This window comes from Armigeres subalbatus, unplaced genomic scaffold, assembly GCF_024139115.2.
Source record: "Armigeres subalbatus isolate Guangzhou_Male unplaced genomic scaffold, GZ_Asu_2 Contig1854, whole genome shotgun sequence".
Taxonomy (NCBI): domain Eukaryota; kingdom Metazoa; phylum Arthropoda; class Insecta; order Diptera; family Culicidae; genus Armigeres; species Armigeres subalbatus.
In genome coordinates this window covers 144,670-277,500 of record NW_026942677.1, presented here as the reverse complement: position 1 = coordinate 277,500, position 132,831 = coordinate 144,670, and the positions used below count along the sequence as shown (strand labels likewise).

General features: G+C 39.6%; 5 protein-coding genes across 10 annotated transcripts in view; 1 reads left to right on the top strand and 4 right to left on the bottom strand.

The window, feature by feature from the left end:
* LOC134203443 (cyclin-dependent kinase 7-like) overlaps window positions 1-58 on the bottom strand; it is a 1,350-nt gene extending 1,292 nt beyond the window's left edge. Inside the window, exon 1 of the mRNA XM_062678321.1 lies at window positions 1-58. This exon is cut by the window's left edge and continues 122 nt beyond it. The gene's annotated coding sequence lies outside the window, so the exon portion shown is untranslated.
* A 3,210-nt stretch (window positions 59-3,268) lies between these two features.
* Window positions 3,269-4,719, bottom strand: LOC134203438 (uncharacterized). 3 transcript variants are annotated; one of them, XR_009977604.1, is made up of 4 exons: window positions 4,520-4,719; window positions 4,089-4,447; window positions 3,919-4,027; window positions 3,269-3,855 (listed from the first exon to the last, which is right to left on the bottom strand). XR_009977604.1 is itself a non-coding variant. In XM_062678313.1 (4 exons), the coding sequence occupies exons 2-4, from the start codon at window positions 4,346-4,348 to the stop codon at window positions 3,734-3,736; spliced, it is 327 nt and encodes a 108-aa protein (XP_062534297.1). In that variant the 5' UTR covers window positions 4,349-4,447; window positions 4,520-4,719; the 3' UTR covers window positions 3,269-3,733. The 3 variants fall into 3 exon arrangements, 2 of the variants coding, with proteins under 2 accessions (XP_062534297.1, XP_062534298.1); XM_062678313.1 differs by having other exon boundaries at window positions 4,253-4,447; XM_062678314.1 differs by having other exon boundaries at window positions 4,301-4,447.
* A 1,142-nt stretch (window positions 4,720-5,861) lies between these two features.
* LOC134203439 (uncharacterized) lies at window positions 5,862-6,485 on the bottom strand. The gene is made up of 3 exons (XM_062678316.1): window positions 6,330-6,485; window positions 6,110-6,250; window positions 5,862-6,041 (listed from the first exon to the last, which is right to left on the bottom strand). Exons 1-3 carry the CDS (start codon window positions 6,417-6,419, stop codon window positions 5,862-5,864), a joined length of 411 nt encoding a protein of 136 aa, XP_062534300.1. The 5' UTR covers window positions 6,420-6,485.
* Window positions 6,486-14,198: 7,713 nt separating this feature from the next.
* LOC134203436 (mitochondrial nicotinamide adenine dinucleotide transporter SLC25A51-like) lies at window positions 14,199-42,160 on the top strand. 3 transcript variants are annotated; one of them, XM_062678312.1, is made up of 4 exons: window positions 14,199-14,352; window positions 14,531-15,509; window positions 40,868-40,997; window positions 41,057-42,160. In XM_062678312.1, exons 2-4 carry the CDS (start codon window positions 15,052-15,054, stop codon window positions 41,339-41,341), a joined length of 873 nt encoding a protein of 290 aa, XP_062534296.1. In that variant the 5' UTR covers window positions 14,199-14,352; window positions 14,531-15,051; the 3' UTR covers window positions 41,342-42,160. The 3 variants fall into 3 exon arrangements, with proteins under 3 accessions (XP_062534296.1, XP_062534295.1, XP_062534294.1); XM_062678311.1 differs by having other exon boundaries at window positions 14,199-14,356; XM_062678310.1 differs by having other exon boundaries at window positions 14,199-15,509.
* Window positions 42,161-55,032: 12,872 nt separating this feature from the next.
* On the bottom strand, window positions 55,033-105,733 carry LOC134203441 (uncharacterized). 2 transcript variants are annotated; one of them, XM_062678317.1, is made up of 8 exons: window positions 104,700-105,733; window positions 70,326-72,276; window positions 69,359-69,693; window positions 69,201-69,297; window positions 68,930-69,136; window positions 68,379-68,863; window positions 68,121-68,304; window positions 55,033-57,322 (listed from the first exon to the last, which is right to left on the bottom strand). In XM_062678317.1, the coding sequence occupies exons 1-8, from the start codon at window positions 105,437-105,439 to the stop codon at window positions 57,272-57,274; spliced, it is 4,050 nt and encodes a 1,349-aa protein (XP_062534301.1). In that variant the 5' UTR covers window positions 105,440-105,733; the 3' UTR covers window positions 55,033-57,271. The 2 variants fall into 2 exon arrangements, with proteins under 2 accessions (XP_062534301.1, XP_062534302.1); XM_062678318.1 differs by having other exon boundaries at window positions 69,359-69,672.
* Window positions 105,734-132,831: the final 27,098 nt, after the last annotated feature.

Sequence of the window (132,831 nt, the reverse complement as noted above, 5' to 3'; positions counted from 1 at the left end):
CGGTTTGGATCAGATTCTTGATCGCATCAGAAAACGCAGAAAACTAAAGAAGGTAAACAAACATTTGCTTCGAAAATATGACAGCCAACTTGTATAGGTTCGAAAATACAGCTGGGCGATAGTCCCATACACGCCCGTTTTAATCTACTCAGAGACTAAGTAAAATTGTATTGCCTTTTTGTTTTTTTCTCACGGAAATCTTACTCGTTTTCCGTAAAAAGGGAACAACTCAAAATTTGAGTACACGGACAGATATTTAAACACAAAACTTACGTAAAAAGTACTAAGATGAGAATATCGCATAATCTTTTACCCAAATTTAGGTAGTGTTCTCTTGTTGTATCATGATTCTTGCCAAAGATAAAGCGCGATGCATCAAACCCACCAATCAAACAATTTACCCACTAATGGGTACTTCTATATGCTATCTCTTTCTGCCTGCAGAAAAATTTACCCATTTTTTTTAAGTTCGGCGGCACAACTCATTAATGGGTTATGCCGCTGACGAGGCTACCGAAATTCAAAAAAGTACCCATTGATGGCTAAACGAAAATCTCCGTGCCCCGGGGTTGTTCAGTACAATAAGGGTCTGTTCAAATATTACGTAACGCAATAGGAGGGGGGAGTGTTTGATTTTTGTTACGCTTTGTTACGCAAATTATAGGGGGTGGGGGGCCGTCGAAATATTGTTACGCGTAACAAGTTATTTGGATGGACTATTTAAACACTACCGCTACATTAAAACATACCACAACGGTAGGACGTTTTACCCTATATGAATGTAATATGCACTAAAATTCCGACGTTACATCGATTTTTTGGTACATTGCTTCGATTACATCGATGGATATTACAATATTTTTTGCTGTGTATATAAAAGCTTTGCACTTAAATCGTGATCAGTTACTTTCATATATGAAAAATATGATTTTTTGCAAGCTCTATCAAGATAAATTTTAAGTGCAGCTCTAATGATATTTAATAACAAGCAGGGCTTGGATGAATGAAGCAACGAAAATAAGAATCGATGCTTCAGCACCAGATATACTCCCGAGGAAGATAGCCTCATGAGAGAACAGTTTCAAAGTGCATAGTGAAAAATGCTTCCCCGCTCCATATGACACTGTTGTACGAAACAGTTGGAGAGTGAAATCAAACACCCGCTAGTGCAGAGAATATTTTACTCTCTTGTCTCACTTATACTAAGTTGCGCATTTTTGTTGGAATGAATGTGTAAAAGAGAGGTAAATAATGCAGGCTCTCTCTTTCTCGCTTATATGGTTTTGTATTTACACAACACTCACTCGCATCTGAAACACTGCCGAAAAACGAAGGAAGCATCCTCATTTCACGCAGCCCTACTGAACGATGCCTCCTCGGCACTACCCCGCTTATGAAGATGCCACGTTCAAAAATCCCCACTTTCAATGTATAAAACGCTTTCCCCACTTTCTATGTATGTGATAAATGAAAACGTTCGATAATACAGATATAAAACTCGTGATGATTGATTTATTGCGTCTATCATTTTACTGATTCCCGTTTTTTCTCCCATAAGTTTGGCCGAGCACGGCTAGTTGGGATCAACAATCTACGTTCAGAGGAGCCCTCTACTTGATCTTCTTCTTCTTCTTCTTATTGGCATTACATCCCCACACTGGGACAGGGCCGCCTCGCAGCTTATTGTTCACTAAGCACTTCCACAGTTATTAACTGCGAGGTTTCTAAGCTAGGTTACCATTTTTGCATTCGTATATCATGAGGCTAACACGATGATACTTTTATGCCCAGGGAAGTCGAGACAATTTCCAATCCGAAAATTGCCTAGACCGGCACTGGGAATCGAACCCAGCCACCCTCAGCATGGTCTTGCTTTGTATCCGCGCGTCTTACCGCACGCCTAAGCACCAGACTTTCCGTTAGTCATAGGATGCCCATCACTGCGCAAATTCGGTCGGAGGAATGCCTCAAATTCCGGAAGGTACATCGCCATTGAGGTTAACGGTTTTTCCGCATAATCATGGACCATACGTAGACGGCATCTGTTATATTTGAAGAGAATAAGCACAGACAAACAGACATAACACATTGAACATTTACTGATCAAATTCATCGTCGTTCAAACACTAACGACATCTGTTGATTTCCGTTAGTTGGGCAAATCACGAACCAGATGACGGTAGTGAGCAAACGTCAAACTCGAGCAAAAACGATGCGCGCGCCACGAGTGATCGATTGGCTAACTAATGATTATTTGAATTGACCAGTAAATCAGTGAACGATGGAAATTTGAAGTGTTATGTCTGTTTGTCTGTGGCATAAGTGTTATTTTAGCGATGGTCTCACTAATAGTAGTTCACTATGTGTATCGACTGCGATCAGCCGAATGCCCGACTGATCAGCCGAATCCATCTGTGTCGTCACCTGTTCCCGAAAGCGCGTCATCACCGTTCTGTGTCCCAAGCTCGACTGACTGCCGCGTCGTTCATCGTACGCCTTCTATGCGGTCAGTAATGTGACTCAAAAACGTGTGTATGTGTATGTTGGCTTATTGACCGAGGCGTCACTTAACAGCACGTTCCATATAGTATGCATCTCGAGAAAATATAGAATACTGCGGCGTCCTGCTGGCTGCTTCTCAGGTAATCGCAACAGTCACTAAACACGACAGAGTCGATAAAAATCTTATCCACCGTATGCACTTGTCATGATGAACACTCTCCATGTACTCAGTGACTCCGGTTGCCTCTCACTAATACAATCGAGTACTGCTGTCATTTGGCGAAAAGCACGTGGTTTTGTTTTGAGAGGGAAAATTTTCCCTACACGCTTACTTCAGTTCGCCCAAATATAGGTGAAAAGTACCTAAAATCGCCAAAAAGTGCACATACGTATTTATGGGTAAAGTGACATTTACCTATATATGAGTAAACCGATTTCATCCCGAGGTTCACCCATAAATAGGTACTTGAATGACAGCGGTTTATTAGTAAATTTCACCCAAATTTGGGTAATTTTTCATTGTTTTTCTTTTGCTTGAGACATTCAAAATATTGAAATTTTCGAAATAATTGTTTAAAAAAGTATTATTATTTTTTATTCAAATTATATTTCAAAAAGATGCAGTACATAATCCATGATTTTAAAACTTACTGACTGGAACACCATATCGGAGCTACTGGTTACTGTTGGACCGGGAAAAGCAGGATCCATGTCTTATAGGTAGAGAAGCAGTATTTCAGATTTCCGGTGGCTGTTTTGGCGGAAATTGAAGTTTATGGAAGTCCATTCTCGTCTCGACGACGCTTGTGATCATATAGATGATAATGATCATTGTAATTATCGAAATTATAATTGTTTCCTATAAATCTATATCGTTTAGATCTCGGCCTCGGGCAATTTCGCGAATATTTCGCACTCTTTTTTGGTAGCTATTACCTTGCGCACGATAATCGTTACTTTCCGGTGCATCCATATCTGGTCAGCAGTACCAAGACACAGCCAGTGACCACTGCCACTACCACTGCCTCCAAAGATGTTTCGTTCAGTGCATAGCAGCCCTCCTCCGAAGTTCAAGCTTCGTGCAGCCACAGATACGTGCAGCAAATCCCATATTGAACTATCTTCTCTGAGGCGAAATCCTACATCCTCTTTACATAATCAATCTTCAGGATCACTTAGTCACTTAGGTCCTTCCATTCGACAGCTTCCACTCAGCGGTTCCACCACCAGGTCAATTGCGTCCATAATTTCTAGCTGCACCATTTTCACCTCCGTTGTCATCGTCGTATCTTTGGATGGTACCGAAGTAGATAGAATAGAGCGACCGGCGAAGATCACACGCCATTTCCGTCCCTACAAGCAGTCGGAGATGAAGTGTCATGGTAAGGGTTAAAGTGCCGAATCATTTCAACTTACGTTTTGACAAATGTTGATGGGTGTTGACCGCTGCCTTGCAAATCAGGTGGACTAAATCTGTTGGAGTACCCGTGAGTTGGATGTCATTTCGTTCCGGTGGACGACATATCTGCAAGATGGAAAATGGAGTCTTTTTGTGGACATTGGAGGCATGGATAACAAATCAAAACCAGGTGTGTGGTGTGTGGGTTTCACAACGGGTGTAAGCTTCTCTACTGCAGGTTGATGTTTATGTTGAACGTGGTGAAAAGGCAACAGAACACGCAGGATTTCAACGAAGGTGCTCCGGGCATTTGAAAGTTCCCAATGAATGAATTAAGGTTGTTGCCTTTACCTCCTGATGCTCCAGTGATTGAAATTGGATGCACCCCTTGTACAATACCTGCAGATGAAGGGATGAGACAGGAGGATTGCTGATTCGGTTCTTCATTTTTGTTGGTCGCGGATCTGCTGGGTTGGAGTCCGCTGTGGATGCTTCACCGTCTTATATTACACTGTAGCACCACACGCAAGAGAGATTATTTGATACCTAGAATTTATTGAATAATAATGAAAAACAGAAGATGTTATATTATATGTTCGGCATTAAATATTTACTTACATTTATTGGTCCACAATCCGCAAGAACAGAACAGTTTTCAGAGACTATCTTGGAATCTCGGATTATGTTCGACAACAATTTGAAAACAAAACCAACAGTCATTTTTTTTCACCCAAATATGAGTAAATTCATTCACTCATAAATTGGTAAAGTCACTTTATCAACAATATGGGTGAAATTTACCGATATTCTCAGTATATTTTACTTATAATATGAGTGAAATGTGCAATACCCAAATATGGGTGAATCAAGTACTCATAAATAGGTAAACTGAGCTAAGCGTGTATCTTTTAACCCGGCGGCTATCTTGACGTCTACCTTCGCAGTCGAGCCTGCGAGAGTAAGACCGCCGCGAAAGTCTAGAAAAAGATAAGCACGACAATACAATGTACTTCCGATATGACCGTTACACTAGGAATAGACAGTCTCATATACTGTTTCAACAGTAGCTCAGATGGTAAACGGCCAAAACGACCATATGAGTAATGGGCGGTTAAGTATAATTAACATTTAAATCCGGTCGTTTTTTCGAACAAAATTTTCGATGTACCATACATCAGTTGGTAGATGTACAATTGAAGAACTATATAAGGGTTCTTTCTAAAACTACGTAACGCTAAAATAAGATTTATTGTTCGAATCTCGTAATGCGGATGATATTTCAACATTATATTGTATAATATGAGGAAAAATTTGGTCGAGAAAATGAACGATTTGTTTTATAGTAACATAACTTAATCGCTCTTTCCTCATATTGTAAATTGGTGGAATACCATTTTTCGTATTGATGAAAAAAATGAGGTACACTCTTAGATAGGATAATCTAAAAGTCGGTAAAAAATACCGATAATCGAACTAAAGTGCACATACCTAAATTGTCGGTAATCATCGATTACTTAAAGTTAGGTAATGGTGGTAAACAAGAGCTGTCGATAAAAAATACCGATTTTCGATCTTTACTTTTTACCAAAAAATAGGTTTTTGATGTTTGTTTTGGTAGCGCAAAAACGTTAAAAATTACGTACAAATAGGTTGTTATTTAGTGTTTTGATTTAAGAAAAACAAAAAATTCAAATAATCATGTTTTTATTTACAAAGATGAATATGGGAGCTTCCCAAGTAACCAAAAGTTCCTTTAAGAGTACGTTTTTCGCTTAATCAGCTTCACTGAGCTGCTTAAGCTAAAAACGTACTCTTAAAGGAACTTTTGGTTACTTGGGTTGGAATGCATGATGAATAAATTACCGCTTTTGATTAATCTACCGATGCAGGAATACCTTATATGAATACCTAGCGACCTGGCAAACGGTTCCTAATCTTATCAATAAATATATTTGTCGGTCTACAAGTATTTTCCTATTACGGGAGGACCATTACAGGACCATCTTTGGTGGTGTTCAAGAAAACGGTGTGTGGCGACGTAGAATTCCAGACAGAAACAGTACAAGTGGCGAGCATGATGGGGCGCAACCGCGGCTGGAGGGATGTCGCTGAGAAGCGAGTTTTGTTGATTAATTTTTATCTGTACAGAAGTAAAGTTCACTTAGTCAACTAAATAAATAATTGGAAAACTTGCACTGCTAAGCAGACCTTATTAAGGGTGACATGTTGAGGTCCTGGTTCATACTGGAAGTATTCCGGTTGGAAATTTTCATTACTTCCCAGAGTATTGATTTGCGCCCCTAAAGTTCTGGGAGGAATTGAACAACAAGAAATCCTTTTTCCGGAATCCTGCAAAAAAAACAAAAGTTTATATATTATTTGCGAGGAAATCTGCTCTTATTGACCGACCCGAGGATCGACCACTTACCATCTGTTTTTTAGAAGAATTCTGCGACAGTAACAGGAAGTTCCGGAACCGCAGAACAGGCACAGCAGTTTTCCGGTTAAAAATGTTCATTACAGACTTCTCAGAGTTCTGATTTGCCGCTCTAAAGTTCCGGGAGGAATGGGACACCAAGAAATTCTTTTTCCGGAATTCTGCAAAAAAAAGTTTATAATATTTTATTATTAAAGTTCAAATTTGTGAGGAAATCTGCTCTTATGAATCGACCGCACTTACCATCAGTTTTCCGAAGAATCCTGCGGCAGGAACAGGAGGTTCCGGAACGCCAGACCAGGTACAGCAAGAAATATTATTTATGTTTACAAAGTCAAGAAAAATCTAATTTTAGGTAAAAAATAACGTCCTCGTCTAAAACGTCAAATACTTAAAAGTAAGTAAAAATTAACGAGAATTATCGCTAATTTTTACCGATATTTCTAGTAAACATCCAGTACCTAATTTTAGGTAAAATAAAAACCTAATTTTAGGTAATCTTATCTAAGCGTGTAGTGCAGACGTACTGTTGCGATAGATGATTCACACTTAACTCATTTCACCGTATTCGGTAAATTTTACCGAAATCTCAACAGCAGAACTGCTCGGTAATTTATTTTACAGATTTTTTGTAATTTTTTCCATTGCTCAAATGTCAAAATCACCGAAAATCAGTTTAATTATTTACCGAACAGTTCTGCTGTTGAGATTTCGGTAAAATTTTACCGAATTCGGCGATTTATTTTAAGTGTGTTCGTACTGTTTTACAAGTATTGTTTGGAATGGTTTTGAAAAAAAAACCGAATTCGTTAGTTGGGCCGAGGTCGTGGCCCAACCAGCGAATCGCGACTGTACACTGAGGAAAATGGACGTATGATTTTCAATCAAACGCCTTATGAAAATTTGCCACAAGGAATCGGTATGAATTTCAATATGTTGCCTTATGAATGATAATTTTCATTTAAAAAAAAGTGAAGTGCGGCAGACTGCATTCGAACCATGGACGTCGGGGTTAGGAGGCCGATATGTAGACCACACGCCCATCGACGCTTGTAAAGTCGGGAAGGTAACTGCGTATAAGAAGCACTGCTGGTGAAATAATCGGTCGAAGATTCATAAGGCGCCAGTTATGAATTTCGATAGTCCAGTTCGCTGAGTGTAGTTCAGAACTATGCGGGTACCGCTCGCGGAAAGCTGGATAGCGGAAGGTTTTAATCTATGCGGGCCTGCACTGCCGTGTCAAGCATATCTGTCCCATGTCAAAAAATATGCAACTGAGAAAAATGCGATTGAAGTTGAAAACATATTTTTCAGTTTGTAGCTAAATTACCCCATGAAATTTTGATTAATAAACGTATATCGATGAAAATAGTGTATTTCTCAAGGGGTGTCTCACATAGATAAAATTGAATTTATTTGCTAAAAATCAACCAAGCAACCAAAGTGACTTTATTTCGATGTAAATCGAAACTATTTAGACTCAAAAGTTGATTTTAGCAACGCAACGATTTTAGCATCAGCTGTCAAATTGAACAGCGACAATGATTGTCAATATCGATATGACGACGCCTGCACAAGTATAGAGTTGAATTTGTTAAATTGTTATATACCTGTAGAAATTATAGAGCTACTCGTACAACACTTTGTTTTTCAGAATACGCAAATTCTGTCTGATAGCCATATCATAGACGTCGTCACCTGCAACCCAGAGTCCTATAAAAGTTATGCTTTATGTCCTGCGTACTTTTTAGCAATTTTGTCCAGTCGCTGATACGTTGCTGCTTTTGGAGTTCATCTACAGCTGCCCCCACACAATTATTCTCCCTGTACACATAAGAACAGAAGCCACCGCGGATTATTAACTAGCACATTCGACTTTGGGGTAGTTGAATAAATTAATTTAGTAAACGAAATATATTAGAAAACCCCGCTCCGACTCGTAGTATGAAGTATGAACAACAGACTTCTACCACACTACTCTCAGATTGAATTAAACTGAAGACGAACGATTCATGATCTTTGAGTGATCTGAAAATGAAAATTCATTCTCGAGTAGCCTAGCAGTAGTTAAGAAAATGGAAGCTACTACTCAAGTGTTTGTACGCGGGAACCTGGTCACAGAAAATCAATTATCAATTCTCGTAAACGAGCAAAGCATACGAGCTATCGTACCAAACAGGCTGCCGAATATAGATGGGTAATAAGACTAAAAAATGTGAAAATTGTGAGCATTAAAATATCACATTTACGGCCCGGAATTTGCAAAACCTTAGTCTCCATTTGCACTAAAAATATGTCCAACACTGGGAACAGGATTTTCTCATGAGTCATCTAAGCTAGAGATCAAACTAGAGATAGTATCGTTCTGAATCATTAACAACCAAAACCTGAAATTAAAAAGCAGTTTATTATTAATCTAATTTAAATAAAAATGATAAATTCAGGTTCTCATCCTCATGTTCAAATTTATTTGTTGATGAAAAACAATTCGATTGATGTCATTGGTAACATGTAAAATCCACGATTGCTTGGATAACAATTACAGTTCAGTGTCGCAGAAGGTGTGTTGCAATTTTGATTAAATGGTACCAGTTCATAAAAATCAATACAAATCGACTTTATTTCGATTGAAATTTGCTGTCATTGATAGCTGTGAGACACCCCTTGGTATTTCTAATGGCTTAGTATGTTTCAAAAGATAAACAATGTTTTTTTAGTGGAATTTATTCAGTGGGACATTTATGCTGCGAAATTGAAGACAAAATTGATAATTCCAAGCATATTTGTCCCAGTGCTAAAGTATCATCTGGATAACAACCTGTTTCAAATTAGATGCATTAAATCTTTTCAAAGCGTATTGTAGTAAAGGGCCGTACACTAATAACGTAAGCTTTTGGGGGAGGGGGCTTACGCTCCATAGAAAAAAATATGTATTAAAAAGCTGACATGGGGACGAGTGTGTCTGAAAACCCCAGAGATATTATATCTTACATAAGTATAAGGACAGTGAGAATTGGTTCCTATACATAATTTAATCCTGAAATAAGTTCTGGTCAGTGGCGTAGCCATGGGGGTGGTTTTGGACATGAACCCCCCCACCTCAGAGACAAAATTTTTTTTTTCGAAGGAAAAATGTTCGGAAAGCTCCCTCCAGACCAATTTTCTGGCTACGCCACTGGTTTAGGTGCATTATGTTTCAGCGCAGATGGATTTTTGGAAGAAGCATCAAAATCAGATTACGTGGTAAAGGCTCCGTCAGACGTTGCAAGCAAATCACTCGTGCGAGCGAATGATTCCTGAGAGCACTCGCAATTGCAGTCACACGTAGCAATTTTTTACTTTAAGCAAATGACAGATTTACTCTCATGCAAATATAAACAAAAACGAAAAACTTGTTTTTCGGCCACAAAATCTAATTTCATTCCTATTTTTGCAGTGCAACACTGCCACCTGAAAACGTTTTCACTTTTGCGAGCGAAAAATTTGCTAGTGCTGCACTAGCAAGCGCAATTTCGTTTCTGCGAGTTGAAAATTTTTAACGCTTAGCAGTCACACATTGCAAGCGAGCGTTTGCTTACGAGTTGTCATTTGTTTGCATGCAATCACTTTCAGTGTAGTCAGACAGGAAATTTTTTGACAGTTGTCACTTTCTGCGAGCAAAATGCTCGTTGCGAGTGATTTGCTTGCAACGTCTGACGGCACCTTAACTCAATACCGCAATACTGCGATGGTGTTTGATGATTCCTATAAAATTTATTTCAGATTAGCATCTGATGTGTCGAGTGGAAACTTCCACCTGTGTGTGGTGCGTGTGTGAACATTTGTAAACACATGTTAAGGACCATTTATTCGTAATAAGTTGCACTCGACGGGAAATTTGGCCCCATTCCCGAGCAAAGTCTGAAAACATAATGAGAGCATATAGAAAACATATTTTGATATTGATATAAAATCGATATCATAATTTGTTTTCAAATATGAATCATCATGACTGATTACATATTTTGATCTCATTTTGCTATTGATTTCTAAATTGTATGATCTGACATCAAACTGCCCGAGTTTACAATGTGTACTTATTTTGTTATCGGACCCAATATCAAAATTAGTTTTCGATTTGCTCTCATCGATAGCAGGAATAGTTTTCGATTTGATGTCACAGTAAGATTTTTCTGCTGTAGATTTTGATCTTTTAACCGTTAAAACGACCAAAAGGATATCAACCTGAGTTATCATAATTAGGCGATTTCACTACAACAAAATTAGTTATCGATTTGCTCTCAAGCTTTGCTCGGGTTGTTTGCTATTGAAAATCGATTAGTCACTTCCGAAGCTATTGCAAAAATCTTGTATATATGTAAATTAATTGGGCCTACCTTGTAGCCATGCGATTAGAAGCACGACTACAAAGCGATGATGCTTAGGTGGCTTGGTTGGACTCACGGTCAAAGGAATTTTCGGGTGCAATTAGGTATAAAAGTATTATCGTGTTAGCCTCATCATATACGAATGCAAAAATGGTAATGCCAACAAGGAAAGAAGAAAAAGTCTAAATGAATACATAGAATGCGAATAAAAATGAGAGACTATTCTCACTCAAATTTTAATATAAATCATCTTAATATGCTTCAATTATTACTTTTCAATTTTCATAATGCACAAGAAAGGCATCAACGATGATAGGTGGATTAACCTTTTTACCCATTGAAACTATACCACAACCCATATTCTTTCTCTGAATGATTTGATAATGAAAATTGGCCTCTTCGAAGTAATTTAATACATGTTATATGAAATTTGTTTCAATGGGACAGTTATGCTTGGAAATTCTACACTCAAATAAATCGAATGATAATTTCTATGTGCGAAACTCGCATAGAATTTATTGATGGTATCAGGCTGTAGGGTTAAGTGCACCTGATGATAAATATATGCGATCATATTGAACTGCATTACTAATTTGAAATAATTTTAAGTGCATAGGATATTGAAATTGAACTATAGTTCACCGCACTTAAAATTTATTACGAAGGCAGTCAACGAATCTCGAGTGGCTTCGTCAACAACAAAACTTAAAAAACAACGCAGAAGGCAAGCTGCTCAACAGTAGTTTACGCGGTTTATCTCAAGGATTACATTTCAAAATCAACTGTATCCATCATCAAAAATAGTTGTGAGGTAAGTAGGAAGTAAAATATATCTATTTTACAAAATATTGAATCAACAATTCTTTGCTTTTAGAATCCGGATAACGTGTTCTTACTGGACCAGTTATGTCGATCATCTCACCATAACCAATGATCATAAGGAATCTGAAAAAATGTACATTAAAAGGCATAGATTTTCACGAGGAAGATAATTCCCGATGAAATAGAAGCAAAAAAACGAAGATACTAGTTTTTCCATGCCGAGAAATGACGGAAAAGATAGCACATTCCCCAAAAAACGCGTCCCGCATGTGATATACAGTGTTTTTGCATGTTATGTTCGGGATTTTCCGGCTGGGAAAGAAAAAGGAACCGTTTCGAAACCTTCAATGGCGTAGTTTTATCGTTATGGGAATAAATATGTAAAAATGTAACAAAAAATTGAAAATAAATAGTTTTCTAAATTCATTGAATAAACAATTATTTCATTCTTATTACTGTTAAATTATAGCCAAAAAATGGAAAATATGTGCAAGCCTAATGGTTAGCAGCGAATTAGTTTCCTCGTGAATTATAAGTGCAGCCCTAATGAAGAAATCAATACATTCGCACATAAAACTTATGATCACTGAATCGGAATATTTCTATTAGCGCCGCACATATTTTGAAAATGCAAAGTACACTGGTCAAAATATAAGTGCGGGGCACATATACACAATATGCATTTTATTCTGAGTGTACAATGGGACAAAATGACCCGATATTTTTTCGCCAAGTTTTCGAACAAACTATATGTATTTATTTGTTCACAACAAAATATACATTAATCTAGAACGTTTGGTGCATAAAACTCAAAAATGATAAAAATCGACATGCACTCTTAGATAGGATAATCTAAAAGTCGGTAAAAAATACCGATAATCGAACTAAAGTGCACATACCTAAATTGTCGGTAATCATCGATTACTTAAAGTTAGGTAATGGTGGTAAACAAGAGCTGTCGATAAAAAATACCGATTTTCGATCTTTACTTTTTACCAAAAAATAGGTTTTTGATGTTTGTTTTGGTAGCGCAAAAACGTTAAAAATTACGTACAAATAGGTTGTTATTTAGTGTTTTGATTTAAGAAAAACAAAAAATTCAAATAATCATGTTTTTATTTACAAAGATGAATATGAGTTGTCCCAAGTAACCAAAAGTTCCTTTAAGAGTACGTTTTTCGCTTAATCAGCTTCACTGAGCTGCTTAAGCGAAAAACGTACTCTTAAAGGAACTTTTGGTTACTTGGGTTGGAATGCATGATGAATAAATTACCGCTTTTGATTAATCTACCGATGCAGGAATACCTTATGTGAATACCTAGCGACCTGGCTAACGGTTCCTAATCTTATCAATAGATATATTTGTCGGTCTACAAGTATTTTCCTATTACGGGAGGACCATTACAGGACCATATTTGGTGGTGTTCAAGAAAACGGTGTGTGGCGACGTAGAATTCCAGACAGAAACAGTATAAGTGGCGAGCATGATGGGGCGCAACCGCGGCTGGAGGGATGTCGCTGAGAAGCGAGTTTTGTTGATCAATTTTTATCTGTACAGAAGTAAAGTTCACTTAGTCAACTAAATAAATAATTGGAAAACTTGCACTGCTAAGCAGACCTTATTAAGGGTGACATGTTGAGGTCCTGGTTCATACTGGAAGTATTCCGGTTGGAAATTTTCATTACTTCCCAGAGTATTGATTTGCGCCCCTAAAGTTCTGGGAGGAATTGAACAACAAGAAATCCTTTTTCCGGAATCCTGCAAAAAAAACAAAAGTTTATATATTATTTGCGAGGAAATCTGCTCTTATTGACCGACCCGAGGATCGACCACTTACCATCTGTTTTTTAGAAGAATTCTGCGACAGTAACAGGAAGTTCCGGAACCGCAGAACATGCACTGCAGTTTTCCGGTTAAAATGTTCATTACAGACTTCTCAGAGTTCTGATTTGCCGCTCTAAAGTTCCGGGAGGGATGGGACACCAAGAAATCCTTTTTCCGGAATTCTGCAAAAAAAAGTTTATAATATTTTATTATTAAAGTTCAAATTTGCGAGGAAATCTGCTCTTATGAATCGACCACTTACCATCAGTTTTCCGAAGAATCCTGCGGCAGGAACAGGAGGTTCCGGAACGCCAGAACAGGTACAACAGAAATATTATGTTTACAAAGTCAAGAAAAATCTAATTTTAGGTAAAAAATAACGTCCTCGTCTAAAACGTCAAATACTTAAAAGTAAGTAAAAATTAACGAGAATTATCGCTAATTTTTACCGATATTTCTAGTAAACATCCAGTACCTAATTTTAGGTAAAATAAAAACCTAATTTTAGGTAATCTTATCTAAGCGTGTGGGACAGATATGCTTGGGACGGCAGTGCAGGAAGATTAGAAACCATTCAATGAACAGTAAATTTTTATAAGGGTAGCACAGCTCTATTTTCGAACCATTTATAAATAAGAAAAAAAAAACACCAGCCCTGTAAGCAAGATGTCAGATGACAGCTGTGGCAACGGACCAAACTGACTGACTAGTGCTGTCCAATGAGCAGCTCGAAGTAGCTCGAAGTTGTTCCCGTCCTGCTCGTTCTTTGTTGTCAACAAATGGGCATGAGCAGGACAGGAAGAAACTTCGAGCTACTTCAAGCTCTCATTGGACAGCACTACTATCATCAGCTGGCTTTTGGCAGAATGATAACAGTTTCCCAAAGTAAAAATAATTCTCATAAAATCGAGAAAAGTGTCGTCACATTCGTCTGAATTTACGTATTTTAGCATTCCTCAGGTTCTTACTAGACGAGCCCCTCTCGCGAGTGGTTGTTAACGTGGGTAAAAAAATCGCATTGGTGTGCAAAAAGTAGCACCGCCGTTGGTTAGTGCGGCGCAAAAAATCTTCGATCCATTTATTCTCTGGCTATTGAAATCGACGAACAATGCCAGAGTAGTAAACAAAGGATCGCCAGTGCCTCCCAGATTGTGTGAACTTTATTGAGTTTTGGCCAGATTGATTTCGGTGACGGAAGTGAATCGTGCAGCTTGCGGGTGACGAATCGTGCGTGTTTGTGAAAACTGAATTACCACATCGTTTGTTATATAACCGTATATATGAGATAAAGTAGAACGATCTTTAGAATCGGAGTGGTGAATGAATGATTGTTGGAATTTTGAGGCGCGTATCTGTGAGTTGTGGCTCGTGTGTATAAGCAGAATGGGCTGCTACGAGCTTAGCTAATCCACAGGTGTCAAGTCTGGAAGGAACGATGATAAAACTTCTACAGCAACGAAATCAAACGACAAGATACGGTCTCGGACTGGTATGCTGATCAAACGGGTGCGAACGCTTCGGACCGTGTAGATTTTTGGCAACGATAACGACGACGGCTGGCTGCGGTGGCGGGTGCCGGCGATTAGGTTCTAAATTTATTCAATCAAAACTTGTAGGAAGTGTCCCGCACAGGCTGTGCGAGGAAAGCAGATACAAAGCGCTCAAAATTCCATCATCAAGCGAAACGACAGCCCAGGCGATGGCCGTTGTGAGGGCCGGACAGGACCTGAATAATGCCCGGGGGAGCCCCGGGGTTGTGTCTTGGCGAGAATTCGCCTGCGGTTGGGGAGCGGCCTTCGTCAACATCACGGTCACATATCCCATCTACAAAATGATATTTAGACAAATGTTGCATGGGGTGCAGCTGAATCAGGCCTTCGGGCAGATTCGTAGCGAAGGAATTACGTATCTGTATCGGGGAATCTTTCCGCCGTTGGCGCAGAAAACGATTTCCCTGTCGTTGATGTTCGGTGTGTACGATGGGACGAAGCGACCGTTGGTGGAGTTCTTCGGAATGAATGAGTACGCGGCCAAATCGCTTGCTGCAATGGCAGCGGGCTCAGTGGAAGCGGTGCTGATGCCATTCGAACGGGTACAGACCTTACTGGCCGATGCAAAGTATCATCAAAAGTATAGGAATACGCATCACGCGTTTAGGTAAGCGCTTTTTTTACTTCCCTTGTACTAAGTGTTCGTGCAATTATTATTAATTGATTTACTCGCAATATGTTTTATTCGACGGGGGTTTCGTTGTTTCATTATCAAAACTAATCAAATTGAGATCCAATTATGGGGTCAAACGTTATGGCCAAAATACTTTTTATAACACACGAGAAAGGCATTAACACAGCTATGTGGATTATTCAGAGTTTTTGACAATGGTACAAAATGATAATTGCCCAATTACCTTTTTTTCATAGAGTGGAATTAGAATTGGTGTATATTCTTGTATCTAGCAACCAGGCTTTCCAAATGTACAGCCTTTCCGCTGCAGTCAGTTTGGAAGAGCACTAACTGTCGCATTGCATGCTATCAGTCGCTCCATGCTGCTTACTTCTCATTCAACCCGAAGTGTCGTAGCGACGGCATGCACGAACGCACGATGGACGCTGTTGCCAAACTTTCGGCATCACAGCAGCTAGTTCGACATTGTAGCGCCGTGGATGTAGTGAGTCGGATGGGCTGTTCATTGTAAATGTTGTCTTGTGTGCTTTGACGCTCATTCGTCGTCATGAAGACAGCCGGCATTACTCGAAGAGATTCTTCGGTTTTTCGTATGAACTGTCAATAAAACAGTTTGCTCGCGGCTGTCATGGGTGGCTATCTAATGTGTGTTAGTAGAGCTGATTTGACGCTCCAGCTAAATTTGGTACATCCTACTCTTAACCATCCTCAATTTTCTTCTCTGCTTATTTCTGTGGTTTTCTGATGCCAAGAGAAACAATTAAATTGATTTCACAAAACAGCTGTAAAAATGGCTATTTGCGCACATAACCCGTACAGCACGCACGCGGTTCTGGAACGCTCATACAGGCTCGCTCGTGCTGTGTATCACGAGCGATGTTTTTTTGTAAATAGTGTTGTACAAAATACGTGCGTGCTCAAGTGTTAAAATTTTAACTGTCCGGATGTGGGGTACAGCGGCTGGATTCCGAAAATGATTCTACATTACAATTTAACGATATATCCAGCAAAGTTAATTAAAATATGGTTCATTTTTACCATCTCCACATAATCATAATGCGTCCAATCAATTTTAATATTATTGATTCAAACCTGCTTGTTTATAACATGTGGATCAGATATTCCATAAAGGCAAAGGACTTTGTAATAGCTTCCTTTTGTTCTGAAGGGATTTCGGCAAGTATTGTTTTAAGAAGTGTCCCGGTATTAGAAGGTGTTCGGCGTGCGCTGGGCGATCTCCCCCTATATGTTCATGTTTTGTCCGATAAAAATATTTAATGTTGTGCTTCTGAGTCACATATAAAAGTGAAAGACAAATTTGAAATGCTACTTAATAACTATTGAATTACTCACAACTCATTTTTCACCTTTTATAAATGATAAATTTTCAATTATTTTTTTCAATTTTTTTCACGATTATGTAATATTGATTCTAGATAGAAATGGTTTTCTAATTTGATTTTCCTTCTCTCCGTTGGATGCGTCCCTTTAGAACTTTTCGGAATTGTGTCATTGGTGAAGGAAGGACGTTTTTGAATGGTTTAATATTACTAACTATTTTTTTTTGAAAAAAAGTCTGATTTGATTTTCCATAAGATTTCTTAAAGAATTTGATAAGATCTTTCTCGTAGAATTTCTAAAGGAATTACCAATAAATCGTCCCGGAAATAAATTTTCTGTGGCTTTTCCATAGCAATTTCTTGTAGAGTTCTTTACATAGGATTTTTGTGGATTTTCTGGAAGTGTTTTCTGTGCAACTTGTTTAACAGGGTGGCCACTGAAATTCGCTTTTTAAATTCCTGGTTTTTTCGCTTTTCCCGATAAGTTTCGTCATATTTTCCGGTTTTTTTTTTACTTGTAAAGAAATCAGGGTAAGAGTTTATGAACTGAAACTTGGTATTTTTATTTGTGACAAAACCGGAGGTCAATACATTTTACTTTTCGATACGGATGCAGGGTACACTTCTCAAGTTTGAAAAACGAGCGCTTCACGAAAAATGATAGACTTTCGTAGCTAATAAGACATTCACATTCCAATCGAATTTCTACACCAATTTTTCGTAAGCATTATTTTTTCTATTCATCTTTAATTTGGAAGGCTAATTTGCCGTGAAGCATTATGGCACACATATTTTTTAATACAATATTTCAAGATTCCATTACAATATTGGTAGTTTTGGGGAACCGAAAGACTTGCGGTTTTTTTCAAGGTGGTAACAATAAATTCCTCCAATTATTTGAAGGTACGAATATGTTGGATATTCCATTAGTTTAGGCTACACATTTTATAGTAGTTTCGTATTCTACTTCTACACTGCCGTAATCTGAAAAAGTGATCTATACGCCATTTTCCAAAAATGGCGTTAACGAGTACTACTCATCGAGCTCTTTAACAGAAAAATGAAAAACATACATGTTGTAAAATGGCTGTTACGTCACTTTTCCAGATTACGGCAGTACAGTTTGTACAGTCAATTATAGGGCGAACCTTTGAAATAGATACAATAAATTGGCAACAACGTTATATGCGAAATGCTTTGTTCATCAGGCACACTGAAATTGAGTGCTTCATGGCCATGTAATTAGTGTCAACCAGCATTTGCTCAATATGGTAGTACTACATTAGCACGTAATTACAATGGTTTGATTCTTTTCTTAGTTGCAAAACTTTCGTAAGTTTATATGTCACAGGCAATAGACATTGCATGACTTTCTAGTGTGATTCTTCCTTTCTAGAGCATAATGTTCACAGAAAACAGTGAAACGCAGAGTATCTTATAGTATAGCCGGAATATGTATTGTTAATGTTCAGCTCTTGGTTTGATCTTACTCAGCAGACTATTTAAGAATACCTTCCTGACTAGCTGAAGTTTTTCAAATTATCGCAAAATTATGTGAAGAAAGACACAATTATTTTTGATACAGTAAATCAAATTAAATCCACTTAAATCGATGTTTTGAACAGAATTTAGGAATGAAGTAAGTTAAGCAGTGTATAACCGAATCGTAGTAAATGGTATTGCTTTTCTAAAAATCCAAAAAAATATAAAGCAACTAATTTGAACAAATTTAACCCGAAGACCTAAGTCTTTGTTTCCGATCAAAATCATTATTTTGTTTTCTAAATTGAATCTAAATCTAGCAATCCGATGCGTAGATTAATCAATTATTTTTGTGTTTCTAGAATTTTGTTTTCATTTTTTTCAGTTTTCTATCCATTCGAATCAATATTATTCAAAAGTTTGAACGTTTCCTTCCGTAACAAGTTGAAAAATAAAATAGAGTATATGTTTCACCATCAAAACCTCAAAAAAATCTAGTGACAACACAAACTAAATTTGAGAAAAAAATCTACTTAATTTTTGTATCTCATACACACTATGTACTAAAACCAAATAATTCAGTTAAAATGCGTCTGAGTAATAAACATTAAAGAGTTTTTTCCTGAAATCAACTTCATTAAAAACTATGAAACGTTTTGAATGTAACTTGACGAAACATTATTGTTCAAACGAGTCATTCAGTTATTATTTTCATATTCATTCACTAACTGAAATCTGACTCGCTTCCAAAAACTCATTTTTGAATCAATTTCATATTTTATAGATGAAGTGAAAGTTCTGGATTGCAGTTTGGTCATGCTGGTTTCCAGAAATCGATTTTGAAGTCTTTCAAGGCTAATTTTTGGCGTAATTTCCTGAGCTTCGAGTTCTGGAAATGCTCACAACATTCTGTAACAATGATCCCAATAAATGTAATCATTGTCTAATTCCATGACTTATCACATTTCCTGCTTATTCGTCTATTTGGCGTCCTTCTGGAAGATCCGAAACATCATTAAACTTGCTTTGATGGACCTTATTGGGATTCGGGGCATACGTGTAAATGAACAGTTCATAAAACTCATCCGTCTCTGAATAGCGAATGATTGACGTGGCCCGTTCTCATGAATCTGAGTAGCCACCGAAATTCCTCCGGAAAATTCGGAGCCTCCGTAAAAGTGGTCAATTCACGATACTCATAGCGCCCGGAGACCCATAGTGCTATATACCAATCGATTCAAATTGCACTATGGATTCAGAAAAATTACTTAAAAAAGTGTCACTCATTTTTTGCCACTTATCTCTAACAGCTCGCAACAAAATGCATTCAACACAGAATCCTGTCCCATTGTTTCCTATTTAAAATTGGCCAGTTCGCACTATGACCTCGGAAGTTATGGCCAAAATACATTTTATTTACAGAAAAATCACCTAACAAAATATTACTCATTTTTTTGGCCCTTATCGTTCGCCGATTTGCTCACAACAAGTTTCGCTCATTCCCATTGAAAATTGGCCAGATCGAACTATGGGCTCCGAAGTCTTGTCTTGTCTTGTCTTAGCACATGGGCTCCGAAGTTATGGACAAAATTTAGTTTTTTACTCAAGAAATGCGTAAATAATCCTCAATTTTTTAAATAGTGTTATCCATTACTCTTGTTGAATTACAGTTATTAAAAGCTTAATACCTTGAAATATTATTCCAACAGTGACTTGTTTGATGCTGATTGCATAGGTCATACTTGGTTTTCTAAAATGTAATGAAAGTATATTCAGATTAATGCTCGTAAAATGCCATAAATAATCAACTATCCAACTGAATAGGCACTCAAAATAGTCTTATATGCACTCTCAATATTTTGAAAGTATTGTGGATTTTGAGCAGATTTTGGAAATTATATATTAACTTAAATTTTTCATTTTTTACTTCTTTTTTTAATTATCAACGCATTCAGGCTTTTGATTGATTATTTTTTGCACAATTCAACTTAATAAAATGTTATTTTCAATATGTTGCAACGTTATTACAAACAATTTACAAACAAATATGTACAAGAAACAGTAATGACACGATTTCTGACATGTCCAAGTTTTGACTGCCGCTAGAATGAATTTTAAAAGTTTATAGAGAAGGAATTGGAAATTATAATTTTTTTAGAAGTCTATATTACAATCACAAACATGTGTCCGGAACAACGTACCGTATATACACTTTCAGCTCTAAGCCATTAATTGCTTTTTGTGCTGTTTAGACCACCCTAATGATATTTTCTCGTTACATATTAAGGTTCCCCCAAACACACGCGACGCGAAAGTAGCGACGCGATTCTATCACTTGGCGACAGCGATTCTGTCGCCGTTGGTATGGAAGCGTAAATAGAACATTGCCTGCAGCGACCCAACGATAGAACCGCTGCGACTAGTTGTCGCCGTCGCGGCGATGAAATCGCTTAGGTTTGGGGGAGCCTTTATAATGAACGAGAAAGGCATCAACACCAATAGGTGGGATAATCTGTTTTTTTTAATTCGTTTCTTTTATCTCACAGCTCTGGCGAAAAAAATAACTTTAATACATAATATTTTGTAATGTCAAGAAACCAGAAGCGATGACTAAGAGATCGATGGAAAACTGAGAGATTCGATTAAAAAATCACGGAGATAATGAAAATTTAGTTACACTTTTTTCTACACGAATGTATCCGTGTTAGTTTTTTTAGCGGATGTATCCTAGTGTTAACCGATCTCTAATAAAATGTTATTAAGACCTTACATTGTTTGACATTTCCTATGAAATTTTTCGTCTTTTGAAATATATTAGAATCCCAAGTCAGTCGGGCAATAGAACATTCTAGCGTATCGGATAAACCTGTCGTTAGCTGTACGGGTACAAAGGAAATGCAAACTCAATTTTGTATATACGTATTAACCTTAAAATAATTATTTACTCTAAGTACTGAAATAAAATGTTAAAATATTCAATACATGTTCGTTAGGTGAATTGTGAATCAAAAAACTCTTTAGTGTAAATACTTTCATAGCCATACTTCCCATAAACAATTTTAAGACACTCCTCAGGAAACTAAAAGCATGGAAGTGATCCATGTGCAAGGCAATACATATTTAACGAATACTTAATTGATACTCTGTTTCGGAATCGAATTACGAACTAATTACGTTCGAAGATGCTAATTACTTTTTTCTGTATTAATATACAGTCAGTCTCAAAATTGAGCGTACAGTATGGATTAGATGAATAAATTCGAAAATTACAAAGGAAATTTAATTGTTGGCTCGGTTGTTTTTAATGCATTTCAATATTCATCCCTTCCTTCAATGTATGCGTACATAAATTGGTTGAAATTTTTTCTCTAAAGTTCATTTATTTGAAAATAATCTTAAAATACGCCTATTAGATGTGACAAAATTGAGTGTACAGCTAATGTTTTTCTTAAAATTTCTTATTATAAACACGATTAATGTAATTTAATGTTATTTTTTCATGGTTATATTTATAATAATAAATATCCGCTACTTAAACATTCAATGTTTTGAAATTAAACCAAAAAATGGTCAAAATGGCGAATAAGTAAGATATGCTATTTAACAATTCAATGCTGCTGGGCAAAATAGATGCCTCAAGATATGGATTTCACCGGCATCGTGTCTTATATATGATAGATAATCGAAATCGAGCGAGACATACGATAAATTTGAGAAAATTCAGCCGGTGAATGATGTAAACATACAAAGAAAACGACAAATGTTGGGAACGGCATATTTCAAATTAAGTATAACTTTATTTAAAAGTCGATGTATAGGTAGCTTATAAGCTCAGGACACTTATTAATAATAATATTAATAAAAGAGCAGCACATGGATACATTATAAGATGTCATTTTATATTTGAAGACTCAGTCACCGTAGGAACAAATTTGGTTGAATCATTTAAATTCACCAAGATATCATTAAATAAGCTGCCGAACTCTTAAAAAAGTTTATTTTTACTCGTCACATGGAAATCATCCAATTGTATCCCTTATGGTAACAGACCGTGGAGTTCAATCCAAATTTAATTATGAAATTACGATTTAAAGCTATCTTTTCAATATTCAATCAGAAGTGCTCTACGGTATTGAAGAGCTGTTTTTATGTTCGGTACCTTAACATGCACCTTGTACTTTTAGAATTTGACTGTGAATGATTGGATTCAATAATATTACTCTTAATGATAGATCTGAGACAATAATCGAGCTTTAAAACAAATTTAAGTTAAAGACATACTAAATTTGAATTATGTCATTCCTAACATTTGTCGTTTTCTCTGTATGTTTACATCTGTTTTCATCATTTACCGGCTGAATTTTGACAAATTAATCGTATGTCTCGCACGATTTCGATTATCTATCATATATAAGATACGATGCGTGTGAAACATACAAATTAAAGCATTTATTTTGCCCACAGGCATTGAATTGTTAAATAGCAATGTTCTTACCTCTCACTTGTTCGCCATTTTGACCAAAACATGGTTTAATTTCAAAACATTGAATGTTTAAGTATCGGATGTTTATTATTATAAATATAATCACGAAAAAACAATATTAAAATACATTTATCGTGTTTATAATAAGAAATTTTATAGAGAAAAATTCGCTGTACGCTCAATTTTGTCACATCTAATAGGCGTATTTTGAGATTATTTTCAAATAAATGAACTATAGAGAAAAAATTCCAACAATTTTATGAACGCATACATTGAAGGAAGGGATAAATATTGAAATGCATTAAAAACAACCGAGCTAACCATTTAATTTCCTTTGAAATATTCGAGTGTAGTCAACTAATCCATACTGTACGCTCAATTTTGAGAGTGACTGTAAACATCTTCATTTTTTAAATTATTTAACCCGCGAACAAATGACTCACATCTGTCGGTCTACGCAACCGCAGTACGGTGCGATGGAGTACCTAGTACCTTATAACTGGGAATTATCCATACATATCAGCACTACTGCATCGGCCACGGATGGATTCGCAATGAACGAAAAGCAGTCAGCGAGGCAACAGTTACCTCTTTACTGCAGTAGTCAACATCCGTAGCAGCAAACGAAACGCATGTTAAACGCGCGAAAAATGTGCCGAACGAACATACGCTGCTGTCGGGAATAACGAACGACCCGAAAGCAAATGAATGAAACTGTCTTACAACGTCACCCGAGAGCAACGTTACCTTTCGTATAATTGCGTGTATGCGACTGTCGCATATGAACCGATAGCACGGCTGTCATGGTTTAAACAAAGGCGACAATCATTGGTGGGCTGTAATGATGCGGTACATTTGGAAAGCCTGCTAGCAACATTTGCTCTATTAGCAGTGGTTTGTAGGACCATAATAATTAATGACTGATTTGTTTATTGGTCAATTCCAGTCAACATATGAGTGAGTCGATAGTCAAATGTAGGTAATTAATGAATCAATAGCGAATGAGTGTTAATTGATGGAAGGTTGGAATTGGCTAGTATTTTCGATGATGAAATATTTGGAAAGATTTATCCAGAACGGCTTTAAGGTGCCGAAGCCTATGCAGAAGTATACGAAAATGCCTTCTGATTGGCTAAAATGGATTAGCAGTAAGACGAAAATGGTATTTTTAGATTCCTTCCAACCTCATTTAAAAATAATATTTATGCGATTTTAGAACATTTCATTGGGTCGTATGAATAAAAAGAAGCAAAACTCAACTCTTGTAGCATCTACTCAAAAATAAAGTCCACAGAGAAAACTACATGTTTGATATGAATAAAAACATTTTCGAACTTATGGCATATGCTACAATCGAACTAAGCCTTTACTACAGTTCACTACCATTTACTACACGAAGTAACGTCAAAACAAAATAGACCCCATGATGACGATGATGATTTCATCATTTTTTTTGCGGCTAATCAACAAAAGACATATCTGTTTTGTTTGGTTTCCCTAAATTGGACTTCTATTTTCAAGAACAAAGCCGATTCGCTTCGATTCTGATGAATAATCTGCATTTGAAACATGAGTAGCAACGTCTTGAGCAGACTACAAGAAATCAGTAGTAAACTCTTGTTTTATTCATACCGAATCAGTTGTTTGTAGTATGTTCGAAATGTGTAGTGTAGTAAAGCCTCTTTTATTCATACGAACATGTTCCACAAGTGACGTTTACTACTGCAAATGTAGTAAAGTTGAACTTACTACTTTTTATTCATACGACCCATTGAGTCGACAACCCCTCCAATATTGATTCACTATGGATGGCTGTTAATTTCAAAACCCAATTTGCCTAATAATAACACTAACCATGTGTAGGGATCATGAAGAATTATAAAATGAAATTAGAAAAAAAATAAATGAAATTATTAAAAAAATATATATATAAAATGAATTTGAAGTGCTAATTATTCTTATTAAAAATGTATATATATATATATGTAACAAATAATAATAATAATAATAATAATAATAAATAGAGAGGTAGAGTAGAAATAGATAAGTAAGATGAATTCAAATTGCGCAATCAAGTACGTGCGTCGCTCAAAGGAAATTCAAAAAAGCGGATCGCAGTAGGCGCTTCATACAGAGCAACATTTTTGAAATCAGTTTGTTGGTTGAGCTTGGAGAAATAAAAACGTTTAAAAGTTACGGTGTGGAGTTTTGTGTACTACAAAGGAAATGGCTGATCACTACACCATGGTCTGGCGGATGAAATGGCGATATCTTATTGAACTGTAATTTTTGGAATTCAATCAAGCATGACGTCACAAAGGGAATCAACATTGTTGAAAGGTATTCGAATCAAACCGAGTGCAAAATAAATGGGCAATAAAAATGAGCGGTTATAAAGAATGTGAAAACATTTTTTCAATAGGAATAAGTTTAATAATTTTTTTTATTTATCTTTTCGCAGGGGCGTCTCGTGAACTTTTGGTACACCTATTCTACCAGCCTGCTAAAAAATATGCATCAGTGGTTTAGAATGAAAGTTATGTATTTAAACTAATATTGCAAACTTTTCTTGTACAACATAACCAAACATTAGAAAAAAAAAACAATTTAAATAGAAATTATTTACAAAACAATAAACAGCTTATTAATCTCTTTCGTTCCAAAAATGTTTTAAATTAAGATGCACTTAAAATTTAAAACTCTCCTAAGTCGTCCGGAATCTAACTTGGTAACAGTTGACGATAACTGGATATTGCTCAAAATAGAGATCTTTCATGAGATCACCATTCGGGTGCACAGGACCCATCGCCTATAGCATTTAACCCTTTCTTTCCCATGGTAGCTGTAGAGCTCCATCAAATTTTGCACCTTTCAACATTCATCGAATTATTTCAACAACAAAAAGCAGTATTTGGCGCAACTGCATGGTTTCATTAGATTGCAAATATAATCAATTTTGAGTAAAAATGGTGAAACTATTGAAAACAATCAAGTAACTATTGATTTACAATCAAAAACTTTTTTTTTCGTTTTGCACTAATTTTAGCCATGCCGAATAATTTTTGTTCTAGCATTTTTTCCATAGGTGATTCCTTCCTATTGAAATCTTTGAAAAAAGTCGTGGGAAAGAGAGGGTTAAAAACTCTCACATATTTTGTTGTTATGAAAGAAACGTAATTAACCATTATTAGTATCATCATTTGATGCAACCCCAGATTGAGTCCACTGAAATGTTTTCGTTTAGTTTTTCAAATTCAGTGAAAACTATGCCTTTTTCTCTATGTTGATTGATTTTGATTATTTGGAAAAAAAAAATAATTCAATTTTATAATATTTTATAATAATCAAATTTTGATGTCTCTTTTGAAAACTCAAACATTAATTTAATATTATTCTTGATGCTGAATTGTTTATGATGCATAATCATCATTAGCATTAGCATTGAGCAATTCGCACAAATTCGTAGGTGGTACAAGCCAAGACTATTGTATGAGAGTAGCATCACTTTTATCCGTTACCACAGATATTGATTTGGGACTAATCACTATCTCTTAGATGGAAGCAATGCACTCTCCAATAGTCGAGATCTGTCCTGGCCACGTCCTTGCGAATGCTGAGGAAGGGGAAAGATGGTTAGTTGAACACCTACTTAAGAAAGATGCAGAGAACTCTACGACCTCTCATAGGTGCCACGGGAGGTTTTGGGATTGTGTGGAAGGTTATAATAACAGTAGGAATCGTTTTGGTAGAACGTGAAACACAGAAAGAACTAAGATAGAAATACAAAGTAGAAAAGGGACGAGCCTGGAATTGAACCCACGACCTCCTGCTTATAAGGCAGAAGCGGTAGCCACTAGACCACCGAGCTCGTTTTGTTTATGATGCATAATTATCAGGAGAAAAAAGAAAAACAAACCGTTCCCAATCATCAAAGTATGAACGAAAGCGTGCGCGGTGCGCCCTTTGGCAAAGCACAGCCCGACACTCCGACCGATTCTAACCGAAGGTACGTCGCGTCGTTGATTGTTCTTGCAGCGCGTCGAACGGGTTGGACTCCTGCGCAACACAGCAGAACTTGCATCTAAACGTGGCAGCTTCGCATTCGAAAGAGCATAATGTGAGGAAACGAAGCAAGCTGGCAACGCTCTCGCTGGTTCTCCGCACGCGGAGAACGAGTGAGCATACCAAAGAGGAAATTATTTTAAAACTTTTGTCATGGCGCAAGACTTTAAATTTGTCATCGCTGCTGTTGGTTCTTTATTATGGATCGAACGCATCATACGACTGGCAAAAGCTTTCTATACGATGTGGTGTGCTGCTATCCGTCGGAGAAACACATATTTAGCTGCAATTCGATTGTACGCCAAGCATGTGGCGTTCAGTTGATCTGTCTACACAATATTTTGTTTCGTTAGATATTAAACCATCATTGGAAATAAAACGTGAAACTTTGATAAGAAAGTTATTTTGAGCTTTTTAGTGGAATGTTTTCACCTGTCATAAGACGAGTTTATACAATCCCATTGATTCCACCACTTAATTGTATCTTGACAGATACGTATTTCGACCACAACAGTAAAGGCCGTCTTCAGTGTCTCGTACTTGACTCGACTTGGTCGAGTCGAGTCAATACGAGACACTGAAGACGGCCTTACTGTTGAGGTCGAAATAATAAATCTTAACGTGAAACTTGGTCATATATAGGGGGAGGGGGGGGGGTTGGAAAATGACCACGATAAGCCACATGGGGGGAGGGGGGGTGTTGCTCTCGAACCACGTGGTTTTACCCTTCTTACACCCTAAGAAGGGTATAAAGATCGCTTGAAAAACCGACTTTTTATCCGAGGCTCGGAGACCCAAGTCGTATATACCAATCAACTCAGCTCGACGAACTGAGCACATGTATGTATGTGTGTGTGTGTGTGCGTGTGTGCGTGTGTGCGTTACAAAAATCTCACATCAAGATCTCAGCCGTCCGTGGACCGATTTGCACGATTAACACTAAACGAAAGCTATGACTTTGTCAATGTACAAGTTCAATTTTTTTTGCAATCGGACATTTGGTTCCAGAGATATGTGAGAAATACGAACATGAAGTGTATATTCAGAAAACTAACAAAATACTGTCACATAAATATCTCAGCCGTCTGTAAACTAATTTGCATGATTTTATCTTTAAACGAAAGCTATGACTTTGCCATTGAACCCATTGTATTTTGTTTTTGCAATTAGACATTGGGTTCCGGAGATATCTCTGAAATACGAACATAAAGCATTAGACGTATCAACTTCACACATTGGTAAAATATGTCCCAACAAGATCTCAGTCGTCCTTGGACCGATTTGTGCGATTTTATCTTTAAACGAAAGCTATGTTTTTGTCATTGGACCCATTAATTTTTTTTTCTGCAATCGGAAATTCGGTTTCAGAGATATCTGTGAAATACGAATATGAGACATATTTTCAGACTACTAATGAAGAATTGTCACACCAATATCTCAGCCGTCTATGACCCGATTTGAACTCTTTTGGGCTTAAACAGAAGCTGTAATATTGCCATTTAAGGCGGCAAATCAAATCTGCAGTCTTTTTGTATTTTTTAAAAATTGTTAAATTTCCAGAAATATCCCTTTTTTTATTTTGAAATCGTTAAAAGCATGATAATATCAGTTAACTTATTTATTATATAAAATAATTATTTTACATTCAGTTGAAGGTCATATGCATAGAAATTGTAATATGCACTGGGCACACACAACCATTCAAAAGTGTAAGAAGGGTTGCGTTCACTGTAGGTGGATTAAGTCGGGTTTTTTTTACACGAAAAACTTTTGGTGAATGACAATAGCGGTGTAAAAAATACAAATCATTAAAATTTAATGATTAAATTATTAAACGCAAAGCGCATCTAAGGGCCGATGTCCACGTAGCGTCTTTTCAACTCAGCGTTAAAAAGACGTAGGTGTGCATCGAGAAAAATCGATAACGCAGCGTCGGTCGCAACGCCGATGCATATCTGCATTATTTGACCATCTTAGCCTAAGATCCTATATCCATACATAAATAAACGAAAAAACAGGTTGCGATTCAGTCTCAATTTCCACAAAAAAAAATTGGATAGGGAAAATGGAAAAATATTTTTAAAAAATCCGCCGCAGATGGTTTTTGGCATCACGCCACCGACACTTTTTCATCAGCGGACTGCAGCTACAATTTTGAAAAATGTTCATGTTTTTACAATAATCCAAGAAAAAATCTTAAGAAGAAAAACTTAAAAGAATTTCTTGTGGATATTCAGGAAAAATCAAGTAGAGAAATTTCCTGTAAAAACTTTGACATTACTTCATACAATCCTGATAAAGTACTGGCATTCAGAATTTTTTTTGAACAATTCTCTCTGAAAAATTTTGCTACAAATTGATAATGAAAAAAAAAAAAAAAACAAAACATCTCCAGTGTTAATTCCGAAAAATTTTCCTTAAAACTCCGAAAAAAATTCCATGTGAATTCCGTCTGAAAATTAAAAACAGTGGGGGAATACATATAGTTTTCGGTGGAAAAACATTCTAATGAATTTCTTCGACAAGTTCTTCCGAATCTTCACCAGAAATTCTTCTTCATTTACAAAAGAAGTTGTTCGAACATTTTAAGGAGTGCACTTCAAAATGTTCAGTCTCCAGTTAGCCTTGCGAGCAAAGGCGTAGGATTGCCAATCCGAGGATGACGCGTTCGATTCTCGTTCCTGTCTAAGATGTTTTCGGGTGGGAAACATTCTCGACACCCTAGGTATAGTGTATCCATCGTACTTGCTCCACAAGATATATAATCGTACAATGGCTGGCATATAAAAGCTTTCAATTTATAACTGAGGAAATGCTAATAGAATATACCAAGTTGAAAAGCAGACCAACTTCCAGTTGGAATATGGAGCCAATGCCACATGAAACATTTTGATATTTCCGTTGATTTTTTTTTCAATTTTGGAATTTTGAAATGAAAAATTTTCGGAATACTTTTTTACGCTCTTTGTGAGCTCTATCACATTTTTTTAAATTTTCCAAGTATTTTTTTATTCGAGGCATTATTTAGAATTTCCACGGAAGAGTCTATGGATTATGTTAAAAAAAATCTTTGGATTTTCGAAGAATAAATCTTTAGAATTCTCAAGGTTCATGTTTTCGAATTTGAACCAGAAATCATTTCAAGATTCCATCTTCTTCATCTTCTTCTTCGGGATGTCATTTTGATTTCTTTGTAGGTTCAGCTAAACATTGCTTTAAATCTTTACCATGCAAATATGCACAAGAAATAATTTAGAAGGTTTAAGGAATTTTCACATCAGAAAATCTTTAAAATTTTGATTTAATTTTTTAAGGAATTCCTACTGGAAATGCCTCAAAAGTACAACTTTTACAAGTACTACAAAAGTACATTTTTTTTCGTTATTTCCACTTGTTAAAACATCGGAATTTCCTCGGGAAATTCATTATTGGTGATTCAGATGAACTTTTTTGAATTTTCTACTGGAAAATCTTAGGAATTTCCATCGGAAATATGTTGGCATATTCCGAATAATTTCTCTTGGAAATTAAAAAAAAACTGCTGAAAATTTCTATGAATTTCTTTTGGAAAACGAAAAAAAATTCCATTGGAAATTTCCTTGGAAGATTCATTAAAGTTGCCCAGGATTTAAAAAAAAATATTTAGAGATTCTGTAAAAAAGTAAGCTGGATATTTTTTTCTATTTTATACTGGAAATTCTTCGGAATTTGATGTTTATTGGAATTTTCATCGTGAATATACATTTCGGATCCTTCTACGGATTCTTCTAGTTCTTCAAAATTTCTACCGAACATTTTTCGGAACTCTTCCACAGAATTTCGGAAGAAAAATGTCGTTGAAATTCTAAAGATTTTCCGGGGAGACTCCGAAGAATTTCTTATCAATATTCCGAAGGGTTTCCCTTGCAACTCCAGAATAATTATTCTTGAAAATTAAGAAGATCTTGATCTTGGAATTTAAAATTTATCTAAGCAATAAATGTAGGCAATAATTTAGGCTTAAGAAGCCTAGTTTTTATGATATTGAATAATTATCATAATTGATCGAAAAAATTAATAATGAACCTAAATGTTCTGATTGCACAACGTTCTAGTAGTGCGCATGAAAAAGGTTATGACATAGAGAAGCTTGCATTTAAAAAATCAACATGAAATTCTAAATAACATGCTTTTTAAATTCATAGAAGGGTCTTAGAACTAAGGAGATTCTTGCGATATGAAAAAAAAAAGTGATAGTGTTCCAGAAAAAAAACACTCCAATTCCTAAAACAAAGGTTAAAAAATAGTGTTATAATAACGATTGAAAACAAATCTCAACCCTTTCAGGAATGATGGGTCATATATGCCCAGTGTTTTAGATTGTCTATAAAATCACAAAAGAGAGCTAGGCCACCATTTTCTTCAGTAAAATTGTTCATCTAGATATTCGCTTTCAGAAAAAAATATGGGAGCTCAGATTTGACTGACCATGAAAACTCAGATATCCGAAACCTTGGGAAGATTTCGATTCTAAGATTGTGTAAATAAAGTTTAAATGTTTGAATCATTCTAAACAGATGGGTGGTCAGATAAGATGGGTCATCCTGAACGTTAAGCCAGTGATTAATATTCAGGAATACGAGATGCTCAAGGTACTTCAAAATGCTCTCAAGTTCAGCCCACGAATCTACCATATCAATCAAGATATTTGCAAAGTTCTCATCATCGGTATAGACCCAATCCGATGAAATAAGCATATGATCCTAATTTCCATTAACATGAGATCCAAGAGCCAAGGTACCCAAAGTTATCTTGAGTCAACAGCTAGTTGCACAATGACTATGAGGTTTGTTCGCAAACTGTTTTGTAGGGCCTTAGAAGCACTGGGTTCACGGACTTGAGTAGTTCAAACATTACGAATTCCAGGACGTTTTGTATAGCCTAAAAAGTCTGTAGAAGCTTGTATAAATAATAATTGAAGTCATATCAACTCAATGGACCTACTGAGATATTATGTCATACATCATTCATAAGTTGGTTAATTGGATAAATCGAATGATCCGAACTCCAAAATAATAATTGGTCTATAATACATTCATTCCTCTGTGAGTCGCTTATGAAAGGACCATTGACTGAAGCATATTCGAGATGTGGAATAGAAGTTCCTTGGAAAATTATTCCAAAGAACCATCATAGTGACGGAGAAAATATTTTTAGTATGGCATCATTGGCTTCCACGAGTCGACATCAAAATAAAATTTCAATGAAGAATTAGAAATTTTGAGAGATGAGCCAGCTCTGGATTGAAAATCTCTTTAGTTGAGAAAAAATAGAAATTTTCCATAATAAAATAGGAAATTGCCAATAAACAACAATAATATACACAACAATAATAAATTAGCACTTGTAAAAGCAAAAATTGCAATTATGAAATAAGAATTTTCCATAAAGAAATCAAAATGTTCAACGAAAAAATAAAAAATTTTCATGAATAAATCAATATTTGCAATGAACAATTAAAAAAAAAATTATAATTATTTGTTTCTAATATTGATGATTCTGAAAACAAAACTGAAATTTTTACAGGAATGCTACTCAAAAGAAACAACAGTAGGAGGTTTTATTTGCATCTCTAAGATTACATATTAACTTTGTGATTCTCTGATAAACTTTTCGTTGTAGGAGTTCAGTTCAGATGGTTCGCTGAGGTTAATATCTTAAGAATTTTCAGTAACTCCAGAGCTATATGGGCCCTCCTTAGCCGTGTGGTAAGACGCGCGGCTACAAAGCAAGACCATGCTGAGGGTGGCTGGGTTCGATTCCCGGTGCTGGTCTAGGCAATTTTCGGATTGGAAATTGTCTCGACTTCCCTGGGCATAAAAGTATCATCGTGTTAGCCTCATGATATACGAATGCAAAAATGGTAACTTGGCTTAGAAACCTCGCAGTTAATAACTGTGGAAGTGCTGAATGAACACTAAGCTGCGAGGCGGCTCTGTCCCACTGTGGGGATGTAATGCCAATAAGAAGAAGAAGAGCTATGGAAGGTCCCAAATACTCTAAGGAATCTATAGGGATATTCAGTGATGAACTTTATAGTTATTAAAAAAACACTAACAAAACAATTTTAAAAAAAATTAAAAATGTAGGGATATTTTGGAAAATTTCTAAACCATTATAAATTTTTCTCGAAATTTTTATAAGATATTCGCGAGTCCATATTTTTTTGTATCCTCCTGATGCATTGAAGGTGTGCGAGTTCTAGATATCCTAATAGCCTATTCAGATTACGCCATTAATGACATAATAATTGGCGTTTCAGGGTAAATACGCTTTATGATGTCATTATTTACGTAATATTCCATACATTTTGCGCTGTCAAAAGATATCCGCTAAAAAGAATTTATTACGAACAATTATTACGAGAGAGCTTTCGTTCTAACTGGGATGCAGGGAGAAATTCAACAAAACAAAACTGACAAGCGTCACGTTCTCTTTGCCAGAGAGAAAATTCTCTCTGTTTTCATTTCGTTTCGTAGTTGACAGTCATGCTCTTTCTGTCGCAGCAGGGTCGAATGCATGTTAGATGGAAATCTTCTGAGCGCTGAAGAATAACTCGGATTGTGATGGTTTTGTGGAAAGCATTTTATATGATGAAAAATAATGATGATAATTATTTATTCTCCACTTATTCAACATGAATTGTTTAAAAAACAGATGCTCTCTAGAATTAACATGAAGTATTTAACTTAAACCTAGATTTAATAGAACAAATCGAATAAATTTTCAAAGTTCAAGGGCCAATGCGGAAGACAATTTAAAACGTAGGAATGGTTGAAAAACGAATATATTTGATGAATAAACATGATTTCATAAATTGTTTCAATTCTGCTCCTTGAATGGCTTAATATACTTTGGATTTCAACATTTTTCACGTGGGACAACTGTACGATTTGAAAGGGATGTATATATAAAGTAGAATAACCTTAAATAAAACATGGATTGGTAATGCATTAATTCATCCAAAATCCAGTTTAAATTATATCACATTCACACGATTCGATTTTGTTAGAAGCTGTATCATTGATTGTCGAGTAGAACGCAATGGTTCAGTTTCCATTCTTGAAAAAAAATTAAATTGCTGAGTTGCCCTTGATACATGGAGATACTGGTGGAAATACATTTTAGTTCGATAATATTTCTTGAAAATTGGTCCAATCGTCCTTTTTTTTATTTATTTGTGAGAATTCCCAAAAGTATCTAAATTTTTCTATCAAATCTCCGTTCGATCATAGTACAGAATCAAAATCCTTTTAAAACTTAAAAATAAATTGAGGAATAGTCTGATTCTCCGAAGAACGGCGCACCCAACTAATGAATGTAGCTTCGCTCATTATCCTTAAAACAACTATTACGAACGACATAGAAGATAATACGACTCGATACAATCGGCAACGACCTAGGCGACGAATAAAGGATCACGATTGGAAGCTTAGAACATGGAACTGCAAGTCGCTAGGCTTCGCAGGTTGCGACAGGATAATCTACGATGAATTACATTCCCACAACTTCGACGTCGTGGCACTGCAGGAGATTTGCTGGACAGGACAAAAAGTGTGGAAAAGCGGGCATCGAGCGGCTACCTTCTACCAAAGCTGTGGCACCACCAACGAGCTGGGAACTGGCTACATAGTGCTGGGAAATATGCGCCAACGCGTGATTGGATGGCAGCCAATCAACGCAAGGATGTGCAAGCTGAGGATAAAAGGCCGTTTCTTCAACTATAGCATCATCAACGTGCACTGCCCACACGAAGGGAGATCCGACGACGAGAAAGAAGCGTTCTATGCGCAGCTGGAGCAGACATACGATGGATGCCCACTGCGGGACGTCAAAATCGTCATCGGTGACATGAACGCTCAGGTAGCAAGGGAGGAAATGTATAGACCGGTCATCGGACCGGATAGTCCGCATACCGTATCGAACGACAACGGCCAACGATGCATAAACTTTGCAGCCTCCCGCGGAATGGTAGTCCGAAGCACTTTCTTCCCCCGCAAGAATATCCACAAGGCCACATGGAAATCACCTAATCAAGTAACAGAAAACCAAATCGACCACGTTCTAATCGACGATAAATTCTTCCCCGACATCACGAACGTACGCACTTACCGCAGTGCGAATATTGAATCCGACCACTACCTCGTTGCAGTATGTCTGCGCTCAAAACTCTTGACGGTGATCATTACGCGTCGCAGTCGTCCGCCGCGGCTAAAGATTGGGCGGCTACAAGATGGTAGACTGGTGTCAGGCCATTAGGCTGAAGGCCATTTGGCCAAAGGTCATTAGGCCGAATGGTCATTAGGCCGAATGGCCATTAGGCCGAATTAGCAAAAAGAAGCAAAAAGTGAAAATGAGTCACCTTACTCCTTCTTCCTTCTCCCTTCTTGCATCTTCCTTCTGCTATCTGTCTTCTTCCTTCTTCTTTCTTCTTTCTTTCTTCTCTTTTCTTCCTTCTTCATTCTTCCTTCTTCATACTTCATTCTTCATTCTTCCTTCTTCCATCTTCCTTCTTACTTCTTCCTTCTTCCTTCTTACTTCTTTACTTTCTTCTTCCTTCTTTCTTCTTCCTTTTTTCTTCTTCATTCTTCATTCTTCCTATTTCCTTATTTCTTCTTTCTTCTTCCCTCTTCCTTCTTCCTTCTTTCTTCTTTCTTTTTCCTTCTTCCTTCTTTCTTCTTTTTTTCTTCCTTCTTCCTTTTTTCTTCTTCCATGTTCCTCTTCCTTCTTCCTTCCTCCTTCCTTCTTCCTCCTTCTTTCTTCCTTCTTCCTTTTTCCTATTTCCTTATTTCTTATTCCTTCTTCCTTCTTCCTTCTTCCTTCTTCCTTCTTTTTTCTTCCTTCTTCCTTCTTCCTTCTTCCTTTTTCCTTCTTCCTTCTTCCTTCTTCTTTCTTCCTTCTTCCTTCTTCTTTCTATCTTCTTCGTTTTTCCTTCTTAATTCTTCCTTCTTCTTTATTTCTTCTTCTTTCTTCCTTCTTCCTTTTTCCTTCTTCCTTCTTCCTTCTTCCTTCTTCTTCCTTCCTTCTTCTTTCTTTTTTCTTCTTTTTTCCTTCTTCCTTTTTCCTTTTTTCTTCTTCCTTCTTCCTTCTTCCTTCTTCCTTCTTCTTTTTTTCTTTCTTATTGCTTCTTTCTTCTTTCTTCTTCCCTCTTACTTCTTTACTTCCTTCTTCCTTCTTCCTTCTTCCTTCTTTCTTCTTTTTTCTTCCTTCTTAATTCTTCCTACTTTCTTCTTCCTTTTTGCTTCTTCCTTCATCCTTCTTCCATTTTCCTTCTTCCTTCTTTCTCCTTTTTGCTTTTTTCTTCTTCAGTTATACTTCATCCTCACATCGCACTACTCACTTCTCACTCCTCAGTTCTCATTCGGCCTAATGGCCTTCGGCCTAATGACCCAGCATCGGTAGACTAGCCCAAGACTACGCGCAGCAGCTGGAAGGGGCACTCCCAACGGAAGAGCAGCTAGGCGCAGCATCTCTTGAAGATGGCTGGAGAGATATTCGATCCGCCATTGGAAGCACCGCAACCGCTGCACTAGGCACGGTGGCTCCGGATCAGAGAAACGACTGGTATGACGGCGAATGTGAGCAGTTAGTTGAGGAGAAGAATGCAGCATGGGCGAGATTGCTGCAACACCGTACGAAGGCGAACGAGGCACGATACAAACGGGCGCGGAACAGATTATTCGGAGGAAAAAGCGCCAGCAGGAAGATCAAGACAGTTAAGAGACGGAGGAACTGTACCGCGGTAATAACGAACGAAAGTTCTATGAGAAGTTGAACCGTTCACGTAAGGGCCACGTGCCACAACCTGATATGTGTAAGGACATAAACGGGAACCTTCTTACAAACGAGCGTGAGGTGATCCAAAGGTGGCGGCAACACTACGAAGAGCACCTGAATGGCGATGTGGCTCCGGATCTCCAGGAAATCCAGGAGGAGATTGGCGGGCTGAAGAACAACAAATCCCCTGAGTTTGACCAACTTCCAGGAGAGCTATTTAAACACGGTGGTGAGGCACTAGCTAGAGCGCTGCACTGGGTCATTTCCAAGATTTGGGAGGATGAAGTTTTGCCGCAGGAGTGTGTCGTGTGTCCCATCTACAAAAAGGGCGATAAGCTGGATTGTAGCAACTACCGCGCAATCACATTGCTGAACGCCGCCTACAAGGTACTCTCCCAAATTTTATGCCGCCGACTAACACCAATTGCAAGGGAGTTCGTGGGGCAGTACCAGGCGGGATTTATGGGTGAACGCTCTACCACAGACCAGGTGTTCGCCATACATCAAGTATTGCAGAAATGCCGCGAATACAACGTGCCCACACATCATCTATTTATCGACTTCAAAGCCGCATATGATACAATCGATCGGGATCAGCTGTGGCAGCTAATGCACGAAAACGGATTTCCGGATAAACTGACACGGTTGATCAAAGCGACGATGGATCGGGTGATGTGCGTAGTTCGAGCTTCAGGGGCATTCTCGAATCCCTTCGAAACGCGTAGAGGGTTACGGCAAGCGGATGGTCTTTCGTGCCTGCTATTCAACATCGCTTTGGAGGGAGTAATACGAAGGGCAGGGATTGACACGAGTGGTACGATTTTCACGAAGTCCGTCCAGTTATTTGGTTTCGCCGACGACATTGATATCATGGCACGTAACTTTGGGAGGATGGAGGAAGCATACATCAGACTGAAAAGGGAAGCTAATTGGATTGGACTAGCCATCAACACGTCGAAGACGAAGTACATGATAGGAAGAGGCTCAAGAGAGGTCAATGTAAGCCACCCACCACGAGTTTCTATCGGTGGTGACGAAATCGAGGTGGTTGAAGAATTCGTGTACTTGGGCTCACTGGTGACCGCCGATAACGATACCAGCAGAGAAATTCGAAGACGCAGTGTGGCTGGAAATCGTACGTACTTTGGACTCCGCAAGACGCTCCGATCGAATATAGTTCGCCGCCGTACCAAACAGACTATCTACAAAACGCTCATTAGACCGTTAACCCTCTACGGACACGAGACCTGAACGATGCTCGTGGAGTACCAACGCGCACTGGGAGTTTTTGAAAGGAAAGTGTTGCGTACCATCTATGGTGGGGTGCAGATGGCGAACGGTACATGGAGGAGGCGAATGAACCACGAGCTGCATCAGCTGTTGGGAGAACCATCCATCGTTCACACCGCGAAAATCGGAAGACTACGGTGGGCCGGGCACGTAGCCAGAATGTCGGACAGTAATCCGGTGAAAATGGTTCTCGACAACGAGCCGACGGGAACAAGAAGGCGAGGTGCACAGCGGGCAAGGTGGATCGATCAGGTGGAGGGCGATTTGCGGACCCTCAGATTGCGTAGTTGGCGAAGTGCAGCCATGGACCGAGCTGAATGGAGAAGACTTTTATGTGTAGCACAGGCCACTCCGGCCTTAGTCTGAAATATCATTAAATTTACCGTAGCATAGTGGTAGCGCACCCGTCTAGCGTACTGGGTTCGATTTCCACCGGTAGGCAGTGGATATTTTATTCTCCTCCTCAAAACACATGTTTACGGTCTTCATTATCGTTTTCCACATATTTACACTGAACCGTCCGTTTTATACTCAATACCCTTTCCCTTCCCTTTTCCAATGATCCTCTCAACTCTTTTGGTATCTTTCCCTTAGGATAGAGAATATGTGTACCAAATTTGGTTGAAAACGATCAAGTGGTTCAGAAATTATTGTGTTAAACAAAATTAAAACTATAGAAGGTTTCTTGGCGCTTGTTTGGAGTAAGTCCTGGAGAAATCTTGTAAAGATTTTATTTCCAAAAACTTTTAACTTGTTTGGAATTTTTTATGAACTTTTTGGTGAAATTGTTTGGAGATAGGGAACTGTACCGGTTTTGGCCATGTTCCTAATTTGGCCAATTTTGCGAATAACTCCAAAAATAAACCAAGGGTTTTATTAGTTCCAACAAGAGATATATCCCTCACCCTTCAACACTGCTTGCAACTGATTGATTATTTTGGAAAAATATGTATTTTTCAGGGTTGGCCAAATTAGGCACTAAGTTGGCCAAAACCGGTGCACTTCCTCTAGAACATTTTTGAAAAAGCTGAATAAAATCTTGGGACGATATTCGATGGAACATTGGGAGATAATCATGAATGCTTAGATTATCCTTAGAATATTAGATACCCTTGGACTTTTTTTAAATATTTTATAGTAGGTATTTGATAAATGGATATATATCCAGGTTTTTTAAATGCGATTGAAATTAATAAATTCTTTGGTTTAGCTGAACTTTCATAGCTTTAAAAACATCTCCTGAATTAGCTCATTGTTTCATCGACGCTAAAGGTCTTAATGGACTGAAACCAAACCGTGTAAAACAAAACTTGGGTGTAAATTCGTTATTTAAGAATTCAGAGAGAGAATTAAGGAGGAATAGCTTATCATGTCCTATCCTATTATGGTCGTACACACCGTGTTGTTCGGAGCAAAACCGAATGTAATATCACAGACAAACAGACGTAACAGCTTGAACATTTTTCCGGAAAGTCCATCGTTCAACTCCTCTACCACCATCTTGCGAGCATGTTACACGAAACAATGTTTCGTATGACATTGTCACCAGAAGGCGCTGAACTGCCGTAATCTGGAAAAGTGACGTAACAGCCATTTTACAACATGCATGTTTTCCATTTTTCTGTTAAAGAGCTCGATGAGTAGTACTCGTTAACACCAATTTTGGAATATGGCGTATACGTCACTTTTTCAGATTACGGCAGTGAAGTGAAATGTCAAACTCGTAGGATTACGACGCTAGCGCCGGTCTAGTTGTGAAACGCGCAATAATTCCAATTCAAATTAATCGTTGAAGTCATGGTCGATGGTAATTTCTCTAATGTTACGTTTGTTTGTCTGTGGTAATATCATAATCCAGGTCGCTCGTTCTTAAGCAATCGTCAGTCTCCATGCTCACCGGCCGCACGCACATCTTTCTCGATCACACACAGCCAGCAAATGCGGCCGTATACCCCGGGGCCGATGTCCTTTTCAGGTTCTCTGCTGAACATCACTTTTGATGGCTTCTTTTCCGGCATATTCACTACATGTCCAGCCCACTATAATCTGCCGTATCTTATCAGCCTGCCGATGTTTGCATTTTTGTACACTGGTACAAATCGTGATTCATGCGTCTGAGCCATTCAGGTCAGGGTAGAAATATTTCACAGTTAAAGCAGTGAAAAACATGGATGTCAGTGTTAACTGCGATCGTATTTATTGCCACTGCGGTGAGTGGGCAGCCAAAAACCATTGCGAATACTAACCATTAAACCAAGATGAATACACCACTAGGTGTTCCAATCTGCCAAATTCACGATTCAGCCATCTTGGATTTTAGTATGGGAGAGCCAGCCGGTTTGTTTATGTTTTGCACCGAAAATGAATTTTTCACCCCCGCCTTCTTCTCGTCCATAAATTGGGCAAACTGCAACACCTAGCTGTGTATTCATCTTGCATTAAACCACACACATTAGTCGCTCTGTCAGGCTGCTTAGTTCGTGCGATACCGCATGAATGTAAGTGGCCCGTTGAAACGCGTGGTAATTTTTTATCCTTTGCTGGGTGAATGTGTACATTTTACTTGCTGTGGCTAATTTCATATTCGTAGCGCAGTGGGTGAGAAGTTCTGTACTTCTCTGCCTCTTCGAAAATGTGAGGTTGATTTCAAAGCAGGAAGAAAATAATAAAAATGAAATAAATAAACATCACCATTTACAACCCTGGTGCCATTTACCGGATACGTGCAGAATTAAATATATTGAGTCTGCAGTGGAACGAACCTAGAGCAAATTAAATTAACTAAGAATGTAAAAAAACACTGAACTGAATTTGATTTTGAACTGAACTGATTGAGTTTCACTATCTATAATTTCCAGGTTGATATTCATCGAGCAGGGCTTCAAAGAGCTATATCGCGGCTTAGTACCGATCTTGTGGCGCAACGGACCCTCCAACGCCATGTTCTTCATCATGCGAGAAGAAGCGGACGCTCGGCTACCAAAAAGGGTAATTATAATCTTCGTACGTGCCCGCTCCTGTAATCACGTTCCATCTCTTCACCGCAGAGTACAATGGTCACGCAGCGGACGCAAGAATTTTTGTCCGGTGCCTGCATCGGTGGTTTCATCAGTTCCGTGTTCTACCCCATCAACGTGCTAAAGGTGACGATGCAGAGTCGGATAGGCGGCCCGTACGAAAGCATGTGGGTCGCCCTGCGCCAAGTCTACAACGAGCGAGACCGAAAGCTACGGAACGTCTACAAGGGCGTAAGTATGAACTGCACCAGAGCCTTCTTCAGTTGGGGGATCGTGAACAGTGCGTACGAGCAGCTGAAAAAGGTAATCTACTGAATCTGCGCGAATCAGAGGAAGCATGGGGAATGTCGGCGACCGACGACGACGACAATAAAAAAAAATCCTTCGGGTCATTTTCGGTTTCGAAAAGTCGATTGTGATGTAAATAGGCGTATGTATAGCAGCATGAGTTTTAGACGAGTTTTAGGAATGAAACGATAAAAAGTTATTAGTTCGATTGAAGTAGTCAAATTGTAGTATTTCTAGTCTAGGGCACAATTGGAGGATCGATAGGAAAATATGGTTCTATTTTACATAGATCATAAGCAGGCCCACACTTGTATTATGTCGTACACGATACACATAAAAGGCACGTTCGAGAATGGAATACCTATTCTCGCCATATACTTTAGTAAAGTTCGTCATCTTTATCTCAAATCTCCCATTTTGTTGGAGCTTTAAATGTAGTTATTCTGATTCTCGTCTTCGTTCGTTTTTAAAAACGTTTCACTTAATTGTTCCACCCCGATGAAGATCGATGTTGCCGGTTGCATTTAAACGTGCTTAAGTCTACATTGTCATCCGAAATAATACTAATTTAGTCCATCATCCAGTAAGTTGCCCTTGGAGCAATGTTTTCTTGTGTAAATAGTATGAATCATTTGATATTGTAAATATAAATCTAGGCTACAAACAATCAATTCGAACTGTTCACAATGAACACGATAATGATGAACATGAGGCAGTTGAGCAAAGCTGGAACGTACTCGTTGGGTGCTAAAAGTATAATTTTAGAGCTACCTGAATTTCCTTGTCTAATAGGAACAAAGCGCAAACAGCTGATAATATGATGGATTTTTTCCGCAAAGTGACATACTACATTATTTTTAGTAGAGATGAAAGAAAGCCTAACCTATGTAAAGGATTACTGTACTGTGTTGATTTGCAGAAAACCTGCTTTTTCTAGAAGCGGCACAATTTACACAATGTTGAGGAGGCACGGCAAATGCTAGGTAAAGTGTGCCATTGGTACTTCGCATACCTAAAGGAATAAAATAGACCCAATCCCGCGGTCCTTAGCCTCTTACCCAGCAAGTCCTTTCCCTGCCTCCTCGTGGAGCCGACCGGGATACGAGAAACTTATGGATGACCGGATAATCAATCCCGGTGGGAACTATACTGCCGTGAATCTCAAGTCAGTCCCATCTGTATATGACATCCATAATGCGAATATCATCTTCCAAACTTGTGTTGTGAGTGACTTGTGACGAGACGAACGCATAGAGAAAACAGAACTGCGCAATAAAAATCCTATTCAACTAGATGCTGATGTCATATTAGAGCCAGTACTCGTCGATAGAAACCCTGCCGCACGCGATGGTATATGAGCAAATCAAACCGCCTTCCTTTTGCCAGTAAAGAGATATCAGCTTTCACACTGATACTGTTCCCTCCCTCTTCATCCGGGAGTTTGGCAGAAGGATGCCTGCCATGCCTGCCGTCATGGGCGTAGCCAGGATTTCGAGAAGGGGGGGGGGCAACTTTTTTGGTCTTCTAAATCGTAGTTTTATAGTAGTTTTATAAAAACACATGAATATGAACACATGAAACCAAATTCAAACCAAATCGAAACAATAATGATTAAAACAATAATGGATTTAAAAATGCGTGATTTATTGCTCATCAGATATTTTTAAATAAAGTGAGAAAAATATTAATGAACTTAGTATTCAGAAAGAATATAAAATCGGCTATAACAATTATTATAAAAATCCTGCATTCTTCCATAAGTTTAAGAAAAATCCTTTAAAAAAATCCAAATCGTCTCTGAAATAATATTTATTATAAAATTGGCAGAAAAAGCAATATGCAAGCTTTCTCCAGGAATTCCTTCTACAATTGCTCCTGGCATTCTATCCGAAATTCTATCAGGGATTCTTTAGGAATGCCTCCAGCAACTTCTTCGGCAGTGTTCCGGAATTCCACCATAAATTATGCCGGGAATTGATCCGAAAATTCCACCATTATTTACTCCAAGAAAATCTTCACGAACTTCTTTATAAGTTCTGCAGAATTCCCTGCAATAATTCAAATAATTTCGTGCTGTTTCCCATAATTTTTTAGAATAAGAATTGCCAGTAAACATTCCTGAGAATTTCACGAAAAATCTTCGAATTTCTTGTGTAAATTCCATAAAATTTTCCGTGAATTGTTTCGAATAAATATAATATAATATAAATTAATATAATATATAATAAATATAATATAATATAAATTTATACAGAAATACCGAAAATGAAATCAACAATGGAATTTTCGGAAGAATTTCTAGATTAATTCGCAATGAAATCCTGAAAGAATTCCGGTGGAAACTTCAAGATTTTCACTGGGAGATCCTCCAGGAGTTTCTCCGAAAATTCCTCCTGGAATTCTTCCAGGAGTTCCACCGGCATTTCCACCAAGAATTTCTCTAGGATTTCCTTCGAGAATTATTCCGGTAGTTCTATCGGCAGTTCCTCTGAAAATTCTTCCGGGAATTTCGGCAGAATTGGAATTTATTTAGGCTTCTTCAGGAATTTATATGGATTTTCCACCAGAAGCTCCTCCGAGAATTTCTCTGCGAGCTCCTCAGGGAATTCTCCGGGAGGTCCTCTGATGATGATGATGGTCCAGCTACAAACCCCAACAAAGGTTTCAGCTAGACGAGATTTGTCTATAAGATGAATTCTCTTGTTTCCGAGAATGCTTCTGGTAGTTTCCCCGGGGTTCATTTGAAAATTCTCCCGGGAGTTTCTTCAGAAATTCTTCCAGAAAATTCCTTCGAGAGTTTCTCCGGGAATTCCACCAGCAATTCATCCGGGAGTTTCTCCGGGAGTTCCACCAGAAGCTATTTCAGGAAATTATTCAGGCTTTTTCAGGAAATCATTTGGGCTTTCTTTCTTCAGAAATTTATCTGGAAATTCCTCCCGAAGTTTTTCCGATACTTTCTCTGGGAGTTCCTCTGGGAAGTCCTCTAGGAATTCTTCAAGGAGTTCCTCCTGAAATTCCTCCGGGAGTTTTTACGGGAGATCTTACGGGAGCTCCTCCGGCAGTTCCTTCGGGAATTCCTCCGGGAGATCCACCAGCAGTTTCTACGAGAATCCCTCCGGGAGTTTCACCGGCAGTTTCTCTGGGTGTTTCTCTGAAAAGTAACTCCCGGAGGAACTCCCAGAGTAATTAACGGAGCAACTCCCGGGGGATTTTCTATAGGAATTTCCGGAGAAATTATCAGAGGAATTCTCGGAGGAACTGCCCGTGGAACTTCTGGAGGAATTTATTGAAGAACTACAGGAAGAATTTCCGGAGGAAATCCTGGAGGAACTCTCGTAAGAATTCTAAGATGAACTCCCAAAGGAACTTCCGGAAAAATTCCAGGAGGAACTCCTGGAAGAATTCTTAAAAAAAACCTCCCGGAGGAATTCCCGTAAGAACTCCCAGAGAAATTCTGGAGGAATTTGTAGATAAATGCCTAAAGAAATGCTAAATGAATTCCTTGAAGAAAGCCTGATTGAATTCCCGAAGGAACTACTGGTGGAACTTCAGAGGAACATCCGGTGGAATACCCTAGAGGAAGAGAAAAAATATTTCTGAACTAACTTCCGAAATCCCATTTCCCGTGAAATTCCTGCCAAATCTCGTCCAGGAATTCCCTGTGAAGTTCCTGGAGGTATTACCGGAGAATTTCTTGGAAAAACTCCTGAAAGTATTCCCGGAGGAACTCCCACAAGCACTTCCGGAGGAATTCCCACATGGAAGTCCTGAAATAATTCTTAGAGAAGTTCCTAAAGAAATTTCCGAAAAAATATCTGAAGGAGTTCCCAGAAAAATACTAGGAAGAATTAGCATAGCATATGTGATTGTACAAATCGTGGGTGGCTATACAATGCTCAATTGAGCAATCTACTGTATATTGTCGCAAATTGGTACTTGGGATTAGTACCTTTTCCTATACAGTAGCAGTTGTATACCTGGTCACGTCCTTACAATCACGGAAGGAAGGGATGGAGTGTTAGTTCAACATCTACTACCCAAGTAACACGGTTTGTTGTATGAGTGTAAAAAATACATCTTTCGAACATATAGTTTGTTACGTTTTGGTATGAAAAACTGCTTTGATTACTTTCACACGACCCAAACAGCGCAAAAATAATCGATATTTTCAACATCTTTCAGTTACAACCTTGTTTTTGATTGCACATTCACAAGACTAAACTTAAGTACTAAGGATGTTTTCAGTAACCGACTTTCAACATGGTTCTGTCAAATAGAATACCAAAACAAAAATGCTGGCCAACACGTTCAAGGAAAGAAATTTTATACAAAAAACGAATGAAAACAAGCATGCATGAAATGATGAACACCATTTTAACAATATTAATAAACATATACAAACTGAATAAATAAATCAAATTTGTTTTGAAGTCTCGGTCGAAACATTATATGCGGCTCATGTTTCATTGGCTAAATTTTCATTTTACTTCTCCTAAATTCATGCGCCACTGATTGAACTATGCCAAAGCATAACTTTGAAATTCATATATAAACAAATTCTCCAATCTGCAAAATAAAAACAATATGGCGAGTAGTCGAAAAACAACAGGGTCGATGAAGAACGTTCATAACATTGATCTTAAATAATGTTGAAATTACGTTAAACTTCTATCGTTAGGATATATATTCTGACGCAACAAATGCCAAAAAATGAACATGTTATAACCTTGTTCGTAAAATCTTCCTGTAGACATATTTTATGTTGTGAGAATGTAAAACGAAACATCTCAAAAAACCAAACAAATGTCAAAAATATACATGTTATCAGCAAGTTGTGAGAATGTACTATGAAACTTCTTCTTGATCCAATTGCTGTATGTTTTGCAAAAACCTTATCATAGCTTTCCTTGAACATAACATGTTTTGTATTTCATTTTCCCGACCTTTATTCAACATCATTATTAGATCTTAGTTAATAATGATGTTTTCGGTGTTACTTGGGTAGTGAAGATGCAGGGAACCCATACTACCTTCATAGATGTCTCGGGAAGGAAAATTTGTGTTAGTGGGAAAGGTGAATAATAGGGAGCTCTATTCGACAATATAGAGCGTTTGTCAATAACAGTATATGCTGTAAAAATAATAAAATATATTCATCAATTTACTTACGAACCATCCTAAGGAAAAACAAAACAAAACACAAAATTTCGGCAAATCGCGCAATCGTTCTGCCGTCCGAAACAAGAGCCAACACGCACTGAACTAATTAACTTCATTATCGGCCGCGCAATGCAGAACACAAAATTTCGGCAAATCGCGTGATCGTTCTGCCGTCGGAAACAAGAGCCAACACGCACTGAACACGCTAAAAATGAACTACTCAAAATTGAGTCGAATCATTTTCATTAAAAACGGGACAACTCAAAATTTGAGTAAAATTTTACTTATCTTAAGATACTACTTCAATAAAATGATGATTTCGCGAAAGTTAAGCTTGGCCTTCCATCAATTTTTAATGCGACAGATGCGAATCAAGTTTATCTATCTATCTAAGTGCATTTTACGACAGACTCCTAGTTTAAGTGCAATCCCCATTTTATTGAAGTAGTATCTTTTACTCAAATTTTGAGTTGTCCCGTTTTTAATGAAAATGAGTCGGATTCGACTCAATTTTGAGTAGTTCATTTTAGCGTGAACTAATTAACTTTATTACCGGCCGAGCAATGCAGAACACAAAATTTCGACAAATCGCGCGATCGTTCTGCCGTCGGAAACAAGAGAAAACTACTAGGAAGAATTAATGCAGAAATTCTCAGATGAAATCCTGAAAGTATTCCCAGATGAATTGCTGAAGAAAATCCCTGCGGATTGTTCCGAAGAAATTTCTGGAAGAACTCTTGGCTGATATCTGAGTAAATTCCGAGTGAAGTCCGGAAGGAATTCTAGTACACTTCACCGCGGAAAATCTCCCGGAGAAATTCCTGAAGGAATTCCTGGAGAAGTACCTGGAGAAACTCCCGAAAAAATACCTGAAAGAATTTCTGGGGAAATACTTGGACGAATTCCAGGAGAAATTCATGAAGATATTTCTAGAGGATTTCTTGGAGGATATTCTGATATAATTGCGAAAAGAATTCCAGATTGGAATGCTAGATGATTTCGCTATTGAATGTTTGGAGGTATTTCCGGAAAATTTCCTGGAAGTAATCCCGGAGGAATTGAAGGAAGAGCTCCGAGAGGAATGCCCGGAGAAGTTCCTAGAGGAATTTCCGAAGGAATTTCTTATAGATTTACAAGTGCTAAATCGGAGGATTTCCGTCATAATTTTTTGTAGAAACTTGTGGTAGAATTTTGGGAAGAAATTCCATATATATTCTTGACGGAACTCTCGAATGCATGCCTGAAGGAAATGCCGGATTCTTCCTGAAGAGAGAATAGCCGAAGAAATGTCTAGAAGTAAAACGTGGAGAGAAGAAAAGAAATCTTCAAGGATTTTTTTTTCATGAAAATTTATTCAGGGGTTTCTACATAAGGAGGAATTACAATTACATGAGAAGGATTTTCGAATGATTTTCAGATAAATTTGGGGATAACTTCCGGAAGAATTTAGAAGTTCCCAGGGGAGCTTCTAGAAGGATTCCAAGAAGAATTCTAGAGCCCGAAATGTTTAGAGTTGTTTTGAACTTTCATATATTATGGATCCTGGATGCCCTAATAAGTTTTGGGAATGTTTTGAATTTCAACCACCTATTTCTGTATATGATTGGATCGTAAAGTGCACATGTTTGAGGGAATTCATTTCAGTACCCGTTCAATCTTTCCACAATTTAGGGAGGGGGGGGCGACGGCTCCCCCCTGCCCCCCTCTGGCTACGCCCTTGCCTGCCGTATCATAACGGGAAATATCAAATCTAGACTTTCGCTTCTAACTCTATCATGAACAATGTAGGTGTGTGGCAGTGAAATGGCACTGGGTTTTAAGTATGGAAAGGAATAATATCCAATTGATTTGAAAGTATCGAAGTAGGCTTCATATGAACGACAACGAAGAGCCACCAAAATATTAATCAAAGCAATCGTGATAATTTGCCGTCAGTCAAAAATACACGTGGTGAACCATCGCAGACAGTTTGATAGTTTTCCGGCACGCTCCCGCTTGTCTATTCCCACAATAAGCTCCATATTTGGCGATCCTGCAGGATTTTCACCGTTTCTGGATTAGATCTCATTGTAGAGCTTGGAACAAGCGGGAGTGTGTATGGACAAAATATTATTAATTTTATTTACGTAAGTGAAAGTGAAAAAAAATATTACATGGTTTTTTATGCTGTGTTTCAGTGCTTCTTTATACCTATAATGATAAGTGCATATTAAAATACATATTTTGCGAGAGGTGCAAACTTATTTTTTTTTTGTAAAGTTAAACCAGAGAAAAGGCATAGCTTCGGCATTAGGCTGACTGCTTATCAAACGGAACTTTTGTTCATAGTCGTAACTATAGTTTATACATATTCCCAGTCTAGGGGGAACATGACCCCAGCTGTTGAGAAATAATTTTCTTAGCCGATATAGGGCACTGCTTTAATTCCTTTATTGCCCATTTGTCTTGTTATTAACATTACTCCACTGAAAAAAATCAACTAGTTTTTTGTGTGATTGCAAAAACACGGTGACTACTTTTCGCATTGTAATAATTGTTGATAAATGAGTGAGGTAGGTTTAGGCATCGTAATCGCGTAATAAACATAAACAATAAACACACAATAAACTGCATTTTTTCGATTTATGCACAAGGTTTTTGGAATCAAATTTGCAGATTTTGGAGCACTAGATGTGGAGTAAATTCCATGAAGCTTCATAATAATTAATACAAGTATTCATGGATTCCCGAAGATTTGGAAATGCTACCTGATCATAACAGCGAAACTGCGTTTAACATATCAACGGGAATTCAAAAAAAATAATTATAATAAAATCTGATGTTGAAGTTCGAGAAGGAAAGATTTTTTCAGTATTTGCGAAGTCTTATGGAATCAGATTAGGATACTTTTCTATAATTTCGAAATTAGGTTATTTGAAGAGATATAGGAGATTGGGAGTTTATTATATTTTGGAAGAATTTTCTTTACAAAATACGAAGAGATTGTTAGGACGTTTTCTGAAATCATAAATATTTTACGTAATCAAAAAAAAATACTGATAGTTTTTGGAAGTTTTAAGAACACTCTAAACTCTCTGAGGAACTCTGACCGTAGTTGGCAGTGTAATAGAAAAGATACATACATTTTATCATACAATGAACAACTGAGTGAAATCACCAAACCAGAATGTCCACAACACTTGAACACTACATTCTGCAACGACAAGCCGATACACTGCCGGACAGATCACCTTAAAAGTCATACGTTTCAATGTGTGTAAAATAATGGTGATAAAATGCCAAACCTGAATAAGGAAAAATGAAAATTGTTTTTTAACTCTCTTTTCAAAATTTTAGAAGGGAGCCGCAAGTGGGTCATAAAAGGACCAAACCCTCCCGACATCCTTTGGCCCTTTATTTAAGCCGATTATATTGATTGTAGTATCAATTTTCAAACTAGGACTATTGGAAAATGACCATCTTTAACATGCAGACTTAGTGTTACTTGATTTTGTAATGAGCGCGAGTTGTGCTCGCATAAAGTGCTCAGTGCGACCAAGTGTTGCTTGATTTTGTAATGAGCGCGAGCGGTACTCACATAAAGTGCTCTTAGTGCAACTTAACGTTGCTTGATTTTGTGTTGAGCGCGAGTGGTGCTCGCATAAGGTGCTCAGTACGGATTTAACAATGCTGATTTTTTATAATGAGATCGCGTGGTACTCACATATTGTGTTCTGTATCGGTGAATTCGACACGGTTGTTTCATAATGTGCAAATGTCGCAAACGCAAACAATGCCTTTTCATGCAAATTCCTCAGCAACTAGGACCACTCGCAGCTAACAACCACTTGGGACTGGTGGCGCTCCGCGCCTTCTATCAAACGGAAGTGGAAAATACCACCAGAAGTCTCCAATCTTCCTGAAATCAGCAGAAGAAGTCAATGTTTACGTTTGCGACTTTCGCCTTTTTGAAACAACAATGTCGAACTTTACCGGCAAAGTATATTACAGGCTGGTGAAACCTAGTGGTGTATTAAAACAAAAAAAAAAGTTTTGAGATCTTTATAATTTATATTTATTAAATTGTTCATTTATCAGTTATCTATATATCCATTAATCACCTCAACTATCTAAGGTATACTAAAAATTGTTACCCGCATTTGATGCCCGGTAGGTTGGCAGCTTTATGGACTTATGTTTGGTACTTAAATATAATTTTGGATTTGGAATACTACATTCCTATTTCCAATTCACCCCTCGCTTTTAGAGGCACCAGTTTTTCATCTATGTTTATTGGCAGCAAGTACTACAACATAGTTTTCGAATTTGTTGATCACTTATTTAATAAAATGTGCGCCTTAATGTCAGAGCGTCTATTGTGGCAGATATTTCTGAACTCTACCGTGGTTCTCCTTAATGTATCTGCCCATTTAGGGTGAAAGGTTTTTGTTTAACAAATCCTAATTATCGGCAATTTGAAATATTTTGATGCTCGCCGTCTGTCAACCAAATACAACGTTAGCTGGCGTTAGTGTTTTAGAAAGTTACTTTCCTTAATAAAACAAAACCTGTGTGGCATTGAAATGGCACTGGGTTTTAAGTATGGAAAGGAAATATCCAATTGATTTGAAAGTATCGAAGTAGGCTTCATATGAACGACAACGGAGAGCCACCAAAATATTAATCAAAGCAATCGTGGCAATTTGCCGTCAGTCAAATACACGTGGTGAACCATCGCAGACAGGAGTGATAGTTTTCCGGCAGACTCCCGCTTGCCTATTCCCACAATAAGCTCCACAGTAGGTACGTCTATTTTTGGAAGATGATATTAGCATTTCCATGTCATCATGGTCGTATGCTGACAGGGAAAATAGGTTTGCTACTATCCGGGGGGTGCAAATCTGCTCGAGCGTCTGTTCTCCATGTTAGGAGCAGCTCACAACAGCGTCTACTTCCAACACAGCCTTCCTCTATCGGTACACCTGGAGATCACCACTGCAGACAAAATCGCGAATCAACCACGTTCTAAAAATTGGCGAAAAATCAGTTTTTTTTCTCAAGACAATTTTGGCGTATATAATTAAATTGCAGTAGAATGTTTGATTTTGTGGGTCTCGTGCCCCATCGGTGGGGTAAGAGTGCGTTTTTCACTTGTCTTGCAATAAGGGTTCTACTGAAACGAATCTCAATAATTTCGATTTTTTTTTCCACTTGGTAACATATAGGAAGAGTATATGAATCATCGACATTGATTTGATATGCAGAAGCTTGCTTCTTAAGGGCCACATGATCGATTGAAAACTAAGTGCGTACTCTTGCCCCACTCTACTCCATGCCTTCTACTGATTGCGCCTGTTGGAGAGAACCCAGTCAGGCTATGTCACTGGTAGTCATGTTTTTTAAATTTATGTAGATCTCTCTTCAGGTTGGGCAAATGATTATGATTTTATCACTTAGGAGATCATCTGGCCTTTGTAAATTAGCACTGGTGGTTCCAGAGTTGTGGTAATCTTGGTTCACCAGCAATTTTGACGTAATTAGTTTATTCACCATTTGGCGTCAGCAGTAAGAACGATAAGATCAGAGCTAGTCCAGTGCAGAAGTAAAACAAAACCCTATTTTACACTGAAATCCTCTAGGTCGATTGTATGTGCTTTACTACAGGTGTGGTATTTGGCCGATGGCGACTGAATGCGACGTTACGCTGCCCATGATCGCATATTTGTAACACTCACATTTTTGTTCATTTTGTAAAAAGCCTGTGAATCGTTCAGAAAGCTCAATTTACTGCATCTAATCCCACAACAGTAAAATAAGCTTTACTATCTATCCTATCTGTGGTAAGCTGGAAATTATTGAGTTTCTGGGGAGGATTGTCAAAAGGCCTCTAGGTATTCCATTAAAAATTTCAAAATTTCAAAAAATTTCATTCCAAGAATCCCTTTAAAATTCCAACAGGACTTTTTATTAAAAAAATCCTCCTTCAATTTCTTCCTCAGAAATTTCTTCGGAAGCTCTTTAAGGAGTTTCTTTCGAGTTTTTCCCACAAATTCGGAAATTTCTATAGAAAAACCTTAGTGAGCTCCGTAAGGAATTCCTGCAGAAATTCTTCTTAGTAATTTTTCAAATGTTCCTATCGCACTGTTTTTGGTCCATATAAAGACTCTAGATCGTTGCTACTCAACCTGATGTGATTCAATGCCAACATGTCTGGATTCGGAAGATAAGACAACATCGAAGTGTGTTTCTCATACCTACGGTGGCATCGATTCAACCGCTAACGAACAACACATTTTATATGGATTTACTAGAATTTTAAGAGAATTTCCCGTGGAAACTTTCGAAGAAACTGCTGGAGAAATTTACAAAAACTTTTTCGAAAAATTTTCCGAAGGTTACTGGCTGGATTTTTGAAAATCATTTGGAACTCGTAGAGGGGGCTCTCGGAAGTATTTCTGGAGGAATTTTTCAATGATTTTCCGAAGGAGAACCCTAGCGGATTTTTGAAAAGTATTCCTAGATCGCCCAGTCAACACAAAAAAGTATATGATGCAACATAAGATGCTAAAGTGGAGGCGATATACATACATATTGTATGGGGAAGTACTTATATGGCCTCCACTTTAGCATCTTACGTGGCATCATATACGATCTTGTGTTGACTGGGCGCATATCAGCCGAGATGCTCAAAGCTGACCCCATGACATCCGCTCAACTACTGCATCGTTTATTTCGTAATATTTGGGACACCGCAACTTTCCCGGTCGACTGGATGCAAAGTATCTTAGGGAAGGTACCCAAAAATGGTGCCCTGACTGTATGCGATAACTGGCGAGGCATTATGTTGCTGTGTTCCGTTTTCAAAGTTCTATGCAAAGTTATCCTAGTCCGGATTCAGGAGAAGATCAATGCGACTCTCCGGCGGCAGCAGGCCGGATTCCGTGCCGGAAGATCCTGTGTGGACCATATTGTCACGCTCCGCATCATTCTGGAGCAGGTCAACGAATTCCAAGAGTCCCTTTACTTGGTATTCATTGACTACGAAAAAGCTTTCGACCGTCTCAATCACGAGAATATGTGGGGCGCCCTGAGACGCAAGGTGGTTCCTGAGAAAATCATCGGCCTCATGGAAGCACAGTACGAGGCCTTTTCGTGTAGAGTGCTGCACAATGGGGTCCTGTCCGACCCTATCCGGGTCGTAGCTGGTGTGAGGCAAGGATGTATACTATCATCGTTACTGTTTCTCATCGTAATCGACGAGATTCTTGTAGGTGCAGTTGACCGTGAACCAAACCGCGGGCTGTTATGGCAGTCTATAACCATGGAGCACCTAAACGACTTCGAATTGGCTGATGACGTTGCACTCCTCGCGCAACGGCTCTCTGATATGCAGAGTAAGCTCAACGACCTTGCCGAGCGCTCCTCCTCGGCAGGTTTAGTCATCAACGTCAACAAAACCAACTCGTTTGATGTTAACACGGTGACTCCTTCCAGTTTCACAGTAGCCGGGCAACCAGTAGAGAATGTTGAAAGCTTCCAATATCTTGGTTGAAAAATGGCGTCAGACGGCGTTACCAAGGTCGACATAGGCGCACGGATCAAGAAAGCAAGGACTGCCTTTGCGAGTTTAAGAAATATCTGGAAAAACAGGCAGATAAGTGAACGCACCAAAATACGAATTTTCAACTCTAACGTGAAATCTGTGCTGTTATACGCTAGCGAAACATGGTGTGTATCAGTGGAGAACACTTAACGGCTGCAGGTGTTCATTAACAGATGCTTGCGGTATATAATTCGGGCCTGGTGGCCTCACAACTGGATCTCAAACAACGAGCTCCATCGTCGTTGTCACCAGAGGCCGATAGCAACAGAAATTTGGGATTGGAAGTGGGGCTGGGTCGGCCACACTCTACGTAGGGGCGGAAACGAAATCTGTAAACAAGCATTAGACTAGAACCCAGCGGGACATCGCAGCAGAGGCAGACCCAGAGGCTCATGGCGGCGAAGCCTCAATAAAGAAATAAAAGAAGTCGACCGAAATCTAACCTGGCAGCAGGTTAAAGCGATAGCCGGGCAACGATCAGGATGGAGATCTTTCAAGTCTGCCCTTTGCACCACCGGAGGTGTACAGGATCCATAAGTAAGTAAGTAAGTATCAAGCAAAACGCATGTTGCAAGAATGTCGGACAGCAACCCTCCAAACATACTGTCTGCTTCCGACTCGGTGGGCACATGAAGGCTTGAAGCACAGCGAGCTGCGTGGACGGACCAAGTACAAAACGATTTGGCGGGCGTGGGGCGCAACAGAGGATGAAGAGTTGTTGCCTCGAACCATGGAGAGTGGCGTCAAATTGTTGATTCAGAGTTAGATATCTGTTCAGATGTAAGCTACATAAATAAAATGTACAACACACGACGTGGACATTTTAACATGCAACAAAATTGAATCAAATAGATCAATGGGAACACTGGTAACTAGAGTTAGAAGGACCGCAAAACGATTATGGAGAACCAGAGGAACATTCGGGCTTTAGTGAACTCATTTCAGGCGTTTCGGTCAGATGTGAGTAATAGTCTAATATCAATAATAATAACCGTTTATTGTAAATTCCAACTTGGTTTCATCAATTTTTTGCTGTATGCAATGGACATAATGTCAATGTTGAGATTTGATTAATCTTGATGATTGATTCTATTTATTACCATCTGTTTGCTTTTATGTTTAATTCTTTATTGAGCGCTTCGAAAACACTAGCCATTCTTTTTTACAATCACACGTTTAGCTTGATTGTGTGTTAGAGCAACAATGCGTTCGTTGTTGGTAGCTTCTGAAGCTGGTGTCGCTCTGCAACTTTACGGAAATCTTATTCAAGAGCAGTTTTGCTTGTGTTCGTGCGTATGTGCATACGTGATTTCCTGGCATATGTCTGCCATTTGTCTTTTTGTAATATTAAACTACATCGCAGGGAACTGCTTCTTAGAGTTTGCTTCATAAATATAGATAGCTAGCTTTACCGCTCCGCTAAAAAAGCAGGAAATCTGATTTGTAACTCTAGTTCTCTAGATTCTCAGTCCAGTCCAGTTCATAACATCCGTTTTCTAATTTTTGAGAGTATATAAATAGATATATTCTATGCTAAAGCCTGTTTGCCCTCTTTCGCTAATATGTTTAAGGAAATATCCACTTGGTACGAAATCTCTAACAATAAATTATCACAATGTTCTATACACGTGTTTTATGCGCATGAATAAATGTGGATGTGGGTAAGCCTAGGATAATCAAGTATTTAACGTAGCGAGCGTCGAAATAGCAATTTCTTATGTATAAAAATACATTCTCAGTTGTAGCACCATGGACTATAACAAACTCATACAATATGACACTTCCTTCTGATTTTTCTTCTCTCTCGACAAATTGCGTATTTCTCTCAATGGTTTGTGGTGCTTATGATATACATTCTCGTAACTAATCGTCTTACACTAATATTGCAACATTTTAAACCAATAGAAGACCTTTCGTTTGTTCCACATTTTTTCGATGTGGTTCGAACTCGTTCAGATAGCTGCTGACTCCTAGTCAGCTTTGTATCAGCATGCTAAGAATAGAGCGATCTCAATTCTTTGATCTCTCGGACTACGCTCCAACTGAGTTTCTTTGCTAGCCTAACTAATATATGAAAACCAAAAAAGTTTTTAAGACTCTCTGTTTGTGATAACAGAGTTATCTTTTAAGGCCCGAATGCAATAACTTCAGAAGCATAGTACATCTTATTGTACCTAATGCGATCATTGTGGTTAGACCTTCACATAATATTGGACTTAATATTTTCATATGCTCCAAAATATTTTCCAGAACGTCTAAACAATAAGGAAATGAAATTTGCTTTACTTATGGAAAATTCAAAACGAATAACACATAACTATTCTATTACGACAGTATTTTATTTCATAGTGGTAGGGGGAAAAGGGTGCAAATCTGAACAGTGCCATCTCGTGAAAAAAAAATACGAATAATTATAAGGCCCGGGTATTATGTGTTCTGATAGATTAGGGGGTAGATTTGCCTATAAAATTTACAAAAGGATTCTCATTCGCGTGTGTCGCTTCATTTCAAGGGAATGGACTCGTTGCCATTCCCAATTTTGTTTTGTATATTTTTTGTGTCGATAATTTTAGTCTCTATCCCACTAGAGATTAAAATCAAGTATTATGAGTTGTGGGTTGGCTCGCTGTATCGCTTATGTCCTCAACGTCGGTAGAGATCCGCCATCACGAAGAGTCGCCATCGTGCGGATCTCCGGCCTTCGTCGGACAAAAGAGACAGACATGGGTGCGACCAACCCCGTTGCCATTCGACTCCTTTTGTGGTTGGTGTTTGAGGTATTGTGCTCGTTCGTTTTCTGATAGACTGTTGGTTCTTACTCTGATGCAGGTTTGAAGTTACTGAGGCATTGATTGGCTAGAAGGACCAATTTGGAAGAATTGCAAAAACATGTAACAGCGCTAAAAAGATCGGGGAATTTTACGCGAAGGTATATTTCCGCTTTATCGGGGAAACTTTCCACTAGTCAGAAGATAAAAGCTGCCGACCCGGATTTGAATCGGTACGATTACGCGCTAATTTTGTCTGTCGATTGCGTGCCCTACAAATTATGCTTTGGCTACAGTTGCTATTGACCGTCATTGATTGCACATTTCCGACTGCTTATCACTAAAGCCAACAAAACAGACGGTTTATTGTTGCTGTTGCTGCGTCCTTTGCTGGCTGCCATCTTCGTTCGAATGTACTCACAATACTTGATTTTAAATGAGTCGTTCTCATGTTTCTATCGTCGGCCCCGTCAGCTTGGTAGCGTATACATTAGCAACCTGTAAAAAAGAAATAAATAAATATTAATCTTAAGAAAATTATTTTGAGCTTTTTAGTGGAATGTCTTCACTTGTCATAAGACGAGTTTGTACAATCCCATTGAAATTCCACCACTTAATTGTATCTTGATACGAATACGTATCTGTCAAGATACAATTAAGTGGTGGAATTTCAATGGGATTGTACAAACTCGTCTTATGACAAGTAAATATTAATCATTGAAATTGTAATTAATACGAAATTCGGGAAACTATAAAGACAGGAACACCGTCTTCGACCAGAGGCCTTCGCAACCTAGCGGCTACTGAACGAGCTCGAGTGGCCAAATTGGACGCATAGTCAAATCACTCGCAATCAATTTCTCAAGCCAACTGAGCTTGACGACCAACTGGCATATAGCTTACACAACCTTACTTGATCAGTACAGTTGCTGATGAAGAATGTATATTTTTGACAGTGATTGTCATGAATGTTGTTGCGAAAATCGCGGATTATTATTACAATTTGGGGAACGACACTTTGTCTGTTTTGCTCTCCAATCGTATTATTGTCCAGATCAAACGCATTAAAATTCGCACCTTGGAACGGCAGAACTGAGTTAAAGCATGCGGGTTGCCGCACATAATCATGCTGATTATCAACTCTGTCCACTGTCAGTTGAGCGATAGAGAGGCTCTCCATCTTTCTGACCTTCTGCTGCATCCAGCTCTGCTCCATAGTAATTCCCAGTACTCCAGGTCCAGGCTGCTTATTCCAACAATTTGCATATTTAGTTTAGTTTTCGGTTGAAAACTTTTCTGCCATTTCGCGATAAAAAAAATCCTCGTTTCTTCATTTGCTTGTGCCTAGTGTTGTGAAAGATCATCTGCATGTCATTTGACTAATTTGTCTGAATCTTTTTCTAGACATTTTTCCTCCCACGCCTTAGACTACATATTAACCCTCAAAGCCTGAACGTAAGATCCACGCTTTCAAATAATCACAGAAAAAAAAGAACATTTCTCCATTTCTCAATCGATTGTGACAATCAACCCCTCAAAACAATCGCTCAGATCTCTAGTTTCTGGAAAAGGTGTACTGGGGTAGGTTTTTTGGCATCCGTGGGAACACTTGCTTAGCATTTTTTTAAGTCACCGTGCGGCATGTCAAACGTCATGATTTTGCAAAAGAAGAGCTCCGTTGAAGAGTATCTGGACAACTATTAGACATGTTCGGGAATCTTCCATTCCGACCATTTCGGGGAAAAAGGCCAGTTTTGATAATTTACGAAACCTCGCTTGCGACATCTCAATCTTCATGATATTGCAAACGAAGGTCAATGGAGCTCATTTGAAGGGTTTCTGGACAAGTTATGTGACCCTCCGGGTTCCATTCGGAGATAATAACCAGTGTTGATCATTTATGAAGCCTGAAAATAGTTTTTGGACATGGTGGACGCGTCCGGGAATGCTCCGCGGACCTTATCCACCAGTTTATATGACCATTTCCTATTAGTGATAAAAGCTAGCTTGTGACATCTCAAACTTCATTATTTTGCAAAACAAGATCAATGGAGCTGTGGGCAAGTTTGAAAGTTCTTCAAGCATTGTTTTGTAGGATTTTAGGACCTGTCTGGAGAATCAGAGTTCTAAAAGATTCTGGTCCTCTGGGTTTTTAAATAATTTACAGATTTTAAGCTATTGCTCAAGATTATCATTTACCAATTTGTGATTTACGTGTGAATCAACGCCATCTGGACAACTTACTTTGAACCTCATAACGATATCAGTTCAAGTGTGTAGAATTCAAGCTCACGGCCTCCCACTTTGGATAAGTGATCGGAGTCCTTCCAATAGATCGGAGCCGCTAACTGTTCTTATCACACTAGAATCAAATTCATGCAATTGCAGGCCTCGAAACCCTTCAATTGACTGTGAAATAGCCATAAAGTATTTTGGCTGAATTTGAAAGTCAGTTCTGCTTGAACGTATAGCCTATTCACGAGTTTTATCATTTGATAAAATCATGTATCTTGATGTGAATCGTCATGTACTTTATTTTCAGTGAAATTTCAATCTATGAAATTTGACATCAAAGCGTGTTGTGTTTGAATTTAGATTGAGTTTGGCTTGAATTGTGCTTGGATTACAATTAGATTTGGATTGGATATGGAATAAATTATTATTGAATTGGATGGATTAGGATTCGACTCAATTTGATTTGGATCGGAATGGATTTGATTTGGATAAGATTTCGATCGATGTGGAATTTGGATTACATTTGTTTGATTTGTATTGATGATGGATTGAATTAGGATCAGATTTGGATTGGATGTGGATTGGAGTTTGGATTGAATAGATATTGGATTAAAATTAGACTCGGTTTTATTTTGATTTGGATTAGATTAGGATCGAAATGGATTTGAATTCGATCAATTTGGAATTTTGATTGGATTTGGATTGTTTTTGGATTAGATTTGTATTGGGTTTGAATTTGGATTGGATTTTGGTTGGGTTTAGAGGTGTGCGCTGCCGGTCCGACATTCAACGGCGACGGCGTTGGTTCGAATTTTGGTCGGCGACCGCGGCGTTTTCGGCGTCGCGCCGAAAGCCATTTTAGCCGGCGGCGGCGGCGTGAATCGGCGTGGCGATTTTTTTAATACGTTTCTTTGAGATTTTTTTTTGCTTTTTTTCGGGATATTTTCAAGACATTAACGGAAGAATCTTTCGAATTTCGCCTGAAAAATCTGATGAACTTCTTCTAAAAAATTCTTTAAGTTTTTCCCAAATTTTCATTTGGAAATAATTTTCGGATTGTTCACGGAAACTACTTTGAAGTTTCGAGAATTTTTCGGAAATACCAACAGAAGCTCTTTGGTAATCCAAAAGAAAATTGTTTTGAATTTCAGCAGGAGATTCTTTGGAATTTACATAAGAAATTGGTCCAAATTACTACAGACGTTTGATAACTGCAATGCTTTTTGACTGCAATTCGATAGTTGCAACAGTTTTGCAGTTATCGGACCGCTGAACTTCAAAACGATGTCAAACAAAGTCGATGATAGCTGCATTGTGCTGCACAATCAGGTGCACTTCTATTGCATCTGACGTCGACTGACAACCGTTTGATGTCTAGAATGCGTTGCAGTTATCGAACGGCATTCGCTAACTGAAACGTAAACATGTTGCAGTTATTTAACGACTAGTGTATTGTCCATAAGAAATTCTTGGGAAATTCCATAGGCTGAAAGCAAAATACGGCCGAACTGGTAATTTGACCAAAAAAGTCGTTTTCCCTAACAGGTCGTTTGGCCGAATAGGTCATCAGCCCAAAATGCCGTTTCGCCGAAAGGGTAATTTAGTCGAAAATGTTGTTTGGCCCAACGAGTCACATGGCCAAATGTCAATTATATGGTCAAAAATGTCCACCCATTTGGCCAAATGACATTTACGGCGAAATGGCCTTATTGTCAAAAGATCATTGAACGAAATTTCGGATCCTCTCTACTTTGTAAGCCGATTCAAGCCAAAAAATATCTAACCAAATCCCAGTAGGCCGAATTGAGCGTATATCTAAAATTGCTATTAGGTCGAAAATGGTTTGTCCGCACATGTTGTTTGGCCGTTCAGTTCGGCTTGGCTAAATGGAAATTGGTTAGAAGATTTTTGGCTTAACGGCCAGTATCGACTTAAAAAATAGAAAGGTTACGGAATTGTGTTCAATTGTCATTTGACAATTTCGCCAAAGAGTAGCCATTTTTTACCATATCTAGGAACTTTTTTCAAATGGACCTAATTGATTCTGACCTTGATTTTTGGAATAATGATTATTTTGGTCAACTCATGCACCCAGCAGAAAGAATAGATTGCGACCTATCTGGTAGTAACGTCAGTTGAACGAAATATGCTGCATAGAGAAAGTATGAATCGTTTCAAATTTCAAGGTCAAATACAGTTACGCCTATTTGAAAAAAAGTTCCTAGATATTATCCATTCAGTAATTGACATTATGCCAAATAACATTTTCGGCCAAATGGCCAAAAGGCTCGGTGGTCTAGTGGCTACCTCTTCTGCCTTATAAGCAGGAGGTCGTGGGTTCAATTCCAGGCTCGTCCCTTTCCTAATTTGTATTTCTATCTTAGTTCTTTCTGTGTTTCACGTTCTACCAAAACGATTCCTACTGTTATAACCTTCCACACAATCTCAAAACCTCCCGTGGCACCTATGAGAGGTTGTAGAGTTCTCTGCGTCTTTCTTAAGTAGGTGTCCATTCAAACCATCCTTCCCCTTCCTCAGCATTCGCAAGGACGTGGCCAGGACAGATCTCGACTATTGGAGAGTACATTGCTTCCATCTAAGAGTTAGTGATTAGTCCCAAATCAATATATGTGGTAACGGATGAAAGTGATGCTACTCTCATACAATAGTCTTGGCTTGTACCACCTACGAATTTGTGCGAACTGCTAAATGCTAATGCTAATGCTAAATGGCTAAAAGGCATTTTTGTCTAATGACTTCTGTGGCCAAACGATCATTTCGGTCAGACGGCTTTTTCGGCCAAATGACCAGTTCGGCCGTCTGATGCTTTCGGCCAAGCGAATTTCCCAAAAATTTCATATGGACAATGCAAAGATTTTTTTGAAGAAATCCAAAGAAAACCCTTAAACAAGTTCGAGCAATTTCCTGTTGAGTTTCCTAAAGTTTTTTTTTTAAATTTACATTTTGAATAATCTTCAGCGGATGCTTTTAAGAATTTTTGAAAATTCTAGGGAGTCTCCCGCGAATATTCCGAAGAATTTTTTTTGTTTTAACGTTGGCTATGCCAAACTAGTCATCTTAATTAATCTAGATTGAGAAAATCAACGTTAAAGCATCTTCCAATCACAAGATCGTACAATTATGAAGGATATTCTGTGTAAATTTTGAAAAGTACTCAACAGAAACTTTCCGCGGATATTCAGAATATTTTTCTGTAGAAATTTGGAACAACTTCTGATGACTTCAACAATATCCGTATATAGATATTTTTGATGAAATTCCAAACAATTTCCGTTGGGAAATCCAAAGAGCTTCACTTGGTAATTCCAAAGAATTCTCGAAACTTAAAAAAAAAATCTCGAAACTTTACGCGAGTTTTTTCTTAGTTTTTAGAAATTTCAATAAGAAATTGTATTAAACTTTCAAGATAATCATTGGTACTTTTAAGAAAAATTCTTTGGTATTTCAACGAGATGTTGTAGGGATCAATCAGGAAATTTTACGGACTTCTTCAAATTTGAATCGGCGTGACAAATTTTAAACGGCGGTGCGCCGGTGCAAAAAATATCGGCGGCGGCGTGACGCTGCGGCGCACATTTGGGTTACGATTGGATTTGGGATGAATTTGTATTGGATTTAGTTTGAATTCAGATTAGATTTGGATAGGATTTTGACTAATTTAGGATTGAATTTGGATTAGATATGGATTGGATGTGGATTGAATTTACTTCGAATTGGATTTGCATTGAATTAAAATTAGATTCAGATTGAATTTGGGTAGGATTTATATTGAATTTCGATTGGATTGGATTTGGATTTTGATTGAATTTAAAATGGAATTTAGATTTGATTTGATGTAGAATGGATCTGGATTGTATTTTGATTGGATTCGAATTGGATTCAATTTGAATTTTGGTTTGAGATTTGAATTTTATTTGAATAGGCTTTGGATTGAATTTGTTTTCGATTTGGATAAAATTGGGTTTGAATTTGGATTGGTTTTGGATTGGATTTTGGTTGGATTACGATTGAATTTGGATTAGTTTTGGATTGGATGTGGATGTATTTGGATTGAATTGGGATTGGATTAGAATTCGACTCAATTTGAATTTGATTTGGATTGGATTTGAATACGATTTCGATCGGTTTGGATTGAAATAGTATTGAATTCAGTTTCCATCAGATTTAGATTGATTTTGGATTAGATGTGGAAACGATTTGAATTGTATTTTGTTTAGACTTGAATTGGATTTAAATTTTGATTATAATTTGGATTATAGATTTTGGTTGGAATACGATTGGATTTGGATTAAATTTAGATTGGATGTGGATGAATTTGGATTGAATTGGGATTGGATTAGAAGTAGACACAAGTTAAATTTGATTTGGTTTTGGATTGGATTTGGATCGGAATGGATTTGATTTCGATCAGTTTCGAATTTAAATAACATTTGAAATGAATTTGGATTGATTTTGGATTTGATTTAGTTTGAATTGTATTTGCATTGACTTAAAATTGGATTCGGATTGAATTTGGATCGGAGTTGTATTGAATTTCGATTAGATTGAACTTGGATTTTGATTGGATTGGACTTGAATTTTGATTGGATCTATAAGGAATTTGGAATTCGATTCGATTGGCCTGGGAATGGATTTGGATTGGATTGGTATTGGATTTTGGATTGAATTTGGATTCGATTTGGATTGAATTGGGTTTGAATTATGATTGATTTAGGATTGAATTATTGGTTATATTTGGATTGATTATGGATTGTATTGTATTCCGATTGGTTTATACTTGGATTCGTATTGGATTTAATTTGAATTTTGATTAGATTTGGTTTGGAATTGGATTGATTTTGGATTGAATTTGGATTGAATTTGGATTGGATTTTGATTGGATTTGTGTTGAATTTTGATTAGATTGGATTTGGAGAAATGGGCTTGAATTTGGATCGGATTTTTGTTGGATTATGATTGAATTTGGATTGGATGTGGATTGAATTGGGATTGGCTAAGAATTAGACACAATTTAAATTGGATTTGAATCCAATTTGAAAACCAATTGGATTTGGATTAAATTGGAAATTATTGGAAATAATTTTAATTTGGATTAGGTTTGAAATAGATTTGGATTGATTTTGGATTGAATTTTGATTGGATTCAAAAGGAATTTGAATAGGATTTGATTGGCTGTGGAATGAATTTGGATTGGATTCGTATTGGATTTAATTTGAATTTTGATTAGATTTGGTTTGGATTGATTTCGGACTGAATTGAGTTTTAATTTGGATTAAATTTGGATTGGGTTTTGATTAGATTGGAATTGGAGAAATAGGCTTGAATGTAGATCGGATTTTGGTTAGATTTTGATTGAATTTCGATTGGATGTGGATTGATTGGGGATTGGCTAAGAATTAGACTGAATTTAAATTCGATTTGGATCGGAATGAATTTGATTTGAATTGGATTTGGATTGATTGAATCGTATTGGATTTAGTGGAAAATTTGAATTATGTTTGGGATAGATTCGGATCGATTTTGAATTGAATTTAGATTGGATATTGATTAGGTTTGAATTGGAGGTGATTTCGATTTGGGGTGGATGTGAATTGAATTTGTATTGGTATTGGATTTTGGTTGAATTTAAAAGGGATTTGAATTGGACTTGATTGGCTGTGGAATGGACTTGGATTTGTATTTGGATTGGATTTCGATCGGATTTAGATTGGATTCGTATTGGATTTAATTTGAATTTTGATTATAGATTTTATTTGGATTAAGATTGAATAAGGATTGAATTGGGTTTGAACTGGGATTGATTTTGAATTGGATTTTGATTGGAAAACGATTGGATTTGGATAAGATGTGGATGAATTTGGATTGAATTGGAATTGGAAAAGAAGCAGAGTCAAATTGAATTTGATTTGGTTATGGATTGGATTTTGGTTGGATTACGATTAGATTTGAATTAAATTTGGATTGGATGTGGATGAATTTGGATTGAATTGGGGTTGTATTAGAGATCGACTCAGTTTGAATTTGATTTGAATAGGATTTGGGTCGGAGTGGAATTGATTTGAATTGGATTTGGATTCAATTCTTATTGTAATTAATTTCCCTGTCCATGGATGATGGGGTCAACGTTGATAAGTCAAGTGTCTGCATATTGTTAAAATTGTGAAATAATTTGTTCTTTTATAGTACACATTGCTAGTATTATTAATACTCAACACATTACCGTTAGACGAAAACGAGATGAATTTAATTGCATCCGAGTATGGTTACACTATTAAGCAGTACTGAAGTACGTACTTTGAACCCAGTAACATTTCAATTTAACAGAAACGCGTCGAGTATTTTTGCCAATATATAGAAAATAATTAAACACTTGATATATCATACCTCCTTGCAAATACTTAGAGAAGGTGTCGCATGATCTAACAACATTTTCTTGAGTATATGCTGCGGAGGTTCCGGCAGGGTCTAGTACCAGTCTTAACTAACAAAATACTAACACAAAAGACTGGGAAGCAAACGATCATCCATTGCACCAATTGCAGTTCATAGACCAGTATACAGTAAGTAGTGAAAGTAGATACTGTAGATTTACTAATTTTGCATTATATATGGTGATTGTATTCGTTATTTCTTCTCAGTAATCTTTGTTATTTTACTCTTACTTTCACTGCATGGATCAACGTATAAACAAACCTGTTTCGCTCTTCATTTTTTTTTTGGGTTAGGAAAAAATAATACATACTCCAATGTAAAGAAAGATTGAAGGACGTAGGAGACGTGACTAAGTGTATTCTGAAAGACAAATAAAATTAGTTGACTACCTTATAACACAGTAAATGACCGATAGGGAATGAACTCATGATCAGCGCTAGACGGTAAAACAAGAGATAGAGTCACGTTTAACTGAGACCTTAGCCACCTATGTGCATGAGAATAGACCATATCAGGACAGAATTTTCAAAGCGACTTATCTGCTTTTGTAGACGGGGATTCGGACGACGATTTGACGAGTCTGGTGGCTTTCCCACGCAGGCCGGCACCATCAACAGGTGGCGGAAACCTCCACCTACCTGTTGGTGGTGTTGGTTTGCGTGGGAGAGCTATCGGATTCGTCGGGTCGTCGTTTGAGTCTTTATTTGCAGGAGCGGATAGGTCGTTTTTGGAATGTAGCCTTGATGTGATGCTTTCATCCACTATCCTTTTATCTACATAACTAATAGTTTGACCACCTAAGGTCGTGAGGAGCTCAAATGGAAGCTTACGAAATGGTTTGAAATTTTTACTGACTGAATCTAGTTCCGAGACAATGATGATGCTATGCAAGGCCGTCATAAGTCCACAAAGATAGTATCAGGCGTTTTCTTGGAACATGGTTCTTCAAAATATGTAGTTGTTAAATAGCAGGCTCAAATTTTTTAAGATTGTTTGGTGAACGGTTCTGAACTGTGGCCCATTTTGGCTTTTCGATTCAGTTTTGACTGTTCACTAGATAATTTTCAAAACTTTGGACGATTATTGATATTCATCAAATTGTAATACGATATTTTAGTTTCAAAATACGTTTTCATGAAAGGTGTTTATTTGAAATATAGTCAGCAATTCAAATTTAATGAGATGTATCGCAATTCCTATACCATATACACATCAACATAATTGTATTAACACTGACTCGCGATCGAAAATTAAGATTTTGAAAAACTTTTAAAGCTTCTTTTGTTTGATGGGGACATTACTTAAACGCTATTGATGAGAAAACTACTTCGAAACAATACCACTCACACTGAATACTCCGAACAATATTGAAAGAGACTTTTTATAAGAACTGTTTAGATCAGGCCTTAACAGCAGACTGTAATGACGAATAGACTGATCATTTAGGAGTAAGGATTTGTAAGGGTTACCTTACTGGACAACTAAAATTTGTAACATCAGACAACTCTAACTAGAAGAATACAGATATCAACACGACATACTAACAAACACATTTGTTTAACCGGCTAAATGTAAGGGAAGCTCTTTGTGATTTATAATTGGAATCAAAATTAATACATATAATCAAATATTATAACCAACATCTCTCCACAGCTTTAATATTCATCATAAAAATATCCCCAACCTGCCCATACTCCTAAGGCAGTGATATACTAGCAGTACATCCCGCAAAACTTAAAACCCCCATGGGTAAAGATGTTGTGAAGCCTTATCCTTTAGTCCCTGGTGTATCATGGACGATATGAATTTCAAATTCACATCGGTGACTTGGCCCCCGGCCCCCTTATACATCAATAAAATAAAATAAAATAAAATAAAAAATAAAATTCTTATTGTAATTAATTTGAATTTGGATGAGGTCTGAAATGGATTTGGATCGATTTTGGATTGAATTTGATTGGATTCAAAAGGAATTTGAATAGGATTTGATTGACTGTGGAATGGATTTGGATTGTATTTGGATTGGATTCGTATTGGATTCAATTTGAATTTTGATTAGATTTGATTTGGGTTTGGATTGATTTTGGATTGAATTTGAATTCGATTTGGATTCAATTGGGTTTTATTTAGATTGGATTTATGTTGAATTTGAATTAGATTGGATTTGTATTGGGCTGGAATTTGGATTGGATTTTGGTTGTATTACGATTGAATTTGGATTAGATTTGGAATGGATGTGGATTGAATTGGGATTGGCTATGAATTAGTCTCAATTTAAACTGGATTTTGATCGGAATGAATTTGATTTGAATTGGATTTGGTTTGGATTTGGATTTGGATCAATTCTGTATTGAATTTGAATTGAATTTCAATTTGGTTTGAATAGGATATGGATTCGATTTGGAATGGATGTGAATTGAATTTGATTAGCATTTGAATTGGATTTTTTTAATACAATTTGCATTGAATTAAGATTGGTTTGGTAGACTGGATTTGAATTGTATTGAATTAGGTTCGGATTTGGATTGAATTTGGATTGTAGTGAGATTATGTTTGATGAAGAATGTAATGATGATATGCTCCTACTTCATACGAGTTTCCCACTTACCCGATAGATCAGTTCGTACTGCTCCCGCGTCCTGACGGCACTGGCACGTCCCCGCCGAACGTAGTAAACAACCAGCGGAATGTCCACCGTTCGTGGTGGAATCTCGACCGCTCGCAGCGCTACGTCGCACGCAACTATCGTCCCCGTTCGTCCAGTTCCCGGTGAACAATGCACCGTGATGGGTCTGTTTGCAGTGCACAATAGAACAGATTTTCGTTATCTCATGCAGTGCTGTAGGAATCCGAAGTTACAACTTACCCCTGGGTTCGCTGCAGCGATTTGTGTTTGTCCATGGTTCCTCCATTGCTTATCAAGCTCGGAGGAGGAACACCGTCCGAATTGGCCTTACCTATCGTGTTGTTATTGTTATTGGAACTATCTACATTGTTGCTACCTATCGCTACACTATTCGATTCGGTGGTTTCGATCGACGTGGGCTCTTCCGCAATACTGGTTATACCACCGCTGATGCCATTGCTGGTGATTACAGTGCCGTTCGCGGTGGTGCTGTTGCTTTGATTGTTGTTGTTGGGTGCCTCAGCCAGCTCACCCGGAGCCAACCGTGAGTAGCTACGGGCTTCCAGGAGCATAGCAATGATCGAGGACTCGTCGATGGGCACTCCAGTGTCGGGCCACTGATACCAGAAGTGCATGATCTCACGCCACGTGTTTGTCTGCGTGTTGCGCAGATGCACTGTTGAGATGGTGTACTTCTCTTTGTTCTCGCGGTTCTTGAGTGTTAGCTGTACGAGATTGAGAAACATTTCATAGATAATTGTTTGTCATGTTAAACAAATTATTACAATCACCTGGAAATCACCGAACGTTCGGTTGTTGTCCAAAACGACCGATGGCGGTAAATATTCGGCACACTTTTCGACACCGTTTTCGCTCAGGTCGGTGGCCATGATGATCACCTTGGAATTCTGTTCCCAAATCATGCGCCAGAAATCGTTGATCGTGTTCTCCATGGGTGCTTGGCAGGCTATGTAGTAGTTGGTGTTATCCTTCGGACCCTAAAACATGATCGAATGCGAAAATGCGAACTAAGTTGCAACGAAAACTCATAAACGTGCTCACCTTGACAAAGTTTGCGTTGATGTATTCAGTCTTTTCATCATCGTTGAGTCGTTTCAAATGAACTCTTGTCTCCGGGAGCGGCACAACGTTCGCATATCTGAAAGTGATATTGAACAATCGATATTCGTGAGAATGTTTCAAGGTACGAGCGCTCTTACCGATTTTTCTCTTCACATCCCTCGGGAACCTCATCAGCCCGTGCCGTCACGTTCGGAATCTCCTTGAACTCGTCGTAGATGGCCGTTTTGTTCTGTATGATGTTTGCCAGCTCTGCCACCGTCAGCGGATTCGTCTTCAGCCCTGGATCCTCGAAAGCCGAGTTTCCGTAAGACCGCTTTGACATCCGCATCGTGTTGCCCTTGCGACGGACGCTGTTGTACACCGAAACGTTGTCCAGACTGTAGGCATCCAGCCCGACCGGGCGGCATCGTTGCCCATAGGAGACCTGTGCCTGTCGCTTGCGGAAGATCAACTGCAATTGCGGATAGTACAACTGATCAACGAAAGATTGCTCTGCTCGGTCCCAGGGGCGAGAGCGGACCAAACCGGCTATTTACACTATGTGCACGCATTCATACAAAGTCATAGAGAATATATAAAGGGGTAGAGAAGTTCGGGGAAAAGAAACTCTGGACAGGGTTGTCTTCCTGATTGGCGGATAGAGTCGGCATTGGAGATCGATAATGAGCAATTCCGTGTTCTTGATGTTGTCCTGGGATAAGAAATATTCTCTTCCAATTTATTCATTTTTCAGGTTTATTTTTTATCGAAATGCTCATTTTACAGGACAAAAATTAGTTCAAATGTGTAACGAAAGAACACAATACTGAATTGTTCGTTAATTTATCTCCACTATGCCTTCACCACCCGGATATGTACTTCTAAATTATGTCACAGTCGTTAGCGCTACTTTTGAATTATTTTGGTCTTACGACTCCTTACACCACAAACATGGATCAAAGAGAGATTAAAAAGAAATATCATTCATACTTTCTGTATAGAATAGTCATTAGTTGTCCTTTTAGTTAGTTTCGTCACTCGGCAATTTGTTAAGTCCCATAACGTCCTGTACAAGCAACAACAACAATAGCAACCGTGCCGCACTCCCGTACTCCGTATACTCACAAACGCCGCAACCAAAAGTAGCACAACGATCACGCTGACCAGACTGGCCACGACGGCAATGACCACGCCGCCATTGCCTTCCTCTGCTTCCTGCTCCGGAGGGGACTGCGAGGCCAGTGACGAGTCTCGGTCCAGTGGAGCTCGGGACGACGAGCCGGTGGCACTGCTGTTCAGATCGACGTAGTCTTCCTCGGTGACTGATTCCTCTTCGGACAGTTCGGCGGTGGTTGTCATCAGGCGCTCGATCGACTGACGAGTGCTGGTAGCTGGATCCGATTCCGACGAGACAGATGATTCCGTTGGCGGAAATGGTGGAGGCGTTGTCTCCGAAACGGTGTCGTAGACATTTTTGTCATCGACGAGAACTGGATGGTTGGGGATGGTAGGTTCCTCGGCGGATTCTGTGGAGAAGTCTACCTTGTCGGTGGTTCCTGTAGATGGGCGGTATGAGATTGGCTGCAAAGTGGACTGCTGTGTTAAGAAAGGGTCGCTATGAATAGACAGTGTGGTAGGTGCTGAGGTGGTTGTGGTTCTAGTCCTGGACGATAATTCTTCATTGGTTTGGTTGATAGCGTTAGCGTCAACTTCGGATGAAATCTGTTCATCTGAACTTCGGGGCAAGGAATTGATTTGTGTATCATTTTCTTCACTCGTCGGTGGGCTCAAGCTGCTAGTGGAAGTGGATGTAGTCGTAGTTGTCACCAATGGGGTAGTTTCTTCGAAGAATTTGACCGAATTGGTAGTGATCGGTTCTTGAGTTGTGGTGATTATGAACGGTCGTCGAGTCGGACGCATTGATTCGAATGTGGTAGGTAGGATTGCCTCCGTTGTAACTTCAGTCTTTTTCATAATTGGAGATGCGGGTGAGTAAGTAGTTACTGGCATGTCGTCTACGGTGGTGCTAGATTCATATTTTCCCGTAGTGGTAGTTCTTTCAGGGAGAGCAAAGCTCTCGTTCTCGTCGACATTTTCGCTGACCTCGTAACCGCGAGTTGGGCGTATGGTGGTCACAGTATGATCATTTTTGCTCATGAAAGGGGTAGTTGTTTCCTGAATGAAGTTGGTCAGTTCTGGTCGTTTTGTCGTCTGTGTAGGGACTTTGCTGCGATCTTCAAATTTGAAATCCTCCAAATCATCATCTTCTGCCTCAGTAGTTGAGGTTGGCCCCACTACCAACTTGGCATTAGGCATTATAGTGGTAGTTTCTCTAGAGGGTTCGGGAATCAATTCCGTCACAACAGAAGTAATTCTGTTTTCCTCACTAAGAGCGTCAATGCTTGGTGGAGTTTTATTGGCATACTTTCGACGGTCCTTTATTTCATTCTTTAACTCAATTTCAGGCTCTGGAACTGTTGGTTTGACAAACGAACTGTTTGCAAAATCAGCATCCTGCATAATCATTGCCCAATCCATTAGCTGTTTCAAAGTATTATTTGCTACAGTGTTTTCATTTTCATCCCTAATGACGTCCACACTCTCCGCACTAATCTGCCCGGCTTTGCTGGATGCCCGATCAACGATTCTCATTCCCGCCAATGCCCAAGCTGCACCGTTGATGTTGTTGTCCTCAGTGGCCCCAAACTGATCCAAAAACTTACCCTTTTTACCCTTCCCCGTTGAACCGGTTTGATTCTGAACACGAACCTCATTAGACACCAACTCGTAATCATTGTGCTCGACCTCTAACTTTTCCGCAAATACGGTTCTATTGCTTTCGATCGTATGGTTACGTTCGGCCAACGCTTCAGGCACAACAACGAGTTCGTTCGATTCGGTTGCTGATTCTGCGCCTTCTTCACTGCTCGAGAATGAATCTGGCAAAGTTGTCGCCTCATATGAGTCCGGCGATTCCGTCGTTGCCGCAGACTTGTCATCAAAGAATTGCTCCCTCTCGATACGTGTCTCGTCTAATGATATACCGCCTTGCGAGAAGTTCGACGGCGACGTGTATCTGGAAATGAGAGAAATTTATGTCGTTTGAGTTTATGTTTGTAATATATCAAAGTGTAGGTAACATCTGTGAAATAATTTAAAACTACAGTCGAGGGAACAATCGACCATCACAACTCGAGACTGTCGGTAGACAACCTATGCCACAAGAATAAAATACATCGTCACATACTGCGGTAACTGAGACCAGAACTGCGCCAATGCGGTACAAGTCATCACGGCAATAATCGCACGTGCCCCGAGCGAACTGAGTTTACCAAATTTAAAACTCAAGCACGCACATGGAATCAGTCTGGGCGACAGCATGAGTCGCCTCCTGCGATGACGGAAAAGCATTTCCCAGTCCTTCGCTATGATGATGTGCCAAATCTTCCACCGCTTCATCCTAACAATCATCAAGCTCCTCAGAAGATCTTTGTTCGACAACGCTTCGCAGAAGCTACCGCAGCTCCTTCAGGATGAGAACACCTTGGTCCTAGTGCACCAAGCAACAAATCGCCCAACTATTCTCTCTAAATCGACAAACACTGGTGGTGTTGAACTGGGGTACGATGGGACACGAGACCCACCAGATTGAATATTTTTCCAGAAACTGAAGCATTCTTGCAGGAAATTCGGCCATAGACCATTATTTCATCATCTCGAATAGTCTTAGTTCTATCGAGGACAATAATACTTGTTAAGCATGCATCTTACTTTCTTACAAACATCACAGAACAGATGCATGATTCGATCGAAAGACCATTCATGATTACTTTTTTATGGGTCCCATTCCATATTGTCTAATTAATGGCAATTAGAAGGCGGACTCGCTAGAAATGGTGGGCGCACATGAAGGTGATGTTTATGATAGATAAATTTCGAACAGCGAGTTTTTCCCATTAGCCCGTCGGAGAACTCTTCAAAATTGACAAATGAATTGGTCACACAATGAACTTGGACGGTGGCTTTTTTACATAGCAGTTCCTAAAGCTTCTGGGCGAGCGTGGTTCAGAAATGAGGACTTGAGTCGAAGCTTCATTCGCATGATGTCGAGAGTTATGTCCAATCACTATTCACTAAACGCACATCTCTTCAGAATAAACCTCGTCGATGGCAACTTATGTAGGTGTGGAGCCGGTTACGATGTCATCGTAGTTTGATACTGCACGGAAAATGACGCCTCCAGAGAGCAACTATTGGATATCATTGTGACCCGAGTTAAACAACCCTTCAGGGAAGTGAGAGGTAAGTTCTGGGGGATCGTGATTTGGTTTATATGCAGGTTATCTATGTCTTCCTCTACTCGTTTGAAGTCTGTGCACTGGCGGAGACATAGTTGGGTACCCGCGATGCAATTACACCATTGTTCTCGAAGGCTATTGTTCTTGCGGTTGGTGGTGCCCCACCAAAAAACAATAGCTACCTCCGCCAGTGCTAATGTGCCTATTTATTTAATTCTATATTTGCCTTTCTCGTATACTAAGTACTATACGTAAAGGCTAGATGTTCGCTACAAAACCAAACTTCGACGAATTGAGGTGATGTCTGTGTGTGTGTATGTGTGCGCGCAAAATGTCTCGCCCATTTTTCAGGCACTTACCCTCAACCAATTTGCTTGCAACAAGTTGCATTCGACGCAGAGTCCTTATAGTTTCTTATTGAAAATCGAACGGATCATACTATGGGATCAGAAGTTATGGCCAAAATACATTTTTACGCTAAAAACACTTAAAAAAAACTCACACCTTTTTCAGGCACTTATCCGCAACCAATTTGCTCACAACAAGTTGCATTCGAAGCAGAAACAATGGGTTCCTATTGAAAATGGGGCAGATCTTACTATGGGCTTGGAAGTTATGGCCAAAATAAATTTTTTAAACCAAAAACGCGTTAAAAAGTTATGGCCAAAAACACGCAAAAAAGTCTCGCATTTTGAGCACTTTCACTTTCATTCGACGGGGAATCATACCCCACTGTTTCCTATAGAAAAATGAAGATCAGATTACAGGCTCAGAAATGACGGCCAAAATACATTTTTTTGCTTGCTTCTCTAAAATTTACCTATCTTATAGTGAGATTTTTTTCCAATTGAGTGTATGTGTGTGATTTATCCTCTATTCCTCACCAGCCGGGGGCGTTGAACAAGTAGTACTGCGAATAATTTGATCAAATCTCATGCTCCGTAATGGTGCCGTTTTTTGTTATGAACGCTAGTAATATAAAAAGGATTCACATCTAGAGCAAGAAAAGTGCTCCAGAATGTACAGGGGATTGGGATGTACTAGCTGTTCATAACAGGTACAGCAAAACATCACAAGGACGCCCTTGTTCGCACTAACTACTCGGAATAGAAGGTCGAGAAGAGCCACCGCTGCCAACTAAAGCGTGAACCGGATACCTGGGACTCCCACAATAGCAGCAACGATGCCCTGTGCGTATTTAGTTTTTAATGATGTTTGAGTTATTAAGCATCTGCAGAATGGAACGGACAAGGAAGTTCTTCCAATACCGATTCTTCGTTTGATACCGGTGTCCGAGTCTGAAACTCCGATATTGTCGTCTCCGCATCAGACTTAACTGGGGACGAAAGCTTGCTGCTGATTTGTCTTCCTCTCCACCATCACCCTCTCCCTTTCTGGCACTAGTCGCTGCCGTTTCGGAGGAGTTGTCCGGTTACATCCGCTTCACGACTGTAGTTGGGAGCTCGACTTGCGAAAATGCTGCTGTTTTGTATTTCTCTTTTGGGAGCTGCATTTCCACTAATCATTGAAACCCGTTAGAACCACTGTTCGATAAACGGACGAAAAAAAACGCGACCTTCTCATAGCGTAGCTTACTACGATCTCTATAGTGAGATTTTTTCCAATTGCGTTTATTTATCTTAAATTTATAATGTAACATTATTGATATCTCTTGCTAAAAATAACAATAGTTCGGATGATAGCATTTTAAAACCATTTGTAGGATTAATTGGACAGGCATCAGTGTAAGCGATTCTTGGTCGATTTTTTAGAAACAAATTAGACTTGCTCCAGACCAAATTCTATTTCCTTGTTTGATATGTAAAAGGTCGTGATTGTCATAAGACAGAGAGCAAAGCGCCTTTTTCTATCTCAGGCGACCAAAAGAAAGAATCGTGGGTTTTTTTTACTAATTTCGCATGAATGGCAGTCATGAAAGGATGTTGTGCTTTATTTTATAATAGAAATTTCTAAATTATTTTAATGGATATATGCAAAGAATAGTAACTAGTCGATAAAGTTATCATATTCCTTTAATTCACCGAGCTGAAAGTGGTAATAAACACAAAAAATTAAGCAGATATTGCACACTTTCATGCTCTGTCACGGAACAAATATTTTTTGAGTTTTTTGTAGCATGCTATTCATCCTTCTATAGATATTGAAAGGGGCAGATCCCAAGTAACATTTTGAGTTTTATCATAGGGTCTGTTCACAAATTACGTAACGCTTTTGAGGGGAGGGGGAGGTCCAACTTGCGTTATTCTTTGTTACACTAAAAGGTGGGGGAGGGGAGGGGTACTACCAAATGTTACGCATAACGCATGTTTTTTTAATCACTGATTGAAGTAATTGCTGACATGTCTTGATCAAGATAAGCATCAACCCATCCTCTTCGCTACCATTCTACCCATTATTGTCCCATGTTAGTCTTTGTAGTTTTATACTTTTTATCTCAGAGCAGGCTACTTGATGCATTTTTTTTTAATTCTAAAAGACAGCAAGTTTTGTTTGAATAATTGTTGCTTAATTTCGGGGCATTTTTGTCTCACGATGAATATTTACGATTTCTACAGATTATATTATTAACGCTTTTATTGATATTATATTTCATGATTAGATCCCCCAGACCAAACTAAAATTATTAGAGGCAACCCAGAGAGTTTTCATTCTAAGCAATTGCATTTTAGCTCAACCACGTAAACAGTTCAATTTAAAAATGATATGTCTTTCGTTATCGTATTAGTCATTAACGAAATCATGCATATAGTGGGACTGATGTGCGATAAACATCAAGCAAAATATATTGTATTTCTTGACAGAACAGTCCCGCTAAACTATTTGAATGGTCATGGTAGCAAATTCTATTTCCTTGTTTTTTTATGATGTGCCATTCCTATTCTAGCAGTGTTAAAAATACCAAAACTCACATGCTTCAGAAGGAAAAAAAACTGCCTTTAAAATTTTCACAGTTACGCGTTATAGGTGGATGTCTGTAAGGCCGACTTGCGAACAGTGGACTTCAGTTGGGTCGAACAAAAATGACGAACCTCCTGTGTAGGCTGCAAAAACAGAAATGGTCAAACAAAGAATTTTCCATTAGTTACGCCAATGGAAATGTGAGCTTTTTATACAGAACAAAATTGTATGGTTTGAATACAACGATTGTATTAAAATCTACCGAAATTGTATATGCCAAATTATTGTATAATATCTGTAAGGATCTTATGCAGAACTGTATTAAAATCTTCCATCCGTTGCACACTGGGGATTTTCAAAAGCAAAAGGCTCGAAATTCAATTACTCCAGCTGACGCTGCAAAATTTCCAGAAAGTAGATGTTTCCTGAAGGGAAAAAGTGCGATAAATCGATTGCGTGGGGTTTCGTGCTGGTCAGACCACTTTAAAGTGCCCATTTTGTCCAAATTCCCCTAAAAATCACATTATTCCTACTATGCCTCGAACTGACGCTGACATTTTTTCAATAATTATAAGTTTCATGAAGGGAAAAAGTCTGATAAATCGATTGCGAGGGGTTTTGTGCTGGTCAGACCACTTTTAAGTGCTCATTTTGCCCAAATTCCCCTAAAAATTACATTATTTCTACTTTGCCTTGAACTGACGCTGATATTTTTTCAATAATTATAAGTTTCATGAAGGAAAAAGTGTGATAAACCAATTGCGAGGGGTTTCGTGCTGGTCAGACCACTTTGAAGTGCCCATTTTGACCCAATTCCCTTGAAATCGCAATATTTCTACTTTGCCTCGAACTGACGCTGATATTTTCTCAATACTTATAAGTTTCATGAAGAGAAAAAGTGTGATAAATCGATTGCGAGGGGTTTCGTGCTGGTCAGATCACTTTAAAGTGGCCATTTTTCCCAAATTCCCCTAAAAATCACAATATTTCCACTATGCATTGAACTGACGCTGATATTTTTTCAATAATATTATGTTTCATGAAGGAAAAAGTATAAGTTACCTGAAGGGAAATTGTGTGATAAATAGATTGCGAGGGGTTTCGTGCTGGTCAGATAACTTTAAAGTGCCCATTTTTCCCAAATTCCCCTTAAAAATCACAGCATTTTTACTATGCCTCGAACTGTCGCTGATATTATTGCAATAACTATAAGTTTCTTAAAGGGAAAACGTGTGATACGATTGCGAGGGGTTTCGTGCTGGTCAGAACACTTTCATGTGCCCATTTTGCCCTAATTCCTCCTGAAATCACAATATTTCTACTATGCCTCGAGCTGACGCTGATATTTCTTCAATAAATATTGTAGTGTCGGAGGACGCAAATAAAAACACGTTCGTTTCAATGAATCTAAATTGTCAAAACTGTTTTATTATTTTCATGCCTACTATGATAACAATCTTCTTCAAGCATTCAAATGTTGTCGTATATTGCACTGTTGTAACTTAATGGTTCATGATACTACAACTCCTCCTTTTCATTATTTCTATTTTGAACTGCTGAGCCATGGATGTGCACATCGTTAAACGTAGTAATGCTATCAAATCTTTTATGCTTTCCAAATTGGACTTTCCTGGAATTCATCAGAATTTCATTTACAATTATTTCTATGCTCTATTACAAAATACTTAGCTTTCATCCAATTGGCTGTACTTCTTCTCTTGATACGATGTATTCAAATGTTGAATTAATTCTTCCAATTTATGTATGCCGATAAGCGAAATTCATTCTGTATCTGTAGCATGTACAAAGTTTTTTTATAACAGGCTTGATAGTCAAATGGCTACCGCTTTCGCCTCAAAACCAGGAGGTCGTGGACTCAATTCCAGGCCAACTCCATTCTCATACTCTGCATTTCCTCCCTACACTTCTCATGTTCTAGCAATAGCTAGAACTGGGAATGGACCTCCACACCGTTTCCATTTCTGTCCTACACCTTGAACTAGACTTATCTAAATCTTTTCCTACATCTAATTAGATTTCCATCAATTGCTTTTTCCGATCACATTGGTAACGCCAAAATATTCAAATCGATGGCAAAAATAAAGCATGGCTCTTTGAATCTAACTTTTTGAAATCCGTCCAAGAGCCCAAGTCATAGCATTTTGTTTTTAAATTTACCCTTCTTTGATAAACCCTACATTGGTGATGAGAATTAGTTCTCCAAGTTGATGAGCAATAAAATCAGAATTAAGATATATAAAATTAAAGCAGGTGATAATTTAGTTGTGTCGCAAACACTTAGAAAGGAAGCTATCATGCATCTGGAGAACTCAATATTTTTCAATCGTTTGCTTATAAGGACTTAAACATTTTGAAATGTGTCTCACTATACTAGTTTGAATTGCTCCAAGACTCGAGGGCCTTTTAGCTTGAAAATAGATTGAGTGATTTGAGTTCAATTGCATTCAATTTCCATTCAACACTATGAAATGTCGTAACTGCCGTCCATGATCAGGTTGAAGTATAGAAGAAACCTACTTTCAAACAAACTTTCAAACTGTAACATTTAAGCTACTATACAAGAACTACACTACAGGATGAAATTTAAGATATACCACTTAAACTGTTTTTCGAACTTGTGTACCAACTTATGTACAAAAAAAAATCGAATAAGTTTTGGAATATATTTGCTTTAGCTCTAAACAATGTGCAATAATAATATATTATGTCAACAATAACATAAACCTAAAGTATGGAAACGGTAGCCCCGCTAGCGGAGATTCTGTTTATTCAAAACTCCAGCCCGGCATTGCAATGCGTGAGCTTCAGTGAATAGCACCTTCTCTTAAGCAAACTAATACAAGCACTCTTATTGTTTTCATTCTTACGGAACAAGTTCAAAGATGATGTTGATACAAATATATAAGTATTACTATTCATATTGTGTTGTAGGCACGCATGAAAGACAATTTTCTTATAAAATGTTCATTTTCTAAAAAATAAATTCACTTTTTATTTATTTTATAGCCCACGAGTTTTTATGAATTTTAAGTTTCAAAGCTTTGATTTTATAAACATTAACGTAAACCCAAAACTCGTTCGAATCGTTGTTATCAGACATGTTGCTGTAACAATATTAAACTCAGATTACATTTAGTACTAGGGATGCAAATAGTGTTTGTTCCCACCATATCCCAAATGAATTTAGCATCTCTTTCCATTTATACTTATAATTTCATTCAGACAAGTGATTTATGTTTGATTGTTTTACGTTTTTCTATATGGCTTGATAAATTTTAACATGCAGTATCTCAATAGATTGTTATATGTTTCTTCTAGACAATCACGACAGAGTCCAAAAATGGCTGCCAAAATGGCCATCCTAGCCAAAACTCGCGTGTTTCCTCGCACTAATGTCAATTTGTAAGTGATTAGCACATCTATAAACCATTGCGTGACCTTTGCTGCAAGTGAGCAAAGGTAAAAACTACTTTTCGCCATTATCTGTCGTTTACTTTTGTAAACGCCAATTAGTCAAGTATTTTGAAATTGGAGTCCAACGTGATTCACCTAAATGTATAATACACAGTAATGATAAGTAATAGATGCCATACCTTTTAGCTTACACAATTACTCTCTACATAGTTACTCGCATCGGCATTGAATTACCTTTCTTTAGCACACAGTTGATCTCCATGACACTCAGTTGCCTTTCACAGAGCACACAGTTGCACTCCATAGCAGACAGTTGCCTTTTACAAAGCACATAGTTGCTTTCCATAGTACAAAGCTACTTTTCATAATATGGCACACAGTTGCTCTCCATGGCACAGTTGCCTCTCACATAGCACATCAGTTGCTCTCCATGGCACAGTTGTATCTCACATAGCACACAGTTGCTCTCCATGGCACACAGTTGCCTCTTACATTGCACACAGTTGCTCTTCGTGGCACACAGTTGCCTCTCACATAGCACACCAGTTGCTCTCCATGGCACACAGTTGCATCTCACATAGCACACAGTTGCTCTTCATGGCACACAGTTGCCTCTTACATAGCACACAGTTGCTCTTCGTGGAACACAGTTGCCTCTCACATAGCACACCAGTTGCTCTCCATGGCACACAGTTCCATCTCACATAGCACACAGTTGCTCTCTATGGCACACAGCTGCCTCTCACACAGCACACAGTTACTCTCCGTGGCACACAGTTGCCTCTTACATAGCACACAGTTGCTCTCCATGTCACACAGTTGCCTCTCACATAGCACACAGTTGCTCTTCAGGGGGAACAGTTGCTTTTACTGAAGCACACAGTTGCTCTGAATGACCCGTACAATACAGTTGCTCTCCATAGCAATAGTTTTATTCTCTCATATCACACAATTAGGATTCCCATTTTTCCTTGTCAATCTGGAGATGGCGAGTTTTGTTTTCGATCTAACATTCTAAAAACTACAGGCTATGAAAATATTTAAACTTATTTTATTGTATTTAATTGCCTCTTATTTTACTTCCAACTTTTTATTGTACGATTGAATACAAGATTCATAGTAAAGACATGTAATTTAAAAAAATGTGATGGAAAAATGAGTCGAACCAAATGAAGCCTTTTGTTATACCAAAAAGCTTTCAATTATTAATTATGGAAACTCTAATCCAACATTAAATTGAAAAGCAGGCCGAGTTTCAGTTGGAATGTAGAACCATTGAAGTAGAAAAGATAGCACACATTTATTCACTGGCACACAATTGCCACTTATACAAGCCACACGGTTGCTCTGCACGACACATAGTTGCCTTCCATATAATACACAATTGTTCTCCTTGGCCTAACAATGCCTTTCAATATCTACTCTATAAACTGCTTTCATTAGATATTTCACAGTTGCCTTTGAAATAATTTCTTTACATCTCAATAATCTCCAGTTACAGCACACGATCAATTAATCAATATTCAATTATTATGTCAAGCCTATATTTCATTCTCGTTTTTGTAGTTTGCTTCAATTACGTGTAGCAAAATCCAATAGAATTATTTCAAATCATACTGAAAAGGCAAATTTTTATGACCTGTTAAAATCCAATGGCACTAATATTCCGGTCATCATTGCTGTCAAATGCATCATTTGAAGTTACGAGTAAAAAACACTTGCTTACCATAGCACTACACTCAGTAACTATTCTTCTTGAAGCACAGTTTTTTTTAATATGCTATTAAAAATGTCTGGAATTGAGACAACACGAAATATACAATAGTTTTGATTGCCAATATCTGTAAACGATGCCATCGTATACGCTGCACTTGACGACGCTGTTCCATTAAAATAAAAAAAAATACTATGCATATACTATGTATGAAATAATGTAGGAGCCATTGAACATTTTACTTAGTACTCATGTTCCAAACCCAACCAAAACCGTAGTTTATGTGAACTATTGCAAAGCTTTTGCAAATATTTCTTTTGCAACAATTCGCGTATCATTCATTGTTCACTCCTTTGAATCCATATTCATCAACTACACAGTTGTAGCATTTCTCACTTCACCAATGTTATACCATCAACAATAACTTTCATTAATATCTAATTCTTGTAATAAATTTGCATAATCAATCCATGCACTTGGATTCTTCTCAACTTCTTGGTGGGTATTTGAGTCCATATCTTAAAAGCATGCCTTGCCCTGATTCTTTTGGCCTCGTGTATGGTGTACACGTCGTATCAGAACTATAATTTTAATACCAATCTACTTTACTTTGACCACCGTGCTCCCATTGATAACTTTCCATACAATCACAGCACGCCACGACCAAATTACATATTGCTAAGCAACACCTCAAAGTCTTCCATTCGAAAAATAATAAAAATACAATGTTCCGTCTACTTAATTTACCACTTTCAATGTACCACATCAACCAGATTTTAGTCAATCAGACTATCTTGGGCTTAACAACAAGCATGAAAAATACGGTCTCGTGTGGAATAAAGCACCTATAAGGCCTTGAAAGACAAACCTCTGTAAAGAAGCACCTACCTGCATATATTCCTTCTAAGCAGGTGATATCAACTATATCAATCCCCCAAACGAAATGTCTCTGCTTCAACCACTACAATACACGAATAAATTAACACATAACTCCACTCACTAAAACACTATTCCTGTAATAACACTAATAATATTTTTCTCCTCGTCGCCAAATTGTAGTGTCGGAGGACGCAAATAAAAACAAGTTTGTTTCAATGGATCTAAATTGTCAAAGCTCTTTTATTATTTTCATGCCTACTATGATAACAATCTTCTTCAAGCATTCAAATGTTGTCGTATATTGCACTGTTGTAACTTAATGGTTCATGATACTACAAATATATGTTTCATTAGCTCGGTTAAAGGCAAGAGGATATATGATCCCTTCCTCGAGGGATGCATTTAAATGGCGGAAGGCAAGAAAGAGTATGATTCTTATTTTAAATTCACATTTTCTCGGATTAAGGCAAGAGGAGATATGATCCCTTGTCCCGAAGAATGCATTTTTACGGCTGACGGTAAGGTAGGATATGCATTTCCCCTCTCTGTCATTCCTTAAGCATTTATCAGTCTTGTCTCAGAAGAGAACACATGTCTCGAATGAAGACTCAGAGTTCCATATATCAGCGTCAGTTCGATGCACAACTGAAAATTTGTTATTTCAGAGGAATTGGGGTAAAATGGGCATGTTAAAGTGGACTGACCAGCACGAAATCCCGCGCAACCGATTTATCACGCTTTTTTCCTTCAGGGAGCATATATTTATTGAAGAAATATCAGCGTCAGTTCGACACATAACACAGCAGAAATGTTTTGATTTCCGGGCAATTGGGGCAAAATGGGCACTGACCTGACCAGCATGAGATCCCACGCGATCGATTTATAGTACTTCTTCTTTTAGGGAAACTTGTAACCATGGAACAAATATCAGCGTCAGTTCGAGGCATTGGAGAAATATTGTGATTTCATCGGAATTGGGGCAAAATGGGCACTTGAAAGTGATCTGTCCACCACGAAACCCCTCGTAATCGATTTATCACACTTTTTCCCTTCATGAAACTTATGATTATTGGGAAAATATCAGCGTCAGTTCAAGGCATTGTAAAAATATTGTGATTTTTAGGGGAATTTGGACAAAATGGGCACTTTAAAGTAGTCTGACCAGCACGAAACCCTGCGCAATCGATTTATCGCACTTTTTCCCTTCAGGAAACATTTACTTTCTGAAAATTATGCAGCGTCAGCTGGAGTAATTGAATTTCGAGCCTTTTGCTTTTGAAAATCCCCAGTGTGGCGTTGGTTGGATGTAACGAAAAGATGATATACATTGTAAACATATCATACTTGGGAATTGCGGGTCTGCAACGTGTCGCACAAGACTAAGCTAGCCAAATAAATGTAATGGTAAAATAAAATATAGTGATAACTTCGAAAACAATTTCCGAAAAAAATCCTGGAGAAAGCTAGACTAGGAATTTCTTTGGAAAGTCCATTGGAAATTCCTTCGGAAATCGCCAATGATTTCAAAAATCTCTTCAAATTCTCCTTCGAGAATTCTTTGAAGAATTCATCCGAAATTTCTTCCTGAAATTCCTGCCAGAATTTTTTTTATCGAAAATAGCTCCAGAGAATCCTGGATTCTGAAATTTTTTTGGGAACTCCAGCAATAAATTGAAAAACTTTGCCAGGAATTCCTTTGGACAAAACATGCAAATTTTTTCAAGGATTTCTTTCCGAAATTCCTGTTGGCAAAATTCTTCCGGAAATTTAAAATTGCTTGATGATATCATTGAGAATTCATATTCAAGTTGAAATATGCTTCTATTTAAACACTTTAAATGTGTGAAAATGTGTCTGGAAGCTAACTGGGAGAATGATCATTTAGATTTTCATTTTGGTTCTGTTTGTCGCTCAGAAAAATTTCTTGTCGTTCAGGACAATTTTCAAATTTATTTGCTGGCCTCAATCCAGACTAAGATTTTGTTTTATGTTCACTGAACATTCTATATTTGTATCGTGGTTTTTGTTAAATTGTGTTAGATTAGGACAGGAAAATTTACGAGGAGAACCTGAAGGAATTTCCGAAGGAATTCCAAATGGATTTTCCAAAGGAATTCCTAGAGGAATTTTCAAAGGAATTTCTAATGGTATTCTCAAACGAATTCCTAAAAAAAATTAGAAGGGTTTCTCAATTTCTGAAAAAATTTCTGAATAGATTCCCGAAGGAAGTTCGAAACAATTTCTATGGAAATTCTGTAGGAATTTCCCAAGGTTCAAAGGAATTTCTGAAAGAGTTGCGGATCATAAGCTGTTTCAAAAGTTTTTTTGAATTAGCTGTATTTCCAAATGAATTTCTCAAGAAATAAAAAAGTCCTTAAGGGGTTTCCAAAGGAATTTTGCGAGGAAATTTCTAAAGGAATTTACAAAGCATTCTCCAATTAGTTACTTGCGGCGAGATGTTTAATTGTTTAATTCAGTTCACAGTAAGTTTAGTTCCAATCTTTTCACTTGTTGGTGGCAATATTTTTCTTGAGAAAAAAATTAACAGCGTTACTAAAATGAAGATATTTTTTTGGTTGAATAGTTATTATTATTTTGTTATGTTTTTCAGTTATTTATTTGATATAATAATTCAGTTATTTCCCAGGAGTTCCTTAAAAAATCATCCCTGGATTCCACTAGAAATTCAATCAGGAGTTCCTTCTAAGATTCCTCTAAGACCTCTCACTGGAATCCCAGAAGAAGTTTTTCCTGGAACCGCAGTTTCTCCCAAGGGTTCTTCCATACAGGATTTCACTTGATATTCAATCAAGACCTGTGCGCCGATTGAAATTATATTGGCGTGCCAGATCATTTTCAGCCAGAGCCAGCGGCGATGGAGTGGCGGCGTCATGCCGCTGGTGATTTGTGGCGACGTGAATCAATTTCGTGCAATTATGTTTCTCCAGGATTTCCTTCGGAAGTTTCTCCAAGAATTTCTCCGCAAGTTCCCCCAGAAATCTCTCCAGAAGCTCCTTCAGGAATTTATCCGCAAGTTCCTCCAGGAACCCCCCGCAAGTTCTTCAAGGAACTTGTCTGCAAGTTCATTCAGGTCTTCCTCCGCAATTTCCTCCAAGCCTTCCTCCGTAAGTTACTATAAGTGTTCCTCCAAAAGTTCTTCCAGGAATCTCTCCGAAAGATCCTTCAGAAATTTCTCCGTAAGTTCCTCCAGGAATTCCTTTGGAAGTTCCCCGGAAGTTCCTTCAGAAGTTCCTCCGGAAGTTCTTCCAGAAGTTCCTCCAAGAATTCCTCCGGAAGGTCCTCCAGAAATTTCTCCGGAAGTTTCTCCAAGAATTCAACTAGGACGCATAGGAATTACTTCAACAATTTCTCCGTAAATCATTTCAAAAATCTTTCAAAATTCCATCTTAAATTGTTGCCTTAGAAATTTCCACGTCTCCTTTCTCAGAACTTTCAAAAGAAAATCATTCAGAAATTCCCATGTAAATTCCTCCTGGCATTCGCTCTGAAGTTACTCCAGAAATTCCACCAAGATCTCTCATTAATTACTTCGAGGTCTTCCTGAAAATCCTTATGAGTTTCTTCATAAACTCACGTAGAAGTCTTTGATAGACATCTCCCACTCACGCCCTGTAAATTCCTCCAAAAAATGCTACAAGAACTGTCCCGAAAAATTGTTCATAATTTTTTTTTCTGAAATTCCTTGAGAAATCCGTCTGAAAATTCATCTGGTAATTTCTCCAGCTATTCTTTCGAAAATTTCGTTAAAACTCTTTAGGAACTACCTCCCAAAATTCCCCTTGAAATTCCTCTGTAAATTATTGAAGTAATTCTACCGGAAAAAAACACCCGGAATTCTTAAAATTTCTGCGGGTACCTCCTCTAAAATGTCTACAAAAATCATCTAAACAATCTTTCATGATTTTCCGATAATTTTATCCGGGAGTAAGCAGCAATAATCTTGGAAATTCTTCTAGAAACTCTCCCAAATTTTCTTTCAGAAACTCCTCCATGAATTCTCCCAACAATGTCATCACGAATTTCCCCGGAAATTACTTCAAGAATTTTTTCAGAAATCCCTTTTTCCCCAGAAAATTTCTTCATGAATTCTCCGGGAATTCGTTTCGGAATCCACACAGAAATTTCTCAAGCTATTCTGCATGGAATTCCTTCAAGAACTACTCCGGGAAGTTTCTTTTTAGGAAGAATTTTCGAAGGAATTCTTGTGGGAGTATTCGAAGGAGTTCCCAAAGGATTTCCTGCTGGATTTCCTATTGTAAGTACTGGAGGAGAGTATCCCAGATGGATTTTTTGGATTTCCTGGAAAAAATTTCAGAGGAATTCCTAGAAAAGTTTCGGAAACAAATCTAGCCCCAAATTCTATTCTAAAATAAGAAGTTTTATTTAAATGAAGTTCATAAGGAATTTCCAATAAAGTTATGAAATAATTTCAGACTTTTAGTAGAGTGTTTAGTAAATCGCCATCCAATAATTTAGATTAAAAAACTTTATCGACAGACATCACCTCAATTCGTCGAGCTGTGTTGATCGGTATATGGAAGTCGGCCCTCCGGGCCTGTCATCAAAACTTCGTTTTTTGAGTGAACATCTAGCCTTTTCGTTACACCTTAGTGTACGAGAAGCGTAAACACGATTCTAAAGACGAGAATATTAAAATAACATTGAATGTTATCCCGTTTTTACATCTTCGAAATTTTTCTTATTGTTTTTATGGGGTCGTACACATATTACGTAAGAAAATGATGAACCCCCCTCCCCCCATAAGTGCTTACGTAATATGTATACGGCCCCTTATACTCATCTCAGTGTTAAATACTCATATAATTACGAATCATAATGAAGGTTTCTCCAAACCAACGCGATGCGACTGTTGCTATGGCTGGCAGTTTGTCGCTTTGGCAAGGCAGCGTCATTGGAGTCAATAGAGTCGCAACGGCGGTGATAGGCAACCATAAAGCTTTTCATTCCCATAAAATCCATAGAGGAAATCCATAAAATGCGTCGCGTACAAGTATAGCAATCTATCAACCACCCCCAATCGTCGTTTTTTGTAGTAACATGCATAATCAATTACGATGTGTAACATATCTTTAAAACATTACTCCTGCAAATGTAACGTAATTTATGGATGTTCTAAAGCATTAAAAAACAGTACATATTTTGTAGAAAAAGCCTCACAAGTACAAAGACGATGAATTAGGTCAATTCTACATGTAGACACCATTTCAAGAAAAATCTGGTTCCTGTTGGTTCCTTGATATCAAATACAAATATGCTTAGAGTACAGAGCCTTCCATCGAAATTTTGACTTCCGGATGGAAAAAATTTGTTCAAATTTTTTTTTTGCTTCGATAGTACGTACACTAAAATTACGCAGGGGTACGTACTATCGAGGTATGCCTGTATTCCAAAACATAATACAGGTATGTTCCGTTTTTATCAACACGGTCCGTGAGTTTCAGTTAATAAAATCGGAACAGTGACAAAATCGGAATAATTTTCTAAGACGATTTTTTTAAGCTAAAATTTTAGCAAAAATGATTTATTGCTGGTAAAATGTGAGATTTTCAGGTTCTAACATTTATAAATGCTAAAGGACTGTCCATAAACCACGTGAACATGCTAGTGGGTGGCAAGGGTTAGTGAAAAGACATGAAATATATATTTATCATCAATGGTGACTGGTTGAGGTTCCTGACAAGTAAGGAGTGCATCAAGGGAACGTCCATAAATGATGTTACGAAAATCTAACCATTGTTGATCCCTCCTACATTCGTTGGCCCTCTTTTTGTATGAAATTTTATATAAATTGATATGAGTAGTCACACTTTAAGAAACCCTCTCCCTCCCTCTCCTCCGCGTGACGGTATTTATGAACGTTCCCTAAGATAAGGTGGCATCCGTTGATAACTGAACAATAAATTTGAAAAAAAAAATGACCTCCTTTACCCTTTCGGGACGGATGGGTCATATATGCCCAGCGTGTGAGATTGGCTGTGAAAAACTACCGAAGAGAGCTAGGTCACCAGTTTCTTCAGAAAAAAAAGTTCATTAGGATGTCGGCTACCCAGGAAAAATATTGGAGGTCAAGTTTGACTATACCCTGAAGACCTAGATATCCAAAACCTTGGGAAGATTTTGCTTCTGACAGCCTGCAGATGAATCTGAAATATTTGGATCCTATTCCACATTGTTTAATAAATCAAGTTTAGTCATCTTGATCGTTGAGACAGTGATCAGTTTTCTGGAATACGAGATGCTCAAGGTTCTCCTCGAATTCAGCCCATGGTATCTAACAAATCAACCAAGGCTTATGCAAAGTCATCATCGGCAATCCAATCCACTCCAATAGGCACATGCGCATCATTTAGATCCAGGTTTCTCAATAATTATTAATAACTATTAATAACTGAGGAAATGCTAATAGAATACTAAGTTGAAAGGACGGCCAAATTCCAGTTGGAATGTAGAGCCATAGCAAAAGAAGAAGAAGAAGAAAGTCCTCCAAAATGATCTTGAGTTAAGATCAAGATATCTATTAGATGCACAATAACTAAGGAGGTGTTTGTGTCCAGCAATTTAGCTGCGGACTTTTTTGTTGAGGCGTATAACAGACTTGGATGATTACATAAAACAATACGACTTCCAGAATATTTTAGTCAATCGTAAAGGCCTGCAATAGCTAGAACAAGTGATGATTGACGTCATATAAGCTAAATGGTTTCACTAGGGTATAATATCTAACATCATTCATAAGTTAGATCATTGGATAGGTCAAAGCCGTTTTGATTCGGTAGTGCAATGATCTGAGATTCATGACATTTTGAGAGATGTGGAACAGAAATTCTTGGAAAATTGTTCGAAAAGACTATCAAAGTAACCGTGGAAATATTTTAGTATGGCATCATTTGTTTCAACGATTCGATATCGAGTCTTTGAACATCAACTCATGGAGGGTCCACTGTAGCTTGTAAAAGAATTAAGTGATATCCTACCAGCTTGATGGAACTGCTGGAATGTTTGTGATGTGATGCACGGATATATCATTTAGGACTTGCTTGAACGGGGAGATCACATGTTCGGAACTCCAAGACATTTAAGAGAACAGAAAATATTTGTAGTAGCTTGTAAAAGTAATAAGTACCATTCTATCGGCTCGACGGACCTGCTGGGATGTTTAGCGATACACAGGTACATCTTTCAGGAATTGGTTGAGCAACTAGATCACATGTTCTGTACTTAAGGACGTTTTGAACAACGGAGAAGGCCTGTAGTAGCTTGTAAAAATAATGAATGAAATACTATCGGCTAAATGGATCTGCTATGATGTTCAACGATGCATGGATACATTGTCCATGGCTTGGTTGATCGGGTAGATCGCATGTTCTGAACTGATTTGAACTCAAGGATGTTTTGGAGAAACTAAAAGGCCTATAGTTGCGTGTAAAAGTAATGAGTGAAATCTTATCGGCTCAATGTACCTGCTAAGATGTTCAACGATGCACGAATACGTCGTCTAAGGCTTGATTAATCGGGTATATTACATGTTCTGAACTCCATGGCGTTTTGGAGACCCTGAAATAGTTTACGTTTATTCAAAACTCGATCAATTTATGTCTTATGATCACATAGATATTTTTGGACATAAATCCCAGCTTAGGAGATTTTGTTTATAGACATATTTCCTAATGCACTCAAGGATATGTACTCCAGAACAGTTTGGACGGCCTAGAACATCCGAAAAAGTTTCTCAACGATTTTTCGATTATATCAGAACGCCAGATAACCATGTAATCATTCGTCCTGAAGTAATAAAGTGCAAATAAACTCGCATATATATAAAGTGCAAATAAACCCGACATGGTGATCGGGGGATCGCTCTTCCCTCATCGACCGGTTCACAAGGTCACGTGGGTCTCCCGTGACGGCTTTACAGAAAATCAAATCGACCACATCTGCATCAGCCGAAAATGGAAACGGAGCCTTCTTGATGTACGGAATAAACGTAGTGCCGATATCGCGTCTGATCATCACCTCCTCATCGGCGAACTACGCCTGCGCATTGCGCGGATTCGTCGGCAGGAGGAAAGAGTTGGACGACGATTCAACACACGCCGACTGGAAGATGCCACGGTGAAACGGTCCTTCGTTGAAGAACTGGAGACGCGTGCTGCAGATATTCCGGAAGGTGGCAGCGTGGAAGACCAATGGACCGCCATCAAGAATGCCTTCATCGCCACCAGCGAGAACAATCTGGGCGAACTACGCACCCAGAGAAAACAATGGATCACCGATGAGACCTGGAGGAAGATAGAGGAGCGAAGAGAAGCCAAAGCCGCGATAGAGCGATTAAAAACCAGAGGAGCCAAAGTTCTAGCCCGCCAACGATACGCGGCTCTTGAGAAGGAAGTAAAACGCTCATGTCGACGGGACAAGCGAGCGTGGGCAGACTCTCTGGCCGACGAAGGAGAGAGAGCCGCCGCAACCGGGGACATTCGCCTCCTCTACGATATCTCACGACGCTTAAGCGGGGCAAAGATGAATGCAACGATGCCTGTGAAAGACGCGAATGATCAGTTATTGACCGACCCAACTGACCAGCTGAAACGCTGGTTCGAGCACTTCGAACAACTTTTTCAAGTGCCAGCCAGGCCTTCACCACCTCGGCATGATCTGCCTAGGATCCGACGTATAACACGCGTCAATACCGAAGCTCCATCACTGCTAGAGATTCAAACAGCCATCCAAAGCATGAAATCGAATAAAGCCCCAGGGGTCGACCGCATATCAGCCGAGATGCTCAAAGCTGACCCCATGACATCCGCTAAACTACTGCATCGTTTATTTCATAATATCTGGGACACCGCAACTTTCCCGGTCGACTGGATGCAAGGTATCTTAGTAAAGGTGCCCAAAAGGGTGACCTGACTGTATGCGATAACTGGCGAGGCATTATGTTGCTGTGTACCGTTCTCAAAGTTCTGTGCAAAATTATCCTAGCCCGGATTCAGGAGAAGATCGATGCGACTCTCCGGCGGCAGCAAGCCGGATTCCGTGCCGGAAGATCCTGTGTGGACCATATTGTCACGCTCCGCATCATTCTGGAGCAGGTCAACGAATTCCAAGAGTCCCTTTACTTGGTATTCATTGACTACGAAAAAGCTTTCGACCGTCTCAATCACGAGAATAGGACGCCCTGAGACGCAAGGGAGTTCCTGAGAAAATCATCGGCCTCATCGAAGCATAGTACGTGTAGAGTGCTGCACAATGGGGTTCTGTCCGACCCTATCCGGGTCATAGCTGGTGTGAGGCAAGGATCTATTCTATCACTGTTACTGTTCCTCATCGTAATCGATGAGATTCTGGTAGGTGCGATTGACCGTGAACCAAACCGCGGGCTGTTATGGCAGCCTATAACCATGGAGCATCTAAACGACTTCGAATTGGCTGATGACGTTGCACTCCTCGCGCAACGGCGCTCTGATATGCAGAGTAAGCTCAACGACCTTGCCGAGCGCTCCTCTTCGGCAGGTTTAGTCATCAACGTCAACAAAACCAAATCGTTGGATGTAAACACGGCGACTCCTTCCAGTTTCACAGTAGCCGGGCAACCAGCGGAGAATGTTGAAAGCTTCCAATATCTTGGTAGCCAAATGGCGTCGGACGGCGGTACCAAGATCGACATAGGCGCACGGATCAAGAAAGCAAGGGCTGCCTTTGCGAGTTTAAGAAATATCTGGAAAACAGGCAGATAAGTGAACGCACCAAAATACGAATTTTCAACTCTAACGTGAAATCTGTGCTGTTATACGCTAGCGAAACATGGTGTGTATCAGTGGAGAACACTCAACGGCTGCAGGTGTTCATTAACAGATGCCTGCGGTATATAATTCGGGCCTGGTGGCCTCACAACTGGATCTCAAACAATGAGCTCCATCGTCGTTGTCACCAGAGGCCGATAGCAACAGAAATTCGGGATCGGAAGTGGGGCTGGGTCGGCCACACTCTACGTAGGGGCGGAAACGAAATCTGTAAACAAGCATTAGACTGGAACCCAGCGGGACATCGCAGCAGAGGCAGACCCAGAGGCTCATGGCGGCGAAGCCTCAATAAAGAAATAAAAGAAGTCGACCGAAATCTAACCTGGCAACAGGTTAAAGCGATAGCCGGGCAACGCTCAGGATGGAGATCTTTCAAGTCGGCCCTTTGCACCACCGGAGGTGTACAGGATCCGTAAGTAAGTAAGTAAATTGTCTCTTTTATTTCGATGGGAAGGAGTCGGTGAATAGAAACCTTGTCTTGTTAGTTACGGCTTTTTTACCGCTAGTGCTTGAAATACTATAAATACAACATTTGGCCAGACACTAAACCAAGTTATTTTATTTTAAAAGCTAAATCTAAAAAAAATGATTGAATTTTCTTGTTGATAAAAACGGAATAATTTTGTTGATGAAATCGTAGCGTGACAAAATCGGAACGTGATAAAATCGGAACATATCTGTATTAATAATCATAATATTAATGTTTATTAATATGTTAACACCATTTCTGACGAAGAAACTTGGAACCCTCCTTAGCCGCGCGATAAGATGCGCGGCTACACAGCAACACCATGCTGAGGGTGACTGGGTTCGATTCCCGTTGCGTTCTAGGAAATTTTCGGGTTGGAAATTATCTCGACTTCCCGGCAAAACATTGTCATTCCCAAAAAATCCTGCGGTTTATAATCATGCACACAACCTTCATTCGATAACCAACGACTTGTTCTGAGGATATGATTTCAATTTACAGCAGAAAAGACTCTTTTATTGGCTTTCAGCCAATGACGGTAATCAATAAAATGCTCTGGAGGCCTTCGACAATCTAGCGGTAAGATACGCGACAAAGAAAAATCATGCTGAAGGTAGCTGGGAACGATTCCCGGCCTGGGTACGATTTAGAAAACTTCACGACTTCTCTGTGTAAATTGTAACGGTTCGAGTTCTATGAACTTCCAATCCGTTTAACTTTTTATTGCTTGTATTTATTTAAACTTTTCCCTGCTCAAGGTCACATGAAACGTCTGTTCCGTTGTGTTACTATAATTGTGAAAACTTCCAAACCAATCTCTTGCTTGACCTATTGCTCTCGCTTCTGATGAAATCGAAATTGAAAACACTTTCCTCTTCCCAAAACGTCGACAGGTGGTGTTTAAATTTTCTATAATAACCTATTTAACTGACCTTTTCTCTATGCTTTTTATTGTTTTGTTTTTCCGATATAACCTGCGCGTGAAGACAGAAAACGCAAAGCGAAATCGTGTTAATGAAGCACTGCGCCGTATTGATTGATGTGCAGCCAATGAATTGAAAGCCGGCGCAATTAATCCACTGAGGCATCCTCATCTTCGCCTCATTTGCTACCATCGTCGATAATGAGCATTTTTTTTTTCGGGAGATTAGTCCGCTAATCAGATGGCCGACCAGTCGATACCGCCACGTGATTGAATGTTTTGAAGATGAACATTAATAGAGAAAATCCCATGACAGGTTGTGTTTGGGAAAAGTGTGCGTTTATTGAATTTTAATTACAAGGTCTGCCCTTTCCGATAAGTTAAATTTCAAATTGATGATCGCTGGAAGACGTGGAAGTTGTTTCTAGTTGACGCCTTGAAACTCTGCACAATGTTTTGTTGAAATATTCAATGTCTGACTGATAATAAAAGAAGAAAACTATAATGTAATTTGTTTGGCATATGCCAAATTCATATCATATGTTTGTTTGTGACGGCAGTTCAACTGTCAGCAAAACGTGATAAATATTCTATTTGATTAAGTTATTTGATAGTTATTTATTAGATACCTATTTCGATTTCTGTGTCTGAGTGTCTATTTTACTTGTAGTAGGAAAGTACATACATGCCAGGCCAAAAATTGATTTTTGAGGCCTCTTCCTCTATGGCCTTCACTAGTTTAATTTCGGATGAAAAGACACTGAAAACTCCTGATTCATACACCTAGCGGTGTTTGTGCCTTTCTCGTGCATTATACTAAAAATACTTGGGTAAGATTTTCTTAGTGTGAAATAGAAATGTGTGTGTATAAAAATCGTATTTTGGCCATAACTTCCAATCAGGCCAATTTTCAAAAGAAAACAATATGACAGGATTCGCCTTAAGAAAATTATTTTGAGCTTTTTAGTGGAATGTCTTTACTTGTCTTTCTTTACTTGAGTTTGTACCATCATACCATCATACGTATCTGTCAAGGTACAATCAAGTGGTGGAATTAAATGGGATGGTAAAAACTCGTCTTATGACAAGGGCAGGATTCTCCGTCGAATGCAACTTGTTGCAAACAAATCGGATCAAGATAAGTGCCTAAAAGATGAGTGAGTTTTATTTTGCGCCCATACATACACACACATACACACATACAGACAGACATCATCTCAAAAGACAAAAAACCAGAATCTTCCACCTAGCGGTGATGGTGAGGTTTCAAGTGAGTAATTTCTACGCACTTTGAAAAAAAGTAACGGCTATTGACGTTTCCAGATGTTGGGACTTTGGGAATCCATCGGGAAGCTCGTTCTTGCCGTCCCAGTATCCATTCGATGATTCCGTTTTTTCTTGCTAAGTCAAAACCGCGGAAAAATGACAAGTCCTACAAAAAAGTGCTGTATGGGTGACTATCAGAGAATCAGTCAAATTTTCGAATAAAAATATTTTAAGAACTTCAAATTGAGTCATGCACTGAATAAAGTCGATTTTCAAAATTATAAATCGATTTGCCAAAAAAAACCCTGATTGATCCACCTAGCGGTGTTTGTGCCTTTCTCAGATATACTAAAAAAATATTGAATGGGAATTTCTTAGCGTGTTTTTTGTATAGAAATCGTATTTTGGCCATAACTTTTGATCCCACAGTCCGATCTGGCAAATTTTCAATAGGAAACAATGGGACAGGATTCCCCGTCGAATGCAACATATCGGATCAAGATAAATGCCTAAAAGATGAGTGAGTTTTATTTTGCGCACATACATAAACACACGCACACACATACACATAGACAGACAGCATCTCAATTCGTCGAGCTGATATATACTATGGTATATAACACTATGGGTCTCCGTGCCTTCTATCACAAAATCGTCTTGGAAGTGAACATATGGCCTTTTCGTTGCACCTTGGTGTACGAGAAAGGCAAAAACACTTCTTTCGATATAGACGAAATTTTGTCTCGAAATAGTTTATTATGTCTACCCAGTCTACCCAGACTGAGGCTCAAGTATTCACGGGTATGCTGGGGGTGACTGCTCCAAAGGAGCAGACACAAAAACGGGGGAGACAGTCTCCAGGGGATGAGCCCCCTGGGGGCCGCTCCAAAATGCGGAGGGTTACTACCCTGAACAAGGGTAGTGGGGCTGGGAAGCTGAACCCCGGCTAGGTACTTCCAAAACCGGGGGAGGAAGGACCTAGAAAGGTCCACCCTAGAAAAACGGTGGTAAGGGGTTACGGCAGGCTGAGAGCTCTCAGCCGCACCAGACCAGGGAAATAGAGGGGGATGACGCCTCCTGGACCTTGGTCAAGAACAAGAGGAAACCGAAGACGTCAAGGGCCGAAAAGAAGGCCCAGGCGAATGAGGGTAGCAAGAAGTCTAAGGTAGGCGCTAATCGCTCCAGGGGCGATGCCCTAGTCATCACGACGGACAAGGCTAAGTACTCGGACGTCTTGAAGGCGATGAGGAGTGACGTCAAGCTCGGTGAACTCGGCGCCGACGTACGTCGAATAGGACGTACCCGGATGGGCGAGATGATCCTCGAGCTGAAGCGGGGCGTCTCGCAAAAGGGCGCCGCATACAAAAAGTTGGCGGAGGAAGTCCTAGGCGAGACGGTCAAGGTAAGGGTACTCACTACGGAGGTGAATCTAAGGGTTAAAGACCTGGACAAGATCACCGAAGTCGAAGAGCTCGTCACGGCACTGCGGCGACAGTGTGAAGTGGAGACGCCCACCGCAGTCGTTCGGCTATGGAAAGGTCCGGCAGGGACGCAGGTAACATTGATTCGGCTATCTGCAGCGGACGCCTCCAAGGAAGTCAAGTTAGGGAGCGTCAAGGTGGGATGGTCGGTGTGCCCTGTGAGCATATACGAGCAACCCGAAGTTTGCTTCAAGTGCCTGGAACCGGGGCACAAGCAATGGGACTGCAAAGGCCCTGACAGAAGCAAGCTCTGCCGACCTGTAAGGCACAATGCTGCACGAACCCTCCCAATTGTTTAATTTGTTCCAGCAAAGCTGCGAACAGCAAGCACCCCATGGGGGGGCCGGTGTTTGAGCGGGCTGCAAAATTACAGTGCAGGTAACGCAGCTGACTTGCTCGGCCTCCTCCGAGTGTCTAGTGTGCGCAGGTTTAAAGGAAACGGCGGAACACGTGTTGTTCGTGTGCCCACGTTTTCGCGCAATGTGTGACCACATGTGGTGTGGACACTACCCCGGACAACCTAGTTCGGAGGATGTGTAAAGATGAAGTTGGCTGGAACGCCGTTTTATCGGCTATCGTCCAAATCGTCTCGGAGCTACACAGAAGGTGGCGCGTGGACTCATGGAATGGCTAGTTCAGGCGCAAATAAGAGGTGGTCCAAGGGTCATACCGGTGCCCTGTGGTCGAACTCGATCCTTTTATCGAACAAGTGGCCGAGCGAAGAACAACATGGTATTGTCGCTTTCGCGGCGTCGGTCAACCGGGCGGGTTCTGAGCCCGAGGGCGGAAAGGGGTCCTCGTCAAGGCTGGGGCAGGCCTAGGCACCGCGTCGGCAAGTCCCTCTGTATGTTGATGAATTGGTCATATCGCAGAGAGGTCAATTTGGGCTGCACGCGGCTTAATCATTCTTGATACCAGTCGTGAAGAGGGAAGCATGCGCGAAGTCGCCCCTTCCCACCTTCCGAGGACATAGGGCGTGGTAAGGCCACTTGGAAAGCCGGCAATGCGCTGGCACGATACCATGGTGTTCTTCTAAAAAAGCGAGTCACGATGGTCGATGCTGCAAGGACACGCAGCTAACCTCGAGGGTGCGTTATGCACTGGCCCCCATTTGAAGCATTACTTTCTGGTTGTACCGAAGGGACGATGGGCTTGGCGGCAATGGAAACGGTTTAGCGAATCGGGGATGCAGTCCTGCCTTCCTCGTTGGAGGTGGCCCTAACCCCGCACTTCCTGGACAACCCAAGATGTCTGTTGAGCAGATTCCCCCTCCATTGCTTAGGAAGAAAAAAAAAACACACATACAGACATCACCTCAGTTCGTCGAGCTGAGTTGATCGGTATATAACACTATGGCCTTCTACGGTATAACACTATGGCCTCCGGGCCTTCTATAAAAAGTTTGTTTTTGGAGCGATCATATAGCCTTTACGTATACTTAGTATACGAGAAAGGCAAAAACAAACGCCAGCAACAAGTCTATTTTAGAGGTCGAGAACTACAAATGCAACGCTGAGCATCGCAAATACAAATTTACTGTCGCCCAGAATACAAAATTTCCAAAGACAGTTAAAAATTTTCCACAAAACAAAAATAAATGAGCACTTTTAAAAGCAAAAATTGTAATAATAAAAGTATAATTTTTCATAAATAAATCAAAATGTTTCATTGAAAAAAAAAAACAAATTTTCATAAGTGAATCAATTTCCACAGAATTTTTTTTTTCTAAAAATATTAAAACTTTAAACAAAATTATCAATAAAGTGCAATGAAAAAATAAGAAAATTTCCATATAATAAATACAAAAAAGCAATACAATTGATTGAATTTCCCATTAACAATAAACGCTTTTAAAGAAGGGGTCATCTATGGAAAAAATGCTCAGTTTTATTGCTTTTTTGATATTTCTTCGGAAATTCTCATATTTTATTGATTTTTTTTTTGTGGGAAATTTTGTAATTATTTTTTCAATGGAACATTGTGATTCCAAATGGATTTTTTTCTTTTACCTAATTGAAATTTTTGCTTTATTTATGGAAATTTCGCAATATTTGTGGAAACCTATTTTTTATTGTCTTTATTAAGGAGACTTTCAGCCTTAGGCTGGCTCGTCTCCGAAACTTTATATTTATTTATTGCTGATACTCTGATTTCTTCATTGGTACTTTCCTTATTTTCTGTGGAAAATTTCTAATTTTTTTAGGGGGAGTCTTTATTTTAGTCGCGCATAATTAGGAACAAAAATGCGCATATTTAGGAATATGCCTAAAGGGGGTCGCACGATTAGGCACAAGACATCGGTTTATAAAATGTGAATTTTGTATTTAATATTTTTTTCTACTATTATGAACAGAACATAAACAAAACATCCTACGGAATTACATCTGGAAATGATCTGACACTTTAATTTTGAAAAAAATCCTAATTGTCCTTTTCTGTCTAATATATTGTATTTCGTTTTATCATCTCAGTCGATTATTTGGTTTACTTAAGGTAAACTTTTCCAAAGAACCCATATTTTTTTAAGCCTCTGGCTGTTTTAAAAATCGAGCTTGGGCTTGATTGACTGCCCATCAGGTATCAGGTATCAGAACGTCGGCTCAGGAGGCACGTTCCCCTCAATTTGGGAGATTTGTGCCATCGCCTTCACTGGCCTTTCTCATCATTTACCTGACGGAAAAGGAAGTGAAAAGGGGACAGGAATAGGAAGTGAAGTTGGAAAGTAGAATGGAACCATTTATAGGAAAGCCAATTATGTAGACTCACACGCATTCAGCTAGGGACTAAAGAGAGGTGTCACAAAAACACAGAAGACGTAACAATGGACAAACGTCAAAGACGAAACACAGAGTGCACTGTGAAAAACGCATAATGCGAATCCATATAGGTGACAATCACAAAGTACATTGTAAAAACCGCATAATGCGAATCCATATAGGTGGCAATTTGTTGAAAACTAAGTAAAACACATATTCATAACCCCATTCTTATTGAACCTCACGTTGAGATTGAACAAGAGTAGCCGAACCCGAACGTCAAGAACGAAACACAGAGTACACTGTGAAAAACGTATAATGCGAATCCATATAGGTAACATACACAATGTACATTGTAAAAAAAACGCATAATGCAAATCCATATAGGTGACAATTCGTTGAAAAAAAAATTAGTAAAAAAAACATTTTCATAACCCCATTCTTATTGAACCTCACGTTGAGATTGAACAAGAGTAGCCGAAGCCGAACGTCAAGGACGAGACACAGAGTACACTGGGAAAAACGCATAATGCGAATCCATAAAGGTAACATACACAAAGTACATTGTAAAAATGCAAATCCATATAGGTGACAATTCGTTGAAAAAAAAATTAGTAAAAAAAAACATATTCATAACCTCACCCTTATTCAACCTCGAGTTGAGATTAAACAAGAGTAGCTGAAGCCGAACGTCAAAGACGAAACACAGAGTACGCTGTGAAAAACGCATAATGCGAATCCATATAGGTGACAAACACAAAGTACATTGTAAACAAAATGCATAATGCGAATCCATATAGGTGGAAGTTTGTTGAAAAACTAAGTAAAACACATATTCATAACCCCACACTCACGTTGAGATTGAACAAGAGTAGCCAAAGCCGAACGTCAAAGATGAGACACAGAGTACACTGTGAAAAACGCATAATGCGAATCCATATAGGTGACAATTTGTTGAAAACTAAGTAAAACACATATTCATAACCCCACTCTTATTTAACCTCACGTTGAGATTGAACAAGAGTAACCGCAGCCAAACGTCAAGGACGAGACACAGAGTACACTGTGAAAAAACGCATAATGCGAATCCATATCGATAACATACATTAAGCACATTGTAATAAACGCATAATGCGAATCCATATAGGTGACAATTTGTTGAAAACTAATTAAAACACATATTCATAACCCCACTCTTATTTAACCTCACGATGAGATTGAATAAGAGTAGCCGATTATCTCGGAGAAGTAAAAAGTCAACTACGCCATAGCTCCGGTTAGCGCAGCGATGGCTAAAATACTGTGAAGGGGCCCCTGGTGGCACAGGCTCCGTTTGCGGTTAGGTTCTTATTAGACCCCCCTAACCATTCATTCGTAGGCACGGTAAGCATAAAGCCACATCACACCGAGAATTAGGGGTCACCTGTATGGTGGACTTTTACCACTGGAACAGGCAATCCGTAATGTTATTCTTAGCCAGATAACCAGCTGCCGACACCACACGGCTATCTAGGCTGTTCGTGGAGAGAAGTTGACATTGTCTTTACGTCAACTCTCAATGTGGCCGAACAGCCGCTGATACTCTGATTTCTTCATTGGTACTTTCCCTATTTTCTGTGGAAAATTTCTATTTTTTTAGGGGGAGTCTTTATTTTAATCGCGCATAATTAGGAACAAAAATGCGCACATTTAGGAATATGCGTAAAGGGGGACGCACGATTAGGCACAAGACATCGGTTTATAAAATGTGAATTTTGTATTTAATATTTTTCTTTACTATTATGAACAGAACATAAACAAAACATCCTACAGAATTACATCTGGTATGATCTGACACTTCAATTTTGAAAAAAAAATCTTGATTGTCCTTTCCTGTCAACATTGTATTTCGTTGTATCATCTCAGACGATTCTTTGGCTTACTTAAGGTTAACTTTTCCAAAGAACCCATATTTTTTTAAGCCTCTGGCTATTTGATGGTGCCTTTCTCGTTTCTTTCGAGTGAGTAATTTCTATGCACTTTTGGTGAAAAAAGGATTTTGACCATAACTTCTGATCCTATAGTCCGATCCGGCCAATTTTCAACAGGAAACAATGGGACCGGATTCTGCATCGAATGCAACTTCCTGAGAGCAAATCGGCTGAGGGTACATTTTTGAAAAATGTATTTTGGCCATTACTCCGAATCCCATAGTCCGATTCCGCCAATTTTCAATACGAAATAATGGGACAAGATTCTACGACGAATGCAACTTGTTGCGAGTAAATCAGCTAAGAGTAAGTGCCAAAAAGTGAGTGAGATTTTTTCTTATAAAAAATATATTTTGGCCACAATTCCGAAGCTTATAGTCCGATTGTGTCAATTTTTAATACGAAACAATTGGACAAGATTCTACGTCGAATAAAACTTGTTGCGAGTAAATCAGCTAAGAGTAAATGCCAAAAAGTGAGTGAGAATTTTTCTTATAAAAAAATATATTTTGGCCATAATTCCGAAGCCCATAGTCCGATTGGGCCAATTTTCGATACGAAACAATGGGACAAGATTCCGCGTCGAATGCAACTTGTTGCGAGCAAATCGGTTAAGGATAAGTGCCTGAAAAATGAGTGAGATTATTTTGCGCACACACTTACACACACACATACACACACACGCACACACAGACATCACCTCAATTCGTCGAGCTGAGTCGATCGGTATATAACACTATGGGTCTCCGGGACTCCTATCAAATGTTCGTTTTTGGAGCGAACATATAGCCTTTACGTATACTTTGCATACGAGAAAGGCAAAAATGAATTTTGGCCATAACTTCGAAACCCATAGTCCGATTGGGCCAATTTTCAATACGAAACAATTGGGCAAGATTCTACGTCGAATGAAGCTTGTTGCGAGTAAATCAGCTAAGAGTAAGTGCCTAAAAAGTGAATGAGAATTTTACTTATAAAAAAAAAATTTTGGCCATAATTCCGATTGGGCCAGTTTTCAATACGAAACAATGAAACAAGATTCCGAGTCGAAAAAAACTTGTTGCGAGCAAATCGGTTAAGTATAAGTGCTTGAAAAATGAGTGAGATTATTTTGCGCGCACACATACACACACACACATACACACACACACATACACACACATACACACAGACATCACCTCAATTCGTCGAGCTGAGTCGATCGGTATATAACACTATGGGTCTCCGGGACTCCTATCAAAAGTTCGTTTTTGGAGCGAACATATAGCCTTTACGTATACTTTGTATACGAGAAAGGCAAAAATGAATTTTGGCCATAACTTTGAAACCCATAGTCCGATTCCGCCAATTTTCAATACGAAACAATTGGGCAAGATTCTACGTCGAATGCAACTTTTTGCGAGTAAATCAGCTAAGAGTAAGTGCCTAAAAAGTGAGTGAGAATTTTTCTTATAAAAAAATATATTTGGCCATAATTCCGAATCCCATAGTCCGATTCCGCTAATTTTAAATACGAAACAATGGGACGAGATTTCACGTCGAATGCAACTTGTTGCGAGAAAATCCGTTAAAAATAAGTGCCTGAAAAATGAGTGAGAATTTTGTACGTGTTCTTATGTAAAAAAATGAATTTTGGCCATAACTTCGAAACCCATAGTCCGATTGGGCCAATTTTCAATACGAAACAATTGGGCAAGATTCTACGTCGAATGAAACTTGTTGCGAGCAAATCGGTTAAGGATAAGTGCCTGAAAAATGAGTGAGATTATTTTGCGCACACACATACACACACACACATACACACACACATACACACACGCACGGAATCGCTGGACTGACCTTGGCACTCGGCTGGTTGGCGTCGGTATCGGAAGAACCTCCTTCGCCAGGCCTCTGTTAGATTCCCCGTTGGCACGAGGCCGAGTAGATTGTGAAGAATGAGCTGCTAAAGTCGCCGAGACACCAGTCACTTCAAGGTGAAGGCTGGGTACACCGGCGATAGTATGAAGGAGTGGTGCTGAACAGCACAACAGGCCGACTTTTCCGAAGTAAAGCATATTGGTAGTACCGGAGAAGTTTAGGCATAGACACGAATAGGATGGAAAGATGGAAAATTCAGATGGTAGAATCCATGAAGTAGACAGTTATCTTGCGGTCCGAGGGGAAGCAAGGTAACAAAACAAGTAAAGGAGGTTTTTTCCCTCAGTCGAGGGTTTTTCCTCCCACCACGTTGGAAGCAAATTTCCATAGAAGCAAGATTACCTAATTGTGGAAGGTAACTTAGCAGGCGTGATCCCCAGAGCCCAATCCCCCTAGCAGGCCGCAAGGGGAGATGGTGAATTTTTCCAAGCAGTTTTGCGAGGAAGTGCAGACGAAAGTGTCAAAACTAAAAAAAAAAAAAAAAAAAAACACACACACGCACACACAGACATCACCTCAATTCGTCGAGCTGAGTCGATCGGTATATAACACTATGGGTCTCCGGGACTCCTATCAAAAGTTCGTTTTTGGAGCGAACATATAGCCTTTACGTATACTTTGTATACGAGAAAGGCAAAAATGAATTTTGGCCATAACTTTGAAACCCATAGTCCGATTGGGCCAATTTTCAATACGAAACAATTGGGCAAGATTCTACGTCGAATGAAACTTATTGCGAGTAAATCAGCTAAGACTAAGTGCCTAAAAAGTGAGTGAGAATTTTTCTTATAAAAAAATATATTTTGGCCTTAACTCCGAATCCCATAGTCCGATTCCGCCAATTTTCAATACGAAACAATGGGACAAGATTTCGCGTCGAATGCAACTTGTTGCGAGAAAATCCGTTAAAGATAAGTGCCTGAAAAATGAGAGAGAATTTTGTACGTGTTTCTTATGTAAAAAAATGAATTTTGGCCATAACTTCGAAACCCATATTCCGATTGCCAATGTTCAATACGAAACAAATGGATAAGATTCTACGTCGAATGAAACTTGTTGCGAGCAAATCGGTTAAGGATAAGTGCCTGAAAAATGAGTGAGATTATTTTGCGCACACACACACACACACACACACACACACACACACACACACACACACACACACACACACACACATACACACACAAACACACACACATACACACAGACATCACCTCAATTCGTCGAGCTGAGTCGATCGGTATATAACACTATGGGTCTCCGGGACTCCAATCAAAAGTTCGTTTTTGGAGCGAACATATAGCCTTTACGTATACTTTGTATACGAGAAAGGCAAAAAAATGATGGAAGGTCAATTGCGCAGAATATGGTACACTCACGGTATTTAGGTTGAACTTAGGGGAAAAAAATCAAGAGTTTGGGTATAATTTTCCCAGCTTTTCCTCACACTGGAATTTTGTAAAAGACTTTTGTCAGCTCATTTTTTTTAAATTGCTTAAATTTGAACTTTGTTTCTGCTTCTATCTAAACAAAACTAAATATTTTTGTTCATATATCCATATCCCTGCTTGTGAAAACAGTAATAAAATAAAAATCCTCTGGTATGAAATCAGAAAAGATTAACTCACCTATCGAGTTCAAACCGTAGTTTACTGGTATCATCTTTCTGTTCCTCCACAACTGGTCGACTATCTAAAACTTCGAATTCTTCAGTTGCACTGGCGACGGTGGTGGTTTCACTGAGAGGCTCTTCTGTCGTTACCTCTCGAGAATCGTCCTTTTCAACTTCTTCGGCAGAGATTTCCGTTGCAGCCGCTTGCGCTACCCAACTGTGTCGAGCGAGCGTCTGCCCAGCGGGTTCAGTGGAAGAAGGACTAGCACCCCTTGTAGGGGCTACGACGGTTGTTGGGGCATCCGGTCTGGTGGGAGGAGCCTTCGGGGCTGCAATCGATGGTGCAACAGTCATCGACGCCGGTGCAATCTCGGTTGGTTCCGTTGTTTCGACTGCTGCCTGATTCAGCTCGGCCACCGTGCCCAGTTCTGAAGATGCATTCTTTTCAATATCGTAACCGAACTCTATGGCATGAGGTGTTGACGCTTCATTGGATTCGAATTCCACCGATCGAGTGGTGGGATCCGGAGTGAATTGATCGGAATCTTCGATCGGATTTGAAGTGGTGGTAGGATCTTCGGCCTGTCGCTTAACAATGATGCCTCCCTGAACGGGATACGTCGTGGTCACAAGCAGTAATCCAACCGTCAGAAGCCCAACAACCGTCGAAGCCAATGTTCTATTGGGGTTGCCGCGGTCACTTCGACAGGGTCTTAATCGAAAGGGGACCACCCCATTCTGCACATTTCTCCGCATGGTTAGATGTCTGGTCCCAGAAGGCGGGATGGTTTCGTAAGAAAAATAGGAAGTGTTTTGCTGAGTGAAAGAAAGAATGGACGCCGGTCTATTCGGAGCTATTTCAATGGAGGTGATCGGTAATGGCAGTCAATGCCTTTTTCGTTCATTTCTTCGGCGTTTGTGATGCTTTGTATCACATCTTCCGACGCGGATGGATCGATCGGTCAATCGTGGCTGATGTTGCTGTTGTTGCTTTTACTATCGTTTCCGATGGTGGTCATTACTCTCGTTTCGAGTCACGACCGGGGGTATCTGCAATGGAAGAAAGTGGAGTTGGATAAATGAATGAGCGGGCACTGTTAATGAGTGAGTGATGATTACATTAGAAAAAATAGATCAGACAATTCTCCCCACTGATAATGGAGGGATTCCACAATTGACCTTAATGGTTTGGAGCAAACAACGGGTTTTGAAAATAAAAAAATCGTGAAGAATTAGCTGCCCAATAAAGCAATCAAATTGGAAGAACTATTTTATTATTTGCCTAATCCTGTCTGTACATTTCTCAATGTATCGTTCATGTATTTTGAAATCAAACATATTTTAAATTAGATATTGTACTCCTGACCATGAACATTAGAAAGAAGAATACCAGTTCTACAATATTTGTAGTAGTGCGTTGGAACAAGCAGGCAATTCATATAAATCCATACATCGGACTAAATCTTTAAATCAAATAGAGATACAAAAAGGGGAATTGGATTTAAGGAAATACTCATGAGCAGTAATAAACAGGCAAACAGCTCAAAATTGCAATATCAGTAAGTACTCAATAAGTTAACTAACTCGATGAATCCAAACAATTTAAATACTCGAATGTGATTGATAAAATTAATCATTCTATAGCGTTAAATAAATCATAGATAATGAACTATTTTGAATGATGATGTTCATACACTATAGGAATGCCCAATCAATAGTACTTGTACCCTGAGTTTTGGATGCTTGTAACCGTAATGGTGATTGGTAATCAATCAAACTTGTAACAAAATTTAAAGTCAAAATAGTTATGTATGAGCTTGATGCCGGATGTTCCGCAACCGTAAACCAGAGCCCATATTAGATTCGACGATGTGATTGCAAAACACTTCCACCTGGTCGCGTTAATGGTTTCTGTTTTCGTTCGACACGTTTTTCCATCCCGAGGCAGTACGTTACATTTTTTTGCATAATCACACCCGGTCCCATTATTGCCATTGATGGAAGGCGCTTTTACCAAGCATGAAAAGCTCAACGAACGGAAACCGGGTCCACGGTGTGGATACGAAAGGCAAACACCATCGGCGACAAGTCGTCTTCCACCTTCGAGTCATCGTAATTGGATAATGACATCTGCATCAGAAACACACTCAACATAACCTGGCGCAAATGGCACTTTCGAGCGCACCAGTGGGGCAGTTTGGCTCCGAGTTTGGCTCTGTCTTCCGCACCGGAGGTAAATGATCTTTTATCTGCGGTGGCAGCAAGATGATTACTGGCGGTTAACCGTCACGAGACACAATGCACCCCCCGCAAAGCAGAGCGTTAATGAATAAAGCTTCGAATGAATGATTAAATTTGTTATGATTAAATCATTCAACTCTATGATTAAAGATTATAATTAATGATTTAATCATTTTTCGCAATGATTAATGATTATGATTAACGATTGAATTAATTTTTGACAATGATTAACGATTATGATTAATGAATAAAACGTTTGGAGTATGATTAACGATTACCGATCGTGATTAAATGCTGACACAATATGTGTATGATTAATGATTAAAGATCGGTATGATTAATGATTATGAATAATCAAATTGAATGGTTTGCATAGTGATCAGTTATCAAGTAATATTTTTACCAAATTGTGTTATTGAAAGGTATGAAAATTAAATGATTATGATTGAAGATTAATGAACAAAGGCGATGTATGCAATGATTAAAATTGATGATTAATGAATAAACTCAAAACAATTATGAATATGATTAGTGATTAATGATTAAATGTAAAATTCTATGAATAACGATTAGTGATAAATGAATAAATCATATTTTTTGTATGATTATGATTAATGAATAATGATTAAATAGCCCATTATTCATTAATCATGATTAAATCTATGATTAATCACTAATGCTCTGCCGCAAAGACCACCACGACGTGACTACTGTTTGATCGGAACATATCAAACACACCACCAATCGATCCATTAATGGAACGAATGAAGGTGAAAGTCTTATCTTCCGTAATAAGCCCATGCGTTGAGCGCATACTTTGAGATCATAAAAGAGCAAATTGATTTCGTTCCATCATCATCATTGTCAGCTCTAATAACGATCATCATGAGGTTGGCCATCAGCCTCACCACTGTGACAGCTTGCTTGCGGTTCAACTCGATCGGAGGTTCGATGTACTTTGCGTCGACCACGACACGATGCCAACAACATGAGCGTGGATTATTGTAATGTTTCATCATCCGGATTCAGTTGGATGCGGCGTGGTGGATGCGAACAATATCATCAGCCTTCTGTACAAAGTGGCACTGATGTGGTTATGTAAGTGGGGTTGTTGTTCAACTCTAAAATTTAGCGCTGCGATATGGTTGTACTTTATGTCCAAATCATCATCCTATCAATGATTTTAAAAATATGGGAAAAAAACTTGTGTTAGACGTGCGGGAGATTTATCAAATAATTAATGTTTGAGGGAGTAGATAATCGAAAGATAATTGAAAATCAACAGATTGAAAGCTAGGGCGTGAATGAAGCGATAGAGTGAAAGGGAGGCATGGAGACCAGCAATGGCCGATTTTCATACAAAATTTGGCATGGTGTAGCTTTGTTCCCCAATTCCACAATTCATATTATTTACATAATCTTCTAGGTATCCAGTATCACCTACAATCAAGTTAGTAACTATTCATTCAGTTGTTTTTCAGATTTATACAAAACAAACATTATTGTTTTGCTAAAGGCTATTAATACGAACACCAAGGTATTGAGCAGCACACAATCGAAGCGTGAATCTTCTTGCCTAAAGCCGTTCAGAACCAGGACGTCCCGAGAGTACGAGTAAAAATTCAAAGAAACAACCGCTCACTTTGAATTTCTTTTCAATTTCCAAGGGAAACTCCTCTGCATTGAGTCAATCGTGTTTCGTATTTATCTATTTATTTATTTTGCTTAATTCATCTGACTGTGTCGTCTACATGAAAACTTAAAACTAAAGTTCAGTTGATAAAATATCTGTTTAGCCGTTGATGAAACGCGGATGAACAGATGTTGAAGTCGAATTGGTCCGACACCTCGTTGAAATGGCGGATCATAGCTTCGAAGATCAAATCTCGAGGTCAAAGGGATCGTGAGGGTGAATACAATGGAATTTTTGCCAACAAATCTGACACGTCGTACTCGGATAACGGAAGTTTGGCGATAAAAACGGCTTGCGCCACGTTTCTCCGCTTATCAAGAGTATCTAGCCCCAGCAGACTACAGCGATCAGCATACTTGATGGGCTACAGCTCTTCGATAAACCTACGCCGAATGGAGTATCCTTCTCCACTGGACTCGATCCTGGGCCAATCGCTTCCAGTCGCCCTGAACATTGAGCGCCCTCAGGTCCTCTTCAACTGCAAAAAGCCATCGTGTACGCGGCCTTCCACGAAGCCTGCGGCCTCTTCCGGGTTCTTTACTAAATATTATCTTCGCTTGACGTTCTTCCGACATACGAACAACGTGACCAGCCCACCATAGTCTGCCGTGTTATATAAGCTTAATAATATCCAGCCCTTTATACACCTGGTACAATTCGTGATTCATGCGACGCCGCCAGATACCGTTCTCCTGTTTACTGCCGGGTATTGTCCGCAGCACCTTACGGTCAAACACTCCGAAAGCTCTCCGATCAGCCTCCTTTAACGTCCATGTTTCATGGCCGTATAAAGCCACCGGAAGAATCAGAGTAGTATACAGCCCGAGTTTTGTTTTCGTTTGCAGACTACGGGACTTAAGCTGGTTACGAAGTCCGTAATAAGCCCTATTTGCAGCTGTAATACGCCTTTTCACCTCGCGGGTAACATCATTATCGCACGTCACTAATGTTCCAAGCTACGCAAATTCTCCCACCACTTAAAATTTTTCACCATCCAGCACCATTTCATTACCACCACCACTAATGAACCCACGTTGATTGCCAGCGACCATGTACTTCGTTTTGCTGGTATTGATCGTGAGTCAAATCCTCGCTGTCTCCCTCTTAAAAGGCACAAAAGCCTCTTCCACGGCACGGCGATCAATCCCGATAATATCGATAGCGTCCGCAAATCCCAGGATCATATGCGATCTTGTGATAATGGTACCGCTTCTTTGCACACCAGCTCTTCTAACCGCTCCATCGAGCGCTATATTGAACAGTAGATTCGAGAGTGCATCACCTTGATTTAACCCATCTAAGGTAACAAATGACGTCGATATTTCATCCGCAACCCTTACACTTGATTTCGATCCGTCCAACGTTATACGCATCAGCCGTATCAGTTCGCTGGAAAACCATGTTCAAGCATAATTTGCCATAATTCATTCCGTTTCACTGAATCGTACGCCGCCTTGAAATCAATAAACAGATGATGTGTCTGCAAGTTGTACTCCTGGAATTTATCAAGAATTTGTCTCAGGGTGAACATTTGATCCGTCGTTGATCGACCCTCACGAAAACCTGGTATTCGCCGACGAAGGACTCTTAAAGCGGTCTCAATCTGTTGAACAGAATACGGGACATAATTTTGTAAGGGGGGGTTATATTCTCAGTAATTGGCGCACTCCAGACTGTGCCCTTTCTTAACCCTTATGTGAGTGACGGGGTACCCGGGTACCCATTCTGATATTGAAAGTTAAATAACTTGTTGTAGATAAGTTCAAATACTTTGAAACTTTCTGACATCTCGTAGAATGTTGAGACGAAGCGATGGGCAAAGTTTGAGGTCCAGGTTGCGATTAGAGCGCTTATTAGGGGTCGAATACTATTTATACCCCTTAAACGGGTGACGGGGTACCCGGGTACCCAATCATATAACAGAGGGCCTGTATATTTATATGAGTGTTTGATTATATGAATCATTGCGTATGTCACTGGGACAAAGGCTGCTCAAGTGCATGTACATATTTTTGGAGGTGTGTGTGTTTTAAAGGCCACCGGGTGGCCACCTGGAATATCCGGAACATCCGTAAAAATGGTCAATTCGTAAATTCCATCGTACAGCAACGGGATTTTTTTAGAACCATTTTCTGCCGAACCCTGAGTAGGTGCTTTGACCCACTTCCGGCCTTTATGTCCACTGGGTGGTCCCCTGGATGATCCGGAACATCCGTAAAAATGGTCAATTCGTAAATTCCATCGTATAGCGACGGGACTTTTTTAGAATTATTTTTTTTGCTGAACCTTGAGTATGGAATTGATGCTTCGAACTACATACGGACCATTGTGTCCACTGGGTTGTCCACTGGAAGATCCGGAACATCCGTTAAAATGGTCAATTCGTAAATTCCATCGTAGAGCGACGGGATTTTTTTAGAATTATTTTTTGCCCAACCCTTAGTATGGAATTGATGCTTCGACCTACATACGGACCATTGTGTCCACTGAGTGGTCCCCTGGAAGATCCGGAACATCCGTCAAAATGGTCAATTCGTAAATTCCATCGTACAGCAACGGGATTTTATTAGAATTAATTTTTGATGAACCCTGAGTATGGAATTAATGCTTCGACCTACATACGGACTATTGTGTCCTCTGGGTGGTCCCCTGGAAGATCCGGGACATCCGTAAAAATGGTCAATTCGTTAATTCCATTGTACAGCAACGGGATTTTTTTAGAATTATGTTTTGATGAACCCTGAGTATGGAATTGATGCTTCGACCTACATACGGACCATTGTGTCCACTGGGGTGTCCCCTGGATGATCCGGAACATACACACTAAGTTTTTCTTTCTCGAGCTCGGCAAAATCGGGCACCGCTGTACCTCAGTAAATTTCAGAACTGAAATTCGGCAGAAAAATTGGTTTGTTACTGATTTTCGGCAAAATATTTACCGTATCTCAACAACTGAAATGTCACTTTCACTGAGATCTCGGCAAAAATCATGTTTGCTGAAATTCGGTGGTGCCCACCTCGGGAAAATAAACAAAAAATGCTGAGATTTCGGCGAAAAAAATTAAGTGTGTACGTAAAAATGTTCAATTCGTAATTACATCGTAAAGCGACGCGAGTTTTTCAGAACCATTTTCTGCCAAAACCTGAGTATGGAATTGATGCTTTGAGCCACATGCGGGCCATTGTGTCCACTGGGTGGTCTTCTGGAAGATCCGGAACATACGTAAAAATGGTCAATTCGTAAATTCCATCGTACAGCGACGGGATTTCTTTTAGAATTATTTTTTGCTGAACCCTGAGTATGGAATTGATACTTCGACCTTCATACGGACCTTCGACGGGACCTTTTTAGAAGGTTTTTTTTGCTGAACCCTGAGTATGGAATTGATACTTTGACCTAAACACGGACCATTATGTCCACTGGGTGGTCCCCTGGAAGATCCGGAACATCCGTAAGAATGGTCAATTTGTAAATTCCATCGTACAGCGACGGGACTTTTTTAAAATTATTTTTTGCTGAACCCCGAGTATGGAATTGATGCTTCGATCTACATACGGACTATTGTGTCCACTGGGTGGTCCCCTGGAAGATCCGGAACATCCTTAAAAATAGTCAATTCGTAAATTCCATTGTACAGGGACGGGACTTTTTCAGAATAATTTTTTGCCCAACCCTGAGTCTGGAATTGATGCTTCGACCTACATACGGACCATTGTGTCCACTGGGTGGTCCCCTGGAAGATCCGGAACATCCGTAAAAATGGTCAATTCGTAATTACATCGTAAATTAACGCGATTTTTTTAAAACCATTTTCTGCCAAAACCTGAGTATGGAATTGATGCTTTGAGCCACATGCGGACCATTGTGTCCACTGGGTGGTCTTCTGGAAGATCCGGAACATCCGTAAAAATGGTCAATTAGTAAATTTCATCATGATTGACCATTTTTACGGATGTTCCGGAGGGGCCTTCCTTAGCCGTGCGGTAAGACGCGCGGCTACAAAGCAAGACCATGCTGAGGGTGGCTGGGTTCGATTCCCGGTGCCGGTCTGGGCAATTTTCGGATTGGAATTTGTCTCGACTTCCCTGGGCATAAAAGTAACATCGTGCTAGCCTCATGATATACGAATGCAAAAATGGTAACTTGGCTTAGAAACCTCGCAGTTAATAACTATGGAAGTGCTTAATGAACACTAAGCTGCGAGGCGGCTCTGTCCCAGTGTGGGGATGTAATGCCAATAAGAAGAAGACGGATGTTCCGGACCTTTCTGGGGACCACTTAGTAGACACAATGGTTCGTAGATAGGTTGAAGCATCAATTCCATACTCAGGGTTCAGCAAAAAAAAAACCTTCTAAAAAAGTCCCGTCGCTCTACGATGGAATTCACGAATTGACCATTTTTACGGATGTTTCGGATCTTCCAGGGGACCACCCAGTGGACACAAAGGCCGGAAGTGGGTCAAAGCATCAATTCCCTACTCAGGGTTCAGCAAAAAATGGTACTAAAAAATCCCGTCGCTGTACGATGGAATTTACGAATTGACCATTTTTACGGATGCTTCGGATCTTCCAGGGGACCACCCATTGGACACAATGGTCCGTATGTAGGTCGAAGCATCAATTCCATACTCAGGGTTGGACAAAAATGGTTCTAAAAACTCCCGTCGCTCTACGATGGAATTTACGAATTGATTATTTTTACGGATGTTCCGGATCTTCCAGGGGACCACCCAGTGGACACAATGGTCCGTATGTAGGTCGAACCATCAATTCCATACTCAGGGTTCAGCAAAAAAAACCTTCTAAAAAATTCCCGTCGCTGTACGATGGAATTTTCGAATTGACCATTTTTACGGATATTCCGGATCATCCAGGGGATCACCCAGTGGACACAACGGTCCGTATGCAGGTCAAAGCATCAATTCCATACTCAGGGTTCATCAAAAAATAATTCTAAAAAATCCCGTCGCTGTACGATGGAATTTACGAATTGACCATTTTTACGGATGTTCCGGATCTTCCAGGGGACCACCCAGTGGACACAATGGTCCGTATGCAGGTCGAAGCATCGATTCCATACTCAGGGTTGGGCAAAAAATAATTCTAAAAAAATCCCGTCGCTCTACGATGGAATTTACGAATTGACCATTTTTACGGATGTTCCGGATCTTCCAGGGGACCACCCAGTGGACACAATGGTCCGTATGTAGGTCGAACCATCAATTCCATACTCAGGGTTCAGCAAAAAAAAACCTTCTAAAAAAGTCCCGTTGCTCTACGATGGAATTTACGAATTGACCATTTTTACGGATGTTCCGAATCTTCCAGGGGACCACCCAGTGGACACAATGGTCCGTATGTAGGTCGAAGCATCAATTCCATACTCAGGGTTGGGCAAAAAATGGTTCTAAAAAAATCCCGTCGCTGTACGATGGAATTTTCGAATTGACCATTTTTACGGATGTTCCGGATCTTCCAGGGGACCACCCAGTGGACACAATGGTCCGTATGTAGGTCGAAGCATCAATTCCATACTCAGGGTTCAGCAAAAAAAAACCTTCTAAAAAAGTCCCGTCGCTCTACGATGGAATTTACGAATTGACCATTTTTACGGATGTTCCGGATCTTCCAGGGGACCACCTAGTGGACACAATGGTCCGTATGCAGGTCGAAGCATCAATTCCATACTCAGGGTTGGGCAAAAAATAATTCTAAAAAAATCCCGTCGCTCTACGATGGAATTTACGAATTGACCATTTTTACGGATGTTCCGGATCTTCCAGGGGACCACCCAGTGGACACAATGGTCCGTATGTAGGTCGAAGCATCAATTCCATACTCAGGGTTCAGCAAAAAAAATAATCCTAAAAAGTCCCGTCGCTCTACGATGGAATTTACGAATTGACCATTTTTACGGATGTTCCGGATCTTCCAGGGGACCACCCAGTGGACACAATGGTCCGTATGCAGGTCGAAGCATCAATTCCATACTCAGGGTTGGGCAAAAAATAATTCTAAAAAATCCCGTCGCTGTACGATGGAATTTACGAATTGACCATTTTTACGGATGTTCCGGATCTTCCAGGGGACCACCCAGTGGACACAATGGTCCGTATGCAGGTCGAAGCATCAATTCCATACTCAGGGTTGGGCACAAAACAAATCCTAAAAAAATCCCGTCGCTCTACGATGGAATTTACGAATTGACCATTTTTACGGATGTTCCGGATCTTCCAGGGGACCACCCGGTGGCCTCTGAATTCAACCTGTTCTTTGAAACCACACTCACACACAAGCGCATACATAGACACAGCGATACACACCAACATACACACATACAAACACCCACAGACACATAAATGCCCATTGTAAGGCGGTTGGGTACCCGGGTACCCCGTCACCCGTTTACGGTGGGAAAAATCGTCACTCACATAAGGGTTAAAGAGAGGGCAAATGAGGCCGTCCAACCAGCTAACAGGCATTTCCTCGTCTATCCATATTTTCGACATAATATGGTGCAGAACGTCATAAAGCTGATCACTGCCATGCTTGGGAAGTTCAGCCGGAAGCTGGTCCTTCCCCGTAGCCTTGTTTTTGTTTTCAGCTCTTTAACAGCTTTTCTAACCTCATCTAGTGTAGGTGACTTCACAGCTTGTCCATCGTCGCTAATATTTATTCTGTTCATCGATGCACCGTCACTTCCACTATTCAACAAAGTCTCGAAGTGTTGCTTCCTCCTGGCAGCCTCTTCGGTTTTATCTGTCAGCAAATTCCCTTATTGATCGTTGCACATGACGGGAGATGGCGCTGTCTTTCTCCGCGCGCCATTGACAGACTCATAAAACTTCCGCATATCGTTCTGCTCCATTTTTTCCTGCGCCTCACTAATAACTTGTTTTTCGTACTCTTTCTTCTCCCTGCGGTGGGTTCGTTTTTCGACTGCTCTTGCTTCCTTGTACCGATCTCTATTCGATCGGGTACCCGACACCAACATCCGGCTTCTGGCAACGTTCTTCTCGCCTGACACTCTGGCGACACCTCTCTGACACTCCACATCGAACCAACCCGTCCTGGGTCGCTTCTGTGCAGTGCCTAACACTTCTCGTGCTGTTGTGCTCACCGCTCCATGGATCTACTCCCATAGATCGTTGATGTTGTCGCTATCGTTGATTGCACTTATCCGTTCGTCGAGCTTCTGGCGGTACTCAGCCGATACTCCTTCCGCCGACAATTGCTGGATAATGTAACGCATCGTTCGCTGTGATCTTTCGTTCGATACAGTTGACAACCGTGATCGAATTTTACTGACAACTAGGTAGTGATCAGAGTCAATGTTCGGACCTCTGAATGTCCGCACATCGATAACATCCGAGAAATGGCGCCCATCCACCAGAACATGGTCTATCTGGTTGCAAGTTTCACCGTTTGGGTGTCTCCAGGTGTGCTTTCGGATATTCTTTCGTGCAAAGTAGGTGCTACTGTTGGCCATCCCTCTGGCAGCAGCGAAGTTTACTAGCTGTAGGCCGTTGTTATTTGTAGCGGAGTGAAGGCTCTCTTTACCGATTATGGGACGGGGAATGTCGTCTCTACCGACCGACAGCGATCAGCATACGGTGGTAAATTTAGCGGGTCCGTCCATGGGAGATGGCGCAGGGCATATCGTACGAATTTGCGTTGTACAGCAACAGTCCAAACAGCTTGATATGGATTCCAGACAGCAGAAGCAAATTCGAGTTGAGAGCGTAGCAATGAGCAGTATAAGGCTTTGTTGCATAAAGGATCGCGGAATTCATTTGAGATTTTAAAAATAAAACCAAGTTGGCGATTAGGGGCCCTCCTTAGCCGTGTGGTAAGACGCGCGGCTACAAAGCAAGACCATGCTGAGGGTGGCTGGGTTCGATTCCCGGTGCCAGTACAGGCAATTTTCGGATTGGAAATTGTCTCGACTTCCCTGGGCATAAAAGTATCATCGTGTTAGCCTCATGGTATACAAATGCAAAAATGGTAACTTGGCTTAGAATCCTCGCAGTTAATAACTGTGGAAGTGCTTAATGAACACTAAGCTGCGAGGCGGCTCTGTCCCAGTGTGGGGATGTAATGCCAATAAGAAGAAGAAGAAGAAGAAGTTGGCGATTCGCTTTGTCGATCGTAGTTGGAAAATGACGACTAAAAGTTATCCTGTCATCAAACACGACGCCTAGATCTTTAACATGATCCACACGTTGAAAAGTTGTACCTGCGATACTATAATCGGAAACCACGGTTTCGGCAGTGCGATGAAAGCTTACTACGTAGCATATTACGATCACATCAAGATTTGAATAAATCCAAGAGCTTCTGCAATTCTTGGCAGTCCACCAAATTTAGAATAACGAGGTATAATTTGAGATCGTCTGCAAACATCAACAGCAGGCCTCCACGCTGCAGGATAAAAGTTACGTCAATCACGAAGAGCGAAAACAACGATGGACCCAGCGTGCTTCCTTGGGGGACTCCGTACTCGTTCGAAAAACAGTGGGATGAGTGATCTCCAATGATGACGGTCACTTGACGTGGCACTAGATATGATCGAAGCCAGTTGCAGAATGTTGTAGAGCATCCCATTTTTTCAAGTTTTGCAAGCAGTATGGCGTGATTCACTTTATCGAATGCTGCTTGTAGATCAGTATACACGGCATCGACTTGGAGCTTTTTGCGCATATGATGTAAAACTGACTAGATTCGTTTCTACGGATCGACCCAGAAAGAAGCCATGTTGATACGAACTGATGTAGTTTTTGCATGAGGCAAACAGTTTTTCGTAGATCAGTGACTCAAACACTTTTGATTCCACGCCAAGAGAAGTAGGTAATACCTCGGTAGTTTCTCACGTCGCATTTGTCTCCTTTCTTGTACACCGGAAACATGGTAGAGCACTTCCATTGAGTAGGAAACTTTTGCTGACGGAGTGATAAGTTGAAAAGCATGCACAGAGGGATAGCCAAGATATCGGTACACTTTTTCAGAACCGCTGATGGTATAACACTAGGGCCTGTTGAAAAGGACGATTTTATCCTATTTATCGCCGAGACAACCATATCAGTTTCAACGGTGAAAACATCCATGCTAATGACATTGCTAGGTACATCTCTCGCTGCTCTTGCAATGTCAGCTTGAGATATCGGACTCAGACGCAGAAATTCCGCGAGATCCGAGAGTTTATTTCTGTTTTGTGCGGTCCTAAAACTGTCAATCAAACACATAACTTTCGCTAGATCCGGGTGATTAATTCTGTTTTATGCAGTAAATCAATCAGTGCGCGATCAATCGTGTTTCGTATTGGCCGCAGAATTTTGGCGAAACCTTAGTGTTTTGTTCTGTTTTCTGCGGTCGTGAAGTTTTTTTTATCGAACGCGAGATTCGGATATTTAGTTCTATTTTGTACAGTCGGAAAGTAAATCAATCAGTGCCAGATTAATCGTGTTTCACAAGCCCCATTTGTGTGGTTTTCTATTCAATCATTGGGAAAATTTGTAATGTTAAAAATCATTAATGTATAAAATGTTAATGTGAAAATTATCTAAACAAAGTTATGGGCAAGAAGGATTGAATGGGTAATGCTGATCTACTGTGATCAAGGAATGTAATTGTCGTTGAAAAATGCGAAAAACAAGCGACAAAAGAAAATAGCGATAACTCTTTGCCCTCATCTGCAGAGGATAAAGACATTGTTGCGTTCCATTTTATTTGCAACAAACATGGAAAGGTAATTGTGTGAACTTTTCAAACTGCGATAACTTGTATATTTCAGAAGTCAAACACAAATCATGTGTACAGATGGTTAAGTTTATGTCTAAGCTATGATAACTGATACTGATTTAACCAAAAACATCATCGGAAACCGACTACTTCTCAAAATGAGCGGCAGGCGATCATTGTCCTATTCTGTTGCAGTTTGGGACAAACGCTTATTGCGAGTTGAGTTTGTCCCAACATTAACAAGAGAGGACAATGTTGTTGTCATTGGCAATGTTGTTATTTTACATTTCTTGACTGTGATACAATTTCACATATTTTTATTTCATGACCGGGCATAAAAGTGTGCTATATTTGCTTAACTGTTGCTTAATTTAACACTTACTACTTGTCATAAGACGAGTTAATACAATCCCATTCCACTCGAGTCGAGTCAAGTACGAGACACTGAATACGGCCTTACTGTTGAGGTCGAAATACGTATCTGTCAAGATACAATTAAGTGGTGGAATTCAATGGGATTGTATTAACTCGTCTTATGACAAGTAAAGACATTCCACTAAAAAGCTCAAAATAATTTTCTTATCACTTACTACTTGGTAATTTAAAGAAATGTGGGTATTTATCGATAAGTCATTACTCTTTGCATACATTTATTACAATAGTTTAGAAATATCAATTTAAAAATTCCTTTCATGAGTGCTTTTAATACATGATTAAAAAACCCACGATATTTAGACAAGCTCGGTGGTCTAGTGGCTACCGCTTCTGCCTTATAAGCAGGAGGTCGTGGGTTCAATTCCAGTCTCGTCCCTTTCCTACTTTGTATTTCTATCTTAGTTCTTTCTGTGTTTCACGTTCTACCAAAACGATTCCTACTGTTATAACCTTCCACACAATCCCAAAACCTCCCGTGGTACCTATGAGAAGTCGTAGAGTTCTCTGCATCTTTCTTAAGTAGGTGTCCAACAAACCATCCTTCCCCTTCCTCAGCATTGGCAAGGACGTGGCCAGGACAGATCTCGACTATTGGAGAGTGCAATGCTTCCATCTAAGAGATAGTGATTAGTCCCAAATTAATATCTGAGGTAACGGATGAAAGTAATGCTACTCTCATACAATAGTCTTGGCTTGTACCACCTACGAATTTGTGCGAATTGCTCAATGCTAATGCTAATGATTAAAAAACCCACGATATTTTTATTTGTTTGCCGGAGACAGAAAAGAACGCTTTGCTTATTAGCATATTGGCGCCCGTGAAGGTACCTAAGCAGTGAGTAAGAGTGTCTCTAATAGTGTCTCAGTAATATATGTAAATAAAAATGCTTTGAAGGAGTTTAAAACGATTCCGGGCCATAGGACCCTTTTTTGTTTGTTTAATTCGCTGTAGAAGAGACCTCATGCAGCCCAATTGACGGATTCAACGTTTGTGTTGGGTCTTGGTATAATCATCAAAAATTTCCGGTACCGTTCCGCCGGAAAGAACCCTTCCGAACGTGATCCGTCAATTGCGTCAAAAAAGGGCATGCTGAAGCTGCATCGATAGTATCCCAGAGAGTGTCTAGCCGCCAACTCGACCGTTCAAGGTAACCCACGGCCTCACCATTGCCCTGAGCAGATCAAGTTACCGATCCGCGAGCTTCCGACCAAGCTACCAGATTGCCACCAACTCACCTGCCGCTGCGAGCTTTCGCCAACTTCGTCCAAGATACCACCGCCGGTAAGTACCGAACAACAGGAAAACAAGAAAACCACCCCGAAAAAAGTCCAAACTACGATAGCCAAATAAAATAAATTCATGTTAACTTGGAATAAACTGCGATCCATTACACAAAAATATTAGTAATATAATCCCACAGTTTCTACATCCGTTGTTCCGTGTAGCCCCTCCAAATTACTCAGTAAGCAAGCCAGCCGCCCTGCGAAACAGTTCAGTGGTTTGATGTTGGTGAGCTGTTTACCTGGAGCTGTTGATCCACCTTGAGGCTTCAGAGCAAGCCCGTAAGTCTAGGGAATAATTTGAAAACTGAGCAAGGGTCATATAATTAAGAGTCAAATCAATCTAACTTGTCCAGGAACCAAAGAAATTCCTCAATCAATTTCCGAAGAAACTCTTAAAGGAATTTCCAAAGGCATTCTTTTAAAAAATATGAGAAGGACTGTAAATAAGTAATTTCCGAAAATATCCCTAAAACAATTTCCGTAGGTGTTCCTGAAGGAACCTCAGAAGGATTTTCCAATAGAATTTCTAAAGAAAAAACTTAAAAGAGTTCGTAAAGGAATCTCCGAATGACTGACTTGATAATTCTTATAATTCCTTCTTTGAATTTTCGAGGATTTTTTTTGAAGGAATCTTCCAATTTTTTGCCTGTCTCGTATACTAAGTATACGTAAAGGCCATATGATCGCTCCAAAAATATACTTTTTATAGAAGGCCCGGAGACCCATAGTGTTATTGAGGTGATGTATGTGTGTATGTGTTTTTTTTTCCTAAGCAATGGAGGGAGAATCTGCTCAACAGACATCCTGGGTTGTCCAGGAAGTGCGGGGTTAGGGGCCACCTCCAACAGCAAACGAGGTAGGCAGGACTGCATCCCCGACCCGCTAAACCGTTTCCATTGCCGCTAAGCCCATCGTCCCTTCGGTACAACCAGAAAGAACTGCTTCAAAGGGGGGCCAGTGCACAACGCACCCTCGAGGTTAGCTGCGTGTCCTTGCAGCATCGAACATCGTGACTCGCTTTTTTAGAAGAACACCATGGTATCGTGCCAGTGCATTGCCGGCTTTCCAGGTGGCCTTACCACGCCCTATGTCCTCGGAAGGTGGGAAGGGTCGACTTCACGCCTGCTTCCCTCTGCACGACTGGTACAGCCTACGCCTGCCCCAGTCTTGACGAGGTCCCCTTTCCGTCCTCGGGCTCGGAATCCGCTCGGTTGACCGACGCCGCAAAAGCGACGATACCACGTTGTTTTTCGTGCGGCCACTTGTTCGATAAGAGGATCGAGTTCGACCACAGGGCATGACCACCGGTATGACCCATGAAGCCGACTCCGAACCCTTGGACCACCTCTTGTGTGCGCCTGAACTACCTTCTGTGTAGCTCCGAGACGATTTGGACGATAGCCGATAAAACGGCGTTCCAGCCAACTTCATCTTTACACATCCTCCGAACTAGGTTGTCCGGGGTAGTGTCCAGACCACATGTGGCAAGCATGTGGTCACGCATTGCGCGAATACGTAGGCACACGAACAACACGTGTTTCGCCGTTTCCTCTAAACCTGCGCATTCCAAACATTCGGGCGAGGCCGAGCAAGCCAGCTGCGTTACCTGCACTGTGAATTTGCAGCACGCTTAAACGCCGGGCACTTCGAACCCCCCATGGGGTGCTTGCTGTTCACAGCTTTGCTGGAACAAATCAAACAATTTAGAAGGTTCGTGCAGCATTGTGCCTTATGTCCCTCCAATCTGCAGCGTCGACAGAGATTGCTTCTGTCAGGGCCTTTGCAGTCTCATTGCTTGTGCCCCGGTTCCAAGCACTTGAAGCAAACTTCGTGTTGCTCGTATATGCCCAGTGCCCACAGTGCACACCGACCATCCCACCTTGACGCTCCCTAACTTGACTACCTTGGAAGCATCCGCTGCAGATAGCCGAACCAATGCTACCTGTGGCCCTTCCGGACCTTTCCGTAGCCGAATGGCTTCGGTGGACGTCTCCACACTGTCGCCTTAGATTCACCTCCGTCGTGAGTGCCCTCACCTTGACCGTCTCGCCTAGGATTTCCTCCGCCAACTTCTTGTAGGCGGCGCCCTTTTGCGAGACGCCCGCTTCAGCTCGAGGATCATTTCGCCCGTCCGGGTACGTCTTATTCGACGAACGTCGGCGCCGAGTTCACCGAGCTTGACGTCACTCCTCATCGCCTTCAAGACGTCCGAGTACGTTGCCTCGTACGCCGCGATGACTAGGGCATCGCCCCTGGAGCGATTGGCGCCTACCCTAGACTTCTTGCTACCCTCATTCGCCTGGGCCTTCTTTTCGGCACTTGACGTCTTCGGTTTCCTCTTGTTCTTGACCAGGGTCCAGGTCCCGTTTTAGTGTCTGCTCCGTTGGAGCAGTCACCCCCGACGTGCCCGCGAATCCTTGGGCCTCAGTCTGGGTAGACCTCGACTCCACGGATTTCATGGGTTTACACTTGGCCGTCCCGACCGTCCTCTCCAGCTTGGCGTCCAACATCGACTTTCGAAGTTTCAGCAAGCTCCTCTTGAGGTTTTTACTGATATTATGCTTCGATGACGCAAAGTCGATGATGGCGTCCAGCTGTTCCGTCGCCACCTCGAAGGCCGAAAGCCCATCGCGTTTGCGGTTCATCGCCTTCACAAGCCATGGGCCGTCCATAACCTCTACCGGCGTAGCATGGGAGATGGTTAAGTGACCCACGCTGGCGCTGCGCACCGAGCTGCCGACTATTGCCTCTGGCCTCTTAGGCGGAGACCTGAACAACCCACCTCTTGCGAAGGGCTTGTCGCCTACACCAGCGGTTCTCAACCTGGGGTACATGTACCCCTGGGGGTACCTTTGCCGGCCCCAGGGGGTACCTCGGACCAAAATGCGTAATGGCGGATGTATTACAATTCCAATAAAACTTATTGATATTGTTTTAATATTTATGTATTTTTAGATTTCAAAACTTTGTATTGTATTATGCATGGCGGTCAGCAAATCAAAACCTATCGAATCCTGCCCACTACAACCTGCATAGTGTATGATGGACTGTGCAACAAAAATTTTAACAACTTAATTTTAAAACTAAGAGGTCTGAAAACCTCTATTTGAGAGGCGTGAAGGCTCAGTAACTTCATTGATAAGTAAGCTTGGAAGCCTCCTTTCAAGAGGCTCGGAAGCCTCCTTTCAAGAGGCTCGGATGCCTCCTTTCAAGAGGCTCGGAAGCCTCCTTTCAAGAGGCTCGGAAGCCTCCTTTCAAGAGGCTCGGAAGCCTCCTTTCAAGAGGCTCGGAAGCCTCCTTTCAAGAGACTCAGAAGCCTCCTTTCAAGAGGCTCAGAAGCCTCCTTTCAAGAGGCTCAGAAGCCTCCTTTCAAGAGGCTCAGAGGCCGCCTTTCAAGAGGCTCAGGCCTCCTTACAAGAGGCTCAGGCCTCCTTACAAGAGGCTTGGAAGCCTCATTTCAAGAGGCACGGAAGCCTCCTTTCGAAAGACTCGGAAGCCTCCTTTCAAGAGGCACGGAAGCCTCCTTTCAAGAGGCACGGAAGCCTCCTGTCAAGAGGCACGGGAGCCTCCTTCCAAGAGGCTCAAAAGCCTCCTTTCAAGAGGCTCGAAAGCCTCTTTTCAAGAGACTCGGAGGCCTTATTTCAAGAGGCTCAGAAGCCTTCTCTTAAGAGGTTCGGAAGCCTTCTTTTAAGAGGCTCGGAAGCCTCATTTCAAGAGGCTCAGAAGCCTTCTTTCAAGAGGCTCAGAAGCATCCTTTCAAGAGGCCTCAGCCTCTTCTCAAGAGGCTCAGCCTCTTCTCAAGAGGCTCGGAAGCCTCCTTTCAAGAGGCTCAGAAGCCTCCTTTCAAGAGGCTCAGAAGCCTCCTTTCAAGAGGCTCAAAGCCTCCTTTCAAGAGGCTCAGAAGCCTCCTTTCAAGAGGCTCAGGCCTCCTTTCAAGAGGCTCAGGCCTCCTTTCAAGAGGCTCAGAAGCCTCCTTTTAAGAGGCTCAGAAGCCTCCTTTCAAGAGGCTCAGAAGCCTCCTTTCAAGAGGCTCAGAAGCCTCCTTTCAAGAGGCTCAGAGCCTCCTTTCAAGAGGCTCAGAAGCCTCCTTTCAAGAGGCTTGGAAGCCTCCTTTCAAGAGGCTCAGGCCTCCTTTCAAGAGGCTCAGGCCTCCTTTCAAGAGGCTCAGAAGCCTCCTTTCAAGAGGCTCAGAAGCCTCCTTTCAAGAGGCTCAGGCCTCCCTTTCAACAGGCTCAGGCCTTCTTTCAAGAGGCTCAGAGCCTCCTTTCAAGAGGCTCAGGCCTCCTTTCAAGAGGCTCAGAAGCCTCCTTTCAAGAGGCTCAGAAGCCTCCTTTCAAGAGGCTCAGAGCCTCCTTTCAAGAGGCTCAGAGCCTCCTTTCAAGAGGCTCAGAGCCTCCTTTCAAGATGCTCAGAAGCCTCCTTTCAAGAGGCTCAGAGCCTCCTTTCAAGAGGCTCAGAAGCCTCCTTTCAAGAGCTCAGGCCTCCTTTCAAGAGGCTCAGGCCTCCTTTCAAGAGGCTCAGAAGCCTCCTTTCAAGAGGCTCAGAAGCCTCCTTTCAAGAGGCTCAGAGCCTCCTTTCAAGAGGCTCAGAGCCTCCTTTCAAGAGGCTCAGAAGCCTCCTTTCAAGAGGCTCAGGCCTCCTTTCAAGAGGCTCAGAGCCTCCTTTCAAGAGGCTCAGGCCTCCTTTCAAGATGCTCAGAAGCCTCCTTTCAAGAGGCTCCAGCCTCTTCTCAAGAGGCTCAGCCTCCTTTCAAGAGGCTCAGAGCCTCCTTTCAAGAGGCTCAGGCCTCCTTTCAAGAGGCTCAGAAGCTTCCTTTCAAGAGGCTCAGGCCTCCTTTCAAGAGGCTCAGGAAGCCTCCTTTCAAGAGGCTCAGGCCTCCTTTCAAGAGGCTCAGGAAGCCTCCTTTCAAGAGGCTCAGAAGCCTCCTTTCAAGAGGCTCAGGCCTCCTTTCAAGAGGCTCAGAGCCTCCTTTCAAGACGCTCAGAGCCTCCTTTCAAGAGGCCTCAGGCCTCCTTTCAAGAGGCTCAGGCCTCCTTCAAGAGGCTCAGGCCTCCTTTCAAGAGGCTCAGAAGCCTCCTTTCAAGAGGCTCCAGAAGCCTCCTTTCAAGAGGCTCAGGCCTCCTTTCAAGAGGCTCAGAAGCCTCCTTTCAAGAGGCTCAGAAGCCTCCTTTCAAGAGGCTCAGAAGCCTCCTTTCAAGAGGCTCAGAAGCCTCCTTTCAAGAGGCTCGGAGCCTCCTTTCAAGAGGCTCAGAAGCCTCCTTTCAAGAGGCTCAGAAGCCTCCTTTCAAGAGGCTCAGGCCTCCTTTCAAGAGGCTCCAGAAGCCTCCTTTCAAGAGGCTCGGAAGCCTCCTTTCAAGAGGCTCGGAAGCCTCCTTTCAAGAGGCTCGGAAAGCTCCTTTTGAGAGGCTCGGAAGCCTCCTTTCAAGAGGCTCGGAAGCCTCCTTTCAAGAGGCTCGGAAGCCTCCTTTCAAGAGGCTCGGAAGCCTCCTTTCAAGCTTACTTTGAAGAAGCTTGGAAGCCTACAATGATCATCAAAGTCTTAGGGATGATTCAAATATGACGTCCACTACTTTTTGAGATTTCTAGACCCCCTCTCCCCCCTCTGTCATGCTTTTTTGTATACCTAGTATATGCACTGTCACAAAATCTTAGACCCCCTCCCTCCCTAAAACCTGTGACATCATTATTGAACGACCCCTTATAGAAAGCTTGATGTGTAAATTTAATTTGAATAGCAAAGTTTTACAGAATAACGAAGATTTCATACAACATTTTAAAGAGCCATATATTGAGTTAATTTTCAGGTCCGTTTTCCATGTATCTTATGAGGTTATTTTCATTTAGAACAAAAAAACCATAGGGGGTACCTCAAAGAATGTAAAATATCGAAGGGGTACCTATCAAGGAAAAGGTTGAGAACCGCTGGCCTACACTACTACCACTAGTTGAAGAATTGACTTGGTTTTCCATTTTGGTCCCACGAGTTGCTCGGGAAAAGAGGTCCACCACGGCAGAGCCCAGCATGACGCGGTAAGGGACAATTACTGTGGAGGGTGCCCAGGTATCCCACAGGCTCCGTTAAAGGCCTAGTTCATTATTTCACCCCTCTGGCCATGCATCCCCTCGGCACGGGTCGCTTAACGCCTTGGGATTAGGGGTTAGGGACGATGGTCCATTTGGTCGCACCCCCTCACTCTAGCTGATGTCTAAAGGACAACAGTGCCCAGGCTGCACTACCAGCTAAGTACAAAACCCTTAGCTGTCATCGGAAGACCCGTGGAAGCGTGAGATTGGAACTTATGAGGACCAGAGCTGTGTAGGTCGCTCTTTCCCAGATGTCAACTCACCATTTCGCAGCCCGTGTGTGTATGTGTGTGTTTGTGTGTGTGCGTGTATGAGTGTGTGTCTGTGCGCACCCACGTATTAAAATGTAGCAAAAGTGTCACTCATTTGTCGGGCCCTTATCCTCAACCGATTTGCTTGCATAAAATTGCATACATTTAGGGCGAAATTGATGGAAAAGATTCATTTATGCTCAAAACAGTGTAATTTTCCGCGTCTATATTTTTAAGCGCTGATTAGTTTTCACTATTTTTTTCTGTGAGGATTTTTTCCGGAAAATTATTAAGCAATAAAATAGGAAATCCTAATGCAGTTTTCTTAGGAGTTTCTCACGGAAATTCAAAAGGATTCTCGAAGAAATTTCCAAATGAAATTTCCAAATATCCCTAAAAGAATTTCTGAAGGATTTTCCGAGATTCCCGAAAGAATGCTCAAGGGAAATTCCGAAGGAATTTTAAAACGAATCTCCGAAGATCTAAAGGAATTTCTAGAAGATTTGCCAAAATAAATTGGAGGAATGAACGAAGGAATTGCGGGGAAATTGCGAAGGTTTCTTCCTAGAGTTTCCGAAGGGATTTTCTGGAGAAGGTACTAGCAGATTTCCGAAAATATATTCTAAAGAAATTTCCGAAGGTATTCCTGAAGAAACCTGAGAAGGATTTTTCAAAAGAATTTCTGAAGAAATTCCTAAAAGAATCCCCTCATCCCTCGTTTCTCTAGAGCGAACCTAGAAGATAAGCAAAAATCGTGCCTACTTGATGAATTACTTTTTTCGTTTCATCACTTTTCGCGAAAATTTTCGGTAAGTAATTACAAAAATGTTATGACCGTAACGGGATTCGAACCTAGAACATCAACAAAAATGGCGATAGGATATAGTCACTATAGCCATAGTACCACCATATCAACTGCATATAGGGATTAGGTTGTTTGTCCCATGATAAGGCTACTCTTTTTGCAATTGGTGATGGTACGAAAAGGAAGAAAGGAGTGAGAAAACGAGAAAATCAACTTTTCGTGGCACTGGTAGTGAAGGAGAAATGGTTACCTCTCATCAGACCGTTTTTTTTTCCCCACAAACCGATTTTTCGGCGAAATCAGCGAGCATTATCTGCTAGTGAGAATTATTGAGAATTACGATCCCTGCTTATAATTCTTTTTTTGAATTTTTCAGGAATTTCCAAAGGAATCTTCCAATTTATTTTCGGTATAACAATTTATTTTTAAAATTTATTTACCTTTACCTTTCTAAATTTCCTCGAAATTTGCTTCAGAAAATGTTTCGGAATTTTTATGGGAATTCCTTCAAGATTTTCATCTAGGATTTTTTTCGGAAAATTATTTAGAAATTCCTGCGGAAAGTTCTTAGGGAAAAATTCTAATAAAAGTTTTGGAATTTCTACGGAAAACCCTTTAGAAATGTGTTTAAGAATATCTACGGAAATTGCTTCAGGAAAACCCTCCGAAATTCTTTAAGGAGAATTCTTTTAATGAGTTTCTTTATGAATTCCTTTGTAAACTGCCTTAGGATTTCCTGAATTAGGAACTCCTTCAATTTTTGCCTTTCGTAAAGTATACGTAAAGGCTATATGTTCTTTCTTAAAGGAATTGCATCAGTAATTAATTAAGGATATTTTCAAATTAGTAGTTTCTAAAAAAAATCCTCCCGAACCTCTAAAAAGAAATTCTTGGAATTCATTCAAAGAAACATAGGAATTTCTTCAACTTTCACTTAAGAATTTCTTCAGAAACACATTAAGAAATTCTTTTAGGAATCCTTCGAAAATTACTTCACTAACGTTAGACATCTATCACAAAAATTACTTTAGGATTTCCAATTTCATTCTTTAAAAAATTTCCGAAAAAAAAATCTTCCAACAAAATATCCGGAATAATTCCAGCAGGAATTTCATATGGTTTTACTTAAAGGAAAAGGAAACTATTTTGGTCCCCCATCCTACTTTTTGCATGGGAGGTTTATTTCTTTTTGTATATACCCCTTCCCTCCCCCAACAAGACTAGCAGGAGTCAATTTTAACAACCATATTGTTGTCGCGTCGTATTCAGAAAGCCACCATTATAGGTCTTATTAAAATATTCATTAAATATTATCTTGCCGCATAGATGTTTCTTTAATCCATGTCTGAAAACAATCGCCTGTTTGGAGAAAATTAACCGCAAGCTATTTCCTGCATGATAGTATAGTTTCCCATCTTTCTACTGTTTCTACGAACCAGGTTAATTTGGTACCTTTTTATTCCGAGCACTTAATTTCTGACTATCAGTTTGTAACCCAGATTTTAGCATATTATTTCCATGAGTCCTTCTTTCATTCGAATCACATCCTCAAGCTATCTATTTTGGTAGACCATGACCTAGACGGTTTCTATGTAAGTATAGCTTTACCACAAATGGAACCAAAATGGATATCACCGCAGTGACGCAGTTGAAGGTCAACAATTATGGATTGTGACTTTAACCTGCTGTCCTTTTTTCATATCTCCATGATAACTCTGTAGCTGTCATATAGCACACAACCAACAACCGAAGAATATCGATCAAACTAGCCGCCAGCTGGCCGTGATACTTCTTCCTACAATGTGGCAATGAACACAAACAAAAACAATTTGTCATATGCGGGGAAGAAGGGCGGCAAAATTCTTCAATGTTGTTCCTAATGGAACAGAGCAGACGAAGCATGCATGAAGCTTATCCATCAACATTTGCTTCGTCAATGATGGTTATTTTCTATTGCTTAAACGTGAGTACTAAGTATACAGATGGAACTTTGAAAAAATGACACATGTCGATGCATCCACCATTCAGCATGGTATTTCTCATAGGCACGTGTCAATATTGCTATCACCATTGGCGTAAATAAAAGCGGCGACGAGCCCATTTGTCCGGTATTTGTTAATTCACTTTGAAATAAAAAAGCGGTAATTATAACCAATCTGAACATATATGTTATAGGTATAGCTTCTAAAATTCTAAAACAGAAGGTTGTGCATCAAGAATATACATGTTGGTGACGACAGATATTACCAAACTAATTCACATCAATAAAATGTACATTCTTCTGATTTCGACCAAACCAGATCGTGTACTACTTCAACTGATGCATTGAAATTTTTACAGCAAAGAGATACAGGTAGCTCTCATTGCCTTTTGAACGCTTACACTTTACGATTCTCTCATTTCATTTATTAAGATTTCATCTGTGGGGGATAAAACCCAATACCGGACACTACTCAAAACGACACTTGCAGAGGTTCTTGAATCATATCATGTAGTGAAAAAAAAGCTTTTTGAAAGTTCTTTACCAGCATGGAACATCAAGTTTTCATGTTTTAAACTTTGTTCAAAATTTGAGATTGAAAAAAGCACCTCGTCACTTAATAGGCTCTCGACTGTTTCAATCTTACAAATAAATTTTCAGCTTCCTGTCTTTACTGGCAATTGAAACAACATGTTTCTTCTACGCCTTAAGTTCGTCTTGATTATCTAGAACTCGATGCGAGTCAGCCATTTATTCCAATATTTGTTATGGCTACTGAACTCATTTTGGTTGAAAGTTAATTACTAAAGACTATAATTAAAACAATTTTGGAAGCAAAACGACCAACTCAATTATATTATTCATACTAGAAGTGACTAAACCACGCAAAATTGGACACCATAATTAGCATGGCGCACGTGTAATTCGGTGTCGGTTGGAATTACGCTCAAGGTGCCAGTAAACTGTTCACTCACTCACTAGTTGATGCGCGCGGTACCTCAAAGACAGTCAAGATGCATCAACTATTGCACTCATCAAGTACACTGACTGTATATAGTTGTATGTCAGCTACCGGTGAATACGCACGGCCATCGGACAGCCTCAAAGTGCATGGTTCCATTCAAAGCCACAGGGTAATAGAACTTATGTTGACCTTGCAAAACCTTGCACAGCAAAAAATTAGGATTAAATCACATATAAACATTTGGTCATGTATAACTGCAACGATAATCCTGTACTGTTTTGTTTAAATGATACTGATTTGTGTTATACTTCATGCAACGATACTCAATGATGTGGTATTGCATGAAAAAATATCACTTATACTTACATCATATGTCATGCTCATGTACATTAAATGCTCCAAATAAGTACAAGATTTGTAAAAAAATACAAGTTTAGTTTGATCTGCTTTTTCTCATTTTTTTTATAGAGAGTTTCTTATTGTGTTATTGTTTTTTTATCGATCACGAAATATCATAAAACTGGACAGTTCTTTATGTTGGCTTTGTGCTGTGAAAAACTGATCTAACAATCACTGAAATCTCTAAAAAGCTCAAAACTGATGAGCTGTCCTTAAAGATCAATGCGGGTTTCAACCTAAAACATTGGTTTTTTGTCTAAAGGTTCCATTTTAGGAATATACAAGAACAAAACTTTTTTGGATCGCGGTATAACAAGAAGGACAAGTTTCCCAAAGGTTCAAGTTTTCAATATTTCTTTTATAGTTTAACAGATATGCGTATTTCGACCTCAACTGTAACATAAAGTCTATAAGCTCGTCTTCAGTGTTCAGTGTCGTACTAAATTTCGTAAATCGTCAACAATGGATACTTTTACCCTTAGTCCAATCAGCTGATCATAGTTGCGTTCAAACCTTCCATGCTCTCGGCGCACTATCAACGCACCGTGCAATATGCCCGCTGTGGTGAACGCTAGCGAGAGCATTAGGCGATGGCCCTGATAGTTGCAAAAAAACTCGTTGTAAACAAGCAATAATAGCACAGTGCGTGTCGAATCATCATCATCATCATTTCCATCACCGGCGTAGCGTGATGAGCTTCACAATTATTCCCACCAGAAAGTACGTGCCCGGTTATTTAAGATGAAGTGGAAATAACGACGATATTGTCTACAAATGGAATCGGAGTTGAATAGCCCATTGGCCTTTGTTTGTCCAAAACATTGAAAGTTTTCTGTAGTTTAAAGTAAGATGAAAAATGAGACATATTTATATGTCTATATGCAGAATACAAAAATAGAACATTTAAAATTCAACAGTGGTAAAGAAAAAACATTATCAACTAAGAAACTCAGCGAAACGAAGGATGGAATAAACATCGAAAGCAGCTCTGTTTGATGCCGAAGCGTTTTAGTTCATTTTCTCCTTTTTATTTTCGAACACACATTATGGATAACCTTCAATGAAAACGGAGTTCTATTATAGCTTCTAATACGCCGTACTTGTGCCTCACAATAAATCCCTTTATTTGTACAGAAGCACAATTGTGCCATCTTGGCTGTAATAACTTCACAGCGTGTTGGTCATGGTTTACGACTAGGTGCCCATACCACCAAACTAGAACATGTTAAGTGGGGAGTGGATTTTTCTCACGGTCAATTTGAACGCGACAACAAGATTGAAAGATTTTTTCAGAAGCAAACTTAGCATTTTGTCGCGGTAAATTAGTACTAAATGCTCAATTAGCTACGCAATGCCATTAGAATAAGTTTGTAATTCACTGATATTTATTTGTCTTCAAATAGGAACAAAGAGCTCTTTTTTTAAACGTGGCTAGGTAATATATGTTTGCACTCTGTGGAGCATGGCTTAGGGGCCATCCAGAAATCACGTGGTCATATTTTTGAAGATTTTCAACCCCCCCTTCCTCATGTGGCTTATCGTGGTCATTTTTCAAACCCTCCCCCCTCCCCCCATATATGACCACGTGGTTTCTGGACGGCCCCTTACTTCTGAAGATGGAATCAACTTCCATGATTCTGGCATTATTCGCCAAGATCGGGAAGAACACTATGGTTAGGGTGACCATATGAAATTTTCCCAAAGGAGGGCAATTCACCCGAATCGTAGCGAAAAAGGAGGACATTTCTCGCTTAACTTTTCAAAAGGACCTAAGTAACATTTTTTTCATGAATTACACCCAGGTTTTTTTTTACACGGTTTGGTTTTTGTCGTTTAAGACCTTCAACGTCAATGAAACAATGAGTTAGCCCCACGAAAAAATTCGCAAAAAATCAAAGAAAATTCAGGTGGTATTTAAAAAGCTGTGAATGTTCGGGTTAACCGAGAAATTAAAGAATTCCAACCGTGTAAAAAAAAACCTGGGTGTAATTTGAATACTGCAATCAATAGCTTTCATGGTGTTCTGTTGATTGTGCTATTCAAATTAATTCATGAAAAAAATGTTACTAAGGTCCTTTTGAAAAGTTAAGCGAGATTTGATCAAAAGGAGGACAAAAAACATCGATCGGTTTTTGTTTTTAATATGATTTGTTAGACCTATGCACATTAAAGTTTATTGGAAGTAGTTTTTGTAAGTCGAGGCAAATACGGCATCTTCTTCTACTTCATTAACATTACATCTCCAGATGGAACATTTCCAACCCTCATTACT

Bases quoted from the DNA above. Each gene is read 5' to 3' on its own strand.
- LOC134203441 (XM_062678317.1), bottom strand. From the start codon at position 105,439: ATGCGGAGAAATGTGCAGAATGGGGTGGTCCCCTTTCGATTAAGACCC. The intron at 69,298-69,358 runs GTAAGAGCGCTC...TATCACTTTCAG, and splicing joins GGATGTGAAGAGAAAAATCG to ATATGCGAACGTTGTGCCGC. The intron at 57,323-68,120 runs GTAAGTGGGAAA...TCTTTTTTACAG, and splicing joins AGTACGAACTGATCTATCGG to GTTGCTAATGTATACGCTAC.
- LOC134203438 (XM_062678313.1), bottom strand. From the start codon at position 4,348: ATGAAGAACCGAATCAGCAATCCTCCTGTCTCATCCCTTCATCTGCAG. The intron at 4,028-4,252 runs GTAAAGGCAACA...TCCATCTTGCAG, and splicing joins AATCACTGGAGCATCAGGAG to ATATGTCGTCCACCGGAACG. The intron at 3,856-3,918 runs GTAAGTTGAAAT...GACTGCTTGTAG, and splicing joins CCATCAACATTTGTCAAAAC to GGACGGAAATGGCGTGTGAT.
- LOC134203439 (XM_062678316.1), bottom strand. From the start codon at position 6,419: ATGAACATTTTTAACCGGAAAACTGCTGTGCCTGTTCTGCGGTTCCGG. The intron at 6,251-6,329 runs GTAAGTGGTCGA...TTTTTTTTGCAG, and splicing joins ATTCTTCTAAAAAACAGATG to GATTCCGGAAAAAGGATTTC. The intron at 6,042-6,109 runs GTCTGCTTAGCA...ACTTCTGTACAG, and splicing joins AACATGTCACCCTTAATAAG to ATAAAAATTAATCAACAAAA.
- LOC134203436 (XM_062678312.1), top strand. From the start codon at position 15,052: ATGGCCGTTGTGAGGGCCGGACAGGACCTGAATAATGCCCGGGGGAGC. The intron at 15,510-40,867 runs GTAAGCGCTTTT...TATAATTTCCAG, and splicing joins AATACGCATCACGCGTTTAG to GTTGATATTCATCGAGCAGG. The intron at 40,998-41,056 runs GTAATTATAATC...TCTTCACCGCAG, and splicing joins ACGCTCGGCTACCAAAAAGG to AGTACAATGGTCACGCAGCG.